Here is a 144179-nt window from a genome sequence, read left to right as displayed (position 1 = left end):
TATAATAGCCCCTAAAAAGATAAAATCCTTAGGAATAAATCTAACTAGGGATGTAAAATCTATGCAAAGAAAACTACAAAACACTATTGCAAGAAACCAAAAGAGATTTCCTTAAATGGAAAACCATATGATGCTCATGGATAGGAAGACTCAACATTGTGAAAATGTCAGTTCTACTCATAGTGAACTACAGAAATAATGCAATCCTGATCCAAATACCAACACCATTCTTTGAGACAGAAAAACTAATCACAAACTTTATATGTAAAGGAAAGTGGCCCGAAATAAGCAAAGCATTATTGAAGAAGAAGAACAAAGTAGGAGGCCTCACACTACCTGATCTCAGAAACTCATACAGCCACAGTAGTCAAAACAGCCTGGTACTGATACATTAACAGTCACATAGACCACTGGAACAGAATTGAGAAACCCAGATGTAAATCCATCCACCTATGGTCAGCTGATCTTTGACGAAGAACCAAAATCTACTAAATGAGGAAAAGACAGTCTTTTTTACAAATGGTTCTGGCAAAGCTGGATATCTATCTGTAATATGAAACCTAAAATGAAAAAGACCAAGGAAGAATATGCAAGGATAAGGCTGGGGCTCTAATACATGGTATAATTATCACACAAACTGTCATTAACTCACAAACACCAGAAGATAAACTAGATAGATCACTGGGAAGTACTAAAAATTAAACACTTATGCTCATCAAAAGACTTCACCAAAAGATTAAAAAGAGAACCTTACAAACTGGGAAAATTTTTTTTGGTATAACATATTTCTCAAGGGTCTAATTTCTAATCTCTACCCATGGAGGCATGGCAAGGCCTGTGGGAAGCGGGTGAGGGTGGCATACGGGGCTAGGAGGGAGGGAGAAAGAAAAGGAAGGAAGAGAAAAAAATGTTGAATTGGCAGGGGCCAGCCAGTGGGACAGGGCAGGCATGGGGCCAGTGGGAAGGGAGGGAAGGTAGTGTAGGGAACTAGGTGGGAGAGAGAAAGAAAAGGAAGAAAAAAAAAAAAAATAGGCATGTGGTAGGAATGGGCAGGGCGGTCCAGGGGGCGCTCATATGGGGGGCTTCTTGCTGCAACTCACCAGAAGGGTGAGGAATGGAAAAGTGTGTTTTTCTGGTTACAGGGTGTTGTCTCCTACTGGAAGTTCCTTCAAGTTACCTTCCTATCCTTCCTGTCTGGCATCATAGCTGCCTCTGTTTTACAATAGCCATGCTATGCCATGTTAATTGGCAGGGGATCTACACTCCGTATCTCTCCTTTTCTGTTTTCCTTTAGTTTTTCTTACATTTGGCGTATGATCTAGTTCTTTATCCCTTCATTTGATGCTCAGGGTTCCAGGATTGATGTTTGTATCTGTTTTACTTAGTTTTTCTTTTCTTTTTTATTGTGCTTTAGGTGAAGATTTACAGAGCCAATCAGTTCCTCATTAAACAATTAAAACACATATTGTTTTGTCACATTGGTCGCCAACCCGCAACATATCAACACTCTCCACTTTTCGACCTTGGGTTCCCCTTTACCATTTGTCTAGTTTTCCTGACCCTTCCTGCCCTCTTGTCCTTGTCAGTGGGCTCGTGTTCCCATTTAGTCTCATATACATGGTTGAGCTACATGTATTATTGTTTGTTTTATAGGCCTGTCTAATTTTTGGCTGAAGGGTAAAGCTCAGGAGTGACTTGAGTACTGAGTTAAAAGAGTGTCGGGGGTCACACTCTTGGGGTTTCTCCAGTCTCTGGCAGATCAGTAAGTCTGCTCTTCTTTTGTGAGTTTGAATTTTGTTCTACATTTTTCTCCAGGTCTGTCCAGGACCCTCTATTGTGATCCCTGTCACAGCAGTGTTGGTAGCCAGCACCATTCTAATTGTGCTGGACTCAGTCTGATGGAAGCTGTGGTAGTTGTGGTCCATTAGTCCTTTGGAATAATCTTTCCCTTGTGTCTTTGGTTTTCTTCATTCTCTTTTATTCCAGACAGGGTGGGACCAGTAGTCGTATCTTAGATGTCCTCTCACAAGCTTTTAAGACCTCAGAGGCTACTCACCAAAGTAGGATGCAGAATATTTTTCTTATAAATTATGCCAATTAAGCTAGGTGTCTCACAAAACCATGGTCCCCAGCCCTCAGCACAGTAACTCAGTCCCTGTGGGAGTTTGGATGTGTCTAGAAAGCTTCTATGACTTTGCCTTAGTCAAGTTGTGCTGGTTTCCCCAGTATTGTGTACTGTCTTACTCTTCACCAAAGTTACCATTTATCTATTATCTAATTATCGTTTTTCCCTTCCCTCTGCTCCCATTCCTCATAAACATCAAACATTGTTTCTCTCTGTGTAAATCTTTTCATGAGTTTTTACAATAGAGGTCTCATACAGTATTTGTCCTTTTGTGATTGATTTATTTCACTTAGCATAATGCCCTCCAGATTCATCTATATTGTGAGATGTTTCATAGCTACATCATTGTTCATTCTCATTGCGTATTATTCCGTTGTGTGTATGTACCATAGTCCAGTCATCTGTTGGTGGGCACTTAGTTTGTTTCCATCTTTTTGCTATCGTGACTAATGCTGCAATAAACATGAGTGTGCATACGTCTATTCGTGTGATGGCCCTCCTTTCTCTAGAATATATTCCTAAGAGTAGGATTGCTGGGTCATATGATATTTCTATTTTTAGCTTTTTGTTTTATTGTTTTCCAAAATGGTTGTGTCATTTTGCATTCCCACCAGCAGTGCATCAGAGTTCCAATCTTCCCACAGCCTCTTCAACCTTTGCTATTTTCTTTTTTTTTTTTTTTTGATTCATGCCAGTAAAGTCAGCGTGAGATGGTATCTCATTGTAGTTTTGATTTGGGTTTCTCTAATGGCTAGTGATTACAAGCATTTCCTCATGTGTCTGTTAGCCACTTGAATATCTTCTTTGATGAAGTGTCCGTTCATATCCTTTGCCCGTTTTTTAATTGGATTTTTGTTGTTGTAGAGGAGTTGGATTTTCCTACATATTTTAGAGATTATAATAGCGGTCTCATAGAGTATTATGTTAGATATGTCATAGCCAAACTTTTTCTTCCAGTCTGTAAGTTCTCTTTTTACTCTTTTGGGGCAATATTTTGATGAGCCTAAGTGTTTAATTTTTAAGAATTTCCCAGTTATTTAGGTTATTTTCTGGTGTTTGTATATTGTTAGTTATGGATTATATCCTATATGTGCAGCATATTAAGGCCTCCATAGTTAATCCTATTTCTTCTTCCATGATCTTTATAGTTTCTGATTTTATATTTAGGTCTTTGATCCATTTTGAATTAGCTTTTGTGTATACTGTGAGGTATGGAACCTGTTTCATTTATTTACAGGTTGACATCCAGTTTTGCCAGTACCATTTTTTAAAAGGAATTTTTTTCCCTCATTTAATGGATTTTGAGACTATGTTGATGATCAGGTGATAATAGGTGAATGGGCTTATATCTGGGTTCTTGATTCTGTTCCGTCTGTCAAAGTGTCTGGTGTTGTACCAGTACCAAGCTGTTTCAACTATTATAGCTGCATAGTAGGTTCTGTGGTCAGGGAGTGGGAGGCCTCCTATTTTGTTCTTCAATAATGCTGTATTTATCTGGGGTCTCTTTTCTTTCCATATAAAGTTAATGATTTGTTTTTCTATCTCATTAAAGAATACTGTTGGTATTTCTATTGGGATTGCATTGTGTTTGTAGATTGCTTTGTAGAATTGACATTTTCACAATGCTGAATCTTCCTAAACATGAGCATGTTATGTTTTTCCATTTGTGTAGGTCTCTTGGTTTCTTGCAGTAGTGTTTTGCAGTTTTCTTTGAATAGGTTTTCTACGTCCCTGATTAGATTTATTTCTAAGTATTTTATTATTTTCTTTAGGGGCTATTGTAAATGGTATTGCTTCCCTAATTTCCTTTTTGTAGTTGTCTTTATAGGTGTATAGGAATCCAACTGATTTTTGTATGTTTATTTGTGTCCTTCTACTCTGCTCAATCTTTCTATTACTTCCAGTAGTTTTCTTGTGAACTCTTTTGGGTTCTCTATTGGGATGGTTCAGATCATGTGTCAACTTGGCTAGGTCATTGAGTCTCAGTGTTTTGGCAGTTGTATAATGTTGTGATCACTTCCCTGTTGAAATGTGATACGTGATCACCCCCATGATATAACCTGCTGAGTGGTACCAGTTGGGGCAGGGCCTGCGGTGGCTCACTGCCCCCTCTGCCTTCATCTCTCCGCCCTCTGCCACCTACTTTTTTCTGTCTTGCTGAGGCTTTTGGCTTGATCTGGATTCAGCAGCCGCCTCTTACCGTCTGACCTCCTGTTCTTGGGACTCGAGCTAGCGACTTACCTGTCAGTCTTGGGATTCATCAATCTTGACAGCCTGTGACCAAGAATTCTGCTCCTTGACCTTCTGATCTTGGGTTCACCAGGCCCTGCAGCTACATGAATCAGGAGAAATCTTGCGGTCTTGACTGCTGATCTTGGGGTTCCTCAGCCTTCACAGCCTGTGAGTGGAGCCCTGCTCCCTGAGTTGCTGATCTTGGGTTCTCCAGTTTCTTTGGTTGCGTGAGTTGGGAGGGGCCTCTAGTCTGAGTCACAGACTTGGGATGTTCCAGCCTCTACAATTTTGTAAGCTGTTTCCTTAATATAAATCTCTCTCTCACTCTCTCTGTATATATTTATACACTTTATTGGTTTTGCTTCTCTAGAGAACCCAACCTAAGACATCTATGCATCCACAAATAGGGTTAGTTTTACATAATAGTTCTTACTGCCTTGTCCAGATGGGCAGGACCAGTCACTCCAATATGGTGCAGCAAGGTAGGTCCAGCATGGTGGGAGGGTGGGCAATTGGTTACTTGCAGCAGGAACTGGGGCTTTTGGGGCAGGGCTGGGTCTGGGAGTCTGGTGGTCTGTGTAAGTGTCACTAGGGGGCACAGTGCTCGGGGCTTGGTTCAGAGAGACAGGAGGGAAGGGAGAAGAGGTAATGGGCAGAATGGGTGCTCTCTCTCCTGTCAGGAGCTGCTTGAAGTTGTCTTCCCTGCCCGGGGTCCTTGGTGGCTGTGGTGCAAGATAGCAAGACCATTCGCATTTGCTTACTGGGGACCCCCATTTGTATTTCTCCTTGTTCTCTGTTCTCTGTCAGTTTCTTCTTCCATCTGGTGCTTGATCTAGTTCTTTATCTCTTCATTTGATGCTTACAGTTCCAGCATTGACTTTTGTATATGCTTTATGTAATTTTTGCTACAGAGGAACGGCACGGTGTTTCTGTCTATAGCACCATGTTGGCTGCTCCCTGCTTTATTTTATTTTTCAGGTCTTTACTGCAGAGGGATGGCATGGTGTGTCTGTCCAAAGCGCCATGTTGGCTATGCCCCCCTCATATCACTGCCAGCCTGGTCAAGGGGTGAGGGCATGGGCTGGAGCTGCCCCAAATTGGCATCTGCTACCTTGGTCCTTGGATCACGGCTGTTGTTGCTTCTCTTGCTTGCTTTTTCTGTCCAGCTGAAGGCTGTGAGTAGCAGGGCGTATTCCATTCCTTGGCCCTAGGAAAGCTGCAAACCACATGCCATGTCTTAATTTCAGTTTTTAATTCAAATGATCAGCTTTATTTTTAAATATATTTTCCTTTATTTTAGAACTCTGTGATTTTAAATAAGTTCTACATAATGTAAAAAACTAAACATTTCTACTAAAACCAAAACTTAAGGTAATATAGTCTTAAATTATTGTAATAAGACAATGTTGTCAAAGGCTGGAATGCTTTAGTCAAGGAGGGTCAAACTGTTTAATTGAGATGTCAAGTTCGAGATAGATACACATGAAGTGGTCAGATCAAACAGTGAGACAGTACCTGCCAGGTCATTTGGACCAGGATCAACTCCTGAGGGGATAACAGATGTTGTAGCCAGATTAGCCACCCAGGTAATTTGTCCTTCTTGCCTTATCTATTTTTCAAAATTCAAGTCATCTCCAATCTCAGCTATAGTTTTAGTATCTTTGTGAATCCTTGCTTGAATATCCCAGCAGATAGGCGTTACTTTCTCCTTCATAATCTCCTACTACCTTGCCACTATCATCAGATTTCATTAAGCCTTATAATCATGTATCACAATTTTTAATGCCAGAATGTGAACCTCTAGGATCCTGGAATTATGTTTTATTTATTTTGTATCAACATAAATTAGCATAGTGTCTAATTCGTCATAACTACTAACTCATGGCCTAGCCAAGTTTACACATGATCTGAACCATCACAATAGAGAACTCAAAAGACTGCACAAGAAAACTACTGGAAGTAATAGAAAGATTGAGCAGAGTAGAAGGACACAAATAAACATAAAAAAATCAGTTGGATTCCTATATACCTACAAAGACAACTACAAAAAGGAAATTAGGGAAGCAATACCATTTACAATAGCCTCTAAAAAACTATAGACTTTGGTTGACTTGAATAAAACTTTAATTTTGAACAGTTTAAGTATATATTTTATGTTTTAGCTGTATAAATATATTCGTGTATGGAAGGCAGTCAACTTTGGGGATATTTCGTGTCTCTACAAGGCAATCTGTCCTTTGTTCTATTCTCTCATTCACCATTGTTCTTAGTGCCCTCTTTAGAGTCCCCACATTTATTAATGCTTTTCTTTATGTTCTTATTCCTCTCTAATAATCTTTTTAAATTTCCCAAAAAATCTCTCTTTCCTGTGCCTTTGTCTAAAGTTCCTCTTCTATAGCACATTGATCAGAAGAGAAAGTATAATAGTCTCCTAGAGACATAAGAGTACGTAGCTCTAGTTATTATCTAGCACTTTAATTATTAATTATATTTTTAAAAAAATCTATTACAAAACTTAAAATTTTTTAGGTGTTTAATACACAAAAGCTTACTTTTAACAATGTTTTAAATGTGTAATGAAACACCTTATTCCTCCTTAATAAAAATCATCAGACTTACACTGTCATTTTTGATATATTGGCCACTTGCTGGAATAAGGGATCAAATCTCTTCCCAATCATTATCACGTTCTCATTCCTCTTCTCGTCATAATGTCTTTATATGATCCCAGAATGCAATTCTACAAAAAGAGGTGAGGCTCAGTGTTGCACACAAAAATCTGAATTTTTGATCCCAGATGAGCCCCCAGGAAACCCTGGTGGCATAGTGGTTGATAGCTACTGTTTCTAACCAAAAAGTTCGGCAGTTCGAATCCACCAGGCACTCCTTGGAAACCCTATGGGGCAGTTCTACTCTGTCCTATAGGGTCGCTATGAGTCAAAATTGACTCTACAGCAATGGGTTTTAATGGGATAGAGGGCTAGTTCTGTTTCTCAAGGGGTAGACTTACATTGACCAAGCACACAAAGACTGATAGTTTAAACCATATTTAAAATACATTAATTTACAATGAAAAATTAACTTTCATGTGGAGAGGAATATTTACACCCAGAGGATAAGTATATTTAAATCCCTAAAACACAACTAAAATATGGAATAAGAAATATATAGAATTGCAACATATTCTAACTCAGTATACCCTCCCTTGCTTTCTACTTAAGTGGAGATTGCCAGTATGAGCCTACCCGCCAACAACAGCCAACAGGAACAAGATTCTGTTGTTAACCCATCTTCCTCCCCTGTTTTGGACTTTTAGTTTTTAGTTTGTTAGTGTATTTTAGTGCATCAGTGTGTTATTTTTTTAGTGGGCTAGAACCTTCAATCAGATCATTTCTTAAAATGGCATTTAGCATAGACTTCTCTGTTAATTTTCTAGTTCAACTTTCAGAACATGTTTTTGTATGTTTTATTATAATATTACTTTTGAGAAGGGTAACGTATAATTTTGTCCCTTCTTACCACATATAATTTTTAAAATTTAATTTAAAGTGCATATATTTTAAATTGGAAACACTGGTCGCATAGTGGTTAAGAGCTATGACTGCTAATCAAAAGGTTGACTGTTCGAATCCACCAGGCCCTTCATGGAAACCCTATGGGACAGTTCTACTTTGTCCTTTAGGGTCTCTATGAGTCATAATCAACTCTACGGCAATGTGTTTGGTTTTTGTGTCTTAAATTATAGATAATTGTGAAAAGGAAGGGAAGACAGAAAACATGACATATTTGTTGCTTGCCACACGTGTTTTACAAATATCTCATAAATCTTCACAATAACTTTTTACCTACATTTATTATCTTACTTTTATAAAAGAAATAAGGCTCAGACAGGGCATATAGAGCCAGTCTCTAACTCCAAAGTATCCTTTTCGTATATACTGCATCCCATAAGCAGACAACCTTGTTGTGTGAGCAATTCGTTATGGAAACTAAAAGAAATAAAGAAAAAAAAACCTACTAAACCTAGAAAAAACTTAATGTGCATCTAATGATACTCATAATTGTTACTGCTTTGCCTGGTAATTAAGCCACAAACACTAACAGTTCAGCAATTAGCTGTAATTAATATTACAAAGTCAAAATATTTCTGAATCAGAACAAAATAAAAACTTACAACAGAAAGCTGTTCTAATGTCCTACTTCAGCAACCTGAATCCCCCTGATCCCCTACTGAAAACTTCCTTCTAATAGTAACACTATGAAAACAGAAGGGCTCAATAGGTGGCAGGTAAGTGAACTGCAGAGCCTTTATCTTAAAGTCCACTGCTACCGAAAATGGCTCCTCAGCATTGCCAAAGACCTAAAAGTGACTGATGCACATATACAAATGGGAAAAGAAAATACCATTTCAATTGCAAAAGGTAACTACAGATTAGTTAGAATTTGAATTTATTGGGTTGTTATAAACAGTATTAAAGATTCTGAGAAAAGAAAAAAAAATCAGGCTCTTTTTGACAGATTAAATTGAACACAGTAAAAGACAAAGAAAAAGCATAGGACTTTTTCCCAGTCTCTGTTTAGTCAACTCAGACTCCTGGTGACTTCATGTGTGTCAGAGTAGAACTGTACTCCATACTGCTTTCAATGGCTGGTTTTTCAGAAGTAGATCGCCAAGCCTTTGTTCCCAGGCACCTCTGGGTGGACTCAAACAGTCAACTTTTTGGTTTGCAGCTGAGAGTGTTAACAGTTTCCACCACCCATAGAGCATATTAAAGTAATTTCAATGGAATTTGCACAGGAGATTGGTGAGAAGTAAGAATAGAAATATAGGTTCTGATCAGACCAAGTCAGGTTTTGAAATATGTAAATCGTTTGCATAATATTTTCCCAAGCCTTTGTGGTAGGGAAAATTCTAAGATGACCCCCAATTCTAAGTGGTGTACACACCACTTCTCCCAGTTATTGAGTCAAATACTAAACTAGATGCTGCTGGGAAGGGATTTTTGCAGATAAAATTAATGTCTCAAAACAGTTGGGTAAGTTAGGGATCCAATACTGGATGGGCTTGAGGTAATCAGATGAGGCCTTAACAGGGTTTTAGATCTTCCTGAAGTCACAGATTCAGAGTTGGAAAGGGTTTAACAAAAAGCAGAGCCTCTGTTGCAGCTGGCTTTGATGATAGACGGAGCCACGTGGCAAGAAATGTGACAATTCAGGACCTAAGAATGGCCCCCGGCTGAAAGCCAGCAAAAAAACAGGCACCTCCATGCTATAACTGCAAGGAAATGAAGTCCATCACAACCATGTGAGCTCAGGACGGCACTCCAAGTTCCAGATGAAAATGCAACCAATGACCCCTTAATTCCAGCCTTATAAGACCTTAAACAGAAAACCTACCATCCTTGACTCCAACTTTCCACCTCACTTTTTGTAATTTAGTGTGTGTGTTTATGTAAGTTCTAAGTGATTCATTTGCAATTAAGTACATCATTTCTTAAGAAAGAATTGTACGCAGATGTATCTATCTATATCTATATAATTAATTTTGAAATTAAAAGCCCTCGTAAGAAATAAGCTACTCACTACTAGGGACTTTGAAACTTGGCTGTCTTAGCAAGGAACGGTCTAGGCTAATTGCAAGGAAAGGTGCTAATAGTCTGATAAAGTATTGTCAAAATCAGACAGTTTGAATGGTAGTAACATCATAGATATATGCTGCTCATCATCTCTTCTAATACTCCACTTTAGAATAAAACAAATGCCAACATTTCTTTTCCTTACAGGCTCATCTGCTTTATTAATTTGTTATGTTAAAATGAACATTAGCAAGACGACATATAAAAGATAAAAAAATAAAGCAAATCCTGTTGGTATAGGGTTAGATTCAAAAGAATTTTTAGACGTCGTTTGAAAATTTTTTTCTCTCTAATGATAAAGGAAGAAATCATCAATTTTACAGTTAAAATTTACATGAAAAGGAAGGATATTTGCTACATGTTCTTTCACAGACATGAAAATGCAGCCTCAATTAAAAGAACTAAAAAGATGGTTGGAAAGAGATAAGGACAGATGATAGATAGACAAATGGATGGATAGATTGGAAGATATGCATATATAGATCTTTACAGATATATATTTAAATATATATTGAGAACATGAAACAAAGAGTAGCTGAATTAATAAATAAGTTAATTTAAATATGTAAATAATACAAAAAAATTTAATAGACTTACTGCTCTTCCTCTACCTCCCCTTTCATTTCATTAAAATAAAAATGATAACAATAATAAACATATAAATATTTAACCTGCCAACAGAATATGCTGTTGTGTGCCGTGGAGTCAGTTCCAACTCATAGCAGCCACATGTGGCACAGTAGAACTCCTTCATAGTGTGTTCTAGACTATAACTTTTAAGGGAACAGATTAGCTGGCCTTTTCTTCTGTAAACGGCTGGTGGGTTTGAATCGCCGACCTTTTGGTTAGTAGCTGAGAGCTTAATCACTGAACCACTAGGATCCTTAAGAGAGTACAACCAGTTGCCATCGAGTTGATTCCCACTCATAGTGACCCTATGGGACAGAGGAGAACAGCCCCACAGGGTTTCAAAAGAGCTGCTGGTAGATTCAAACTGCCAGCCTTTTGGTTAGCAGCCAAGCTTTTAACCACTATACCACCAGGGCTCCTAAGAGAATATTAAAAAAAAAAAACAGGGAGAGATATTTAAAATGTAGTATTTATTAATTCATAAACCTCACTATAAGTTTTCTAGTGTTATTTTTTACTTCATATTCTTTCTAAGAGTGATTATGTAGAAAAAAATTGCAATGCCATTTGTGAAACATTTGAACATCCAATATTTTCTATCATAATGATAATTTTTCTTTGGAGATCAGAGTTTGATTCTTTAAATAAAGAAATTCTAATTTACTTCACTTTATATTTTCATCTGTTTCCAATCAACATAATTTTGGAGATAAAAAGTGAGCTCATAATAACCCGAAAACCAAACCAAACCTGTTGTCATCAAATCAAATCTGACTCATAGCAATCAAAAAAAAAAAAAAAAATACCTCATCTTCAGGAATTCTACTCCGTACCACCAAGTCACCTCAAAACCCTCCAAAATGGTTTGGGACTCCTCAGATGAACAGCACAGGCATATTCATGAAGCAGTTCTTCAGGCTATCATGTTACAACTGCCATTTCCTTCCTGCCACGCTCTGGCTTACTGAGAGCACGTCTAGTGTGAGTGTGGATGCCAGGCCAGTGTCATGGGCATGCTATTAGTGCAGGCACACAGGTCCCTAAGCTCAGAAAAGACTCCAATGCTTGGGCTTTAACGCTATGAGATCACTGTCTTGAAATTCTTAATCATTTTATTTTGAATATGTGTTTGTAAGTCCAGTGGGACAATGAAGCATGTGTGGGAGCTTGGTGCTTTTGATCACACATGACCCGGATGTCCGTAGCATGATTATTTGCTCCTAGCTACAGGAAGTCATGTGTGTGCTCTGCATATAGATTTTTAAGATGAGACTCGAGGAACCTACAAGGCTCTTCACTCACCCAGCAAGTATTTTTTGCCAGAGAGAATGTGACCTTAAATAGCAAATTAAAAAAGAAAAAAAACAAAACAAAAAAAATGACAGCCAAAAGAGCAAGAATACCAAAAACAGAAAAAAGGCTTCTGAACAAGTGATTCCAATTTTTCATTTTGCACTGGACCGTAAAAATTAGGTAGCCAACCCTGTGTATATGCCTAGCAAAATGTTAGCTGTCCTATTGATGCCTCCAAATATTCTGCTACTCCCGGTCATAGATGTCCACCAGGAGGCTGCTGATACCTAGACCAGAAGGATTCTTGTGGACTGCCAACTAGGCTGTCTCATAATACTGCCAAACCATCCTCCACAAAGGTCAGAGCTGCTGCACTGCTTTCAAGATGTTAGTAACTCATTTATTTCAGATTTTACTTGCTGTTTTGTTACGTCTCCTATGCTAAAACTTGGGGGTGAGTCTATGAAAGTAGAGCCAGAGCCTAATCTGAGAGATTAAATCTTCTTTAGCCATTTCTACTGATTGTTTTTCATGTTTTTGAATAAAATCTTGCATCTGGATTCTCTTCTCTTTCAAACTGAGTCTTTCCCTGGAGATTACTCTTTATGTAAATATTAACCTAGTATGGTGGTTTCCCTATTACTTCTTCTATGCCATGTCTTGACTGATTGCTAGTGTAATTATGATTTAAAATTATACTGCAATTTAGCTTTACCTACAAGAATTACCCAACAGAACCTCTTAGGACATGATTCATCCAAGTATGCATTACTGTTACCAAAAGCAGGGAGACTTTACGTCTTCAAATCCTAAAATAATCATAGGAGTCAAAACATCAATTTTTTTATGTGAGAAAACTTTGACTCAAAAGGTTAAATGAAACGTTTAGTTAGGATCTGACCAACTACTAGCAATTTTCTTTATACACAATGAACCTTTTAAGGAAATGATACTGCAAAACACAGAAAGTGCGTGTTCTATAAATATTGTAGGAAGTAAAAACTTAATATAGAAACAAACAAAAATATTTCCTAACCATGGAAAGTGTCAAGAATTAGAATAAATGAGTTCTGCTTTAATGTTGATAAAAGTATACCCTCATGAGAAAGGCTCTGAGATATTTTCCAAAGAACTTCTGATACAAACATCCATCAGTATACCAGGGAAAATATAGCCTACCAATATCTGAACACTGAATCACACCTTGTCTGTTTATTCTTATTGCCTCCAAATTCAAGGTTAGTTATAGGCTTAGTTTTCACATTGTAGACTACCTTAAACTTTGGAATTTCTCCTTTCTTTAATCCTTAGGCTCCCTTTAAAATAATTACTGCTTCACATCAGGATGTCTTCCTATATTTTAAATCTCCTATAGTTTGGATTTTCTCTGCTTCCAAATTTTATATTAATTTTCTTAATTATGTTGAAATAAAAATAGCATAAAATTTGCCAATTCTACCATTTTAGCATGTGTGATTCAATGACCGTAATTACATTCACAATGTCTTGCAACCAATGACACTATCTACTTTGAGGACTTAGCTCTTCCCCAGTTGTATTTTGAGTGTCTTCCAACCTGAGGGGCTCATCTTCCGGCACTATATCGGGCAATGTCTTCTCCAGCCACCCTTCAAAATGTTCCTTTCGGCATTTTTACTTCATAATTTCTTCCTTTTGCTTTAGCTATGCTATGTTCAAGAGCAACTTTCAGAGCCTCTTCTAACATCCATTTTGGTCTTTTTTTTCTTTCCTGTCTTTTTAATGACCTCTTGCTTTCTTGCAGGTATGATGTCCTTGATGTCATTCAATAACTCATCTGGTCTTTTGTCATTAATGTTCAATGTATCAAATCTATTCTTAAGACAGTCTCTAAATTCAGGTATGATATACTCTAGGTCGTACTTTGGCTCTCATGGACTTACAGGGTACTCTAATTTTTTGTCTGAAGCATTTTAAAAATCATATCATGCCTATGGATTTTCATCTAATCATATTAATATAGAAAATTGAGATTTTATTACTCCAAGGAAGATTTTGAATAATTTAGGGGAAAGTAGTACATTTCATCCTAAAACATAAATTCTTCTTAATCAATCCATCCTCCACACTGCAGCCAAAATGATGACACATAAACTAAATTCCTTCATCTTACTTAAAATTCTTACGATAATCTGGAAACTTACGGCTTACAGCAGTGTTTATCACCCATGGCTTAACATTTGAATAACTTGGGAAGATTTTTAGGACATAATGTCTGATTTCTCACTCACAGAGCTTTTGATATACTGGGTCTAGTTGGGCCTGGGAATCAAAATTTAAAAAGTGTCAAAAGTGATCAAAAACAAGCTTGAAAACCCTTGACCTAGAGATTAATTCAATTTGCCTAAGATGTGACCTGGATGTTAATATTTTTAAAGCACCCCATGTGATTACAACATAGCCAGGATTCAGAAGCCTTGGTTTATGGGACAAAGCAAAGTATAAATTCTTTAGCACAGCATACAATACGTATTATCTGTCTCCTCATGTCATTCAAACTACCTTCCTAAACAGGGCTCTTCCTTCCCCTACAGTCCAGTTACTCTGCATCAGTTAGAATTTTGTTCCACTTCATATACCATGTAGTATATAATCAGTGACTTAGACAAAATAGAAATGTAAGTCTTTCTCCTATTTAAAAAAAGAAAAAAAAATCTCTTAAAGTATACATTGATGGCCCTAAGGTGTTATCAGAGTCTCCCACAACCCTTCATTTTATACCTCATTGGCTAGAACTTAATCACATAGACAAACCAGACCACAAGGGAGGCTGGCCACATTTTCCTTACAAAAAAAGTTAATGTTCTAAATTAAATGGGAAATAAAGAATTGATATTAGGGCATATAATCCTATATGGCAAACTACAGGAAATTTCCCCCCAAGCAACTTATGCTGCTTCTGTCCCCACATGCCACTATGGAACTGCCAAGTAACTACTTGTCATTTGAGTCTTATTAGCTGTGAGACCGATTGCCTCCCTCACCTCAGGTGAAATTAAATACTCCCCCACCACCTCTTTACACAGACTGATATTCTACCACGTAACAAATTTTATTGCACTTGCTTACTTATAGAATTTTCTCTCCTTGCATTACTATTACCTTCTAGAAGACAAAGATAGCTTTATGATATGAATATTTCTAGTATCTAAAGGGGCTACAGAGAAGAATGGTTAAGAGCAGGAACCCCAGAACTACACTACTGTCATTGTTAGTTGCCATCAAGTCAGCTCTGACTCATGGTGACCTTATGTATAAAAGAACAAATTTTGCTACTTTGGGTCAAATCCTGGGTCTACAAATTGTTTTCTGTATGTTGAATTCAGGGAGGTTATTTGATCTTTCCGTGTCTCAGTTTCCCCATCTGTGAAATGGGAAAATAAAAATAGGGCCTATTTGATAAAGTTCTTTTGAAGGGTGAAATAAAGTCATAAGCATAAAGGCCTTAGAATAGTCCCTGGCACCTTGAGTGCTATAGAAGTAATAACTGTGATTGTTAACACATTACCTAGTACAAATAGGCCACATTTACTGAATGAACAAATCATCCACATATATAGATTCATCAGTTTTAAATTACGAATAAGTTTATATAAGGGAAGCACAGAAGCATGAAATATTACCTTTACAAAACACAAGCAGAGAATACAGTTAGAACAACAAGACAAATATCTAATAAAATACGAGCCCTAAACTCCATGGTACACATTATAAATTCATCCAGAGGAATGAAAGTGCATTGACGGAGAGAGTAATAAAGGGAAGTATCAGAAAGGAGGTGTCGTTGAGCCGGACCTAGAAGGATGCACAGATGTCAGAGAAAAAGTGGTAAGGCTGTTCTGGAAATGGCACTTACGCTTGTTCTTGAGACAGTGAAAGTTGCCTGACTGGGACAGCACTTTCATTCTGAAACTTAGATTCAGGAAAAATGGATTTGACAAGCATTTATTAAATCTGTACAATGTACCAGGCACTGTGCTATGTGTGTTCTTGCTATCTCGAAGGAGAAATCTGGATAGGCAGAGTGAGGCTATACAAAAAAAGGATTTCTAAAGAGAATCAGAAGACTTTAAATTTGATTCAGGGAGAGAATAACATGACAGACCTACTGTATAAAGGGATTACAATAAGATGATATACAGAAGCATTTCATAAAATGATGATCTACACTGAAGAAGCATAGCTAGGACGGAATATGTTTAATAAAATACATTAGATCAGATAGAACACTAGGTGTATTTGTGGCAGAGCATTACCTCATCCACGTAGACAAGTCCTTGAAATAAAGCACATTATGGAATTTTTGAGAAAAAAATATCTACTTTAACAACAGATTTGCAGTAATAATTTTAACTGACATTTGGTTATTTTAGTAATTTTAGATTATGAAGCTGTAAAAAATTCTCTTTCCCTATGTTGCTGAGTCTCTGAAGATTTACTTACACTGATTAGCTAGTTTGAAGTGAATAAATATGTGGAAGGGGTTTCTAGTTGAGCTTCCTCAGTGTCAATTTTTATTTGTTTTTTTTAAATTTAAACTCATGCTCAATATTTATGTTTGTTTTGTTTCCTCTCTTTCTATGGAAACATATTCTTTTCTGGGGGCATTTTCTTTGCAATTGGCTATTTGCCCAAAGTCTCTGCTTTCATTGGGGAGGTTTCAACAACAAGTAAGAGAATATGTATCTTAGTCTAGGTTCTCTAGAGAAGCAAAACCAGTAAAGCATATAAATACATAGAGAGAGATTTATATCGAGGAAATGGCTCACGCAGTTGTATGGACTGGAACATCCCAAGTCCGTGGGTCAGGCTTCTCCTGACGCACATAGCCATAGGGGCTGGTGAAGCCAAGACTGGCAGTTCAGAGACCAAGATTCTTGTTCATAGGCTGTGAAGATCGATGAATCTCAAAGATCAGCAGGCAAGACCAGAGGTAACCTGCTAGCTCAAGTCCCAAGAAATGGAGACCAGCTGAACAGGAGCTAGCTGCAGGATCCACAAAGAGCAAAAGCCCACAAGCCTTGCCAGAATATCCACTTACATTCAATGCAGGCTACAGGCCCAATGAAACTCCCTTTCAACTAATTGGCTACTCACAGCAGATCCCATCATGGAAGTGATTACATAATACTAAATTTCATCATGGAAATGATCACACCGTCATACGACTATCAAATCAATCACCAAGGATCATGGCCCAGCCAAGCTGACACACAACCTCAATCATAATACCTAAACAAAAATAACTAAAACCAGGAGGAATTTTAGAATTGCAAATGTTGAAACATTTTGGAAACATGTTGATCTGCAATTTAAGTGTTCCCTATAGATTGCAGAATGGCTGCTACACCTTCAGGCATTACACAGAAATATGGCATCTGGCTAGGGAAGGTCTTGCCTCTCATAGGTATTTTAATTTGAAAATAGAATCATTTCCTAAAAGGCCCTCATCAGAGTTGCCAAGCCCATTGGCCAGGATAGGACCCTATGCCACATGTCTTTGCCCGAACTCCAAAGAAGACTGGTAAAGTGACTATCTGACATCTTCACTCTCTATAGTGGTAGATAGTCCTAGAAAGCAAATACAGTAAGATAATTAAAATAAAATAATTAATTATGAAAAAAATAAAGGGGAGGCAAGGTTGGAAATGGTGATTGTGTAAGATTGGCAGTCTTTCCACATATTTCTTACCTGTACCATTTTTCACAAAGCATTTGTGATTTACTAATTGCTCCATAGGTTAAGTTTTCAAATTACTCATACTATATCAAAATATGAGAAGCCCTGGTGGTGCAGTAGTTAAGCATTTGGCTACTAACTGAAAGGTTGGTGGTTCAAACCCACCAGCCGATCCACAGGAGAACGATATGGCAGTCTGAGTCCGTAAAGATTTATGACCTTAGAAACTCTATGAACCAGTTTCACTCTGCCCTACAGGGTCTCTGTGAGTTGGAATCAACTTGATAGCAGCGGGTTCACACCAAAATATTGGAGCCCCTGGATGGTGCAAGCACTTAAGCACTTGACTACTAGCCCAAAGGTTAGTGGTTTGAACCCATCCGGAAGAGACAGATGATCCAGAACCTTTCACAAATGGAGTTATTACTGCAACTGACAAAATGCCAATGTCATCCAACTCTTCATAACCGAAGTAAATTTTTGATGATTTGTATATTTCTATGTATGTATGCATTAAAATATATCTGTAAATTTATATGTAATGTTTCCAACCCCCAAAGACAAATAAAGATCTGATTTATAAAGACACTGATAATAAAAGGCAGTAATAATGAAAACCAAATAGATGATGATGATGATAGATAGATAGATAGATAGATGATAGATAGATAGATAGATAGATAGATAGATAGATAGATAGATAGATAGATAGATAGATAGATAGATAGATAGATAGATAGATAGATAGATGGATAGATAGCCTCATCATAAACTGGAGACTACCTGTATTTAAAGTCACCACTACATAAGGTAGTATAGCCAGTAAAACAAAAGAAAATGTAAGTTTCGGTCTGCACTCTTAAATTTGGCCTGAGCAAATAAACTCTCTTTTTGGGTAATTTTGCTTGCCATGCTCAGACACTTTCTCACTATTTCAAAGTTTCATCCATGCCTCATCATTTCTAAGAATTGCTCAGCTTGTATTGTAGAAATAATGGCAAAGATGGATTTAGCAGAAAGAAAATAAAGCTTATGCTTCTGAGTTCCTCATCTGAGTGGATCCTTACCAGGGATTTATAATTTTTTCTTTTCTTAAAGAGAGCCTCTAAAATTATATGTGTCAGGCCCCACAACACCTGAACATTCCCTACAGGTATGTATTACATGACCTCGTTTAGCAAAAATCAGAAAGGATTCTAGACTTACGTGATATCCTCTGGAAACTCACTTGTCTCTACTGAGACGTGGCTGAGCCTGGCCTGCAACCTAGACTGGTCATTTAAAAATATATATATTTTGTTAATTATATATGGAACAAAACTTTAGCCATTTCAATATTTTTCAAAAAAAATTCAGTGACATTAATTATGTTCATCATGTTATATAGCCACCACCACTCCCCGTTTCCAAACTTTTCTATCACTCTTACCAGGAAAGGATCCCTGGTGGTGCAGTGGTTAAGAGCTATGGCAAGCAACGGCTGCTAACAAATGGCTGGCAGTTTGAATCCACCAGCCGCTCCTTGGAAATCCTATGGGGCAGTTCCACTCTGTCCTCTAGGGTCTATATGAGTTGGAATTGACTCCAGGGCAATTGAATTTTTTTTTTTTTTTTTTAACAGAATAGGTCACTATCATCATGATTTTAGTGAGAGGGAAGAAATGTTAGAACTACATCTGAGCCATTTATGTTGGTTCTCAGAGTAACTGCACATGATGGTCTATTTGCTTTAAAATCAGATCTCTACCAGTTTACTGGCCTCTCAACTATTCCACCTCCCCTCACTGCATCAGGTAGATAAATTCATATGCTACAAACAGGTCTTGGGGAAACAAGGATCTTGCTTCAGCATCAGCTTCAATCCTCAGTGGTGTTATATTACAATAATTCATGCAATTTTGGAAGTGACTAGGTGCAGAATTCACCTGGAGGCTTTCAGCTTCCCCTTGGCACGGTCAAGGAAGTTTACCGCAACCTCTGTTCCAGAATGTAAAACTGATATTCAATTGGGCCAAGAGAATGGGACCACCACCCAAAGGTAAGGGGTCAAAGATGTCTTGCTGTGGGCCAGGATATGGGGCCACCCAAGGCTAGGGCGTGTGGTTGCCATCCCAGTGGGCATGGAAGGCAGGGCTTACAACTTGGCCCAGGATTCTCTGCCTAGGATCTGGATGACATGGCCAATGCCCAGAATTTGGAAGGTGGGGCCATTGCCCAAATTGTCCCAGAGAACAGAGGATTATTTTCAGGCCTTAGGAATTAATGAGATTTTTTTACCAGTTTTGGACTTGTTTGATGCCTGTGAACCCTTCTTTCCCTACAAGTCTTCCCTTAAAATACAGATATCTATCTTGTGTCTGTTCCACCATTGTACTTTGAAAGTAGGTAACTTGTATCCTAGGTTTCACGGGTCCTTAGATGGAAAGGAATTTTGCCTCAGGATGAAATACACCTGGGGTCTCACCCATACTAGATTAAGATGATTCAAAAGATGAGATTTTGAACTTAAACTTGATGTTAGAATGTTTTAAGACTTTTGGAAATAATGTAGTAGGGTAAATATGTTTTGTATGTGGGAAGGACATGAATGGGAGGCAATTGGTGAAAAGTTATGAGTTGAATTATGTCCCCCAAAAAAGATATGTGGAATTCCTGCCCCTGTACCTGTGAATGTGATCCTGTTCAGAAACAGGGTTTTTATTTTGTTATTTTAATGAGGTCACACTAGTGTAGGGTGATTCCTAAATCTAATTACATCTGAATTATAAAAAAGGCAGAATAGACACACACAGGAAAATGGAAGACAGAAGACAGGTGCATTAACGAGCCCAGGGATGCTGAGGATAACTGGCAGCCAACAGAACCTGAAATAGACAAGAAAAGACCTCTCCCTTGAGCCAAACCCTGAATTTGAACTTCTAAGCTCCTAAACTGTAAGAAGATAAATTTCTGTTCTTTAAAACCACCCACTTGTGATATTTCTGGTACAGTAGCACTAGGTAGCTAAGACAATTTATGAAGTGCTTTAGACAATGATTGGGACATAATAAATATTTAGTAATTATTAAAATACCAAGTGTTCCTATTAGGTGGAGAAGCCTGGGTAGTGCAAGCAGTTTGCAATCTGCTGTCAACCTAAAAGTTGGCAGTTCAATTGCAACCGGCAGCTCCATGGAACCAAACTGCTTACATAAAGATTGCAGCCAAAAAAAAAAAAAGCCCTGTGGAGCAGTTCTAGCCTGTAACACATAGGATAGCCAGGGTTCAGGGGAAGGTTGACTTGCTGACAGCCAACAATAACAATGAACAACATTACTAGTTGTATCTCTGAAAAACCCTAAACTTTATTATCCCATGTACTTTTGTTGTTATTGTTAGGTGCCATCGACTGGGTTCCAACTCATAAAGACCCTGAGCACACAGAACAAAACGCTGCCTGGTCTATGCCATCCCAACAACCATTGCTATGTTTGAGCTCATTGTTGCAGCCATTATGTCAATTCATCTCCTCGAAGGTCTTTCTCTTTTTAGCTTACCCCTCTACCTTACCAAGCATGATGCCTTTCTCCAGGGACTGGTACCTCCTGATAACATGTCCAAAGTACTTGAGATAAAGTCTCACCATCCTTACTTCCAAGGAGCACACTGCTTGTACTTCTTTCAAGACAGATTTGTTCCTTCTTCTGGCAGTACAAGGTATATTTGATATCCTTCCCCAACACCATAATTCAAAGGCATCAATTCTTCTTTGGTCTTCTTATTCATTGTCTGGCTTTCACTTGAGTATGAGACGATTGAAAATGTCATGCCTTGGGCCAGGCACACCTTAGTCCTCAAAGTGACATCTTGGCTTTATAACACTTTAAAGAAGTCTTTTGCAGCAGACTTACTTAATGCAATGTATTGTTTGATTTCTTGACTGCTGCTTCCATGGGCGTTGATTGTGGATCCAAGTAAAATGAAATCTTTGACAGCTTCAATCTTTTCTCTCTTTATCATGATGTTGCTTATTGGTCCAGTTGTGAGAATTTTTGTTTTATGTTCAGGTGCAAGCCACTGTAGGCTGTAGTCTTTGACCTTCATCAATAAGTGCTTAAAGTCTTCTTCACTTTCAGCAAGTAAGGTTGTGTCATCTGCATATTGCCGTTTGTTAATAAGTCTTCCACCAATCCTGATGCCATGCTCTTCTTTATATAGTCAGCTTCTCAGATTATTTGCTAAGTATTTATAAGTATGGTGAAAGGATCAGCCTGAGGTACACCTTTCCTGATTTTAAACCACACAATAACCCCTTGTTCTTTTTGAATGACTCCTCTTGGTCTATGTACAGTTTTCACGTGAGTATGATTAAGTGTTCCGGAATTCCCATTCTTCCCAATGTTATCCATAGGTTGTTATGATCCACACAGTTGAATGCTTTTGCATAGTCAATAAAACACAGGGGAACATCATTCTGGTATTCTCTGCTTCAAGTTCCATCTGACATTAGCAATCATATCCCTTATTCCAAGTCCTCTTCAGAATCCAGCTTGAATTACTGGCAGTTCCTTGTCAATGTACTGTTGCAACACGTTTTGAATTATCTTCAGCAAAATTTTACCTGTATGTGATATTAATGATATTGTTCAGTAATATCTGCATTCTGTTGGATCACCTTTCCTTGGAATGGGCAAAAATATGGATCTCTTCCAGTGGGTTGGTCAGCTAGCTGTCTTCCAAACTTCTTGGCATAGGTGAATAAGTACCTCCAGCACTGCATCTATTTATTGAAACATCTCAATTGGTGTTCTGTCAATACCAAGAGCCTTGTTTTTTGCTAATGCTTTCAGTGTAGCTTGAACTTCTTCCTTCAATACCATTGGTTCTTGATCATCTACTACCTCTTGAAATGGTTGAACAATGACCAATTCTTTTTGGTATAGTGACTCCATGTGTTTCTCCATTTTCTTTTGATGCTTCCTGCCTTGTTCAATATTTTGTCCATGAATCCTTCAAAATTGCAACTTAAAGCTGGATTTTTTTTCTTCAGTTCTCTCAGCTTAAGAAATGTCAAGTGTGTTCTTCCCTTTTTGTTCCCTAAATCCAGGCCTTTGCATATTTCATTATAATACTTTACTTTGTCTTCTTGAGCCACACTTTGAAATCTTCTGTTCAGCTCTTTTGCTTCTTCATTTCTTCCTTTCACTTTAGCTACTCTACCTCAACATCAAGTTTCAGAGTCTCTTCTGGTATCTATTTTGGTCTTTTCTTTCTGTCCTGTGTCTTTAATGACCCTGTGACTTCTTCCTGTTTGATGTCCTGATGTCATCCCACAACTTGCCTGGTCTTCAGTCTTTAGTGTTCCCTGTATTAAATCTGTTTTTGAAATTGTTTCCAAATTCAGGTGGGATATGCTCAAGGCCGAATTTTGGCGATCATGGACTTTTTAAAATTTTCTTCAGGTTCAACTTAAACTACCATACAAGTAGTTGATGGTCTGTTCTGCAGTCTGCCGTTGGCCTTCTTTTGACTGATCATATTGAGCTTTTTCATCTTCTGTTTCCACAGGTGTAGTCAATTGGATTCCTGTGTTTTCCATCCGGTGAATTCCGTGTGTCTAGTCACAGTTTATATTGTTGAAAAAAAGTGTTTGCAGTGAAGAAGTTTCAGCCTTGCAAAATTCCATCATGTGAACTCCAGAGTCATTTTTGACACCAACGCCATATGTTACAAGTACAAATCCTTCTTCTTTGTTTCCAACTTTCAAATTCCAATCGCCTGTAATTATCAATGCATCTTAATTGCATGTTTGAGCAATTTCAAACTGCAGAATTTGGCAAATATCTTCAATTTCCCCATCTTTGACATTAGTGATTGGTGCATAAATTTGAATAATAGTCATATTAACAGGTCTTCCTTGTGAGTATATGTATATTACCCTGTCACTGACAGCATTGTACTTCAGGATAGATCTTGAAATGCTCTTTTTGATGATGAATGTAATGCCATTCTTCTTTAATTTGTTATTTCCAGCAGAGTAGACTATATGATTGTCTGATTCAAAATGGCCAATACCAGTCCATTTCAGCTCACTAATGCCTAGGATATTGACTATGCTTTCTATTTCAGTTTTTGATGACTTCCAATTTTCCTAGATTCATACTTTATACATTCCATATTTGCAGCTATTTCTTCTTGTTTTGAGTCATGTCACATCAGGAAATGAAGGTCCCAAAAGCTTGACTCCATCCATGTCATTAAGGTCAACTCTACTTTAAGGAGGCAACTCTTCTCCAGTTGTATTTCAAGTGCCTTCCAACCAGAGGGGCTCATCTCGTGGCACTATATCAGAGAATGTTCTACCTCTATCTATAATGTTTTCACTGGCCAATTTTCTCAGAAGACTGCCAGGTCCTTTTTGTGATCTGTCTGAGTCTGGAAACTCTGCTGAAACCTGTCTACCATTGGTGACCCTGCTGGTGTTCGAAATATCTGTGCATAGCTTTCTAAATCATAGCAACATGCAAGCCACCACAGTATGACAGATATGTGGTGGGTATTTTTATTAGTAGTCTGCAAAACTGTATTTTTCTATAGATTATGAATCCCTCAGTAGCAAGGATCATGACAAATTTACCCTGGAACTACCTGAGGACTTTGTTCAATCACTTGATTATACATCACAATTAATAAGTGTTTATTATAATGAATTAGTACTAGAAGCTTAAGAAAGAATATCAAATTTTATTTTTAGTAATATTATGAATACTTTACAGTTTATTGTGCTTGAGACTTCATCCTTATTCTTCACTAATTGACTTAGAAAGTAGTTTTTTTCCCATACTCTCTGATGTTATCTATCCTTTACCTAAAGGGAAAACCTGGTGGTGTAGTGGTTAAGTGTTACAGCTGCTAACCAAAGGGTCAGCAGTTCGAATATGCCAGGTGCTCCTTGGAAACTCTATGGGGTGGTTCTCCTCTGTCCTATAGGGTCGCTATGAGTCGGAATTGACTCAACGGCACTGGGTTTGGTTTTTTTGGTTTCACCTAAATGAACTGATAATCAAAGCTACTTGTTTATAAGGTAACTATTTGCTCTATGGACCTGTAACAGAGAGAGAAAGCAAAAATTTTTGCTTGTTTTCACAGAGTTCTGGGTATGTTATAGTCTATTTTTTAGAGCTGAGATCAAGATTCTTGAAAACAATTTCAGTGTAAATTGGAGAGACCACATTAGCTTTCCCTTTCTTTCTTTTTTTTTATTTTTACCAATTTCCAATGTATTCTATTCCTTGAGATTGTCTAGTTTGGTTTATTCTGCATATATTATGCCAACAATATTGTACCTAATCAACTATTCTGACCTTTCCTTACTTATTTTTTCTATCTTTAGTTCTGGATTAACATGAAAGCAATGTGTAAAAGTAGACAGTAAAATGAGGTTTACATCCAGAAGAAAATCTTGCAGATACACACTTTTGCAAATGTTCTTCCTCACCAAGTTTCTAACTGGATATTTGAAAATAAATAAATAAATAAATAAGGTCAACAGCCAAAATTAAGAGCATATTTTCCTTGGCCTTGCCTTCATTGACAATTTTTTCTCTTATTATCTGCAAAAGTGGACAAACACATTGATTCAGTACCATGGTTAGTACTTGGATGGGAGACTGCCTGGAAATACTGGGTGCTGTAGGCTTTGGAATCCCTGGTTGTGTAGTGGTTAGAGCTATGGCTGCTAATCAAGAGGTCGGCAGTTTTTGAATCCTCCAGGCACTCCTTGGGAACCATATGGGGCAGTTCTACTCTGTCCTCTAGGGTTGCTATGAGTCAGAATCGACTCGATGGCAACTGGTTTTTGTATATGGTAGTTTTTCTTCTGTAATGCGTAGGAGGACTCTGTCCAATCTCAAGCAATTGTTGAATTAAATTAGTTTTGTTTTGCTTTAGATTCTTTACCTCTGAGATTAGCAAGGACGAACACAAAACTAAGTGATATTCCAATGATCCATGTCAATTTTATTATTATTGAGCTAATACATCCTGTGGTTGCTGACATATAATTTAAATATCACTCCTCAGTAGCACAAATCAGATGCTTTTCCTTTTTGGAGATTGTGTTATGGAAACAGGACTGAGAATATACTTAAAAAATACTTACCATATATAATTCTTTATTGTAGAGGACTAGAAAGGCAATATTACAAGGGGCCATGGGAAAAAAGTTCATATAGAATTGAGATGCTGAATCTTATATAAACTATAGTAGAAATTTGCTATAATGGAATTCTCCCTGAATATGAATGGAAGATGCAACAAGGCCAGAGGTGAGTGAAATTGTTGATTTTGATAAGACCAAAAACATGAGTAAATAATGAGTTTTCCAACCCCCTACCTGAAAGCTTAGGTCAGTTATTTAATGATAAAGATATTTGACATAATCAATGAGGAATTAGTTCAGAACTGCCAACCAATATTCTATCTCTACTTTCACTTTTCCGGGAACACCTGGCCCCTTGTTTTCCCTGCCTGGAATATACTTCCATCTCCTCATTGCCAACCCAATTGTTACTTTTTTTAGGGTGTCAAACAAAACTTTTAACTTGTTTAAATGAAAATATATTTGACTATCCCACACCAGGAGACCCTGGTGGCATAGTGGTTAAGTGCTGCAGTTCAGATCTGCCAGGCACTCCTTGGAAACTACTGGGAAGTTCTACTCTGGCCTATAGAGTTGCTATGAGTTGGTATCGCCTCGATGACACTGGGTTTGGTTTTTGGGTTTTTATTCCACACCAGAGTGATATCACCATTTTCTGCAATTTGATAGCATTTAAAGAATAAAGCACAAATTTAACGTTTTGAATTTTTTTTAATTGCTGTTCTTCAGTTATTTCAGGTAAATTCATCTTAGTTTTTTCCATAAAGATTATAGATTTTTTTTTTAAAAATAAGGATCATATATTTTACTACTCTTAAATCAAGCAGAAATATATAAGTATGTGCTTGACTGCAGATCCTCTTGAGGCCACTTGAATAATATTTAACACATCGAAAAAAGCAAATTTTAAAGTTTCTTTTGGAGATGTGAGAAATCATGCCTGTTCTGGAACCTGAGAACCTTGCATTCTTATCACTAGATATTAAAAAAGATATTAAAGCAACCCCAAATTCAAGTATTTCCTACCTTTATTGGAAACCCTGGTGGTGTAGTGGTTAAGAGCTATGGCTGCTAACCAAAAGGTTGGCAGTTCGTATCCACCAGGCGATCCTTGGAAACTCTATACAGCAGTTCTGCTCTATCGTATAGAGTCACTATGATTCAGAATTGACTCGATGGCAATGGGTTTGACTTTGTTTTTTCCCTTCCTTGCTTCCTACCTTCCTTGCATTTCATAAATTTATATCTTTCTGTCTGAAGACTTCACTCTTTTGTAATAAGTTACTTTAAGGGCCGCATACATAAAAAGGGCACCTTCAAAATGAATTATGTGATTATAAAGACAATTTTGTTTGGCTACCACTAAAATATGGAGTTGATCTTGAAGCAGTTTTTGCATTTTGTAATCAATATTACCTTTACTATTTTCCTAGGCAAAGCAATGTTATTTTAGGTTGCAAGACCAAAAAATGTAAAGTGATATTAGAAGTCCAATCAAGAATGTGACACAATATTTCTCAAAATGTTTGTTTTTTGTGCACCATTAAATGAATAGTATTGAATATAATAAGAGAAGGTCTAAGAAAACTAGCAACTTCCAATGAAAAAACTAAGTCCCTGCATCTTCTAACTTACTCTTTGGATCAAAATATGGGACCTTTATCTGTCCATTTCTGGCATTCTAAATTCTAAAAAAAAAGATCACAATTTGATAGTAATGTGTAGCTGATAAATTTCACAAAACAGATTTGGAGCTGAATTGAACAATCCATACCATTTCATTTATAATTCAAAGCAATTGAGTCATTTTCTATGAGACATATCGGAAAATATTTTTAGGCAGGATTATCTTGGACATTATCGATAAAAAATGTACAAATGCAAAATTTCTTAGCTTTGCTTTAGCTTTAATATATGTCTGAGCTTAATTTTTCTGTTGAGTGTTATTGTTTTATCTAAGCTTAATATTTCACGATTACTTTAATGGCACTATTATTTTCATGAAGGTGTGCGTAATATGTTCAGAAATATGCTTTCTTTTTATTTAATTTTTTCTCACTTGTAATATCAGAAGAGCGATTTATTTACTTAATGGGATAGAGCCTGTACTGTGTTTGATTCAAGTAAAAGTTGAATTTATTTTCTGTAGCTGAAAAGATTTGATTGGAAGGAAGTTCACTACAGGTTAATGAGACACTTTCAGACATGTTAAGGGAAATGCTTTTTTTTTAGTCTTTTTCTTTTTTTATTTGACCCAAAAAGATATATGTTTAGTTTTTCATTTCCTGGCTGCTATTTTTGATGGCATATGCTATAGAAATGTTCACTAGTGCAAATGGAAGGAATTATTACTGATTCAGAATAACACAAAAGAAAACAATGATAATGTTTTATATTACTAGAGAGCTCCAGAGTTTGTATAGTATCTGCCTATGTGATCTTTCTGACCTACTAAGACTTGAAGAAATACAACGAATGGTGGGGTGGGGAATATGTGTAAACAAGTAGAATGAATGGATCAGTTGTGGTAAGTAGAATAATCTCCCTCCAAGGATGTTCAAGTCCTAATGTTCAGAACCTGTGATTATGTTAGGTTACACAGCAGAGGGGAATTAAGTTTGAAAATAAAATTAAGGCTGCTAATCAGCTAGATTTAAGACAAAGAGATATTCCTGCACTATCTGAGGAGGAACAATGTAATCATAAGGGTTTTTAAGTGTGGAAGAAGGAGGCAGAGAAAAGGTCAGAGTGACGTGATGAGAGAAGGACTTGATCTGCCATTGATGTCTTTAAAGAAATATAAAGGAGGCCACAAGACAAGGAATGCAGGCATCCTCTCAAAGCTGGAAGAAGCAAGGAAACAGATGCCTCTCTAGAGCCCTTAGAAAGGAATGAAGCCCATGTCAGGCTTCCGACCTGCACAACTGTAAGACAGTAAATTTGTTTTGTTTTAGCCACTGACAATACAACAGTGAGAGAAAAATAATAATATTTTGATATCTGAAGTGTTTCTGTAACCAAAAAAAAAAAAAAAAAAACATTGCCATCGGGTTGAATCCGACTCATAGCCATGCTATAGGGCAGAGTAGAACTGTCCCGTAGGGTTTCCAAGAAGCAGCTGCAGGATTCAAACTGTCGACCTTTTGGTTAGCAGCTGAGCTCTTAACCATTGCGCCACTAGGGCTCCATTTCTGTAACAAATACCTAAAAATGTGGAAGTGACATTGGAACTAGGTGGTGAGCAGAGGCTAGAAGAATTTTGGGGAGAATAACAGAAAAAGCCTAGGTTGCCCTGAACTGACAGCCGAAATGTGCGTGTTGATGACTCCGTTAATGAGGACTCAGAATCATCATGACTGTGGGTAAAAACAAGGACACTGAAGGTGTTTCTGGTGAGGATTCAGAAGGAAGTGAGGCACAAGTTAATGGAAAGGAAAAGAATATTTGTTACACAGTTTCAAAAATCTTAGTAGAATTGTGTCCTGCAATTATGAGGAAGGCAGAACTTGTAAATGATGACACTGGACATTTAGCTGAGATTTACAGGCAAAGTATTGTTTCCTCTTGATGCTTATGATAAACTCAAGAGTAAAGGGATCCATTGAAGTAAAAAATACAAACAAAAAGGAAGCAATACATTGATGATTTGGGAAATTCTCAGCCCATCTGTGTTGTAAAAGATACTAATATTAAGAAATTTACTGTCAGGAGTGTGTGCTTTAGAGAAACAGTCCAAGACATGGCTGTACAAATGTTTGCTAATACCTGAGTAGGATCAAAAGGTTAGAATACTCAGGCACACAGAAGGATCTTTGAAGAGATTAAGAATATGACTCACATATCCCTCTTGATTATATCAGATCACATCCAGGAAACTGGGGGGCATTGTCTTCAGTCATTTTAGCAGAAGCCAAAAATTAGAGATGGAATTATATCTAGGAAAGATCTGTGAATGAGCCTCTTGTCTAATGAAATAAATCCACATTGCATCCATGGGAGCTCCATAAAATTCTTGGGACTTTTATCCCAGCAGGAACACTGACAATTTGAATGGAAATGGACAGAGTACAAAATAAAAGAAGGCTGTTGTACCCCCCACAATCTTACAGGCAGAAAATAGACTGATAAAGCTACTCAGCTGCGAAGGTGTGCTAGTTTTCATGAAAAAAGAAGGGTGACTCAGAACTCAGACTCTTTTAATCTGCAGTTTCGGACACAACCCCGTTCTAGGGGATTTTTATACTTTGTATCTTTATGTCTTCAATTCTACTTCCTATTGTTCTCTACTTCTCTAAACTTTCGACTTCTTTTTCATCCTTTTTTTTTTTCTGTATTCTGCTTTATTTCCTTAACCATGTTAAATTCCTAATAGGTGCCCAGCAGTATAACAAGTAAAATGACTATACAAAGAAGGTGACAGTATTTCTAAATTTCTAGATTCTAGAGAAGTTTGGCATCATTTTTCAAAAGTTTTATTTATTCATTAGTTAGTTAATTTGTTTGTTTTAACTGTACAATGAAGACAAAGTAATAATAACTAAAGTCAGTTTGCAACTCTTCTTCCAAGCTTTAGAAATGCAAGCTCCCTATGAGGTAGAATGATTAGCCAATTTGATTAATGCATTTTTCCATCTAAATAGAAGTACATCCCTACTCTGTTCACTATAGCTGTGACTAGCTCAAGGGCGACATCACATACAATTACAGTTTTAGATGTCTATTATCAATCCTGGTAGATAAAAACGAATGAAAGAGATGTGCAGACTAACTCCATGTGTTTTTTGAATGAGGCAGAGATTCAAAATATGGAGAGTTAAAGAGGGCGTTGTCTCTAAATAGTGGAGTGAGAAGGCAGACCTTAAGGTGGGAAGTTTTTAAACTAAGGTACTACCATTAGGAAACTACTGTATAAGTTTTATTGACATATTTCTCCATACCACCTCTGCTTCTAGCCAGAGGAACAGAGTAATATTTAGGAAACAACTTTTGGCAGACAGAATAGAAGATTTTTTTGCCCTAAATTTTAGTTCTCTGAAGTTATTTTTCAAACTTCAGAAAAGGGTATTATGTGTATAGCACTCTTACACTGGTGAATGGTAGTGGATGATTCAGTTCAGGATAGAAACAGAGAGTTTGGGAATACCTGAGTCATCATCTTAAGGGAGGTTGGGGCTTCTAGAATTCCAGACTGTGATCAGCAAGGAACCAGGAAGAAGTGAATCAGGCTCTTGTGCGTATAGAAACTGCACTGGGCAATTATTAATGGCACACATTCCCAATAGGTTTAGATAGGGACTGGGAATCTGTGTATCTCTCAAGCTAAGTCTTATGATGAGATTCTTCTGTGAAAATCTGAACTATGGGATGTTTCCTGTTTAAAATGATAGAAATAATCCAATTGTGCATGTTTTCATTTTCATGTTTGTGTGCATTTCTCTGTGTGTATGTGTGACATGTCGATTACAGCACAGTTGTTGACTGACATTTCCCTGAAATTTACATTTATTTGATTTACCAAACATTTCTTTTTTAAGTGTCATGTTATCTTTCCCAAAGGCAAAACTTGGACCCCAGTGGAATAGTTTTAAAATTAAGAAAGTATGTTTCACTTACATTTAATTTTCTCTGTGGCAAATTTCTGGAACTCATAGTTTTAATAAGCAAGACTAACCTGCCATTTATGAAAGCATATAAACTACAAACTTTGAGTAACATGCAAATATAAAATAGAGTTTCCAATTATTTAATTCTGTTTATTTTCAGATTAGTTAAAATGCATTCTCACCAATTTATGGTTTTAATTTTAATGGCTCAGAATTTTTCAGAAACAAACACCAGACAATTTTAATTACAATAATTATAAAATTTAAAATACAATCCCACAATCAGTCTTATATTTAAACAAAGGGGTACCAAAAGGCATTCATCTGCTTATCGTGGGGTAGAAAACAACTAAGTCTCCATGCTTAACTGAGAAAGATGGTTTGCTTATTGATTATGTTCTCCATCAGCATAGAAGCCTTTCTGAGTTAAAAAAAAAAAAGCTTAGTAAGGGCAGAGTCAATTTTTATCCACATGTTTCATCCCCAGAGGGGGATTTTATACTTCATTCTGAGGCTTGCCTGAGGCCTTACCAAATGGCCAGTCCATTAGGCACAGCATATAAGTAAGTCTAAATACAAAACCAAAAAAAAAAAAAAAAAAATTGTGGTTCACCATTTAACCACTTGCCACCAGGGCTCCTTAGTGAAAAGATAGCCTGGCTTATTTCTAGGGTGTCCTGGATCCTTATTGCATGAAACTCTGCCTACTGATTGCTAATCACCCTTTATCACACTTATTAAAGGCTCGGTCTCTGTCAGGTTGCATGGCAGCCACACCCCATTCTGCCCTGTAAAATTTACATGGGAGAAGCCATCAATGAATCAAGATGTGTTCAAGAAGGTCACTATATTTGGGTCCCCATTGGCCAGTAGGAACCTTGGTGGCACAGTGGATGACCAAAAGGTTGGCAGCTCAAATCTACCAGCCACTCCTTGGAAACCCTATGTGGCATTTCTACTCTGTCCTATAGGGTCACTATGAGTCAGAATTGAATTTTTGTATACTAGCTAGTAATCCATTAAAACTGAGTCAATTCCATGGTGTACTGGTTAAGCGCTGGGCTGCTAACTGAAAGGTCAGAGGTTTAAATCCGCCAGTCTCTCCAGGTGAGAAAGATGTGGCAGTCTGCTTCCATAAAGATTATAGACTTGGGAATGCTATGGGACAGTATACCCTGTCCTATAGTGTCACTATGAGTCAGAATTGACTCCACTGCAGAATTGACTGCACAGCAACGGGTTTGGCATTTATTGGCCAGTGGAGGTATCAGCTGCTCAGGCAATATGCCTGGAAGTCAAATGGGCACTCCTAAGAACATTTCATGGAGTTGTGAGACCTCAGCCTGGCTGGGTTTCACCCCTTCCGTATACTATTTCCACTATTCCATAGATGTCCAGGAGTCCCTGGGTGGTGCAAACAGTTAAGCTCTCAACTACTAGAAGAAAAGTTAGTGATTTGAACCCACCCAGAGGTGCATCAGAAAACAGGCCTGGTGATATGCTTCCTAATGGTCACAGCCATTGAAAATCTATGGAATAGTTCTACTCTGCACACTCAGGGTCTCCATGAATAGGTATCGACTCCATAGCAACTAACAATAACAACAAAGACAGGCCCCCTTTGAAACCTATAAGTTTCTGTAAACAGCCCTCTAGCACTCCTCAAGAGTGTCCTACAACATCTGATAGCACACGCCAAGACCCATTAATGCTGTGCCCTGTGGGACCCTCAGACTCTTGCAAACAATATGCTAGTTCTCCCCCAGAACACTCCGCATGACCCTCAAGTTTGTGCTCTTCCAGAAGAGCATTATGTTTAATTTACCACCCTGCTCATTGTGCCAATTTTTCAGACTGCCTAGTATTGAGATGGCCAATTAGGACAATGAGTCAAACTTAAAGTAACCATCAAGCCTTTATTCACTTACTGTGATAGTGTACACAAGAGGCAAATGGTGCCCACTCCCCAATGTTGCATTTTTCCCCACAGTATGACACAGTATGTCATCTGGTACGAAAGATACAGTAAAAGGCGGGCGGGGGTTGTCTCACTGATGAGGAGCCCTGAACAAAAAACTCCTGCCATTTTATAAATCTGGGCATCTGGGAGGGAGGGAGAAGGAAAAGTGCTAAGAGTAGAAAACTATTGAGGTCAGAGTGGGGAAAAGTGTCCTAGTAAATACCCCTGATAAGGTCTCATTAGAAGTGCCTGTAAAGTGCCTCAGCTAAAGCTCCTCTCCCCGATCCCTTGCACTATGTTAAAAAAAAAAAAAAAAAACTAGAATTTTTTATGGCTTTAATTGCAACACACAGAAACCCTACAGGAGAAAGTAGAACTGCCATAGTGTTTCCAAGGCTGTAAATCTTTATGCAAGCAGACTGATGTCTTTCTCTCACAGAGCGGCTACTGGGTTCCAACCACCAACATTTTGATTATCAGCCAAGCACTTAACCACTGCTTTATGGGGCTTTTTCTGCACCATATGGAGGAATTCAAGTAGAGGCAACTGGTGTAGGAATACAGCTATACCTATGGGCCTTTAGACTAAAGAAGTGGAGTGGAAGTGGGATATAAATCCTTGACTACAACTCTTTCTAGAAAACTGTAATGCAGTGGCTGTGCACCACGTCTAGTATGGGAAGTCAACTTTGCCCAAAGAGGACTACAAGGCAAAGTCTTTGCAATTGCCTATTATTGGGCCTGAAAGTTTGCACATATGATTTTGGCCTGAAATTGATCTCCTCAGCAGGTAGCATCAGTCTTTCAGAGTTCAGTGGGGTTTATACAGTGTCTCTTGATGGAGGCCCTCCTCCATGGGGACCTAGAATTTCGAATTTTGAAAAACCTAGATTTATGGGGAAGGATAGCAAACATTTCTCAAGAGGATTTTGTGGATGTTAGATCCATGAGTTTCTCCTATGAGGACATGTCATATAAAAGCAAATTCTAACTCACAGCAACCCTATTGGACAGAGTACAACTGTCTCTTAGGGTTCCCAAGGCTGTAAGCTTCATTAAAGCAGATTGCCACAACTTTTTCTGTACAGTCATTGGTATGTTCAAACCAATGACCTTCTGGTTAGCAGCCAAGCACTTAACCACCACACCACCAGGTCTCCTTACTGTGGACATAGCACCATATAGAAGCCTTTGCTTCAAGGTGTATAGTATATCCTGGAGGATGGTGTCTGATCTTTTAAAAGTATCATATTTTAGTTTCCACTTCAGCTTTGCCATCAATAAATAGGCCATTCTGACTCAATGAAGTAATTAGCTCAAAGGATAATGGCCCACATGAACCATGGCCTCTTCTAACCTGAGACCAGAAGAACTAGATGGTGCCCTGCTACCACTACTGACCACTCTGACCAGGATCACAATAGAGGGTCCTGGGTAGAATGGGTAAAAAATGTAAAATAAAATTCAAATTAAAAATAAAATAAAAGACCAGACGAACTGGTCTGAAGGAGATTGGAGGAAACGCTGGGACTCTTGCCCTAAGAAAGCCTTCTCACTTGAAATTACAGATACTCCCAGAGGCCACCTTTCAGCCAAATAATCATGGATGTAGTTGTTCTTGTTAGGTGCTGTTGAGTCAGTTCCCACTCATAGCGACCCCATGTACAACAGAAGGAAACACTGCCCAGTCCTGAGCCAGCCTTACAATCCTTGTTATGTTTGAGCCCATTGTTGCAGCCACTGTGTCGACCCATCTCCTTGAGGATCTTCTTATTTTTCACTGACACTTTATTTACCAAGCATGATGTACTTCTTCAGGGACTGGTCCCTCCTGACAAGATGTGCAAAGTAGAAGTCTTGCCATCCTCGCTTCCAAGGAGCACTCTATCTTTATGTCTTCCAGGACAGACTTGTTCATTCTTCTAGCAGTCCATGGTATAGTCAATATTCCTTGCCAAAACTATAGTTCAAAAGCATCAATTCTTCAATCTTCGTTATCTGTTGTCCAGCTTTTGCATGCATCCGAGGTGGTTAAAAATATTATGGCTTGAGTCAGGTGCACCTTAGTCCTCAAAATGACATCTTTGCTTTTTAACACTTTAAAGAGGTATTTTTGCAGCAGATTTACCCAACGCAATACATCGTTCAAGTTCTCCAAATAGTAGATGAGGCTATAAAATCAACCATAACACCCATGAAGAAAGTGATTATTAGAACAATTGACTATAAGAGACCAAAAGGGCAACATTAGCCCAAAAATCAAAGATGAGAAGACAAGGAGACAGGGAAATCAGACTAACGGAAATGGAGAACCCAGGGAGGAAATAAGGAGAGTGCTGACACATGGCAGGGATTGCAATCAATGTCATAAAACAATTTGTATAAGAATCATTGATTGGAAAATTAATTTTCTATGTAAACTGTCACCTAAAACATAATAAAATGTTTAAAAAAAAAAAAAAACTTGTTCACGCAAATTTGACATACAATTTTCAAACCACCCAAATTTTGAAAAAGAAATGGATAACAATTGTGACCTAAGTTCTGAAAGTTATATATATTTATGAGTAATAAAAATGTGCTCCTTCATAAAAAGACCTGACTTAATGGTTTGAATGAGACTACAGGGACCTGGAGGTCATGGTCCCCAGACCCTCTGTTAGCCCAGAACTGGAACCATTCCCAAAGCCAACTCTTCAGACAGGGATTAGACTGGACTATAAGACAGAAAATGATGCTGGTGAGGAGTGAGCTTCTTGGCTCAAGTAGATGCATGAGACAATGTGGACAGCTCCTGTCTGGAGGTAAGATGAGAATCCAGAGGGGGACAAGAGCTGGTTGAACGGAGACAGGGAATACAGGGTAGAGAGGAGGAGTATGCTGTTTTATTAGGGGAAGAGCAGCTAGGAGAACATAGTAAGGTGTGTATAAGTTTTTGTATGAGAGGCTGACTTGACTCTTAAACTTTCACTTGAAGCAAGATAAATAAAAAAAAAAAAGGAAAAGTGCTCCATTAAAAATAAATAAATAAATGAATAACAGGACATTCTAATCTTCTTTCAGTTCAATAGTTTACACATCACTTGATAGAGCCCATGATTATGGGCCCAGTTTTACACGTATTTTTTTTTTTTTTTAATAAAGTAGATGTTATTGACTGAAGTGACATTTTGTGCAATCAAGGTGCCAGCCAGGTGGCATTTTCATCTAGGGATTTGACTTAGGAAGAGTCTGATTCCAAGTTCATTCAGGGTATTGGCAGAGTTCAATTCCTAGGGGTGTATGACAGACAGCCCCAGTTTTTACTCACTTTTGGCTGGAGTCTACCCACAGTTCCTAAAGGCAATCTGCAATTCCTGTCAAGTGGGTTCTCCAACAGGTCTCTTACTTCATCAGGTCCACAAGAGAGTCTCTAGCTCCAATCTGCAAAGACAGAGCCTTGCTTAACGTAATACAATCATAAGAGGGGCATCCAATCACCTCTGCCAAGTAATGTAACTTAAACATCATCTTTACCATTTTATATTAGAAACGAGTCACAAGTCCAGTCCACACTCAAGGAGAGGCAATCATAGAAATGCATGAGCATCAGGAGATGGACTTTGTGGGGAGGGGTGTCATCTTAGGGTCTGTCCATCCTATGATGCTGGGGAAACTGAAGCAAACATTGAAGCTCATGCTGCCTGCTAGGCTGTTAAGTCATAAAGTTCTATGTCTCTGACTCAGGAGCCTCATGTCTTCTGTCAACATCTATGAAATTATGGCAAGATAATTTGTTACTTTCAAGTATGGTAAAATCTCAGTCCTTTCGCAGTTCTGAACGTGAATTTTCTTAGTCTGGTCCTGGATATTCAGGGGCTATTGACATTTTAAGGGTATATTCTAAAAATAACCCAAACCAAGCTCACTGCTGTCGAGGTAATTCCAATTAATAGCAACCCTGTGGGACAGAGTAGAACTGCCCCATAGAGTTTCCAAGGCTGTAAATCGTTACAGAAGCAGACTGCCACGTTTCTCCTACAAAGCGGCAGCAGGATTAGAACAGCCAGCCTTTTGGTTAGCAGCCGAGCTCTTTAATTACTTTGCCACCCGGGCTTATTATCCCTTTGAGTGGTAGAGAATTATCCAGGGAAGAAGGGTTTTATATAACTACGTAGTAACTCTGGCCCACTACTACAGACACTCAGAAACCTGCTGCACCTAACTAGGATGATTTTGTGCTTCTAAGCGTAAGTCCGGAAAGCCTGGTGGCATAGTGGTTAAGTGCTACAGCTGCAACCCAAAAGGTGGGCCGTTTGAATCCGCCAGGGCTCCTTGGAAACTCTCTGCGGCAATTCTACTCTGTCCTATAGGGTCGCTATGAGTCGGAATCCACTCGAGGGCACTGGGTTTTTTTTTTTTTTTTTTTGGTAAGCGCAAGTACTGTTGAAAGCTGACGCTCAACGTCTTAATCCTTACTATGTAAGGGTTATTCAATCTATCGCTTTAAACTTTAAACCAATCCATTGGGACTGTAGATAAAATACCAGCTTACTTAAATTGCGTCTTTTCAGACTCTTAGAGTACAACCAAAATGAGTGTGGAAAAGGTAATATACCAGGACTCAGTCATGAAATTTACTATCAGTGACCTGAATGGAATGTAATCACTCCTTTATAAACTTGACAGATTCTCATATTCCTTTTTTTTTTTTTTAACAATGTGTAATATCTTACTAAAAAACTGATAAACACACCATTAGGGGTTTTTGAAATGCAGATTGCTTAAAAAATGGTACTAAAGTGGCTTGTTTTTCCACAGACTACTTTGCAGTATGAGTTCAAAGATCACTAGTTGAATAGTCCATAAAAAATCCATTATGTCATTTTACACACATGTAGCTGCCAAGCACTCAAGATCATAATAAGAAATTAAGTAGTTTAAAGGAAGACAAAGTTCTGAAATTTAAGTGGCAAGATAATACAATGCTCCACTGATAAAGAAGTTACTTGAACAGTTTATAATGTTGACAACTCTTTTCTAGCTTGGCTTAGGCACACTCTTGCCCTGCTGTCAGAATAACACATTATGTAGTTCAACAAGGTGTTCCCTGTACCCATCATATGAATTTCCTTGATTCCTTGCTTCTGAATGTTACTTCTATAAGCATTATGGAAACCCTGATGGTGTAGCGGTTAAGTGCTACGGCTGCTAACCAAAAGGTTAGCAGTTCAAATCTACCAGGCGCTCCTTAGAAACTCTATGGGGCAGTTCTACCCTGTCAGGGTATCTATGAGTTGGAAATGACTCAACAGCAAGGGGTAGAAGCATTACAGTCCCTGACAATAGCAGCCACTTGTTGCTATTATGCTACAGTAGAGAAATGCCTCCTCCCTCTTTGAGTAGGAAGCCTCTTGCTGGGCATAGGGGGAAAACAAAAGTGACTTCCATTCATATTACCTTCCTTACATTCTTTCAACCACTGAAACTCTACAAGAGACCACGTGGACAGTGCACCTGATTTTGAGCTATTCCTTATCTTTTCAACACCTCCCTCAAGCAACCATTTTTAGAACTTCCAGAAAAAAAAGAAAGCCTTCTGCATTTTTTTTCTTCCATGTATCATTGCAAAATAACTGATTTCCTGGTCACTAGATTCATAAAAAAAAAAAAAAAAATACCCACTACAAATTCATCCTAGTTGTCTTTCCATCTTAGATTGCACAATGATTTCCCATCATCTGTTTGGCAATATTTCCCACGCTTTACAGTACAGAATATTCGCTGGTGAACTTGGAAGAAATACAATTTTCAGCTCTGAGTGCTAAATTATATTTCTGTGTGCTTTTTTGTCCACATTCAAGTGCATAATTCTGTTTAAAATATTTTATTACCTAAGCAGAGGTGTGCTGGTAAATGTTTAACTAACTAATTTTCCAGGACTAACAAAACCTTGATTTGTAGCTTGTGCTAATTTCTATGCTGTAAATGCTCCCATCATGGCCGATATCTAGCCACCAAGGTGATGTCACTGGAGGCAGTGTTGGGAAAATGCACACCATCAGTCCTTGTGAGATGGCAGGATAGCAACAGCACACCACTGCACCTAGTTATTCTGCTAAACTGCTTCTAGTTTCCTACTCACATTATTTACAACTAGTGCCTATGTTTTTCTTCTTCCCGCTCCCTGGAGTGCAGAGCTTTTCTCTCTCTTGGCCTGATCAATTTTTACTAGTGATACTCATTTTCATGGATTGAATTATGTCCCCCCAAAAACGTGTGTATCAATTTGGCTGGGCAATGATCCCCAGTATTGTGTGGTTGTCCTCCATTTAGTGATTGCAATTTTATGTTGAAGAGGATTAGGGTGGGATTGTCACACCCTTACCGAGGTCACATCCCTGATCCAATGTAAAGGGAGTTTCCCTGGGGTGTGGCCTGTGCCACTTTTATATCTCAAGAGATAAAAAGGAAAGGGAAGCGAGCAGACAGGGGGACCTCATACCACCAAGAAAGCAGTTCCAGAAGCAAAGAGCATACTTTGGACCTAGGGTCCCTGCACAGAGAAGCTCCTAGTCTTGGGGAAGATTGACAAGAAGGCTGATAGAGAGAAAATGGCTCCCCTGGAACTGATGCCCTGAATTTGGACATTTAGACTACTTTACTGTGAGGAAATAAATTTCTTTTGGTTAAACTCATCTGCTTGTGGTATTTCTGTCACAGCAGCACTAGATGACTAAGACACTCGTGTTGCATCTGGGAAGCTATTGTCCAGGTGACAATCCCAGATGCTTCTGTAGTTAGGGCTGTATATTTCTTTCATAGTGTTCACCACATCATATTGCAATTATCTGTTTATGTCTACTTTTATCCTAAATTAAGCCATGAGGTACTATCTCTTATTTATCTTTGTACCACCAGAATGTAACAAGACAGAGGAGCTAAACGTTTATAAAACTCGTAAATCACCAAAATGGATTAATACAAACTAAACCAGCAATTCAAATCTATTTAGTGTTGAGACATTTGATGTATATCAGAGAGGAGCTGGAAAAGGGATGAGATAAAGTGACTAATGAATTTTAAAGGGACTGGGAACTGGAAAAAATATAAAGAACTAAAGAATAAAATAAAATAAAGCAGTGCCTTGCTCAGAGAAGTTAGTTTCTAAATTTTTGAGGTAGAAGAAACTCTGGTTGGTTTTATAAACTGTAAGATTATATTTTATTCTACTAATCACATTCATAATTACACCAGCCAGCAATAATGAGGGTAATCAAATTTCAAGCTTTAAGGCATAAGCCTGAGATCAAGGAGAAGGTATTAACCTTTTATGTTATTTTCCTCAAAGCTATGGAAACTAGCCAAAGATAAAATTTAAATATGCAACTGTATAAAGAAACTATCAAAACCACTACAAAGTATCCATTTTTAAACTCTTGTTCCATGTAAATTCAAATATCTATATATTTCTATGAATTGTAAATGCTTCCTGTCTCTAAATTCTAACTAATGAATAGAGAAATAAACTCAACTGGAACCTATCTTTGATAAATTTAGAAAAAAAACTTAATATTAATTTCTGGCTAATACTATTGCCTTAGTTGACTAGTGCTGCTGTAACAGAAATACCACTAGAGGTGGCTTTAAAAAATAGAAATTTACTTTCTCATAGTTTAAGAGGTTAGAAATCCAAATTCAACACTTCAGCTCTAGGGGAAGGCCCTTTGTCAGCTCTGGGGAAAGATCCTTGTCTCAGCTTCTCTAGCCCTGGAGTTCCTTTGCTCCTTGGCGATCTCCATGTAGTACCTGGAGCCCTGGTGGCACAGTGGTTAAGAGCTAATCTGTTAACCACAAGGTTGGCAATTCGAATCCACCAGCTGTTCTTGGAAATCCTACGGGGCAGTTCTACTCTGTCCTGCAGGATCACTACGAGTCAGAATTGACTCAACAGCAGCAGGTTTTTGTAGTATCTATCTTTCCCCTATTTATGGTTGCCTGCTTCTGTGTTTAAACTGCTTTTTAAATCTCAGAAATCATTAAGTTTAATATACCCTACACGATATGGCCTTATTAACATAAGACAAGAAATTCTATTCCCAAATGAGATTACATCCACAGGTATAGAAGTTAGGATTCCAATACATATTTTGGGGGGGACATAATTCAGTCAATAACAAACATGTACACATCTAGAAACAACTTAATAAAACCAGCAGTCTGACCATTCTGAAAGCACAGGAGCAAGAAATTAGTATTCTCTTAGCCACTCAAAATGTGAAACATAAAAAGAGAACTGAGAAATTAAGCATGTTTTAAAAATATCTTCACTTTTCAAGGGATACCAACACAGATGAAGAGTCAGGGATAAGAAGGCAGAAATGAGAAGGTAACTTTTGAAAATACAAATCTATTTTACCTTATGTTAATGCTTTTTGTCTTCAGTTTTGAGGTTTATTATCTGGGTAGTTACATTCAGAGATCACAGAATAAAATTTCTGGAGAATAATTTAAGGACATGTTAATTCAATCCTTCATTTTTCTGATAAGGGAATCTATGCTTCAAAAAAAGAAAATGCTGTCTTCCAATTCATACACCAAGCTTATGGTATTAAAAAAAAAAAAAAAAAAAACTAGTCTAAAATCCATGTTTCCTTGGATCAAATTTCTAGTTTTCTATTCATTTCCCTAAATTATCTCACTGCTTGTCTCATCATTAGTTGGGAATAAAATAAATTACAATCTTTTTTCATTTTACTTGGATCCACAATCAACAGCCACGGAAGCAGCAGTTAAGAAATCAAAACACGCATTGCATTGGGTAAATCTGCTACAAAGGACCTCTTTAAAGTGTTGAAGAGTAAAGGTGTCACATTGAAGACTAAGGTGTGCCTGACCCAAGCCATGGTATTTATAATCACATCATATGCATGTGAAAGCTGGACAATGAATAGGGAAGGCTGAAGAAGAATTGGCGCCTTTGAATTGTGGTGTTGGAGAAGAATATTGAATGTACCAAAAGAACAAACAAATCTATCTTAGAAGTACAACCAAAATGCTCCTTAGAAGCAAGGATGGCGAGACTGCATCTTACATACTTTGGACATGTTGTCAGGAGGGATCAGTCCCTGGAGAAGGACATCATGCTTGGCAGAGTACAGGGTCAGCGGAAAAGAGGAAGACCCTCAACAAGGTGGATTGACACAGTGACTGCAACAATGAGCTCAAGCATAACAACGATTGGAAGGATGGCTCAGGACCGGGAAGTGTTTCGTTCTGTTGTGCATAGGGTTGCTATGAGTTGGAACTGCCTCGACGGCACCTAACATCAACAACAACAACAACATCTTTTACTGAATAGCTTTGTGACTTAGCTCCCCGTTGGCTCTCCAAGTCTTCTTGTTCACACATGCACAATGAGACGCATACCTTCCAGCTGTAATATTTTCTATTTTCATGGTTCCCTGCTTATTAAGTATCCAAAATGAGGAAATTGTTAACTTGAATCATTCAGATGAACATAAAAAATAGAAATGAAACATGACAATTTTAACTGAGTCTCCTCTGGATTGCAAATGCTGAATTGTGGATGATTTAGGAATTTCTTTCATGAAAGGTAGGCCACTGCTTGGCATATTATGGCAGATTAGATAGCTACTTATCAAATCTGACATTGCTTCCTCCAGGTTACGTAATTAGAATTCATATCCCAGGATCCTTTGCATTTTAAACGTAGCTACATACCAACAGAATGTGCACAGAAAGGATATGTGTCATTTCACACCTGTATATTAGACCTTTCAAGTATGAATCTATGTGCTCTTTCTTTGAAGCACAGGATTGAAATTCTGTAGGGGAGCATCGTCATAAAAAATATGGTCAGAATCAGCTTCAGGGCACATAACAACAACATGAGTACATTAGGTTTCTTAAAATTCTATGGCTCTGATATTCTAATTTGTCAAACTATGTCTGTAATAAGTACATACATAACCCATGTTAAAATGACAACATAGAACTAAAGCAACAACATAGAAGAATATCACAAATAGGATTATGACTTCCTGTTTTAGCATTTCCATTAGCAAGAAATAAACATCTATTTTGTGAAAGCAATGAGAGTTCTGGGATTTTCTTTTAAATAAATGACCATTGCTAGCCAAAATTCAGCAGCTCAAATCCACAAGCCGCACCTTGGAACCCCTATGGGACAGTTCTACTCTGTCCTATAAGGTCTCTGTGAATGGGAATCGACTTGACAGCAACAGTTTGTTTGTTTTTAAGGGTATTTTTATTATAACTAGTACATTGGAGCCCTGGTGGTGCAGTGGTTAAGAGCTTTGCTACTAACCAAAATGTCAGCAGTTCAAATCAACCAGCTGCTCCTTGGAAACCCAATGGGGCAGTTCTACTCTGCCCTGTAGGGTCACTAGGAGTTGGAATAGACTCATCTGCAAGGGGGTTGGTTTTTGGTTTTAACATTACGTAAGGGGTGGCACAACAGTTAAGTGCTCAGCTGCTAAATGAAAGGTTGGCAGTTCAAACTCAGTGGCCCTGCTGGGAGAAAGGCCTAGAGATCTGCTTCTGTAGAGATTACTGCCAAGAAAACCCTATGGGGCAATCATGTGGGGTTGCCATGTATCAGAATCAACTTGAGGGCATACAACAACATCAAGAGTACATTAAAAAAAAAAACAAACCCCTTTGCCTCAAGTCAATTCCGATTCATAGTGACCCTACAGGATAGAGTAGAACTGCCCCATACGTTTTCCAAGGAGAGCCTGGTGGACTCGAACTGCTGACCCTTTGGTTAGCAGCCATAGCTCTTAACCAGTACACCACCAGGGTTTCTGAGAGTATGCTAGGTTTCCTAAAACTATGACTCTGTTATTCTAATTTGTAAAATTATGCCTGTAATAAGTATACATTGTCTATGTTAAAATGACAACAATGCCAAACTTTCTGTTTCTAAACAGTAATTACATTTAGCTCTAAATGAATATTATTTAAATATCTTGTTAATTTACCATTTTAATTGAAATTCCTTTTAAAATTGTCAAAAAATTTAGTCATTTTAATTGCATTTTTCCTTATCCGTTAGGAAAGTTGTCTATTTACTTTTGCATAAAAATTTTAATTCACACCCTGAGAGGTTAGAAATCCCTTAGAGAAGCTTATATATTAATTTCAAATAGATTAAAATATGAGCATTTTTAAATACACTTAAAAAGCCTCTTATTTCCCACATAACATTCATATCTAGAAAAATTAACATATGTAGTTATGATAAACATCCTATTTTTATTTATTAAGTTTTTTTATTAATCACAAAATAGACATACTGAAAGGAGACTATAAACATTTTGACAAACAGATTTAAAATATATACCTCCTTCTACTTCTTTTTATAATCAGTGCATGCCAAAAATAAACTAGTTATATAGAAAACCAGGCTAAGGATCAAAAGGCATTGGCTCTAATAAAATTAAAGAAAATTATATTAAAACTTCATGAATTAAATAATCAACTGTACTAATCAACAATATTTGCTATATTAGACTATCAGTTTTCCAACTGACTACCTAGCAAACTAGAATAGCTAGTACAATGCAATAAGTAATAATACTTGATGAGTAGTTTAAATACTAATTGGCAATCATAAATTAGAATAATGAGGAAAACATAATGATAATTACAGTGTAGATGTCTTTGCGGTTTATATTTGCTTTCTTTTGTATAAGAAAAGTGAGGTAGGAGGACCTCAAGAATAATGACGTTAGGAACTTGAAGAACCTTTTTCCAGTGAAGCAGTCATTTAATCCTTAATACTATAACAAAGCATTTGAAATCTCTATAAATAATGTCATATAGCAAATGGATGAACATTTATTCAAAGGAATATACTAAATATGTGTAAGAACAGTGAACATCTATAGCATTCAATTCACAACTCACTCCCAGCCCCCAACTAGATCAGTATAACAGAAACTCCACTCTGAGTAGATTCTGCCAAGAAGACAGGCCTCCTTCTTCCCTCAGCTCTGAGTCTCGGGCTGCAGTTTTATCCAGGATGGGACAGACCAGGAGCATCTCTCAGCAAGTACATACAACTGAGAGAACTGAATTTGTCTTATTCACTCTACCCTTACCTAAAGGACAGAGAAGTGACTTCAGGTGAGATGTAGTACAGCCAAACCCTTACACAAATAAACTAAGAAAAATACAAATAATAATAACAACAACAAGGCCCAGAGTTCAAGCTGGGATAAGAACCCACACTTGCTACAATGTATTATCTTACAACAACAACAAGACCTAGGAGTAGGGGGAAGGTATTCAATATCACAAGTTGTTTAAATATATTATATAAAATATCTATTTTTAACAAAAATTTAAGACACATGCAAAGAAACAGGAAAGTGTGATGAATACACAGGAAAGAACAAAAAGAAGAGGCAATATTATTTTCATTTGAGGGAGCACAGATGTTGCCATTAACAGACAAAAACTACAAAGTAGTTATACAAATATGCTTGAGGAACTAGAAAAAAACTTTTCTGCAGGATTAAAGGAGAGTATGATGAAAATGCCTCATTAGATAGAAAATACCAATAAAGAGACAAATTAAAAAGAAGAAGAAGAAGAAGAAAACAGACATTCTGGATTTGAAGAGTGAATAACTGAAATAAAAAATTTACTAGAGGGGCTCCACAGTAGATTAGAATTGGAAGAAGAAAAAATGATGACCTCGTAAATAGATGAATAGATATTATGCATCTGAGAAACAGAAAAAAATAAGAAAAATGAGCAGTGCCTCAGAGAAACGTGGGAAACTATTAAGGGTGGTAACATATGTGTAATGGGAGTGTCACCTGGAGAGAAGAGAGAAAAAGAAGCAGAAAAACTATTCAAGGAAATAATGACAGAATTCTTTCCAAATATGATGATAAACATTAAACTACATATCTCAGAGACTCAACAAACTCCAAGTAGAATACAAGCAAAGAGATTCACACTCAGATATATCATAGTAAAAATGTTGAAAAACAAACAGAAAATCTTGAAAGCAGCAAGAGAAAAACAACTCATGACTTACATGGAACCCCAGTTATATTAACAACTGATCTTTCATCAAATACAATGGAGGTAAGAAGGCAATCGGTAACATAGTCAAAGTGATCAAAGGAAAAAAAAAAAAAAAACTGTCAACAAAGAATTCCATATCCAAAAATCTATGTTTCAAAAATGAAGGCAAAGTACAAACATTGCCAGTTAAACAAAAAACAGAAAATTAATTGCTAGCAGACCATTCTTACAAGAAACTGCCAAAAAAAAAAAAAAAAATGTTCTTTAGGCTGATAGCACATAAACACAGCAGTGATGTCACTAGAGTTAGTGTCATCCTGTGTGGTAACTCATAGTGTCACCCCTCCCCATGGACCTCCTCCTGTACCAGACCATACAGAATCCTTTGTAAGGTTTATTATCAATTTTACTCATAGAATAATATGTGACAAATATAGCTGTAAATTACTTAAATGTAATATTTCTTAAACTACATGAATACTAACAAAATAGTTTTGTAAAATAATTCTACATTGAATTACAACATTGTTAGTTGCAACATTATTAGTAACTGAACAGAAGCCTTCTGTGATTTTTCTCCTTCTTTTCTGTTAAATACTACTGTTAAATACAAAAAATTGATATAGTTCATAAATAATAATTATCCCAATATTGTACATAAAACACCAAAAATTTGACAAAATCAACAACTATAGAAACACCAGCATCAAAGAAAACAACAGTGCACGCTTGTAGCATACGTGGACAAAATCACGCGATTCAAAACATTACTGCAATTGGGTAATAGTGACAGCTCTGACCGGAGCATATTCTCAAAAACCAAACCAAACCCAGTGCCATCGAGTCGATTCCAACTCATAGTGACCCTATAGGACAGAGTAGAACTGCCCTTTAGAGTTTCCAAGGAATGCCTGGTGGATTTGAATGGCTGGCCCTTTGGTTAGCAGCCATAGCACTTAACCACTACGCCACCAGGGTTTCCAGAGCATATTAGAAGGTTCAAAAAGTAAATTAGCATAGATTCTTAGCCTTGTAAGTACATTGATGCATGTAGGCTGGGCTTATGATAAAAGTTCTTCTTGTTATAACTAACTACAGGGATATTTTTCTATAAAATAATAAATTCCTGTTGAAACACAGCACAAAAACCTTATGGGGCAGTCACTTTGGTGTCACCCCCTCTGACAGTGTCACCTGGTGTGGTCTACACCCTCACACCCCCTAGTAACACCACTGAAACCCAGATAGAAATTCTAATCCACACAAAAAATCAGAGAGCACCAGTAAAGGTAATGGTAAAATTATAAAAGACAACATAAATATATATTTTTTACCTTTTTTTCTGAGATAAATAGATAGCTTTCATTGAGTGGACATTGACTCATGGTGACATTAAGTACTAAAAAACAAAATGTTACTCAATCTCAAATCATTCTCGTGATCAGTAGCATTTTGGAGTCCACTATTGTGCCAGTCCATCTCATCGAAGACCTCCTTCACCTTCACCGGCTCTCTATTTCACCAAACATGATGTCTTTCCCCAGTAATTGATCACTCCTGATGATGTACATGGACAAGTTGGACAAAGTTCTGTTGTGATTCATAAGGTTTTCGTTGACTAATTTTTGGAAGCAGATCACCAAGCCTTTCTTTCTAGTCTGTATTAGTCTGAAGTTCTGCTGAAGTCTGTCCCCCATGAATGGCCATGCTGGTATTTGAAATACTGGTAACATAGCTGCCATCATCTCAGCAACATGCAAGCCACCGAAGTAGGCCAAACTAACAGACAGGTGTTGGTTTATCTTTTCGATTGATATAAAAAGCATTTGTATAACACAATACATATAAAATTACATAGTTAGGCCTATAACATATAAAAATGTAATATATTTAGCAATAACAGCACAAAAGGAGTGGGTGTAAATAAGGTCTTCCAGAGTAATGAAATGATACCAGGTAGTAACTTAAATCTACAAGAAGCCATGAAGAGAAACAGATGGAAAATAAAATGAATAACACAAAAAATGTTATAAATATATTGCTCTCCTTTCTTCTTTAAACAATTAAAAACTGACACCTATTACAATGTATTGTTGGATATGTAACCTATATAGATATAATATGCATAACAATAAGATAAAAATGTATAGAGCTGTATAGGAGTAATGTTTTTGTATCTCACTAAAATTATGTTAGTATAAATCTGAAACACGTCCTGATAAAAGTTAAAATGTCTATGGTAAGCACTAGAGCAAGCACTAAGGAATCGGAGAACAATAACAAAAACAAAGTGCAAAAAATAAAGTTTTAGATTAAAAGTATTCACTTAATACAAAAGAAAGCAATAAAAGAAGAATGAGGAATGAACAAAACATAAGATAAATAGAGAACAAAAAGTAAAATGACAGATGTAAATCCAACTATAATAATAGCAAAATTAATAGGAATAGATTAAACCATCCAATCAGAAGGCAGAGACAGTTGGAATAGATTAAAAACAAACTCAACTATATATGGTTTACAGGAGACATATTTTAGATGCAAAAATAAAAATAGATTGGAAGTAAAAGGATGGAAAATTGATACATCATGCAAACAGCAATCATTAGAACTCTGGAGTGGCTGTACTAATGTCATGCAAAGTAGACTTTAAAAATAAAAATGTTACTAGAGATAATGAGGACCATTTTATAATAAAAATGTAAATTAATCAGGAAGATAAAAAATTATAAATGCATATGCACCTAAAAATAAAATAACACATGAAACAAAAAATGACAGAAATGAAGGGCAAAATAGATAAACCAATAATAACAATGGGAGATTTCAATACTTCACTTGTAATAGTAAATATAAAAACTAGGCAGAAAATCAAGAAGGATAAAATTCTTAAGAATGGAAAATTTGGAATAAAAGACAAACCGATTAGATCTAACAGACATCTATGGAACACTCCACCTAAAACCAGCAAAATATATAATATTCTCATGATATAGCATAAATAATAGGCTATAAAAAAAAACCTCAACAAATTTAAAAGGATTGAAATAACATAAAGTATGTTCCCTGTGATGGTTAAGATTGTGTGTCAACTTGGCTGGGCCATGATGCTCAGAGTTTTGTCAGTTGTATAATGTTGTGATCACTTCCCTATTGAAATTTGAGATGTGATCACCCCCATGATGGAATCTGCTGAGTGGTACCAGGAGGGACAGGGCCTATGGCAGCTCACTGCCCCCCAGCCTTCATCTCTCTGCCCTCCAACCAACTACTTCCTTCCTGCTCGTTTTGCTTTTGACTTGTTCTGGATCCAGCAGCTGTCTCTTGTTGTCTGACCTCCAGTTCTTGAGACTTGAGCTAGCAGTTTACCCTTCGATCTTGGGATTCATCTATCTTCACAGTCTGCAACCAAGAGTCCCACTCTCCGACCTGCCAATCTTGGGTTTGACAGCCCCTGCAGCTACACAAATCAGGAGAAACCTTGCAGTCTTACCTGCTCATCTTGGGATTTGTCCACCTTCACAGCCTGTGAGCAGGAGCCCTGCTCTCTGACCTGCTGATCTTAGGTTTGCCAGCTTCTGTGGCTGCATGAATTGGGAAAGGCCTCTATCCTGATCCACAGACTTGGAAGAATTGATGAAGCAAAAGAACTGAAGATTTCAAAGGGCCTCTCGAGAAGACAAAGTAAAGTATTATAATGACATGTGCAAAAAGCTGGTGATGGAAAACCAAATTGGAAAAACAAGCTAGGCAATTCTCAAGTTGAAAGAACTGGAAAAAAAAAAATTCAAGCCTCAATTTGCAATATTGAAGGTTTCTACAGAGAGAATATTAAATGACACAGGAAGCATCAAAAGAAGATGGAAGGAGTACACAGAAGCATTATACCAAAAATAATTGGTTGATATTCAACCATTTCAGGAGGTGGTAGCACATGATCAGGAGTTGATGATACTGAAGGAAGAAGTTCAAGCTGCACTGAAGGCATTGGTGAAAAACAAGGCTCCAGGAATTGACGGAATACCAATTGAGATGTTTGATACAACACTGGAAGTGTTCACTCATCTATGCCAAGAATTTTGGAAGAGAGCTACCTGGCCAACTGACTGGAAGAGATCCATATTTATGCCTATTCCAAAGAAAGGTGATCCAACAGAATATGGATATTATGGAAAAATATCATTAACATCAAATGCAAGTAAAATTTTGCTGAAGATCATTAAAAATTGACTGCAGCAGTATTTTGACAGGGAACTGCCAGAAATTCAAGCTGGCTTCAGAAAAGGACCTGGAACCAGGGATATCATTGCTGACGTCAGATGGATCCTGGCTGAAAGCAGAGAATACCAGAAGGATGTTTACCTGTGTTTCATTTACTATGCAAAGGCATTTGACTGTGTGGATCATAACAAATTATGGGTAACATTGGGAAGAATGGGAATTCCAGAACACTTAAATGTGCTCACAAGGATCCTGTACATAGGTCAAGAGGCAGTTGTTCAAACAGAGCAAGGGGATAAAGAGTGATTTAAAGTCAGGAAAGGTGTGCATCAGAGTTGCATCCTTTCACCATACATGTTCATTCTGTATGTTGAGCAAATGATCGGAGAAACTGGACTATATGAAGAAGAATGTCGCATCAGGATTGGAGGAAGACTCATTAACAACCTGTGAAATGCAGACGGCAAAGCCTTCCTTGCTGAAAGTGAAGAGGACTTGAAGCCCTTATTGATGAAGATCAAAGACCTCAGCCTTCAGTATGGATTACACCTCAACATAAAAATTCTCATAACTGGACCAATAAGCAACGTTATGATAAACAGAGAAAAGATTGAAGTTGTCAAGGATTATATTTTACTTGGATCCACAATCAACATCCATGGAAGCAGCAATCAAGAAATCAGACAATGCATTGCATTGGTCAAATCTGCTACAAAAGACCTCTTTAAAGTGTTAAAAAGCAAAGACGTCACCTTGAAGTCTAACGTGTGCCTGACCCAAGCCACAGTGTTTTCAGTTGCCTCACATACATGCAAAAGCTGGATGCTGAATAAGGAAGACCAAAAAAGAATTGATGTCTTCGAATCGTGATGTTGGCAAAGAACATTGAATATACCATGAACTGCCAAAAGAACAAACAAATCTCCTTGAAGAAGTCCAACAAAATGCTCCTTAAAAACAAAGACGGCAAGACTGTATCTTGTCTCAAATACTTTGGACATGTTTTCAGGAAGGATTAGTCCCTGGAGAAGGGCATCATGCTTGGTAAAGTAGAGGGTCAGTGAAGAAGAGGAAGACTCTCAATGAGATCGACTGACCCAGTGGTTTCAACAATGGACTCAAGCATAACAATGATTGTGAGGATGGTGCAAGACCAGGCAGTGTTTCCTTCTGTTGTACTTAGGGTCACTATGAGTGGGAACTGACTAGATGTTACCTAATCTAAAGCAATATATCATAAAACATAATTACTGTTGAAATAAAGTTTGTTTAAATATTCTAAATTTTCATTCAACTTTTACTATTTCCCGTATTTTCCCCAATCTAATTTTAGTCCTTAAAGATTTTATCAAAGGGCTTTGGAAATCCCAAAGTCTCTGCTCAACTGATCAATTCATTGATAGGAATATAACCTTAAGTCTCTGGCTATGGGTAGGAATATTTCCCTGGTCATTCCAGGTATGTCTCATGTAATAACTATCTTTCAGCTTCTTAGCATTCATCTACAATAGAGAGAACTTTTTTACAGTTCTTTTATGATATAGATCCACCCGATTTCTGATAACTATAGTAAGGCAGCATTTTTCTTACTTTCTTTTGTCTGTAAAGTTCTCCGCCTAGTTGGAAGAGATCGTTCAAAAGCTTCCTTAGAGCTAAATGATCTCAGAAGCTGAGGGTCAGGGAAACCTGATCCTGTCCCCACCATCTGTCTCTTTTGACTCAGGGTAGAAGACAAGGTTAGGTCATTCCAATTCATTTATATAAGTTGGCCTAAGACGGCACTGGGTTTTTAAAGCATTTTGAAAGGCAAAAGATGTCTAATTTCTTTCTCTTTTACTATTTTCTTGGTAGGCAGTTTTGTTTTCCCTCTTTCACAACCTTTTTTCTACCCAGTAAATCGCAAAGCTCTTTAGCAATTTTGTAAACGAGTCTATCAACATAAAAAGACAAACAGAAACATAAGTAAAAATACAGGGATGACAACAACATCCACAAATACCCCGAAGAGCTAAAAGGCATTTCAGCAAGAGTGTAAGAAGAATATTTCTCACTGATTTTAATTTATTTCAGATGCATTTGCTTCTAATTTATATCTCAAAAAGACTAATCCGGCCAATTCGGAAGTCCGCCATTTAGGCCATGGTAACAAATACTTTTCTTTCATTGAACCATGACATTTTTCTAAATTCCAAGCTGAATTAGGCTCGAGTTTTTTTACTATATAGGTGGCACATATGTCAGATGGTGGCTGTCAATTTTACTTTTGGTGATTTCGCATTTTAAATTTGGAAAAGTGAAAGAGATTTCAAAACAGAGTACTATTTTCCAGATTTTCTGAGTCACAAAAATAAATCTAATGAGGAACCCACAAGGTTTGGATACTGTTTGGCTTCCACCAATCTGTGCCTTCATTTGGGAGAGTTTGCTTGCAGGTGGTTGGCAGCCTAGTGCTCTAGCCTGCCCTGTAGCCACCTTACCCGGTCACAGCATTCTTTAAGGCTCATAATGAGCACCAGAGACCACCCTAATGGCTTTTACTGGTCAAACTGTGTCTGAATTTTGTGGTTTATAATGATTCAGAGATCTTTGAAATTAGAATTACCTCTTCAATGTTTCAAACACCCAAATCAGACACTAAACTACAGTTCACCAAAAGAGTTCCTAGATGTCAATCTTAACCAATCAAGAAAAAAAATCTAACAAAGACTCTCCTTAATCAAACAACCTGTTTTCAAACAATATGCCAAACAAAACTCAAGAAAGAGAAAAAAGAATAAGCAAATTACTGTTTTCTGTGAGCACTTACCCTGTCAGTGTCAAGCGACATGGATTGTGAATGCGTGAGGTCTGGAAGATAGAACCCCTCTTTGTCAGCTTTGGCTAGGCAGTTCAGGTGTCCTCAAGGTAGGCTGGATTCATGGTTTTGGAAGAAATCCCGTCAATTACATCACTGAAATGTCATAGCATAAAATCACCACAAAGTTATAGTAAAGCAAGGAGGAAGATTTTATTCGGCATATGTTACAAGAGGCAAAAGTAGGAAATGGACAAGTATGCAGCCAGGACCACGTCTGCCCAAGTGTGAGGAATGTTACATAATCATCATTATATATTTATATTACAAATAAGTAAATTCATTAAAAGTTTCATCTTTTCACAGATTGGCTAAAACTGCTAAATCGCCACCATGATTCTACATTTTGAATTGTCTTTCTTAATAATCATTGTTGCATGTTTCAGTAATGACAGTCAGGAGGTTCTTTGTTGGTGCAAAAAATCTTGTTGTTGTTGTTAGGCGCCATCAAGTTGGTTTCGACTCACAGTGACCCTATGTACAACAGAACAAAATACTGCCCAGTCCTGTGCCATCCTCACAGGCATTATTATACTTGAGTCCATTGTTGCATCTACTGGTCAATCCATCTCCTCGAGGGTCTTCCTCTTTCTCACTGACCCTCTACCAAGCATGATGACCTTCCTCAGGGACTGATCCCTCTTGATAACATGTTCAAAGCACTTGGGATGAAGTCTCACCATCCTCACTTCTACAGAATATTCTAGCTGTACTTCTTCAAAGACAGATTTGTTTGTTCTTTTGGCAGTCATAGAATATTCAATACTCTTCACCAACACCATAATTGAAACGCAACAATTCTTGTTTGGTCTTCCAGCTTTTGCATGCATGTGAAGCAATTGAAAACAGCATGGCTTGGGTCAGGTGCACCTTAGTCCTTAAAGTGACCTCTTTTCTTTTTAATGCTTTATAAAGGCCTTTTCCTAAAAGGCAGCAGAAAAAGATGAGTGGAAAATATGTGGGTCTTTTGTGCTCTGCCTAAATATTTGTTTATGTGAAATTTTCTTAAAAAGTATTTTCCAAGATTGTCCTAGCTTTTGGTGTTATACCTCAGTGCCCAGTTGATGTATGCTTGTAAGTCCAGCTCCTGCTGGATCACATTCTTTATACTCAAGAACAGAGACCAGTGGCTCCAATTTTAACTCTAAGTTATAACTGACAGTCTAACTAATATTAATCTTTATTTCTACAATGGAGATTTTACCCCAGCTATTTTTACAACCATTAGGAATAAATGATAAAGATGTTAACAGAGGAAAAGAGCCGTTGTCTAACTGATTGGTTCAAGCTAGATTTTTCACCAGTATATGCTTTACTAATGGGTGAATTTACATTCCTTATGGATCAGGATTCATGAGGTAAGCTTTTTTGGAGTATCCCATATTCAAAGTAATATGTATACCTAGCCTGGTTTTCAAGACAAGTGTGTCTTTCCCTCTTGTTTTTTCTCCTTCCTATGTTCAGTTCATAAGTTGGAATTAACTCAATAGCAATGTGTTTTTTTTTTATTATTATTCTATGTTCAGTTCAACTCTGTTGTATAGGGTCGCTATGAGTCAGAATCAACTCAATGGCAATGGTTTTGATTTTTTTTTTTAATATGATAAGCAGACCTGGGGGACCAGAATATCTGAAAAGACCAACCATTATTTCTGTTTACTTTGTTCAAAGGAATGGAAAAAATAGTGGGGATTATTTCAGCCTTGGGTTTAATTACATTTTAATCCAAATTTTATATTGGTAAATATTGAAGGATTGTCTACCTGTTGGTAAAACCTATTTGACTTGCACCTCTTTTGATTCCAAATACTTGATATGTTAGGGACTCTGTAATGATTTCATATTGTCAAATAGAATGTCATTTGTTTAAATAATTAACAGCATCATTAGTCCTTTTTTCCAAGAATTGAAAATTAGTAAAATTATTTTAAAATTATATATGTATATTATTTAAAATATCAATATATATGTTATATTTCTATACAGTTGTCTATATGTAAATATACACCTACACTTTTTATATATACAGTGAAGTCCCTTTATTATATTTAGTTGGAAATCTGAAACTGAATTTATAGTCTAACACCTTCAACCACAATAAATTAGTTCATTTATTGTGTACATTTTCTTCTGCATAACAGTCTTTAAGCTATATACTGTGGGCTCAAAAAATAATACGATTGTTCCATATTCTCAAGGAACTTTTAGTCTAGCAAGGAGGCAAGTGCATTAATAATTAAATACAAAATGGTGTGTGCAAGAAACTCAGAGGTTGTCCCAGATACCTAAATAGATAGAAGGCTATCAGAAAAATGGCACCAATCACTGATAAGGATTATATAAATATAATAAATATATTTATTGTATTTAATTTTATAAATATATCATATTATATTATAAATTAATAAATATTACTTTTTCTGATGAGAGCCTGAGCATACAAGATGGCCTCAGAGTGTTAGCATATGGAACGTAGCTTTTATTACTTACAACAAGAAGCAGACATGTTACCTGATTAGGGTCCGTGCCCTGGAGCAGTCGAGTCAACGAAACACACTCCAAGTCAGAAAGAGTGAGAAAGTTTATTAAGGAGATGTATACATCACTGGGGACCCAGCAGCAACTCAGGCTGTCTTTATGGAGTCCCGAAGAGCAATTACATTAGAGCTTATACAGAATCTTACAAGGGTTACAAGTGTCTTCCTAGTTCCCTGTCAGACATTTCTTTATTAGGCTAAAGACATTCATATCAGATACCTGGGTTCTGATTTTCCTGTGGGGGTTGTAGGCCACAGTGGTCAGACAAAACAAAGGGTTATTTGCATCAGTTTAAAACAAAGAACAAAGTTATTAACATTTGGTCAAAACAAAGTCATTAACAGAGGTATGTGAAGGAGGAGGCAGGAAGAGCAGAGAGAAGAATTTACAGGTTCAACATGGCATTAGTTACATCAAGCTCTCAGTTGCCCGTTTTGAAAAGGGAGAAAACATGCTGGGGAGTGTTGGGGTCATAGACAGCATACCAGAACAAAGGCACATCCATTTTTGAGGAGGTCTCCCCTACTTAAAAAGGTTTTCTGGGCAGAGAGGATGACTCTTCTATTTATACCCCACTTTGTGCTTTTTTGTGTGTGTGTGCAGTAAGCAAGTGACAAAAAGGGCCTTCCTTTAACCAATCTTCTCCTGGCTAGGTAGGCTTAATTAACCAAAACCAAACCCATTGCAGTCGAGTTGATTCTAACTCATAGCGACCCTATAGGCTTAATTAAGTGGGCTAAAAAAAACTCTACTATGTGTGCCAAGGGACTCAGAAGTCCCTTCCTAATCGTTTTTGTACCCAAAAGTCTACATGACACAGGACATGGGACATGTCATGAATTAAATTATGTCCCACCCAAAGTGTGTGTCAACTTGGCTAGGCCATGATTGCCAATATTGTGTGATTGTCCAACATTTTGTCAGCTGGTGTGATATTCCTATGTGTTGTAAATCCTATTTCTATGTTAATGAGATAGGATTAAAGGCAGTTGTGTTAATGTGGCAGGACTCAATCCACAAGGTTAGGTTGTATTTTGAATCAATCTCTTGTGAGATATAAAAGAGACAAGTGTGTGCAAGAAAGAAGCACTAGGAGCACACTGTGTCCTTTCAACCTGGGGTCCCTGTGCTGAGAAGCTCCTAGATCAGGAAGAACTGATGACAAGGACCTTACCCCAGAGCCGACAGAGAAAGAAAGGCTTTCCGTGGAGCTGGCACCCTGTATTCAGACTTCTAGACTCCTAAACTGTGAGATAATAAACTTCATTTGTTAAAGTCATTCGCTTGTGGTATTTCTGTTATAGCAGCCACAGATAATTAAGACAGAGCAAAGAACAGATTTTCCCACCTGACCAAGAGGGCCGGGGGCCTCAGACATGCGAGATTATAGCCTGGAATTGCATCTCTTTAACACTGCTTACCAACATCAGACCTCAGAGGATGGAGGGCTGTGGTTTGTTCTGAGGTCCACAGCATCATACCCCCACTCTTTTCTGACACTTGTTACAGGGTGATGAGTTGGGAACTCCCAACTCACTTGCCAATATTTAAGTGTTCTCTGGCTGTTTTAGAAAAACAAAGGCACCTTGATTGCTTAGGAGTTCCAAGTGCTATTTTAACAAACCAGAGACTAAAGGCCAAATGCGATTTTCGTCCCACAGTGTGGTACATTCAATAGAAGCAGTATTTACAAGACTGAGAGCAACTACAGATTACCAAAAACCAAACACTGCCGTCGAGTCAGTTCTGACTTATTGCAACCCTTATAACCAAAAAACCAAACCCATTGCCTAGTGACCCTATAGGGCAGAGTAGAACTGCCTCATACAGTTTCCAAGGCTATAAATCTTTACAGAAGCAGACTACCACATCTTTCCTCTGCGTAGTGGCTTGTGGGTTTGAAATGCAGGTCTTTTGCTTAGAAGCTGAAGACTTTAACCACTGTGCCACCAGGGCTCCTCCAATTATAGATTAGGAAGTAATTAATCCTATGTGGGATTGAAGTTTTAAAGCAAGTCACAAAGAGGCACAACTTGATCAGGATTTGAATGGTCAGTGTTTTAGTCATCTAGTGCTGCTATAACAGAAATACCACAAGTGGATGGATTTATAAAGAGAAATTTATTCTCTCAAAGTCTAGGAAGTTGAAGTCCTAATTCAGGACTCCAGTTCCAAGAGAAGGCTTCTTCTCTCATAGGTTCTGGGTGAAGGTCCTTGTCATCAATCTTCCTGTGGTCAGGAGCTTCTCAGTGCAGAGACTCAGGGATCAAAGGACATGCTCTGCTCTGGGCTCTGCTTTCTTGGTGGTAGGGGGTTCCCCTGTCTCTCTGCTCACTTCTCTCTTTTATATCTCAAAAGAGATTGACTTAAGACACAACCTACTCTTGTAGATTGAATCCTGCCTCATTAACATAACTGCCACTAATCCCAGCTCCTTAACATCATAGAGGTAGGGTTTATAACACATAGGAAAATCACATCAGATGACAAAATGGTGGACAATCACACAATGCTGGGAATCATGGGCTAGCCAAGTTGACATAATTTGGGGGAACACAATTCAATCCATTACAGCCAGTAATAGTTCACCAGGCAGACAAAGGGGGATAGGAATTTTATTGTGCATACTTTCTAAGTTACATGATAATCAAATTTGTTATACATCTAACTATGTGAAGTAATAAAATGGAATTTTGGTGAAGTTCCATGTTTAAAATCTCTTTGTGAACTTTTATGAAGGAGAAAATTCTAATAAATCTTAAGCCTAGAAAATATCTTGAAATAATCTGTCTTTAAAATATATACATGCCTGATTAGTTAGGCTAATTCATGCTAGGTTTCACAACAAACACAAAGAAAGTTCAGTGATGTAACAAAGTTTCATTTATCACTTCTGAGACAAATCGGCGTCCTTCCTGTATTGTGAAACTATGCTTTCTGGACCATGTAGCCTCCAAGGTTGCCATTGCAGGGGAAAAGAGGGATAAAGGAGGCACATTTTCATTTTGACTCTCTTAGACTATATGTGACACATGTCACCTCAAATGGTTTACTTCTTAAAATTAGGCACACGGTCTCAATCTCATGGGAGGCAGTGGTAGTTCTGTGGTAGAATTCTTGCCTTCCATGCAGAAGACCCAGGTTTAATTTTTCCTCTATTTCACCTCAACTACAGCCACCACCCATTGTCAGAGGAAGCTTGAATGTTGCTATGATGCTGAACAGGTTTCAGCTGAGCTTTGTTAAGAAACAAAAAATCACTGTAACAAAATATATTTGTTGTGAGTACATACAATGAAGCATCAACCTGAAGTTACTCAGAAGTAGGGCAGTGAAAACTGGTTATATAGGTCATTGTCACATTAATTTTGCAGGAGATAGCATCAGAACACATGCAAGGTTCCCAGTGGCTTGAGAAACAGTCACTAAGGACATGCCATTGTAAATGGAAAAAGTTTCAAACTGAAAGCACTCATGTTAGAATAAGAATGATGAGGCCAACATGCATTCTCAGGAAACAAAGGGTCAGGATGCAAACCATTAAAGAACAGTGTGTCAAGATGTAAGTGGTTGTTTTTGGGAAGAATGTGTTCATGACTAACCAAATCAGTCAGGATGTGAACCATTTGGGAAGAATGAGTCAAGATAAACAATTTGCTCCAGGAAAGAAAATGAATAACTGACTACAATTTTATAGTCATGTAACCAAATCAGCTGATTCCTCTTACCCAGGTGGGAGCTAACTCCTTCCTTGCCAAGTGACCTACCATTACATTTCAAAGGACTTCGACTGAAACTGACCTTATCTACAATCAGTCATTGACCCACTACATTTCCTTTGTTCTCTAGGTATAAAGATCCCTCTCTCCACTTTAACTGCAGAGTGCTTTGTATTTTTACTTAGCACTGCTCAGCCTGGGCTGTTTTTATTCCTCAATAAAACTCCTTTCCTTTCACTGCTAACAGAGTACAAGATTTTCTTCTTTGACATCATACATTTTCCAGTCAGACTTTGGAGTTCCTGCTCCTCAAAACTGGCTGCACAGAGATAATTCTCTAAAAGAGCCCAATGCCTAAGGCAAAATGATCTCTGCTAAACTGCTTACTAGGTTATTGTTTGACTTGAAAGTGACTTTAGGAAAACAGTTCCTTAAAGGCTCAAGATTCAAAAGGACCCTAAAAGCAGGTAGCCTGAGTGGGTCACTCAAATTCCATGAACCCAGAAATCTGGATTCCAGGAGAATCAAAACAATTTTTCAGCTTACAGACTAAGATGAGCTGGGAAGAAAGGCCTAATGATCTACTTCCAAAAATCAGCCAGTGGAAACCTGTAGATTACAATGGTGAGATGTGCAACCCACCATGTGGATGGCACAAAACAGGGAAGCATTTTGCTTAACTGCACACAGAGTCCCCACAAGTCAGGGCTGACCTGAGAGCAGCTAACAACAACTCAATCTTACTGCAAGGGAGGCTGAGAAATTTGAGAACTACATAAAATTACCATAAGAACTGTCTGTACCACAATAAAACTTCCTTGAAAATTGGATAGTCTGTATGTGTTGGGTTATTTGCAAAACAACGGCAACAATTTTTTCCCTTTCCAGCATGCACGCCCCCTTGTAATGTGACTTTGCAGCTCTTTCCATCAAGAAGTGGAGATTATTTCCTCATTCCTTAAATCTAAGTGGGACTTCTGACTTAATTCGATTACAGGCAGTCCCCAGGTTACAAACATGTGACTTACATACAGCCCATAGTTACCAACTAACCCACCCCATGAAGCCTATTCTATTAAAAATTCAAGGTACATACAATGGTTCATAACAACAAATGGGCACTACTTTGCAACACACATCAAAACATTATTGTTATTGTTACTGTATTATGTTAAAAATGTTTTAGTGCATCTGGAAGTGTTTCTTTAGCTTTTTTATGCATAGAAAGGTACACTATATACTATATACTAAGACAAACATCAGACTAACTGACTTAGATACAAACCGTACCTAACCGATGAGACTTACATAGAAATTTGACTTAAGGACCGATTTCGGAAAGGAACTCATTTGTAATCTGGGGACTGGCTGTAATAGAAGGGAGGTATGGATGGGGAATAATTTATGCTGGTTCTAAATCTAAGCCTCAAGAACGCTTACACGCTTCTCTTCACTCTCTTGAAAACTGCCTCTGCTGTGTGAGCAAGACTGAGCTAGACTGCTGGGTAATGAGAGACACGTGCTGTAGCCATTCCTGTCACCAGCCCACAGTAGCCCAACCACTAAACACACGAGCGAAGTCTTCCTAGGTGAGCTAGCCCCCAGTACAGATGTCAGGTTACTGTGGACCAATAAGTCAGCTCAGCCAAGATCAGTAAGTCTGGCCCAATCAAGTAACGGTAAAAACAAATTTAAAAAATAATAAAAAAAAGAGACAATCTCCTCTCCCTTTTCTTGGAGCAACTCCTTTAAAAACTTTTAGCTGTAAATTCTTTCTCTGCCCCTTTGTAATGTATGCAAATCTTTTTATGGGTTAAATAAGTCTACTGCCAGTTTTTCTATTTAGAAATGCTTTTCTTTAGGACTTGAGTGTTTTCTCTCTGAAACATAATCATTCAAGAAAATTTAATAAAACAGCAACAACAGTTGCCAGTGGAATCTAACTCGTAGCGACCTCATGTGTGTCAGGGTAGAGCTGTGCTCCATAGGTAGTAGCTGAGCAGTTTAACCGTTTGCATCACCCATGGATTCCTCAAAGAAGTGTTGTTGCTAGGTGCCTTCGAGAAAGTTCTGACTATAGCCACCCTATAGGACAGAGTAGAACTGCCCCATAGGGTTTCTAAGGAGCAGCTGGTGAATTTGAGCTGCTGACCTTTTGGCTAACAGCTGAGCTCTTAACCACTGTTCCACCAGGGCTCCACAAGGAAGATAGTGACCTTATATCCCAGTCTCCCCAGGGGGGCAGGAGCCTAACTAGCCTACTTTTTGCTCCTGGCTCTGAACCTGTAACACTATCTCCTATCATAAGGATCTACCACTTGTCTGTCAGTTTATGTCTGTGATTTATAACTCATCTACAGCATTTATCACAGTGAGACCAGAATTTAAATATTACATACCCAAGTCAATTTCCTTTTCTCTTTCCTTTTCCTAATTACTTTCAAGGTGAGGAAAGAAACCAAAGAGAATTAATGCAATATTAAGTGTATTAGGTTAAGAAAGAAGTTTCTAATGAGATTTAGAAAATGTATTGTCTTCTTGTTTTACCTCTCTTTTAATACTATATCTTAAAAAAATCATATACCTGACTAAGAAAATGCTAATTATCCCAGAGAGAGTTACAGAATATTAAAAATTAACAAACAAACAACAACAACAACAAAAGAAACAAGCAATGAACAAACAGTGTAAATCATGGTACTTTAAATAATTTATTTTTAAAATTTTATATAATGTTTATTATATACAAACTGAAGTTATTAATGTGTTTCATTAATTCATGTTGTTGTTGTTAGGTGCTGTCAAGTTAGTTCCGACTCACAGTGACCCCAAAGGACAGAGCAGAACTGCCCCATAGGGTTTCCAAGGAATAACCAAGTTCTTAACCACTATGTGACCAGGGATCTAATGATTAATTCATAGAATATGTATTTATTAAATAAAAAGGCCATGTTTCTGGGTTGTACAGTATACCACTAATTTGTATACATTTGTGAGAAAGTAAATAGGAGACTTTAAGTTGGGCTTCATACTTTTATGGCTTTCAATTGTATTTAGGACTTCTCTTGACTTGAATGAAAGATATGTCCTATAAAGAAAATGAGATGGAAGAAAAAATTATGTATAACAAAGCAAGGGTCTGAAGTAGCAATATTAATAAACTGTGGCCCAAATGAACTTACTTCCAGCATGAAACCTAGACTTTCAAAGCTAAATGACACGTCTTCATCCCTAGCTTCTCACAGATATAAAAACACATAGTCATCTGCTTTCTCTGGTATTCATGTTTATCTTAACCTCTCTTACATTTCTCTGTTGCTCATGTTCTTTTCTCCATAATATAAAGATAGAGACAATATGAATTCTTCTCTACCTCTTCCCCACCCCTACCAGTAGTCCTTAAAACAGAGAATTTGGATTTTCTCAGCATCAAATTTAGATACAATCTACACAGAGGCCATACTACAAATCTTAATAATTTTAATGATTTTTTTTAAATAACATTGACTAATATATTACCTTGGAGTCCCTGGGTGGTGCAAATGATTAACATGCTTGGTGCTAACCAAAGGTTGGAGGTTCAAGTCCACACAGAGGCATCTTGGGAGAAACTCCTGGTGATCTACTTCTAAAAAATTAGCCATTGAAAACCCTATGGAGCTCAGTTCTACTCTGACACATATGGGGGCCTCATAGTCAGAATCTACTCAATAGCAAACTTTTTTTTTTTTAATCATTTGCTCATAAATGCAGAGAAAAAAGGCCTTATATATAAACATATTCAATATATTATGAATATAATATGTTAGATTGTATTATTGTACCCAATTGTATTTCTCTCCCAATAATTGAAGTTATACTTTGGAGTGTGACTTGATTTGATAAGTAAAAGCTGACTGGAAGGAAATCCAGGGATCCATTTTTGAGCTGATCCCCCTAACTCGAAAAGGCTGTCTGGACAGGAATGACGGCTCTTCCATGCATATCCCACTTTGTGCAGTAGGTGAGTGACTCAATGGGCCTGCCTTTCACCTATCTGTATGCTTCACAAGAGTGAGATCTACAGGAACTTTTGAACAGTTTCATCATGAGAACATCTCGTCTCACATAAGGGCTGATCCTTCAGCCTGAGATGTCTTATAAACAAGACAGCCTTGGAACAGACACAAAGACAATCTGCAGCTGACAAGTTGTTATAAGTCACTGATCTTTTTCTAACCAGAGGGTACTAAATTGCTTGTTTTTGAATATAATCATAAAAACATGAATATTAGGCCTGTGTATTTTGATAAGTGAGGACAAACAAAGCCTCCATAACATCTGTATTTTATCTATCCAGAGATAATTGCTAGCACCAACATCTTAAAAATGAAAACTTAGATTTTTTTCTAAGAAAAATAACTTCTTAATGATGCTGAACTCTAAAACTGGAAATAAAAGTTGCAAGAAAGATTTACAGTCACTTATTTGAGCATCAGTGCAGGTAAGACTATTAACTACCAAAGCTTTCTATTGGGAAAATATTTGTAGCAAAGAAAAATGAAACTTTTCTTAAAAAGCAGAGGAAACATAAGAAGTAATGTACGGAAAGAGAGCCTGAAAACAGAACCACTAGTAAATGTCTGAAATACGTTAAGTTAGCAATCAAAATACTAAAGTTGCGTTTAAATACCAAGGAAGAAAACAGGGGCTTTGAAATTCAGTCATCACGGTTCATCTATGTAGCAGGGAGAATTGTGGGTCCTGCACTAAAAACTATCATCAACACACTTAGTCCATAAATTTCTAAAAAATATTTCACAGGAAATCATTCATAGCTACTGATTAAGTATCCAGAATCTTTGCTGAATGACATACACTTATTAGTTGAAAGATATCTCATAGTGATCTCCTATGGGACTGAAGTGAACAAATGAAAAGTCAGTTAGACCCTACAGGAGTTGAGTGAAATCTAATGAAGAAAATCTGCAAATTTGGTTTAAAAAAATGCAGTGAAAATGTGTCAAGGAAAAATAGATATATTTACCTACTGTATTAGTTTCCCATGCTGCTGTAACAAATTAGCACAAACTCAGTAGCTTAAACAGCACAAATTTATTGTCACAAGTCTGGTACATCAAAGTCCTGTGGGAAGTTGTTGTTTGTGTGCTGTTCAGTCAATTCTGGCTCATAGTGACCCTGTAAGACAGAGTAGAACTGCCCCATAGGGCTTCCAGGGCTATAATTTTTATGGAATCAGACTGCCACATCTTTCTGCCACAGAGCAGCTGGTGGGTTCAAACCTCTGACCCTTCGGTTAGTAGCCAAGCATTTAACCAGTGAACCACTAGGGCTCAATCCTATGGTAAAGGTCTCACTGAAAGAAAATCAAGGTGTCAGCCAGGCTGTATTTCTTTCTACAAGCTGTAAGAAAGAACGTTTCATGCTCATTTGGGTCCTTGGTAGAATTCAGTTCCATATGACTGTAAGACTGAGTCATTCCCAGCTTCCGGAGGCCACCTCCATTCCTTGGCCCATGGCCTGAGTCCTCCACCTTCACAGTCAGAAAAAGTAGGTTGATTCTCTTTCAGACTTTCTCCTTCAGTCCCCTCTCTGTAACCCAGTCAAAAAAGGTTCTTTCCTTTTAAGGAATCATGTGATTGGATTGGGTTCATATGATAATCTCACCATCTCAAAGTCTGTTCCCCTAATTACATCTGCAAACTCCCTTTTGCCACGTGAGGTAACATACTCACAGGTTCAGGTGATTAGAGCATGGACATTTTTGGAAGGATATTATTCTGCCTGTCACACTTACTTAACAGCCAATCCAGAATTAATAAATAAAAGACTGAGGAAAGAAGTGGGCATAATTAAGACAGCTTTAGAAATAGGTCCTGGAGAGGCGGGGCCAATATGGCGGACTAGGTGGATGTTAACACGGATCCCTCTTGCAACAAAGACTCAGAAAAACAAGTGAATGGATCACATACATAACAATCTATGAACCCTGAACAACAAACACAGATTTAGAGATGGAGAATGAACAAATACGGGGAGGCAGCGATTGTTTTCAGAGCCTGGAGCCAGCGTACCAGTCAGCGGATTTTCTGGAAAAACTAGTTTCCCAGTGATGGCTCAGAGACAGCAGTCCATATCAAACCACATAAAGAAGCAGACCATGACAGCTTCTCCAACCCCCCAAACAAAAGAATCAAAATCTTTCCCAAATGAAGATACAATCCTGGAATTATCAGATACAGAATATAAAAAACTAATTTACAGAATGCTTCAAGACATCACAAACGAAATAAGGCCAACTGCAGAAAAAGCCAAGGAACACACCGATAAAACTGTTGAAGAACTCAAAAAGATTATTCAAGAACATAGTGGAAAAATTAATAAGTTGCAAGAATCCATAGAGAGACAGCATGTAGAAGTCCAAAAGATTAACAATAAAATTACAGAATTAGACAACGCAATAGGAAGTCAGAGGAGCAGACTCGAGCAATTAGAATGCAGACTGGGACATCTGGAGGACCAGGGAAACAACACGAACATAGCTGAAAAAAAATCAGATAAAAGAATTAAAAAAAAATGAAGAAACCCTAAGAATTATGTGGGACTCTATCAAGAAGGATAACTTGCGGGTGATTGGAGTCCCAGAACAGGGAAGGGGGACAGAAAACACAGAGAAAATAGTTGAAGAACTCCTGACACAAAACTTCCCTGACATCATGAAAGACGAAAGGCTACCTATCCAAGATGCTCATCGAACCCCATTTAAGATTGATCCAAAAAGAAAAACACCAAGACATATTATCATCAAACTCGCCAAAACCAAAGACAAAGAGAAAATTTTAAAAGCAGCCAGGGAGAAAAGAAAGGTTTCCTTCAAGGGAGAATCAATAAGAATAAGTTCAGACTACTCAGCAGAAACCATGCAGGCAAGAAGGGAATGGGATGACATATACAGAGCACTGAAGGAGAAAAACTGCCAACCAAGGATCATATATCCAGCAAAACTCTCTCTGAAATATGAAGGCGAAATTAAGATATTTACAGATAAACACAAGTTTAGAGAATTTGCAAAAACCAAACTAAAGCTACAAGAAATACTAAAGGAAATTGTTTGGTCAGAAAACCAATAATATCAGATACCAGCACAATACAAGGTCACAAAACAGAATGTCCTGATATCAACTCAAATAGGGAAAGCACAAAAACAAACAAATTAACATTAATTAAAAAAAAATAACAATACCTGTAACAGGGAATCATGGAAGTCAATAGGTAAAAGATCACAATACTCAAAAAAAGGGACTAAATACAGGAGGCATTGAACTGCCATATGGAGAGTGATACAAGGCGATATAGAACGATACAAGTTAAGTTTTTACTTAGAAAAATAGGGGTAAATAATAAGGTAACCACAAAAAGGCATAACAACTCCATAACTCAAGATAAAAGCCAAGAAAAACGTAACGACTCAACTAACATAAAGTCAAACACTATGAAAATGAGGATCTCACAATTTACTAAGAAAAATGTTTCAGCACAAAAAAGTATGTGGAAAAATGAAATTGTCAACAACACACATAAAAAGGCATCAAAGTGACAACACTAGAAACTTATTTATCTATTATTACGCTGAATGTGAATGGACTAAATGCACCAATAAAGAGACAGAGAGTCACAGACTGGATAAAGAAACACGATCCATCTATATGCTGCCTACAAGAGACACACCTTAGACTTAGAGACACAAACAAACTAAAACTCAAAGGATGGAAAAAAATATATCAAGCAAACAATAAGCAAAAGAAAAAAGAGTAGCAATATTTATTTCTGACAAAATAGACTTTAAACTTCAATCCACCACAAAGGATAAAGAAGGACACTATATAATGATAAAAGGGACAATTGATCAGGAAGACATAACCATATTAAATATTTATGCACCCAATGACAGGGCTGCAAGATACATAAATCAAATTTTAACAGAATTGAAAAGTGAGATAGACACCTCCACAATTATAGTAGGAGACTTCAACACACCACTTTCGGAGAAGGACAGGACATCCAGTAAGAAGCTCAATAGAGACATGGAAGACCTAATTACAACAATCAACCAACTTGACCTCATGTGACTTATACAGAACTCTCCACCCAACTGCTGCAAAATATACTTTTTTTTCTAGTGCACATGGAACATTCTCTAGAATAGACCACATATTAGGTCATAAAACAAACTTTTGCAGAGTCCAAAACATCAAAATATTACAAAGCACCTTCTCAGACCACAAGGCAATAAAACTAGAAATCAATAACAGAAAAACTAGGGAAAAGAAATCAAATACTTGGAAAATGAACAATACCCTCCTGAAAAAAGACTGGGTTATAGAAGACATCAAGGAGGGAATAAGGAAATTCATAGAATGCAACGAGAATGAAAACACCTCCTATCAAAACCTCTGGGACACAGCAAAAGCAGTGCTCAGAGGCCAATTTATATCGATAAATGCAGACATACAAAAAGAAGAAAGAGCCCAAATCAAAGAATTATCCCTACAACTTGAACAAATAGAAAGAGAGCACCAAAAGAAACCCTCAGGCACCAGAAGAAAGCACATAATAAAAATTAGAGCAGAATTAAATGAATTAGGGAACAGAAAAACAATTGAAGGAATTAACAAAGCCAAAAGCTGGTTCTTTGAAAAAATTAACAAAATTGATAAACCATTGGCTAGACTGACTAAAGAAATACAGGAAAGGAAACAAATAACCCGAATAAGAAACGAGAAGGACCACATCACAACAGAACCAAATGAAATTAAAAGAATCATTTCAGATTACTACGAAAAATTGTACTCTAACAAATTTGAAAACCTAGAAGAAATGGATGAATTCTTGGAAAAACACTACCTACCTAAACTAACACATTCAGAAGTAGAACAACTAAATAGACCCATAACAAAAAAAGAGATTGAAAAGGTAATCAAAAAACTTCCAACAAAAAAAAGCCCTGGCCCGGATGGCTTCACTGCAGAGTTCTACCAAACTTTCAGAGAAGAGTTAACACCACTACTATTAAAGCTATTTCAAAGCATAGAAAATGACGGAATACTACCCAACTCATTCTATGAAGCCACCATTTCCCTCATACCAAAACCAGGTAAAGACATTACAAAAAAAGAAAATTATAGACCTATATCCCTCATGAACATAGATGCAAAAATCCTCAACAAAATTCTAGCCAATAGAATCCAACAACACATCAAAAAAATAATTCACCCTGATCAAGTGGGATTTATACCAGGTATGCAAGGCTGGTTTAATATCAGAAAAACCATTAATGTAATCCATCACATAAATAAAACAAAAGATAAAAACCACATGATCTTATCAATTGATGCAGAAAAGGCATTTGACAAAGTCCAACACCCATTTATGATAAAAACTCTCACCAAAATAGGAATTGAAGGAAAATTCCTCAACATAATAAAGGGCATCTATGCAAAGCCAACAGCCAATATCACTCTAAATGGAGAGAACCTGAAAGCATTTCCCTTGAGAACGGGAACCAGACAAGAATGCCCTTTATCACCGCTCTTATTCAGCATCGTACTTGAAGTCCTAGCCAGGGCAATTAGGCTAGACAAAGAAATAAAGGGTATCCGGATTGTCAAGGAGGAAGTAAAGTTATCACTATTTGCAGATGACATGATCTTATACACAGAAAACCCTAAGGAATCCTCCAGAAAACTACTGAAACTAATAGAAGAGTTTGGCAGAGTGTCAGGTTATAAAATAAACATACAAAAATCACTTGGATTCCTCTACATCAACAAAAAGAACACCGAAGAGGAAATCACCAAATCCATACCATTCACAGTAGCCCCCAAGAAGATAAAATACTTAGGAATAAATCTTACCAAGGATGTAAAAGACCTATACAAAGAAAACTACAAAGCTCTGCTACAAGAAATTCAAAAGGACATACTTAAGTGGAAAAACATAACTTGCTCATGGATAGGAAGACTTAACATAGTAAAAATGTCTATTCTACCAAAAGCCATCTATACATATAACGCACTTCCGACCCAAATTCCAATGTCATATTTTAAGGGGATAGAAATAGGTCCTGATACTTGCATACATCACAAGGAGTGTGAAATATTCACACAACATGCTGATTGTTTGGAAAGTGTAGAACTACCTCAATATCTGTGGCAGAGATTGAAGGCTGACAAACTCACCTCTGTTTATATCCTACTTTTCCCTTATGTGGAGCTCTGGTGGCATAGTGGTTAAAAGCTCAGCTGCTAACCAAAAGGTTGGCAGTTAGAATCCACCAGCCACTCCTTGGAAACCCTATGGGACAATTCTACAGGGTCACTATGAGTTGGAATCAACTCGATAGCAATTTTTTTTTTTTTTTTTTGGTCTCCCTTTTCTGCCTCTGCTATGTTGTGGTGGTATGCCATTAAGTCGATTCTGACTCACAGTGACCCTAAAGGACAGAGTAAAACTACCACCACAGAGTTTCCTGTCCCCCCCATAAGGTTATAGGAGCAATTTGCCAGGTCTTTTCTCCCATGGAGTGGCTGGTGAGTTTTTATCAGACCTATATCCTAGTGTTTCTGTAAGCATCATTTATGGATCACCAACAATACAATTGCCTGGAGTAATTGTTCAAAATATAGGTCTCTGAGCCTCAAACCCACCTATTGAATAAGGATTCATTTGCCGAATATGACCTGGTAAAATCTACTTTTAACAAGCTTCCAAAGTGATTCTTGTTTAAAAAATTAGGAAATCTCTGCTATAGTAGAAAGAGGTGCCTCTAGAAGTCAGGTGTTTTGACAAACCATTAAAAGGCACTAAAAAAAAAAAAAAGATACAATAAATCAGGAGAAAACAGGGTGCTACAGGAGGAAAATAAACAGATATGCTTAGTGATTGCTTCTTTTGTTTTGTTTCGAGTTCAAACTTTAAAAAACAAGGAACAAAAGATATACTGATGACAGGTGTGATGGTTAATTTCATGTGTTAACTTGACTGGGCTATGGTACCCAGCTGTTTGGTTAAAGACTAGTCCAACTGCTGTTATGAAGTAGAAACTTAATTAAATGAGTTAGCCTTAAGTAAAAGAGATTATTTTCCATAATGTGGGTGGGTCTTATCAAATTATTTAAATGAGTTAAATCAAAAAGGGAGTTTCTCCTAGAACATAGTCTGCCTCCAAACTATAAATAGATATATCTTGCCAGAGCCCCTTCACTCTTCCTGTCATCTGACCTGTAGATTTTGGACTTGGCAATCCCTCATAATTGCATGAGTCTATTTCTTAAAATAAATCAGTGTATCTTGATAGATAGATGGGTATATATAGATACACACAGAGAGAGAGAAAGAGAATAACTGGTTCTCTTTCTGTAGCTAATACCAACTAAGACAACAGGACTCCACCTATTTCTGCTTACCTTATAACAATCCCTGAATGTTTTATCTTGAAGACTGCCCTACAACTTACTAAGATATGGTCTCTATTCCTAAAATTCCATTGATGGAGAATAGTCAGATGATAACAAATAGTATTTTAATTTAGTCTTCTGAAATAAATATCCATTAATTTAATATTCTTTTGGAGTAATTATTATATCTGTATTTGGGAATCTAAGTGAGATTACAACACCTCATTTTCTATTCCAATCTCATATACTTGTTTTCTGATCCTACATAAAAAGAACTTAAGGAGTGCGTGGAAGGAATTATTTCTATTCACGGGATTTTAAATTAGATCAAAATTGCTCTTTCATATTTCATATATTTGGAGTGAGGAGAAGATCATGTGGGTGAAGATGTTTTAAATAACTTTTGATTTTCATTGATCTTCTCAAATAATTAATGGTTTCAATTAAAACCCCACTCCAAAAAAAAATGAAAATATTTCAGAACTATCAGATATCAGAGATAAGAAAGAGGGCTTTATTTTTCAAATGTAAGTAAAACACTGAAGCATGATGAATGATTAGGTTTACATGAGCAACATTATCTAAATTCAGCTGCGTGACAATTAGCTTACTCATCTTTGATCTACCTTTCATTCCCGTACCAACAAAGGATTTAAAGGGTATTAAAAACCAGTAGGAAATTTCCAATATCATTTTTCTATGCTAATAATAAGAAAAGAAAACAAACTAATTAATTCAGTCTTATTGCAGACTATCACAGATGTTCTGAACAGGGTGTTAACAAATGCCTAGCCTTGGAACAATGTCAGTGTGATCTATATACATGCACATAGCAGGCACAGGAAAACTGTGAAGAAGGCCACAAGCTTGGGACTTCAGTCACCCTGTAAATCACTCCCATTCGTTCTCCAGATGATAATAGGATCAAAATGAATGAGTAGTAGCAGAGCTCATGATGGTTCATGAAAGAACCAAACCAAACCCAGTGCCGTCGAGTCAATTCCGACTCATATGAGTCAGGAAAGAAAGGTACGGTAAAACTGCATGAGCTAACTGTATCAGAGATGGTATGAAACAGTAAATTTAACATCTTACGTGGAGCAAATAGTAAATATTAAATTTTAGGTGTTCAGAAGGAAGAAACAAGAAAAGGGACACTGTAATCAGAAAAGTTTGAATGTCAAATATAGCCATTTCAAAACTTAGCAAGTTTTGATATGGGGTGTGTGTGTTAAAAGGTTGGGGAGGTGTTCAAGTAAATCCATACAAATGACAAGTCTAATAAAAAAAAATAGACATGATTTATTTTGAAAAATGTTTTACTTGCTACTATATACTTAAAGTGTATATAAATCTTGGATACCAATAATATTATAATACTCACACCTCTAGTTCACAAGATATTGAAATCTTCATTAATATGATGTCATCTCTATTTTGGAAACATTTGTGAAATATATGGCCAGGGAGCATGAATCTATGGGAACTCAGTAAGCCATGTGAAAATCAGGATTTCTGATTAAAAATAAAGGTGGGGGTAGGGGGAGGATTGAGGGCAGAGGCCTTTGACACACCCCAGGAGATAATGAATGGTGTCTGGAACTAAGTTCTCAGGCCAGAGAATTCAAGATTATAGATCAAGTTCAGGAGCTTAGGTCTCTAAAGGCCAGCATAGTAAATTGACCCATCTGGATTTTAAGTACAGACCTTGTAATCCTAATGGCGGGCTTAGGAAATATGCCTAGTTCTTTGGTTTTACATATGTGTCTATGTCACCTGTGCAAATATCTAAAAGGTATAATCAGGTGGCGCAAATGGTTTTGCTCGACTACCAACCTAAACGTTGTCTGTTCAAACCTACCAGGGGCACCATGGAAGAAAAGCCTAAAGATTCGCTTCTGTAAAGATTACAGGCAAGATAACTCTATGGAGCAGTTTCTACCTTTTAACTTGAGTTGCTACGGATGGCAACAGTTTCGATTTTTGGTTTAAGCTTTTAGATAGCAAGAAAGACATAGAGGAATCAGAAGACTACTGCTTGAATACTTGTCCTTCTATTTATCAGTCTGTGGTCCTGAGGAAATCATTATTCTATCAATGTCTTGGATTACATCCTATAAATGTAGATAGTGGTGCTCTTTCAATCTCATTGTAGTGAACCCTGTTGGTTTTCCACCCAGTACATTTCAGGTCCCTTGTACTATTTCTGGGTTAAATTCTCCTTGATTTGATGTGCTTTTGCTTTTGTTTCCTATAGTCAGTAGCTGTAACTCTTTTTTAAAAAACTGACCTTGTTCTTCTAGAGACCAAAGAGAGCCGGAAATGTGTGAGAGTCCATATCACTGCCCAGCACACTGCTGACAGCTGTGAACCGAGAACTGATAGGTGTAGGAATATGAAAACTCAGCTCATTTGCCTTTGGTTGAGACAGACTCTAAGCCACGTCTTAGAATTCAGAGTTTCCCTGAAGTATTGGCGGAAGCCACACTGCAAGATTCTGCCTGAATTTGCACCGTTGTCTGGCTACTTCCCCATCTCTGTCCTGCTTCCTTCACTATTTAACTGGGTTTGCCTGGGAATGTTTCCAGCTGCTAAACAAAATGTGGGCAGTTCAGCCCACCCAGTGGCTCTGCAGGAGAAAACCTGGCAATCTGCTTCCATAAAGATTATACTCAAGAAAATCCTATGGTGCAATTCTATCACATGGGGTCACTATGAGTCAAAATCAACTTAAGAGCACCCAGCAGTAACAACAAGAAAGTCCTGAATAAATCTTTTGCATAGAAATCCTTGCTTTGAGGTCTGCTTTTGTGGAACACAATCTAAGACATTCACAAAATTTAGTTTTAAAATGACTACATTTGAATATAGAACCATGTATGATTAGATATGCCTTCCCAGCCAAAGGATTCTATATTTACTACCCGTTCCAGGTAAGAAATAAAATATATGCCTTCGTACTCTCTTCCCCAAAATTGGGCTATAGAGTTTTACTTGTATTTTTTATTTGTTTTATGGAAATCATGAGTCCCCTACCACTTATGGAAACCCTGGTGGCGTAGTGGTTAAAAACTATGGCTGCTAATCAAAAGGTCACCAGTTTGAATCCACCAGGTGCTCCTTGGAAACCCTATGGGGTAGTTCTACTCCGTCCTATAGGGTCACTAGGAGTAGGAATTGACTCAACGGCAACAGGTTGGTTTTGGTTTGGTTTGGTTTCTACCACTTATATATGGAAACTCTTAAAACTATAAAGCACAATACATTTGTAAAGTACAATTACAATTATTTATTCAACAAATATTTACGCGATACTATTTGCCAGTATGTACATTTCCTGGTTTCACTAAGTGGGAGAATTTCATTAAACAAATGATTATAGATATAATTACATAGTTATAAAGGTGATACTTGTCATGAAGGAGAAGTACAGGAAGCTATATTCTAGTTGTTATTGAGTGGATTCTGACTCACAGACACCCCATGTGTGTCAGAGTAGGATTGTGTTACATAAAGTTTTCAGTAGCTATTTTTTTAGAAGTTGAAGGCCAAGTCTTTCTTCCCAGGCAGTTCTGGGTGAACTAGGCCCCCCACTGTTTTGATTAGCAGCTAAACGCATTGACAATTTGCATCATTCAGGACTCTACAGGAAATAAAAAGAAGACACAGCTCAGGTTAGAATGCCAGGCAAAGCCTCCCTGTGGAAGTGACATTTAAGCTGAGACTTGAAGGAATTGCCAAACCAAGAGGGTTGGAGTACAGATGAGGGGTTTGAATATTCTTAGTAGAGGGAATGAAATAGGCAAAATTCCTGATTTGGAAAGATCTTGATGAACACACACACAAAAAAGAGAGGCCGGATTAGATTAGAAATGGTGAGAAAAAGGGAAAATAGTACTGAACAGGTTGGAGGGTAGGATTAAACACACTTCAGAGCATGTATTTTTTACTAATAGGAATAAGAAATCATTTTAGTGTTATTAGTAGGAGAGCAATGTGAATGTGGTATGGTGAGAACATGATTCAAAAAAACTTTAAAAAACCCAAAACCGGGAGGCGAGGCCAAAATGGCTGACTAGGCAGACGCTACCTCGGATCCCTCTTGCAACAAAGACTCAGAAAAACAGGTGAATCGATCACATACATGACAATCTATGAACCCTGACCATCAAAAACAGATCTAAAGAGTTGACCTGAGTGACGGGTGAGCGAAAAGCTGCGCCCTGAACCAGCGACCGCTTCTGGAACCCGCGACTCACCCCACAGCCTTAAGCCCCTTTGTTTCCCTGGTGCCGAGTGGCGGGGCTGATTGCAGCTTGCTCAGGTGGGGCAGGCAAGGGACACAGCCCTCACCCCTAGCCCCCTGGAGTAACCTCCATAGAGACTCAGCCAGTGCAAGCAGGCTGCACACTGATGGGGCTAATGAGAGAATGAACAACCAAGGGGAAGCAGTGACTGTTTTCAGAGCCTGGAGCCAGCATCCCCGTCGGAAAACCTTGGTGCCAGGCTTTGGACTGGGTGCAGGGGAGCTAAGCACAGCATACTGAGATGGCACAAATAAGGGGCACAGCCCTAGCCCCCTGAAGTGCCCCCAGGGGAAGCCCAGGCAGTGCACGCAGGCAGTGCAGCAACGCAGCTGACAGAAGGAGAAGTCACCAGGAGGTAGCAACTGATTTTGGAGCCGGGAGTGCAGCATCCCAGCCAGGGAACCTTGGCGCTGGGCTTTGGACTAGAAGCGGAGAAACGAACCACGGCTTCTGGGACAGCACAAGCACAGGACGCAGGCCTGACACTCGGGGGCAATCTCTACCCACCCAGCACACACAGTCAACATGCCCCTCGGGAATCTCAGATAAAACAGTCATCCCAAGCAAGATAAGTAACTTTATCTATATTCCTGGGTATACTCTCTCCTATCTATCTGATCCCTCCCCCCCGCCTCCCCAGGAGGCTTCATTAACATTGCAATTTCCTGGGCCAGAGAGCGAAGTACTCTGTTTTTTTTTTTTTTCCTGTGTTTGCTTGTTCTGTCTTTTCCTAACCTATTCTCCTGGCCTGAGAGAAGCAGCTACAAAAAACCCAGGGACCAAGAATCCTTCCCTGACTTCCTGAAATTGGACTGAAAATACAGAACCAGCTCCAGCCAAGCATTTGTGATCCACACTCTTGGGCTTTCATCCTCACAGGGAACAAGGTGGCTATTATAATGCAAAGGCAATTCTGATAGTGATCTGACTGTAATTGTTTTAGCGGATTACTAGAAAGACAAGTTTCCCAGGTCTGATATCTCTGCTTATTCGACAGAGCACTCAATGACCCACAACAGGGAAATGAGGGCTGAAGCTCCACCCAAACCACCTAACCTCCTGCCATAGGGGTCTGAGGATAGTGACATCTACCAATCTGTAGTGGTACATGCATTGGGTGCCTAAGGTACTGCTGCAGAGCCCACCCACCAAAGTGCTTTAGGAATAGAGACACATCTACCTCACTGGCACTTGGGGGAAACCTGTCAGCATCCTGCGCCCCTGGAATGTGACCCCCTGCTGCTACTAGAATCTGGTGCGCACAACTATCACCACTACTCCTCTAATTGAATAGGTGACAGTCTACCCCACACACTTGGTGACCCAAAATCAGATTCTACCCAAGAATAGTGAATGGACTCTTAGGCTTATATTTCTGGTACCAGCCCAAACCAGCTGGTAATAGGACATAAGTGATTCAAAGCCTACAACAATCAAGACAGCACAGTCTAGTAGCCCATCTATGTATATTGAAAGAAAACAAAACAAGATAAGACTCAGTGAGCAAATATAAAATAAATCATTACAATATCTTATAGATGGCCCGGAGACAACAGTCGATATCAAACCAGATAAAGAAGCAGACCACGATTGCTTCTACAACTCCCCAGATTAATGAATCAAAATCTTTCCCAAATGAAGATACAATCCTGGAATTGCCAGATGCAGAATATAAAAAACTAATTTACAGAATGCTTCAAGACATCAGGGATGACCTCAAAAATGAAATAAGGCTATCTACACAAAAAGCCAAGGAACACCATGATAAAGCAGTTGAAGAAATCATAAAGATTATTCAAGAACATAGTGGAAAATTAATAACCTACAAGAAACCATAGAGAGACAGCATTCAGAAATCCAAAAGATTAACAGTAAAATTACAGAATTAGACAACTCAATAGGAAGTCAGGGGAGGAGAACCAAGCACTTGGAATGCAGAGTGGGGGAGTTGGATGATAAAGCAATTGACACCAATATAGCTGAAGAAAAATCAGATAAAAGAATTTTAAAAAATGAAGAAACCCTAAGAATCATGTGGAACTCTATCAAGAAGAATAACTTGCATGTGATTGGAATTCCAGAACAAGCAGGGATAACAGAAAATACAGAGAGAATAGTTGAAGATCTGTTGGCAGAAAACTTCCCTGACATGATGAAAGATAAAAGGATATCTATCCAAGATGGACATCGAACCCTATATAAGAATGATCCAAAAAGAAAATCACCAAGACATATTATCATCAAACTTGCCAAAACCAAAGATAAACAGAAAATTTTAAAAGCAGCCAGGGATAAAAAAAAAAAAAGGTCTCCTACAAAGGAGAATCAATCAGAATAAGTTCAGACTACTCAGCAGAAACCATGCAGTCAAGAAGGCAATGGGATGACATATATAGAGCACTGAAGGAGAAAAACTGCCAGCCAAGGATCATTTATCCAGCAAAACTCTCTCTCAAATATGAACGTGAAATTAAAACATTTACAGATAAACACAAGCTTAGAGAATTTGCAAAAACCAAACCAAAGCTACAGGAAATACTAAAGGAAATTTTTTGATCAGAAAATCAATAACATCAGATTACAATACAACACAAAGACACAGAACAGAGCATCCTGATATCAACTCAAATAAGGAAATCACAAAAACAAATAAAGATTAATTTTAAAAAGAAAAAATGCTCAAAACAGGGAGTCACTGAAGTCGTTATGTAAAAGATCACAATAATCAAAAAGAGGGACTAAATACAGGTGGCATAGAACTGCATATGGAGCGGAAAACAAGGCAATATAGAACGATACAAGATAGGTTTTTACTTAGAAAAATAGGGGCAAATATTAAGGTAACCAGAAAGAGGTCTAACAATTCCATAACTCAAAATAAAAACCAAGAAAAACATAGTGACTCAGCAAACTTAAAGTCAACTACTATGAAAATGAAAAACACAATTTACAAAGAAAAACATCTCAGCACAAAAAAGTAAGTGAAAAATGAAATTGTCAACAACACACATAAAAAGGCATCAAAATGAAAGCACTAAACACATTCTTATCTATAATTACACTGAATGTAAATGGACTAAATGCACCAATAAAGAGACAGAGAGTCTCAGACTGGATAAAGAAACACGATCCATGTATATGCTGCCTACAAGAGACACACTTTAGACTTAGAGGCACAAATAAACTAAGACTCAAAGGATGGAAAAAAATATATCAAGCAAACAACAATCAAAAAAGAGCAGGAATAGCAATATTAATTTCTGACAAAATAGACTTCAAAGTTAAATCCACCACAAAGGATAAAGAAGGACACTACATAATGATTAAAGGGACAATTGGCCAGAAAGATATAACCATATTAAATATTTATGCACCCAATGACAGGGTCGCAAGATACATAAAACAAACTTTAACAGAACCGAAAAGTGAGATAGACACCTCCAGAATTATAGTAGGAGACTTCAACACACCACTTTCAGAGAGGGATAGGACTTCAAGTAAGAAGCTCAATAGAGACACGTAAGACCTAACTGCTACAATCAACCAACTTGACCTCATGGACCCTTACAGAACATTCCACCCAACAGCTGCAAAATATACTTTTTTTCCAGTGCACATGTAACACTCTGTGGAATAGATCACATATTAGGTCATAAAACAAACCTTTGCAGAATCCAAAACATCAAAATATTACAAAGCATCTTCTCAGACCACAAGGCCATAAAGGTGGAAATCAATAATAGAAAAATCAGGGAAAAGAAATCAAATACTTGGAAACTGAACAATAACCTGCTCAAAAAAGACTGGGTTATAGAAGACATTAGGGAGGGAATAAAGAAATGCATAGAATGCAACGAGAATGAAAACACTTCCTATCAAAACCTCTGGGACACAGCAAAAGCAGTGCTCAGAGGTCAATTTATATTGATAAATGCACACATACATAAAGAAGAGCCAAAATCAGAGAACTGTCCCTACAACTTGAACAAATTGAAAGCAAACAACCAAAGAATCCATCAGGCACAAGAAGAAAACAAATAATAAAAATTAGAGCTGAACTAAATGAAATAGAGAACAGAAAAACAATTGAAAGAATTAACAAAGTCAAAAGCTGGGTCCTTGAAAAAATTAACAAAATAGATAAACCATTGGCCAGACTGACTAAAGAAATACAGGAAAGGAAACAAATTAGCTGAATAAGAAACGAGTTAAGCCGTATCACAACGGACCCAACTGAAATTAAAAGAATCATATCAGATTATTACAAATAATTGTACTCTAATGAATTTGCAAACCTAGAAGAAATGGATGAATTCCTAGAAAAACACTACCTACCTAAACTAACACAATCAGAAGTAGAACAATTAAATAGACCCATAACATAAAAAGAGATTGATAAGGTAATCAAAAAACTTCCAACAAAAAAAAGGCCTGGCCTGGACGGCTTCACTGCAGAGTTCTATCAAACTTTCAGATAAGAGTTAACACCACTACTGCTAAAGCTATTTCAAAGCGTAGAAAATGATGGAATACTACCTAACTCATTCTATGAAGCCACCATCTCCCTGATACCAAAACCAGGTAAAGACATTACAAAAAAAGAAAATTACAGACCTATATCCCTCATGAACATAGATGCAAAAATCCTCAACAAAATTCTAGCCAATAGAATTCAACAACATATCAAAAAAATAATGCTCTACAACCAAGTGGGATTTATACCAGGTATGCAAGGCTGGTTTAATATTAGAAAAACCATTAATATAATCCACCATATAAATAAAACAAAAGACAAAAACCACATGATCTTATCAATTGATGCAGAAAAGGCATTTGACAAAGTCCAACACCCATTTATGATAAAAACTCTCACCAAAATAGGAATTGAAGGAAAATTCCTCAACATAATAAAGGGCATCTATGCAAAGCCAACAGCCAACATCATTCTAAATGGAGAGAGCCTCAAAGCATTTCCCTTGAGAAGGGAAACCAGGCAAGGATGCCCTTTACCACTGCTCTTATTCAACATTGTGCTAGAAGTCCTAGCCAGAGCAATTAGGCTAGACAAAGAAATAAAGGGCATCTGGATTGGCAAGGAAGAAGTCATATTATCTCTATTTGCAGATGACATGATCTTATACACAGAAAACCCTAAGGAATCCTCCAGAAAACTACTGAAACTAATAGAAGAGTTCAGCAGAGTTTCAGGTTACAAGATAAACATACAAAAATCACTTGAATTCCTCTACATCAATAAAAAGAACATTGAAGAGGAAATCACCAAATCAATACCATTCACAGTAGCCCCCAAGAAGATAAAATACTTAGGAATAAATCTTACCAAAGATGTAAAAGATCTATATAAAGAAAACTACAAAGTACTAGTGCAAGAAACTAAAAGGGACCTACATAAGTGGAAGAACATACCTTGCTCATGGATAGGAAGACTAAACATAGTAAAAATGTCTACTCTACCAAAAGCCATCTATACATACAATGCACTTCTGATCCAAATTCCAACGACATTTTTTAAAGTGATGGAGAAACAAGTCACCAACTTCATATGGAAGAGAAAGAAACCCCAGAGAAGTAAAGCATTACTGAAAAAGAAGAAAGTGGGAGGCCTCACTCTACCTGATTTTAGAACCTATTATACAGCCACAGTAGTCAAAACAGCCTGGTACTGGTACAACAACAGGCACATAGACCAATGGAACAGAATTGAGAACCCAGATATTAAACCATCCACATATGAACAGCTGATATTTGACAAAGGCCCAGTGTCAGTTAATTGGGCAAAAGATAGTCTTTTTAACAAATGGTGCTGGCATAACTGGAAAGCCATTTGCAAAAAAATGAAACAGGACCCATACCTCGCACCATGCACAAAAACTAACTCCAAGCGGATCAAAGACCTAAACATAAAGACTAAAATGATAAAGATCATGGAAGAAAAAACAGGAACAACATTAGGAGCCCTAATACGAGGCATAAACAGAATACAAAACATTACGAAAAATGACGAAGAGAAACCAGATAAGTGGGAGCTCCTAAAAATCAAACACCTATGCTCATGTAAAGACTTCACCAAAAGAGTAAAAAGACCACCTACACCTAAAAAATTTTTAGCTATGACATCTCTGACCAGCGCCTAATCTCTAAAATCTATACGATTCTGTTAAAACTCAACCACAAAAAGACAAACAACCCAATCAAAAAGTGGGCAAAGGATATGAACACACACTTCACTAAAGAAGATATTCAGGCGGCTAACCGACACATGAGAAAATGCTCTCGATCATTAGCCATTAGAGAAATGCAAATTAAAACTACGATGAGATTCCATCTCACTCCAACAAGGCTGGCATTAACCCAAAAAACACAAAACAATAAATGTTGGAGGGGCTGTGGAGAGACTGGAACACTTCTACACTGCTGGAGGGAATGTAAAATGGTACAACCACTTTGGAAATCCATCTGGCGTTACCTTAAACAGTTAGAAATAGAACTACCGTACAACCCAGAAATCCCAATCCTCGGAATATACCCTAGAGAAATAAGAGCCTTCACGCAAACAGATATATGCACACCCATGTTTATTGCAGCAATGTTTACAATAGGAAAAAGCTGGAAGCAACCAAGGTGTCCATCAATAGATGAATGGTTAAATAAATTATGGTATATTTGCACAATGGAATACTACGCATCAATAAAGAACAGTGATGAATCTGTAAAACATTTCATAACATGGAGGAACCTGGAAGGCATTATGCTGAGTGAAATTAGTCAGATGCAAAAGGACAAAGACTGTATAAGGCCATTATTAAAAGTTCTTGAGAAATAGTATAAACTGAGACAAATACATTCTTTTGTGGTTAGGAGAAGGGGAAGGGAGGGAGGGTGGGAGAGGGTTATTTACTGATTAGTTAGTAGATAAGAACTACTTTAGGTGAAGGGAAGGACAATACTCAATACACGGAAGTCAGCTCAACTGGACTGGACCAAAAGCAAAGAAGTTTCCGAGATAAACTGAATGCTTTGAAGGTCAGCGGAACAAGGGTTGGGGTTTGGGAACTATGGCTTAAGAAGACTTCTAAGTCAATTGGCATAATAAACTCTATTATGAAAACATTCTGCATCCCACTTTGAAGTGTGGTGTCTGGGGTCTTAAATGCTAACAAGCGGCCATCTAAGATGCATCAGTTGGTCTCAACCCATCTGGATCAAAGGAGAATGAAGAACACCAAGGTCACATGATAACTACGAGCCCGAGACAGAAAGGGCCACATGAACTAGAGACTTAAATCATCCTGAGACCAGAAGAACTAGATGGTGCCCGGCCACAACCAATGACTGCCCTGACAGGGAACACAACAGAGAACTCCTGAGGGAGCAGGAGAACAGTGGGATGCAGACCCCAAAATCTCATAAAAAGACCAGACTTAATGGTCTGACTTGAGACTACAAGGGCCCCAGAGGTCATGGTCCCCAAACCTTCTGTTGGCCCAGGACAGGAACCATTCCCGAAGACAACTCATCAGGCATGGAAAGGACTGGACAGTGGATAGGAGAGAGATGCTGATGAAGAGTGAGCTACTTGTATCAGGTGGACACTTGAGACTGTGTTGGCATCTCCTGTCTGGAGGGGAGATAGGAGGGTAGAGAGGGTTAGAAACTGGCAAAATGGTCACGAAAGGAGAGACTGGAAGAAGGGAGCTGAGTCATTAGGGGGAGAGTAAATGAGAGTATGTAGTAAGGTGTATATAAGCTTATATGTGACAGACTGACTTGATTTGTAAACTTTCACTTAAAGCACAATTAAAAATTATTAAAAAAATAAAATAAAAAAAAACCCCAAAATCAAGCCCATTGCCATCGAGTCTATGCCAACTCATAGCAACCCTATAGGACAGAGTAGAACTGCCTCATAGAGTTTCCAAAGAACAGTTGGTGGATTTGAAAAGCTGATCTTTTGGTTAGCAGCTGAGCTCTTACCACTGCACCACCAGGGCTCCGAGAACATAATAACAAGACATTTCCCCCTGATAAACTAATTTTTTAATAAACACAGAACTTTAGTACATATTTGAGTAGTTTCATCACTGCCTAAAGCCTCTCAATTGAGCGACGAGTGGGGTCTGAAATCTAGTTTGCAATCCAGTACCAGTCTTGGCCTCAGGACTCCATTCATCTAGAGGGTACACCTTTTGCTGATTTTCACAAAGATGCTGGTGTGGTCTGGTGGTGGTCTGGTAAACATACTTAAGATAGTTTTTAATGAAAACATAGATAAGAAAAGACCAAAATCAAGATTTACTGAAGCAACACCAACTTATAATAAAATATAAAATTAAACTAGAACCGACAAATACAGAATATAGGTAGATTATTCAGGGTCTTAAAAGGGTAGATAGTGTAACAGGCGAAAAAAGATGATTTAAAAACAGGAACAAAAGAAAAGAAAGTTAGAATGAACCCTGATCTCTCACTGATGAGTAATGTGAAAATGAACTAAAAGAAAAAAACACTTTTTATGAAAGTTAGGACTCAAGAGGGTACGGATGTTACCTATTGTTTTAAATACAATCCACAGAACCAAAGATGTCTTCTGGACCTCAAAACAGTAAATTTAAAAATTGAGCACTTCTTATTAAAAAAAACAAAACTAAACTAAGAAATCTTTATTGATCTACAAGTGTCCCTGTAATGATTGTTGGCTTTACAAAACAGAGTAAGATCTGTTTACAAAACAGAGTAGGAGCCTTCAAAGAGATCCTAATTGGTAAGATAGATGAGTAATTCTCTTCTACACTAACCAATCCACAGGGTTGTACCAAGTACTATGAGTTATTAAAAAGAAACAATTTATTCTTCCTAATAAGAAGGAAGTTTAGAGAAGGCTTCTGAGGAGCAGTAAAATATGAGCAGGTGCTTGACTGATGAGTAGCTCTGAATCATTTGAAAATGGAAAGGGAGATATTCCCAGACAGAAGACATAGCATAGTTAAACCTATAATATGTGTGGGAAATTATGCCTTGTGGCCAAAACAGCATGAAATTTGGAAAGGTAGATTATAAAAGGACACAGTTGACAAAATAGGGAGTTTGACTTTACTGTCTTGGTAATTTGTCATTTACCCCCATCTCAGAATCTATTAGTCATTTATAATATACAGCATAACTATTATATGTCTAAGTAACGAGTAAGGAAATGTGGGCTCTTGAGAAAATAGAAAAGACTTGGTCCATGCTGCTAAACTGCTTACCCTAAAAGCTGTAGATATTGCCCAAACAGAGGAGTATAAGAAAGTTTGAAGATAAAGCCCTGATTTATGTGGTATGAATCAGAATTTTCATAATTATTTAAAGAAAATAGAGATGAAAACGATGCCTGACATTCACAATAATGTCATACATGTGCCCACTATGAAATTATGTAGAGAATGCAGAGCCGATGTTCTCAAATTTTACTCAACTCCACCATTGAATGACTAAGAATACTTTCCATTTTCTGAGGTAGTAGGGTGGTAAGTTATTGTAATACACGAAGCTATATGGAAAAGACTAACCTATAAAAGAACTTACTCAGGAGAATCCTTTACTGTCATAATCAGAATTCTAAAGAAAAAAATTACTAGGGCATGTTGAAAATGTATTATAAAATAAATTGACAAGAGACATGATATATGCAGAGACTGAGGACAGCTTCTTCAAAGACATGAGAGTGTGTACCATATTTCTGATTGCTGGATGATAAAAAGTGTCTGGAATACTTCTGTTTGACTTCTAATAAGTATTCCTCGTGATCTGTAGAAAATGATAAATGTGTTTACCTTTTTGGATTTAAAAATGTTCTTAATAGCCCCTTCCAAATAGAAAATTCTTGGAAATTGCACGGATCGATTTTATTTTGGTTTTTAAAACAGTTTCAAAAGAGTTTAAATACAGTTCTATGATGTTAATACTGACTTATTTACCTGTCATTGAAATGGCAAAATTTGAACCTCATAGAACAGAAATTGGGTAGTTTCTTTATTAAATAATTACTTTAAAAATAGGAATTAATTGAAAAACAATTCTGGTGAAATGTCGGTAAACTGTCAAATCAATGGGACTATAAATGGCCATCTGGCTGAATTATTCACATGTAAGTATGGCTGGTTATGAATAACACTATTTTAGTGAATACAAGAAAAACATTTCCACCTAAACTAGGTCTCTTATTTCTTGACAGTTTTTCTCCTTACATTTCAGTGAAATTGTGCAACACTTATGCAGGTAAATTCAGTTCGTGCACTGTGACTTAAATTTTCCTAATACACAGAATGCAATGACAATTCTATGAATATTCTAGCTTTTGTAAATTTAAGTTAAAACTTTTTTTAATTCTTACTGTAATTTATTAGACAAACTCTAATAATAATAGAAATATAAAATAAGCAAGAATTATCTATCTGAAGATTTTGAGAAACTTCTCATTTATACTTTTGATACTTTCATGCATATGCATTTTAAAAACATAAAAGTTACCTTTTGGTTATTACTTGAAATCAGAATTATGTTCCAGGGAAAACAGCAGGTCTGTTCAATTGCTCAATAGCTACAGTTTTCGGAAAACGTGGCAAGTAAAAGACTGTATAAAACCACATACCCTCCAAGAATTACAACAAAAATGTATACACAGAGCATTCCCAAGCTCTCCCAGTAATGAATAATGTTGTTATTGTTAGTTGCTATTGAGTCAGCTCTGACTTGTAGCAACTCCATGTGTAAAAGGATAAAATGTGACCCAGCCCTGTACCATCTTCATGATTGTTGGTATCTTTGAGTTGATTGTTGCAGTTATTCCAACAACCCATCTCATTGAAGGCTTCCCTTGTTTTGGCTGGCCCCTGGTGGTGTAGTGGTTAATAACTCTACTGCAAAATATCCGCAGTTTGAACCCACCACCACTTCTTGGAAACACTATGGGCCAGGTCTACGTGTCCTATAGGGTCACTGTCAGTCGGAATTGATGCGACGGCAGCAGGCTTGTTTTTTCTACTTTACCAAATATGATGTACTTTTGTAGCAACTGATCTTTCCTGCTGACATGTATGAAGTAAGCAAGTTGAAGTCTCACCATGCTCGCTTTTAAAGAACACTCTCGTATTTTTCTAAGGCCAATTTGTTTATTCTTTGGTAGTCCATGGTATATTCAACATTCTTCATCAACACCACAGTTTGAACATACCAATTCTTCTGTCTTCCTTTTTCATTATCCAATTTACACATGCATATCAGACAATTGAAAAGATCATGGCTTGGGTTAGAAGTACCTTAGTTACCAAAATGACAATTTTGCTTTTAAAAAAACTTTAAAGGGGGGGGTATTGACACATCACAAAACAATATGTGTATTAATTGTTTAATAAGAAACTAGTTTGCTCTGTAAACCTTCAACTAAAGCACAATAGAAAGTTAAAAAAATTTTAATTAAAAAAAAATACATAAATAAAAATTTTAAAGAGGTCTTTTGCAACGGATTTGTCCAACTCAATAGGTCATTTGATTCCTTGATGTCTGTTACCATGAACATTGATGGTTGAACTAACTTCAATTTTTTTCCCCATTTATTACGATATTGTTTATTATCCAGTTGTGAGAATTTTTGTTTTCTTCACATTGTGGCATAATCCATACTGAAGACTGAATGAATAATAAAAATTCCATAATGTCTAGCTGCATAGGATTTAGTTGCTTATAGACATCAAATAATCAAGTTAACTTATGCAAGAAAGAGAAATAAAATTCCAAACTCTAATATAACTAAAAAATCATTGGACTTACAGAAGATAGATTATTTAAGGAAAAAAAAAATATTCCCTAGTATCATTCACTACTTTTCCATTCTCTGGCAATATTCTTTAAAAAACACCATATCGAAAATCAAATCATTGCCATCGAGTCGATTCCAACTCATAGGACATTATAAAAGAGAGTAGAGCCTAAAGGGTAAAAAATCCTGAATATCCTGTGTCTCTTCCCTATATGGAAACCCTGGTGGCATAGTGGTTAAGTGCTATGGCTGCTAACCATAAGGGTTGGCAGTTTGTATCCACCAGGCGATCCTTGGAAACTCTATGGGGCAGTTCTACTCTGTCCTATAGGGTCGCTATGAGTCAGAATCGACTCGATGGCACTGGGTTTGGTTTTGTTTTTTTTGGCCTCCCTGTATAAATATCCTTTGGTTTACTTTGATTTTTGTTTATGTTTATCTCCTTCTAAAGACCCTGTACTGATCAGTTGGATTTGATGGCAAAATAGTACAGTATATGAGAATGGTGACTGCAGGGCTACAGCCTAATATATACTGCATTAGTCAAGGAAGCAAAGATTGACTTGACCCTCTCACTCTTATATTGGAGTTTTGCAACTAAGAAGGCCTTATGGTTTCCTTAATCTCTTTCAGTCAAGGAAATAAGAAAGCAAATGTTTGTGGGGAGGTAGATCAGGGAGAAAATCATTCAAAACCATGATCATTTCATATTAGCAAACATATGTAAATTATACCTGAATTTACACAGGTGAGATGGAGAGAAAGGCCAGCCTTGAGTGGGAAGCATGGTTATAACCATAAATTTAAAGATTATTTATTCTCAGGGACAAAGCCTTCTCAAACTTGCCATATGACATTTATTCTTTACCTGCCCTCCACAATCTGACTGGCTTCTAAAGAGACAAAATTTATGTGGTTTCATGCATGGCCTTTAACGAATAAATCTTAAGAATAAGGTAGTGTTTAAATTGCATAGGAAATGTCAGCACTGAAGAGTGATCAGTGCCTGGGAGGATGGAATAATGAAGGGCACAAGAGCTAAATTTTGACATAACCTCAGTGACACTACCCACTCCCATCTTTCATCTTTCGCATACCTCTTTTGTATGCCACATTATAGCTAATGAAGTAGTATATGAAATAATAGTTATTCCAGTGATCATTATTAATGTTCAAATAATCTAAGCAACTCAAGTCACTTACAACTATCATTATCCCATTCTTTAAGGTTGCCAAGGCTCTCTATAGTTAATCTAGAGGTAACTTACTCTTTAATGATCAAATTCAAGAGACCTTAACCACATTTGGCTCTCATATAAGGTGTAGGTTTCCCAGAGGCAGTTTCTATGACTTTCTTAGTATAAGAGGTTGTTTTATATATTCTGTGGTTGCAAACACTTTAGGTGCACAAAAAAAAATTAATGGATTCGTAACATAGATGAAGGGTTCTCTTCATTTGTCATATTTTATCAAAGAGTAAACCTAGCTAATTTCTTAAAATTGCTGACCAAAAACAGAGCAAAACAAAAACAGTATGTGCTTAGAGGCAATATCTTTGGCCATATATAAAGGAAATATGTGTGCTTTTGGTTTACTATTTTCCTAGGTAGGGGCAGTTCCCACCATAATAGCCCATGTCAGGGATCCAAGGTGGGGGTTCTGCCAACTGCTGAGTGTGTCTACTTCAATTATGCATTCTGGACCTGGGAAAATCACTACAGGATTAGTTCAGAAACCCACTGTGTGTGCATATATGATGTGTATATGTGGTAGTCCTCCATATAATTCCATTATTGTGTTTTCAGATCAGGAAAATAAGCTCAAAGCTGTAAGATTGAAAGTCACAGTACTAGTTGAGGCCAGGTTTATTGGTCTACAAACACTCATTTCTTTTCCTCAGACTCTTTAATAGTGAACACTTATTTGTATTCTGTCTATCCTTCTATTCTCCTCATTTCTCACTTGTCAAATATTTTCTTCAATCCTAAAGAATAGGGATCTGTCCAGGTGTACTTTGAGAAATTTTCCATAAACATATGTCCCTAGCTTTCTGTATTGCATGATTATCAAATTATTGATAGAATTCTAGAGCAAGCAGTAGATCATTAGGAGCATAAATAACATCTTTGGTTTGTAAACAAAGAAAGCAAAGTGAGAAATATTTTTCCCAAAATCACACAGTTAGTGACTGTGGTGAAGTGAATTATTTAACATGGCCTTTCTAGCCATTCAAGGTCTTGTGACTTCCACAAAATGATTGGGTGGGAGTATGTAAATAAGGTGCTTGTCGCCTACCAAGGGGATTGGATAGCTTTCTAACAATGCAAATAAAGTTCATGGAACTTTCAAGGGGGTGGGACCTAGATAATAAGGTTTATAGAGCCCTAACAAGGGGATCTGTCAGTTTTGCTGTCCCACTAGGCTTAAATGAACCATCCCAGAGGTGAGAAAAGGAGACCTCACTACCACCAAGAAGAGGAGCGAGGAGTAGAGCATGTTTTTTGGACCTAGGTTTCCTGCACTGAGAATCTCCTATACCCAGGAGACAGAGAGAGCATGAGATGGCAAGAAGCAGCAGCAAACTCAGCATAGAAATGGTAGCAGCAGACCTTGAATACCAAAGTGAGATGGTGCACTGGGCTTCTTGGCCCGCTGAGTGAGGTGGCTACATTTAGTGTGCCTACTTACAGAGCAAGAGAGCTGAGTGTCTTTCAGCAGGAGGCTTGCTTGCAGAGTGGGGTGCCTCTGGGTACTTACTAGTAGGGCTAAAAGCACTTCATAACACTTGCCTGAGCAGGACAGATGGCAAGCCAAGGGCTAGGGGCTGAGGGGCCCAAGGGCTGAGGGGCACGAGAGAGGAGTCCTGCCCCAAGGGGGCCGAGGGGAGAATGTCCTGTGGGGCCTGAGAAGAGTCCTGCATGGCCGAGAGGATCTGAGAGAGCAGTTCTGCACTGAAGAAGGGAGGCTTTGCCTACATGCTTCCTGATCCTTTTCCCGAGTTGCAGCCCGTTGATCCAGATCACAAATTGTAGCCTGGTAGTTCCCTAATAAACTCCATAACTGTGAGTATGGTTTGTGAGTTCTGTATGCTATTGCAACGAATTACCACACCCAGCAGAGAAGTAGACATTGCCGTGGGAGGGATAGCTAGTGTCAGAACTGGTAAAAAGTTTGGTGAGAGGAGGTATGTTTGAACTCCATCTCACAGGAAATCAACTTTAGACTGATGTTGATGGTGATTCTCTCTCCTTCCTCTTGAGAATTTAGATGAGGAGGCCTGCAGACACCACCACCATTTTTGCAGTGACAAAGCAAAAATTAGTGAGCTTGCCTCTTGACTTATAGTTCTGAGTTTTTTCAACTACATTGTGTTGGGTTATCTTTCTTACTATCAGTTTAATATTTGCTACTGCAAAAGCATAAAAGTCCAGTGAACTGGGCTGATAGAAAGTTTGATATGTTAAAACTTGTTACATAAAATTATGTAAGCCCAGCCTGATGTTGGTTACCACAGAGGTGATTTACTGCAGTTTCCCTTAAATATTCTTTACCTGCTCTGTGTGAATGTATTACAGTTATTTTGTAGTACCCTAAAGGGTAAACAAGGAATCTGAGAATTATTCCAACATGGTGAGGACGTTGTATTTTCATCTTTAGCCAAAATATTAGAAACAATATATTACATAACTATGATTTCTTATAACAACTACATAACTATTGAGCCTGTATTTGTGAATCAAATAAAAATGTATGGATAAAATACATAATTTACAATATTGTTCATTAAAATTTGCCTAAGCTGAATTTCCTTAACATATTTTAAAGAAAGATATTGAGAACTTATCAAAATTGATCCTTAAAAATTCTTGACAATATGAAATGATAGGTTGTATTCTTAAGGAGGCTTTATTACTTAGATATAATGAAAACATATCAAAATAAAACCTTTTATGTACAATTTTCTTATATCAGCAACTGCATCAGTAACTTATTTTGAAACTATTTTGTATGGTGCAGATAAGTTATCTAGTCTCTGAAACAAATATAGAATTGGTCTGTGTTTGCAACTTAGAAAAAGTAGGTTATAAAAGGGTATGTTAATGTTTTTTATGAGTTTTAGAGTAATCAGGAACATAACAAAATAATCCTCCAGAGCTCCAAGAAATAAAACAGCTTTTGTTACAACATTGTGTAAATACTCTGTAACCTTTGTACCGTAAGAGGGATTACATTTTCTCACAAATGAGCTATTCCTACACAATTCCTTTAAAATGTAGTATTAAGACAACCACCGCTTTGAACTTACAGGCCTATTTTCCTAAGGTTATTTTTTTCTGACATATTTTTGAAGCCAGTATTAGAGTACATATAATTACCCTGTCATAGTTTGGTTTTGGTACACCTTTTCTTAAAATTCTACCTACAAATTTTCAAATTTTTGGACAAACTCTTTGTGCGTACTATTTATGTCTTCCATTCAACAACAGGAAAAGATGACAGAAAAATGCACAGGTGTTATAACAATGGTAAAACAAAATACTTAAATTCAGGATGCAGTTAATTTCTTTAGAATGTTTGTTAAGAAGCTGACTTATATTTACTTTAATCTGCATAGGACTTGACAGTTCATAAAGTAGGTGCAGACATATTATTTCAATAAATTCTTACGTTAACTCAATGATATTTAAAATTAGTTTCATATTATACATGAGTAAACTGAGGCTCAGAGAAGTTAAAGAAACTCACCAATGTTATAAAGATACATTCTTAAGTGAAAAATAATTAGTTCGTCATCAGCTGCTTAAATTTTCATCCGACCTTAGCAAACTACTGCAGTATAAGCATCTGATTATACACCTTTAATAGTAGTTTACACTCCAGAAGAAATGTAACTTAATGGTGGCTGTTTTTAACATTATTCTACTTTCATCTTCTTCTATGTTACTTCATAAATTATTATTTATTGATTGGTCAATTTTTTTCTTTCTGCCATATTATATTATTGTAAAAAAAAAAACAAAGAGAATAAAAAACGAGCCTTGTCTTTGAAAAAGTCACAGAATAAAGTGAAAGGCAAACACAGTAACATTCCTTCACAATATAAAAAAGAGTGGCTCTACAAGGTTGTACAGATGCTAATTGAGCCAGTCAAAATATTTACTCTCCATAGAATTCTACAGCTCAGAAACAGAAGAGGAAATGTCTTCTGGCCACTTCAGAAATGCGTATCGATGACCCAGTGATAGCATAAAGTCAGGAAAGTTTAGAAAGTGAAGGAGCTAGAGACAGTATGCTATGTTTTTTGACTGAGATGCAGAAAGGAAGTGGACAGCATTAGCAGTAGCAATGGGAGTGTTGGTTGTGAGAATTATTGATAGACTATTAAACTAGGAATTACTTAAGGGATTGAAAGTCATGAACAAGTTGAACAGCTGTTTTAAAGGGAGTGAGATAGTAAAAAGGAGAAAGATAGTACAGGGGAGAATACCAAAATTTAAGAATTTGGAGAACGAGAAATTTTAGATGAAGAGAATGAGAATATCCCGGGTATGATAATGTGGAGTTGCTTAACAAAAAATGAGGTAAATTTTGTTACGATAGAAGTCAAGGATCCATAAATCTAATGTTCAAAATGGATTTGCAGAGACCGTATTGAAATCATCAAGATAAATACTTGCTATAACTTGAAGCACTTACTGATGAAGATCAAAGATCACAGCATTCAGTATGGATTGCAATTCAACATAAAGAAAACAAAAATCCTCATAACTGGCCCAATAAGCAACATTATGATAAATGGAGAAAAGATTGAAGTTGTCACGGATTTCATTTTACTTGGATCCACAGTTAACACCTACAGAAGCAGCAGTCAAGAAATTAAAACGTACATTGCATTGGGTACATCTGCTGCAAAGGACCTCTTTAAAGTGTTGAAAATCAAAGATGTCACCTTGAAGACTAAGGTGCGCCTGAGAAAAAAAGCCATGGTGTTTTCAATAGCATCATATGCATGCGCAAGCTGGAAAATGAATAAGGAAGATGAAAGATGAATTGACACCTTCTAATTATAGTATTGGTGAAGAACATTAAATATACCATGGACTGCCAAAAGAATGAACAAATCTGTCTTGGAAGAAGTATAGCCAGAATGCTCCTTAGAAGCAAGGATGGCAAGACTACATCTCACATACTTTGAACATGTTATCAGGAAGGATCAGTCCCTGGAGAAGGACATCATGCTTGGTAAAGTACAGGGTGAGCAGAAAAGAGGAAGAATCCTCAGTGAGATGGATTGACACAGTGGCTGCAACAATGGTCTCAAGCATAAGGACGATTGTGAGGATGGCGCAGGACTGGGCAGTGTTTGTTCTGTGGTACACAGGGTTGCTATGAGTTCGAACTGACTCGAGGGCACCTAACCACAACAACAAAAACAACGTATCTCGATGAAAATTATTGAACTTCTAGTATATTCCAGGAAAAAGGGAAACAGATATGTAAAGAAATTGTCAGAATTGGGTCAGATGCATTTATTTATTCAATTGGTTATTTATATATCAAATACTTGCTAAAAACTAGATGTGGAGTGGTAAATAAAGCAAACATGATTCCCCCAGTTCAATAGAGCTAAAAATCTATAAGACAAATAAGCATAACAAAAAGCATGCATGAACCATCATATCAGAATAATCGGATTTCCATTGCTTAATAAACAATCCCGGCATTTTAGTGGTTTAACCCAATCAAAATTGATTCCTTAATCATGCTATGTATCTAATAGTGTTTAGGAGTGGGACTATGCTCATCACAGTCGTTCAAGTTCCCAGGCTTTTGGAGCTCCACTTTGTACTCTGCTTTCATGATCACCACAGCAAGGGGAAGGAAACCCTGGTGGCGTAGTAGTTAAGTGCTACGGCTCCTAACCAAAGGATCAGCAGTTCGAATCTGCCAGGAGCTCTTTGGAACCTCTAGTGGACAGTTCTACTCTGTCCTATAGGTTCGCTATGAGTCGGAATCGACTCGATGGTACTGGGTGGGACAGCAAGGGGAAGCAGACAGGTGAATCTCTGACTGGCTTTTAAAGCACTCATTCCAAAATGACACAAAACCTGCCACTCATATTTCATTGGTCAAAGTAAGTCACACAGCCATGGATAACTTCAAACAGGACAAGAAATCACAAGCTTACCAGGTGCCAAGAAGTACAGTGGCACTATGTGTGAATAATGCTAATGACTACCACAAGGAGCCCTGGTGGCACAACGATGGTTAAATGCTCGGTTGCTAACTGAAAGTTTCATGCTTCAAACCCATAGGTGAAAGACCTGTTGATCTGCTTCCATAAAGATTACTGCCCAGAAAACTGTATGGGGCAATTCTACTGTATTACATGGGGCTCCTATGAGTCAGAATAGACACCACAGTACACAACAACAACTGAAGCAGGAGGCATGTATAATAATAAAATTCAAACTACTGAGTGAATACTGGTAGACAGACTCTAGTGTACCCCATGTTCTGCGCCTCCTCATATTCACAGTTTGTGTAAATCCTCTCCCCTTCAGTGTGAACAGGACTTGTGACTTGATTCTAATCAATTTAACCAATAGACTGTTGCAAAGGTGATGGATGTCACTTTAGTGATAATGCCATTTAAGTTTGTAACATCCGTCTTCCTATGACACTCTCTCCTTTGCTGTCTTTGAAGATGGAAACTACCATGGTGTGAATTCACTTGTTGAGAGAGCTACATGGGAAGCAACTGTGAGTTAACTCTGGACAACAGTTAACAGTTTGCAAGGGCTTTAATGACTGGAAACAGATCCTTGTCCAGACAAGCATCAAATGAGACTGCAGTCCTGGTTAACACCTTATTGCAACTTTGTGCCGCTATGAAGAGAACCCAGCTAAGTTCCACACAAACTCCCGTCTCACAGAAACTGTGAAATAATACATGTGTGGAGCCTTAAGTCATTAATTTTGTGCTGTTACTACATAGCAAAAGGTGCCTAATACAAGTACAGATGATGGACTGTTTTACTTACTTAATAGACAACATCACAAAAGTCTTTACAGATAGAAGTGCACAATTTCTCATAAAAAATAACATTTAACTAAGCCAAAAATGAAAGTGATTGGAGTCATTTCAAGATATAGTACCAAAGTATATTTAAATAGAGTCTTCTAATTCTTCAAATTCTAGTATGTCGCCATGAAAACTTGAAATGTGAATGTCGAGTGTGTAAATGTGTGTAAAAGAAAATATAAGTAATCAATATTGCTAGAATGAAAAGAATGTGTATAAAAAGAAGAGAGAAGAAAGTTAGGCTGGAATCCATGCTAAAGAGACATGGAAATATTTTGAGTAAATAAGTGGCATGTTTAGAATTAGAATGAGATTTAGAAAAGCCATTCTTTTATTCTTTCTTAAAAAATACACATAGTTCACAGGTTCAGTGTTTATAGCAGCCAAATTTTAAGAAATTTAAATCACTTTGAAAATACCAGAAAATCATTCTTTATATATCAATAAAAAGAACGTACCTGACATATCTCATCTACTACACAAACAAACACACACACATATTTAACAATAAGTTGATTTATTTCAGGTTGAGATTTATATATATATATATATATATATATATATCTACAACTTGAGATAAATAAGCATATTGTTAAACAACCAAAAATAAGTTTATTTTTCTGGGGGAATTTTTAAAATACCTAACAAATCCCTAAACAAATCTATGATCATTTAAAATGTATAAACTGCCATAGTTGTTTCAATTATCTACTGCTGCATAACAAGCCATCCCAAAACTTAGTAGCTTGAAAGAGCATCAGTTTGCTATTTCTTGCAATTCTATGGGTCGACTAGGCTCAGCTGGGTAAATCTTCTGCTCCATGTGGCACAAATTGTAGTCACTTACTTCCTGCAGTCAAGAGGAGGCCGGACTGGGCTAGAAGACCCAAAGATAGCTCCAATATCATATCTGGCACTTCCGTGTTCTTCACTTGCCTCTCCATGTGGCTAGTTTGGGCTCTTACAACATAGTGGTCTCAGAGTAGTCATCCTTATTATGAAATGGCTGACTTTCCCTTAGGAGTTCATAAGTACAACATGCCGGACCTCTTAAAGATTAGTCACATCCAGAATTGAAACTTCCACTTTTGCCACTTTTTGTGATCAAAGCAAGTCCAGCACACATTCAGTAACAGAGATAAAGATTTCCCAACCTGATGGAAAAGGGAGTGATTGATAGGATATTGGTCATCTTTGGTCACTATCTACCATCGTAGGTAAATTATATTTTAATAAAATGAAGAATTATCCATTTCCTAGGTAAATATTAGCTTAAAGAATTAGAAGATTCTGTTGGAATATTAGTAATAGACCGACCGGAGAAGTAAATTGACACAGTCACTGGTAAGGACATAGAATCAGGTTTCTATAGATTAGGCTCACTGCAGTCAATGATTAAATTCCAGCCATACCCTTGATTGTTTTGTCTTTTTTTTTTTTTTAATATAAAGTAAACCTACCTCTACTAGAAGGTCCATAGATTTATAATTTTGTTTTCAAATAGTTTTGAAAAATAATGAAGGTATATCTGTTGTCCTCTTAAAGACTGACAATGTATAGAAAAACCTAGGGGGAAAAAAAAGCTATTTCATAGAAAGTGTAGTAATTTACCCGTGTGTCTCTTACTGTGTCTTCTTTTAAAGAAAACTAGACTAATTTATGGATTTACAAGAATAAAGAACTAATTGTTATGAAATAACATTAGAGCCTTCTCTGAGCATATGCTAACTTTTTTCATAGTCTAAAGATAAATTAACTGTAAGATTGAGTGTCTATTAAGGAGAAGCAATATGTTCTAGAGCAGGGATTCTTAATCTGGCTGGATTTCAGGGAACCAGTGAACTTTTAGAATTCTATGCACATTTTTGTATATATATACATTTTTCTAGATAGATAGCTCTCTTCTCATATTTTGTCCATGAAATGTCTGCAGACCCCCGAAATGTTATGTGTTTCATTGTCTAGTGTCAAAAGAGCTATGCTTGAGCCATGATATGAATAAGCCATTTGAGAAATCTTAACCAATTTTCTCATTTGTCAAATGAGAATACTACTATTATTTGCCCTGTTCTACTTCAAAAACAATGTTGTAGACATCATATAAATTATCATTTGTGAAATAACTATTAAAATATTAGTTACTTTTAGAGGCCACATATTTTAAAATGTGATTTTTATCACAGGGGGTCTAAATAAAAATAACAGCTAACATTTATTCACCACGTGCCAGTAACTCTCTTAACTGCTTTAAAAGTATTATCTTTTGTAGTCCTTACAGAAACACTTTCAAATAGGTTTTATTATGATTCTCACTTTACTGATGAGGAAACTGAGGGATGCAAATATTACAGGTTCCTCTACAGTCACCCAATATGGTAGACTGTATTATTATTTCATAAATATTTGAGATCATCTCCCTTTAGAAGAATTATACATTTTCTCCTTGTTACATTTAGATACAGCTATGTTACTGGTGGGATGTGAGCTGCTTTGACCAATAAAATGTAAGAAGTAGTGGTATGTGTCACCTCTGGGAAGAAGCATTAAGAACCAGTTTAAAACTCACACTGTTCTCTTTCACCTGCAGCTGTGAACACAGAAGATGTGCCAAGAGAGACTTTCTGTTGGTCTAAGTCAGGAATGAAAAAGATGAGGAGCAGAGCCCCCTTGCAAACCCACAAAGATAAATTTGGGTCAATAAGAAATAAACTTAACAGCTTTAAGCCAATTAAAATATTTGTTATAACAGCACAACTTAACATTTCCTGACCGGAAAATATACACACAGTAAGTGGGAAAGCTATGATTAGAGGCAAGGAAGACAATAAAAGCCTTAGCTTTTAACCATTTTGCTATACTGCATTTCATACCTTTACAAATGATTTTTTTTTTTTTTTTAAAGAATGTACATACTTTCACTAACCTTTTAAGTTTTCTGAGGAAATATTTTACTGTTCTCTTGAGGGGACATGGTGCTGGTTTGTTGAGAACAGTGATTAGATGTCAGTTGCCAAACTTTCCCAAAGGGATATTTTGTAGTTTGAGAAAACTTGTAACACTGGAATGGAAATCTATTTGAGGTACTAGAAACATTTAAAGCTAACTGATGGAAATAAGGAAGATACTTGGATCATAGCCTATCCATAGCACTTCCACTGCTGCACTGACAATACCCCATTAAAAGTAAGTAAATAAAACGTAGAAAAAACTTAAGCACATACGTTTTATTTAAATGTTTCCGTAAACATACTTGCATGAATTTCTTCCTTTCTGTTTTTACCACTGTCAAGTTACCTGAGGGAACTAGGATAGTCAACAAGACCCTTTTTCTGAACAAAAGTGGCTAAAACCTACTTCAGTGATGATGATGATGGTGATGATGGTGATGATGGTGATGATGACAGGAGCTAAGCTATCAAGGGCTTACTGTGTGCCAGGCACTTTGCGAAGTGATTTTTCATTTGGCAATCTTATGAGAAGAGTACAATCACAGTTTCCATCACAAAGTGGAGGAAGCTAGATAAAGAAATTGTGCTGTAATCAGAACCCAGGAAAACTGACTCAAGCCTTCCTGTGCTTAACTGTTGATGCTGTTGTTAGGTGCCATTGGTTCCAACTCATAGAGACCCTGTGCACAACAAAAGGAAACACAGACCACTCCTGCACCATCCTTAAAATTGGTGCTATGTTTGAGCTCTTTGTTCCTGCCACTGTGTCAATCCATCTCACTGAGGGTCTTCCTCTTCTTCCACAACCCTCTACCAAGCGTTATGTCCTTCTCCAGGGACTACTGATCCCTTCTGATAACATGTCCAAAGTATATGAGACATAGTCTTGCCATCATTGCTTCTAAGGAGTTTTCTGGCTGTACTTCTTCCAAGATAGATTTGCTCATTCTTTTGGCAGTCCATGGTATATTCAATACTCTTTGCCAACACCACAATTCAAAGGGCTCAATTCTTCTTCGGTCTTTCTTACTTATCATCCAGCTTTCACATGCATATGAGGTGATCGAAAACACCAGGGCTTGGGTTAGGCGCACCTTAGTCTTCAAATCGACATCTTTGTTTTTTAACACTTTAAAGAGATCTTTTGCAGCATATTTGCCCATGGCAATATATCATTTGATTTCTTGACTGCTATTTCAATGGGTGCTGATTGTGGATCCAAGTAAATGAAATCCTTGACAACTTCAAACTTTTCTCCATTTATCATGATGTTTCTTATTGATCCAGTTATGAGGATTTTTGTTTTTTTTTTATGTTGAGGTGTAATCCATACTAAAGGTTTTTAGTCTTTGATCTTTATCAGAAAGTGCTTCAAGTTCTCTTCACTTTCAATAAGCAAAATTGTGTCACCTACATAACGCAGATTGTTAACAAGTCTTCCTCCAATCTTGATGCCCCTTTCTTCTTTGTATAGTCCAGCTTCTCAGATTATTCGCTCAGCATACAGATTGAATAAGTATGGTGAGAGGATACAACCCTGACGCACACTTTTACCAATTTAAACGATATTGCATCCACTGGTTCTGTTCGAAGCACTGCCTCTTGATTTACGTATAGTTCCTCATAAGCACAATTTAGTGTTCTGGAATTCCCATGCTTCCCAATGTTAGCCTTAATTTGTTATGATACACACAGCCGAATGCTTTTGCATAGTCAATAAAACACAGGTAAACATCTTTCTGGTATTCTCTGCTTTCAGCCAGAATCCATCTGACATCAGAAATGATATCCCTGGTTACACATCCTCTTCTAAATTCGGCTTGAATTTCTGGCAGTTCCCTGTTGATGTAGTGCTGCAACCACTTTTGAATGTTCTTCAGCAAAATTTTATTTACATGTGGTATTAATGATATCGTTCAATAATTTCTGCATTCAATTGGATCACCTTTCTTTGGAATAGGCACAAATATGGATCTCTTCCAGTCAGTTGGCCATGTAGCTGTCTTCCAAATTTCTTGGCATAGATGAGTGAGCACTTCCAGTGCTGCATTCATTTGTTGAAACACCTTAATTGGTGTTCCGTCAATTCCTGGATCCTTGTTTTTTCTCCAATGCCTTGAGTGCAGCTTGGACTTCATCCTTCAGTATCATTGGTTCGTGATAATATGCTACCTCCGGAAATTGCTGAATGTTGACCAGTTCTTTTTGGTATAGTGACTCTGCGTATATCTTAATTGATTAATTACTTAATCACTCTACTATATTTACCTTTTGCAACTGAGACAAAAACTGAGTCCCTTATCAGGTAATGATTTCCTAAGGTACTGGATCACAGATTTAGCCCTTCATCAGTAACTCATTTCCATTATTTCTGATGAGTACAGGTAAAATTGCAACCAAGAATGTATAGAATTAGAAAGTCCCCGCTAAAAGAAGATGCAAGAGAGTCAATAGTCTCCCCACCAAGGACTCACCACACTTATATTTGCAGTAAAGTTTTTTTTTTTTTTAAATGTTTATTCTGTTAGGTTATTTTACCTCCAAACTATTCACATGACAGTAGTAGCGTCCAAGTTTTTTCATGTACTTTAGACCATTATCCTTCCAAAAAATAAATAAATAAATGATTTTGGGCTCTACTGTATCTGAAATTAGTTTTATAGAAAAGAGGGGTAAGGTAGGTAAAGCTATTGCTTTCACACCTGAAGCCTTCTTTAAATCAAACAAGAGTCTAGCTTAACTAGTAAAGAATGTCTGTGGTGAGCATTGTGATCTTTTAATGAACTTGCTATATGGGATCAAATTGTTAACATCAACTGGAAAGTTTAGACAGGAAATTTAGGGGAAGTGAGCCTATGTCAATAGTGGAGGAACAAATAGCAAAGGAAGGTGAGAAGGGCCACACAGTTGAAGAATATAATCAATATCACTGTATTGTACATGTCGAAATTATTGAATTGGTGTAGGTCTTGCTGTGTATATTCTCAACAACAATAAAAAAAAAGATATTGCTTTCAGTTAGGGAATAGGGGGGCTGGAGAGAGAGGGACTACATCTTTATGAAATTCTACATTTTTGATTTATTTCCTTTGTTGGTTTTAGGCTTACAAGTCTGAATTTAAGGCCGAACAAGTGTGTGTCTCATTAGGTGGGAAAATAAAAAACGCAGTCCTAACCCATAGATTTTTTAACATTTGTTTTATTATTATAGTTATGGTTGTATGTTCAATATGCATACCTTTGGAAAATAAGTGATATTAGTCTGAAATGTATTTAGTCAGTAGCTTTCTCTTCCTTTTGAAACTATTTATTTGTGAAAACTGCATATTGTATAAGACTAAAGTAGTATACGTCAATTGTTTTATTTCTTTTTTTAGTTTTCTAAGGTTGTGCTTATCTTTCAAAAAGAGGTGTTAATAAATAAACTGGATTTGAAAGCTTTAATTTAGGTAAATCAGGAAAATGCAAATACAGTATTTTTCATAGCCACAGAATGGCTTAGCTTTGCTCTTTGATGCCTTTAATGTATTTCTAGTTGCCATGGCTTCCTGCCTATCACATTCCTGACAAGCATTCAAAACAGAAATACTGTAGGAGGATTGCTTGTCTGAGAACACACATACTACTTAAGGCCTTTGTTTCTGGCTCACTGACACTATTCACTGAAACATAAAGAGTGAATGGTCAAACAACTAATACCTTTCTTTATTTTCCTTTTGTCAATGTCAGGACCCTTGAACCTGGCATGTTTAGCTCAGAGTGGCTTTTCTTTCAGTGTTATCAAATCAGTGCCTCCTAGTGGTCAGTAAAAGTCATAACATCATTTCTTGCATTGTCATATTAAACGTACTTGCTGAGACTTCTAATGTAACTTGGATCTGCATAGTTAACGTAGGACCTACAAGATTTTACTAAACGTAATGATTTTCTTGAGTGCATGGGTTTTTTTTTTTGCTCCCATCGCAATTTCAATGCCTGCATTTGCCTTAGACAGAAAAGGTGTATGAATGTACTGTCCAATATAGTAGGCACTGTAGAACTGCCCCATAGTGTTTCCAAGGAGCATCTGGTGGATTCGAACTGCTGATGTTTTGGTTACTAGACATGTCTCTTAACCACTATGCCACCAGGGTTTCCATAGTAGACACAAGCCACATGAAAAATTTTAAATTAAAATAAAAGCTTCAGTAGAAAATTGTATTACATATCTTTTATTTATATGGCAAAGATAAAATCTGTAGGTGATGTATTAGTGAAAGAGTTTAAGATTTTAAATTAAGTATGTTATTCAGAACCTGATCTGCAATTTATATTTATGAAACATTACTCTGTTTTAAAATACTTCCTTCCTGTTTTCAAACATATATATATATATATATTTTAAGTTTTCAAATCCTGAATGGCACTTTGAAAATCTAGTCACTCGACTAGAAGAATATTTTTTTCTTAGCCTTTGTCCAGAGGGCATAAAGTATTTTGAACTGAAAACAACAAGCAGGCAGAGACATTTTCAATTATTGAGATGTCCTGTTATAACCCAACTAAAATAATCTTTGTTCTCATTCACCTGCCATTATCTCCTGAGGCCGTTCTAGAATACATGTAGTCTCATCAGAGATTTTAATATTACACATATTTATAGCCCTTATTACTACATTTTTCTTTTACAAATACTTCCTTTTTTCTTTTAATAAATGTATGTTTTGGCATGCATAATAGTTAGACTGTCATTAAAGAACTTACCTTTAGATTGAAAAAAATATTTTCTATAATACTCTATGCATTTACTTATATTTAAGTCTTTTACATTTATAAACAGTCTAACCCAGTAAAATACAGTCTATGAATATATAATTACATGTAGGTATGTGATCCAAAAGTGTTTTGTGTTTATTGTTATTGTTTTATGAATAAGAAAGAAACAACAGCAAGAAATATACTGACTTCTGGGGTTGGGTACAACTTGCATAATTTATAGTTTTAAAGGTAGAATCCCACTGGATCTTACCGCCTATAGTAGGCTTTTACTTTTTTAATATGTTAAAGCCATAGTCTCCATTTCAAAGTCTGAGCTTAAAATAATATGTTACTGAGGAATGATCTTCCCTTCATGACAGCAGTATTGGTACACTTTCATAAATTTACTTCCATATTGTTACCTATTCATTCCTAACATAAATCAGAGCTTCACCGGCATAGAAGCTTCAAATAGACACTGTCTTACGTATGTATATAGTGGATGTGATGATATGTTGCCCAAATCCTGATTCAGGACTAAAAGGCTCATCCCCCCTGGTTATTGGGAGTGCTGCCAGCAAGGAGCCTTTGGCCTCAGCCCCCTTCGGGAATTACCTCAACTGAAGAGAACTTCTTGCCCAAGATCAGCTTTCATCCAATGACTGAGTAAAGCAGGGATATTATGAACTTGACCTTTTCCCAAATTTGGGAAAGCTCTGAAAGTCCATGCCAGCTTCAGAGCTAGGGAGTGAACTGAGTCATTATCGAACGTGCATTTTAGCTCAAATTATCCCTCTGCCCAGTCCCACTTTCTTGGTAGTCTCATAAACACTTTGTATTAAAGTTCTGGTCTGCTGAAAGTCTACTTTTTAAGGAACTTAATCTTTGACAATGAATAAGTCTATCTACATTTCCTTCAAATTTGAAATTCATACAGGTACTGTCACTTGTGAACTTCCCTAAACCTCAGTTTCTCTTTTTTAAAATAGAGCTATTAACTCTGCCTCAGAGAGTAATTGAGAGAATTTAATGAGAAGATGCATGTAAAAAAGATATCTCAACACCTGGTGAGCAGAAAAAACAATAAATAATAACTGTTAGGAAAATCATACAAATTTTTACCTCATTCTTCCACATATAGAAAAATAATATTTATGACTGAGTTGTGCCATTTTTGATTAAGCTAAAATTTGCCCAGATAAAATACCAGTTACCAGATAAATTCCCTATTTTAGTTTAGTTATTGAATCTTAATTTAGGGTAGAAAAATTAGAATCCCAATTTTCTGAATGTACCTAAAGGACCAGAGTAGTGCATCCCGAAATGTAAAAAAACTGACATTCATTGACAATGAAAAAATCTTCAAGAAAAAAAAAAATGCATAACCCTCTGTAATTTACATGTTTCAGTGGAAACCAATATTGTGTTTAGATTATAGTACAGATAACATTATTAGCAGAATAATTGGGCCAAATGAATCATAACTGAAAGTCTGGTTACCAGAAGGCACCACGATGATATCAGAGATCTCACACACTTTTTTCTTTCATCTGGTTGAAGGATCAGATTTCTTTTACTATTGTAGGTAGGATTTGGTGTCTATTTATGATTTTTTGTAACTATTACTTTGATGTTATAACGAATTTGTTGTAAATGATAAGCCTTAAATTAATTTACTCTCTCAAAGAAGAAGCTACAAAGACAACTGTTTCTAATAAAATTATTTACCAGTAAATAATGTGCAATTTGTTGTTTGTCAAACATTGGAAATTATGTTTTTGTTTCATGTAAAATATAATTAGCCAATACATTCAGTAGGATGCAGGCAGAAGAGGTGTTATTAAATTAGGACTCCACATTCTATTTTGTTTTTGATTTTAAAAGGAATTAAAGAAGAATTATCTTCTGTGCAAACAAAATCAAGTAAACTAACTTTGCACATTCTCTTCATGTTTGGGTGCATCATTTTGAATTTGAAGACAAGTAGTGCAAACAAAATCTGTACAAAGATCTCATTTGGAATCTACTAACTAATGAATCATGATAAATATTCTGTTCTGATATGTATTTTAACTAATAATAGTTTAGCCAAAACACTAGTTTTCTTTGTTTTTAAGAAAGTTGTTTAGTATAAAATATCCTTGTACACAGAGGAATAAAAGTAAAAATAATATAATTTTACAGTGAAGATCTTGTCTGATGTGTTCCACACTTTTTTTGATCTGTAAGGTGGCCTTTGGTGCTTACTTCCTTTTCCCTTTGAATCTCTTGGTGATTTCTTTCTTGTAGGCTCCCTTTGATAAGGAACCAGAACTGTCTATATCAAAATACAATCCAAATTATATAATAACCACCAAAAGTTGAGCACAATTTGTATTATCACCATGAATTAAAATTTATGAGCATCACAGAGATCAATGTCCTGTCCTACAACCCAGACTTTCTATTTACACATAAGATCTACCCATACCTATTCCTGGGTCACAATAGAGACATCTAAAAAACTAAACTAAATAACTTTATAATCAAAATCTTCTTTTAATAGAGAATAGACAAATAGTTTAGTTCTATAATGCAAGGTGACAAGGAGCATTTTGCAAGAATTTAGGACTAGGTCTCTTCTGAGAACATAGTTTCCATTGTTTATCAAGTTGTAATCAAAAGTATCTCTGTGCTCCTTAGAACATAGTAGGTTCCATTATATTATGGGGAATTTTCTCCACATATACCAATCAATTCCTTCTTCTTCTTCCTTATGTCAGTGTTCCTGCCTTCCATCTGTTAAATAAAGCTTTGTATAAGGGCAGCCTGCAAGGCACTTAGTTCCATACTCGACGTGATAAATTTCTTCTGGTCTCGTTTTCCTCCATCTCCTACCCCCCCCCCCCAAAAAAAACAAACCCAGTGTCGTTGAGTCGATTCCGACTCATAGCAACCCAGAAGAGAGCAAATTTGCCTCATCTCCTCATCCTGAACTGGGATAAGCAGCAATGCGATATCTGGTTGACAGAATTCACGTACATGTGATAACACAGTGATAACTAATCCGTCTTGGACCATTAACAACTCAGGCAGCATGGTATGAATAGAAATGGAACAAAACTGGAAATAAAACCCGTATCACCAATTTAGTGTGAACTTAATTAAGGAAGCCACTTACCCTTTCTGACTTCCATTTCTTTATCTATAAAATAGTTCTAACAATATCTGCCACACAAGCTACTGTGAGAATCAAACAATACACTGCAATATAATGCAAATGCCTCAAAGTCAATCACATCGTGTTTGAAATTTGCTAGTTTCAAACTACTTGCTTCTACATGTACATGGCATTGGGCAAGTCATTTTAAGTGTCAGTTTATGGTCTGTAATGGCACTAACACTTGTACCTAACTCAGAGAGTATTGATGACAATTGAACAAGACAATGCTATAAATTGTTTAGCACCATGCCTGTCACAAGATGACAAAACAATTGTTAGTTCTTGATAATCAAAATCAAAATACAGAAAGAAAATCAACCAGAAACATTTTGATTTCATAGATAGTTATTCATTTATTTTTCATGGTACTGAGAAATGGGAGAAAAAACAGGGAAAGATAAACATGGTTCCTTCATTTAATTGCCAAGTATTTACCACTGTTTTCATCTGGGACTTGCATTAGTGAACCGAATAGATAAGTCGTTGTCCTTATTGGTGGTTTCATTCTGGTGGATATACTGGAGGCTTGGAAAGAAATACAAGAATGGATGTTTCAACAAGAAGGCTGACACTGATTTTTGCATGTGAAATTGTGCAAACATAGCAACATGATCCTATCATAAAATATTCTTCAGGCTATAACAACAGAAAAGAACCCATGGAGAGGACCTCCTGCACTGACACACTCAAGTGTACGTTATATTATTTTCTGGTTGTTGTCATATATATTTGAAATATTTTTACTTAAATATAATTCTTTGTATTTTTACTAAATAAAATTTAATGAAATTATTATTCCTGAAGAAGACAGGAAGTAAATGGTCAAATAATGTGGGGAGAATCCAAGTTGACATCATAATACAGCTCCCCCCATATGGTGCTCCAGGAAAAGAGGTGATAAGTGATAGAACAATCACTAGGGCCTGTGCCTGATGCAGTTAGATCCTGACCCCTCATAACTGGGTGGCAGAGAAGGGTAAACTGCTCCCATGAAGATTACAGCCTAGAAAATCCTATGGGGCATTTCTACTCTGTCACATGAGGTTGATACAAGTCTAAATTGACTTGCCAGCACCTAACAACAACAACAGTCCTATAAAAACAAGTTTTACATAGGGCAAAGAAAATTCAGCCAGAACAAATTCTGACTGGACTCGTGTAGGTAAACAGCCTCAAGCTACTCAAAAACTCAAGCTATTCCATCTCTACCTGGGGCTTTCCCTATTGTTATAATTTATTGAAATAGAAGAAAAAGATGAGAATATTGAGAAACAGAAAAGTAAGTATGCACAGAAACACATACTAACTTTTACAAACCCCCTACACACACATGAACAGACTACCTTCAATAACAACCGGATAGGATGACTACAATGGCAACTTAGTCCATGTTTTACATAATTAATTATGAAGAAGCTACTATACAGCATTGATAGCAAACGGAATTGGAAATTTTTAAGCCCTTTCTGGGTTGGTGGTAGGGTTGTTAGAAGATTGCTTTTGTCTGACAGTATATTAACCCAGTTTTGGGGGGGAAAAAAAAGTGATCTTTCCCAGTGGTTTTTAGGAAATACGATGGCAGACTTTGGTAGAAGCCAGTTAAATTCTGGTAAACAATCAGCATAATTCTGATTGAAAAAATGGAGGCACACCCAATGGAAGTACCTCCCGTTTCATAGCCTATTGCTTCAAGGAAAGTAGGACTGCTGTTGGTGAACATATTCATAAAGAGGAGAAAAGCATCCTGGCAATGGACTTCAGATAACAACAATTTTCAGTCCTTCATTTATTAACAATAGAATTCCCACATTTCTCTACGTACATAGCCCTCTGGGGCAGAGTATTAAAAGTTATCTATATCTTGATAATCTTTCGATAAGTCTGGACTTTTTGAAAGAAGTTGGGGTTCAGAAGTGTGCCCCGATCTGAGATTCCTTGAACTCAGAACGGACAAGAAAGCAGTTTTCTTTACACTTTTCCATACGCACGGTTTCCTAACTCGGACTATTTGTGGTGGTGGTGGTTGTAGGGGAAGTGTATGGAGGGGGTAATTAATGAGTTGAGAAAAAAACTCTTGTACAGAAGGACTGGGGTTTAAGCATAAAGAGTTTTGAGTTTGCAGATTTCTTGATGACAAAGGAATGGAAATCAGGTTGAAGGAAAAGCCACACGCTAGGAACAAAATACACCACACATCTATCAGTTGGTCCTACTATGGTGGCTTTTGTGTTGCTATGATGCTGGAAAATATGGCACTGGTATTTCAAATACCAGGAAAATATGACTGAGGAAGAGATGCCTTCTCAAAGCAGAATTTACCTTAATGACATGGATGGGATCAAGCTTTCGAGACCTTCATTTGCTGAAGTACCACAACTCAAGATGAGAGGAAATAGCTGCAAACATCCATTAATGATCAGAACATGGAATGCAAGAAGTTTGAATCTAGAAATATTGGAAGTAGTCAAAAATGAAAGGAGCTCAACAAAAATCAGTATCTGAGACATTAGTGAGCTGAAATGGGTTGGTATTGGACATTCTGAATCAGACAATCATATGGTCTGCTATGACAGGAAAGAAAAATTGAAGAAGAATGGCATCACATTCACCATCAAAAAGAGCATTTCAAGATCTATCCTGAAACAAAAAGCTGTCAACGATAGGATAAAACCCATATTCCTACAAGGCAAACCAGTTAATGTGACTATTATTCAAATTTACACATCTACCACAAATGCCAAAGAAGAGGACATTAAAGTTGCAATTTTGAAGAGGTCAATGGGCAAAATATTGAAGAACACAGGAAGCACCAAAAGAAGATGGAAGGAATACAAAGAGTCACTGTACCAAAAATAATTGGTTGACATTCAGCCATTTCAGGAGATAGTATATGATCAAGAACTGATGTAACTGAAGGAAGAAGTCCAAGCTACACTGAAGGAATTGGTGAAAAACAAGGCTCCAGGATTTAACAGAATACTAATTGAGATGGTTCAACAAACTGATGATATGTAATTTACTTCTCTATGGCAAGTAATTTGGAAGACAGCTACCTGGCCTACCAACTGGAAGAGACTCATATTTGTGCTCATTCCAAAGAAAGGTGATCCAGCAGAATGCAGAAATGATCGAACCATGGGGTTTCTATCAGTTGCAATCGACCCAAAAGCCAACGGTTTGGTTCTGGTTTGTCATTAATATCACATACAAGTAAAATTTTGGTGAAGATCATTCAAAAACAATTGTAGCAGTCAGTACCAGGACAGGAAACTGCTAGAAATTCAAGCCAGATCAGAAGAGGATGTGGAATGAGGGTTATGGTTGTAGATGTTAGATAGATATTGGCTGAAAGCAGAGAATACCTGAAAGATGTTTACCTGTATTTTGATTGCTATGCAAAGGCATTCGACTGTGTGGATCATAACAAATTATGGATAATATTGTGATGAGTGGGAATTCCAGAACAATTAATTGTGTTAAGGCAGAACTTGTACATAGACAAAGAGACAGTTATTCAAACAGAATGAGGGGATACCACATGGATTAAAATCAGGAAAGTTGTACGTCAGGGTTGTATCCTTTCACCATACTTATTCAATCTGCATGCCTAGCAAATAATCTGAGAAACTGGGCTCTATGAAGAAGAAGGCGACATCGGGATTGGAGGAAGACTCATTAACAACCTGTGATATGCAAACGACACCCTTGCTAAGCAGAGAAGAGGATTTGAAGCACTTACTGATGAAGATCAAAGACCACAGCCTTCAGTGTGGATTACACCTCAACATAAAGAAAAAAACCTCAAAACTGGACCAATAAGAAATGTCACGATAAACAGAAAAAAAGATTGAAGTTGCCAAGGATTTCATTTTACTTGGAACCACAATCAACATCCACGCAAGCAGCAGTCAAGAAATCAAACTACATGTTGCACTAGGCAAATTCACTGCAAAAGTGTTGAAAAGCAACGATGTCGCTCTGAGGACTAAGGCACACCTGATCCAAGCCATGGTATTTTCAGTCATCTCATATGCATGTGTATTCTGGATAATGATGAAAAAAAACTGAAGAATTGATGCCTTTGAATTATGGTGTTGGGAAAGAATATTGAATATACCACGGACTGCCAGAATGAACAATGTGTCTTGGAAGAATTACAGCCAGAGTGCTCCTTGGAAGCAAATGGTGAGACTCACGTACTTTGGGCATGTTATCAGGAGGGATGGGACCCCAAAGAAAAACATCATTCCTGGTAAGGTAGAGATTCAGAGAAAAAGAGGGAGACCCTCGATGAGATGGATTGACACAGTGGCTGCAACAGTGGGCTCAAGCATAACAATGATTGTGAGGATGGAGCAGGATCGGGCAGTGTTTTGATCAGTTGTACTTAGGGTCGCTATGAGTTGGAACCAACTCAAAAGCACTTAACAACGCAACAAGAAACAAAGTATTCTACTTTCTTGAACGGTTAAGTGGGTTGCGCAGACTGGGACATTAAGAAATTATTTCATTGAAAAACCCAGGAGGCCTTTAGGATCATTAGTTTAAGAAGCAATATTAAGGAACCATTAATTAAGATACCATATCCACTTCTTTGAGCTCATCTGCATCTCTGATTGTGGCAGTGCTTAAGAAGCCTGGGAAATTAAAATTCAAGTTGATTAAAGAATACCAAACTAAAGTAGATCAATATGCTGTTCTCCGAACCCAGAAAGATTTAAATTATAGCATTCCTGGTATTAATACATGTCCTTATTGTTGTTGTTGTTAGGTGCCATCAAGTTGGTTCCAGCTCATAAAGGCTCTATGTACAATAGAATGAAAAGGTTCCCGGTCCTGCTCCATCCTCACAATCGTTGTTATGCTTGAGCCCACTGTGGCAACCCCTGTGTCAATCCATCTCATTGAGAGTCTTCTTCTTTTTTGGTAACCCCCTACTTTACCAAGAATGATGTCCTCCAGGGACTGATCCCTTCTGATAACATGTACAAAGTATGTGAGAGGTAGTCTTACCACCCTTACTTCTAAGGACCATTCTAGTTGTACTTCTTGCAAGACAGATTTTTGTTCATTCTTTTGGCAGTCCAGGGTATATTCAATACTCTTCGCTAACACCAAAGTTTAAAGGGGTCAGTTCTTTAGTCTTCCTTATTCATCATCCAGCTTTTGCATGTATATGAGGCAATTGAACACACCACGGCATGGGTCAGGCACACCTTAGTCCTCAGTGACATCTTTGCTTTTCAACACTTTAAAGAGGTTTTTTGCAACAGATTTTCCCAATGCAACGCATCTTTGGATTTCTCGACTGCTGCTTCCATAGGCATTGATTGTGGATCCAGGTAAAATAAAATCCTTGAAAACTTCAATCTTACTCTGTTTATCATGACCTTGCTTATTGGTCTAGTTGAGAGGATTTTTGTTTTGTTTATGCTGAGGTGTGATCCGTACTGAAGGTTGTGGTCTGTGATTTTCATCAGTAAGTACTTCAAGTTCTCTTCACTTTCAGCAGGCATGGTTGTGTCACCTGCATAATGAAAGTTGTTAATGAGTCTTCCTCCAATCCGGATGCCCCTTTCTTCTTCATGCAGTCCAGCTTCTCGGTTTATTTGCTCAGCATACAGATTCAATAAATATGGTGAAAAGATACAACCTTGCTTCACATCCTTCCTGATTTTAATCCATGCAGTATCCCCTTGTTCTGTTTGAAAAACTGCCTCTTGATTTATGTACAGGTTCCTCATGAGCACAGTTAAGTATTCTGGGATTCCAATTCTTTGCAATCTTATCCATAATTTGTTATGATCCACACAGTGGAATGCCTTTGCAAAGCCAAAAAAACACAGATAAACATCTTTCAGGTATCCTCTGCTTTTAGCCATGATCCATCTGACATCAGCTATGAGATCCCTGATTCCATGCCCTCTTCTGAATCAAGCTTGAATTTCTGACAGCTCCCTGTCAATATACTGCTGCAACCAGTTTTGAGTGATCTTTAGCAAAATTTTACCTGTGTGCAATATTAATGACATTTTTTGATAATTTCCGCATTTGGTTGGATCACCTTTATTGGGAACTGGTATGAATATAAATCTCTCCCAGTCAGTTGACCAGGTAGCTGTCTTCCAAATTTCTTGGCATAGTTGAGAGAGGACTTCTAGTGCTACATTCGTTTGTTGAAACATCTCAATTGGTATTCCGTTAATTTCTGGAGCCTTATTTTTCGCCAATGCCTTCAGTGCAGCTTGGACCTCTGCCTTCAGTACCATTTGATCCTGATGGTGTGCTACCTCCTGAAATGGTTGAATGTCGACCAATTCTTTTTGGTATAGTGACTCTGGGTATCCCTATCATCTTCTTTTGATGCTTCCTGTGTAAAGGTAATATATATCCTTGCCAGTCCTAATTGGTTACTGTTGGATTGCATAGTGTGGCAGTTTCAGGCAGAAGTGGAGGAAAAACAATATAAAATACATGAGTCACAAAGAAGAGCATATTCCCACTATTATTCCATGACTAGTTATGATAAGAAGAGATGAAAGTCTCTCCAGGAGCTCAGAGGAAGGAGCTTAAGCCACTTAAGGAGTCACAAAGAGTTTCCTAGAAGCAGTGATACCTGTAGAATTCATTGAATCACGGGTATGTTCTTCCTCTACTCTTATCCTGGCTCACTCCTACTGATCCTTCAATTCTACATTTACCTGTCACTTTTTCAGATGCCATTTTTATATTTGCTTCTAATCTAAATTATTTACCTCTAGTAATTCTCTTTCATTGGATCCTATTCTGCACAAAAATTTGTACAAATCATAACTATACTGCTACTTGTGTGTAAGTGTGTGCATGTATTTTACTTTCTGTTCCCACAACTAGGCTGTAAGTCCTATAAGACTATGAACTAAATCTATTTTGTTCAAAACTGTATATCCTGTGCCAGCATAATACCTGGAAAATGACAATCCTCCATAAATACTGGGTGAATGAATTGGGGAAACTTAGTTTAGATAAGGAATTTAGGAAAGCAAGAAAAAAATGTATTTTTAAAAAAGTATATATTTTCATATATACAGTATATATTTATATATTTCTCCCACTCGACTGTCAGTTTGTCATACTGTGGGGGCTTGCGTGTTGTTTGATGCTGGAAGTTCTGCCACCGGTATTCAAATACCACAGGGTCACTCATGGTGGACAGGTTTCGGGTCAGCTTACAGAAAAAGCCAGACTAGGAAGAAGGACCCGGCAGTCTACTTCTGAAAAGAATTAGCCAGTGAAAACCTTACAAATAGCAGCTGAACGTCGTCTGACATAGTGCCGGAAGATGAGCCCCTCAGGTTGGAATGTACTGAAAAGATGACTGGGAAGAGCTGCCTCCTCAAAGTAGAGTAGACCTTAATGACGTGGGTGGAGTCAAGTTTTTGGAACCTTCATTTGCTGATGTGGCACAACTCAAATTGAGAAAGAACACCTGCAAACACTAATTAATAATTGGAAAGTGGAAGGTATGAGGAATGAATCTAAGAAAATTGGAAACCGCCAAAAAATTAAATGGTATGAGTAAATATCGATATTCTAGGCGTGAGCGAGCTGAAAGCGTTTAGTATTTGTCATTTTGAATTGGACAATCAGATGGTCTACTATGCTGGGAATGACAACTTGAAGAGGAATGACATTGCATTCATCGTCAAAAAGAAAATCTCAAGATCTATCCTGAAGTATAAAGTGTCAGTGATAGGATAATATCCATATGCCTACAAGGAAGACCAGTTAGTATGACTGTTATTATTATTATTCATATATATATGAAAGAATAGGTAATGAAAAGTCTGGAAGAGAGACAGAGCTTACTGCATTCAGGACACTAAGAAATTCTGTTTGAGTGAAGTAAAATGTGCAAGGCAGGGAGGGGAGTGCTGGGAGATGCACTTACAAAGTTCAGCGAGCAATCAGAAAGGGCATGTGATGAAATTTGCTTCGGTAATGAGAAGCCAGGGAAGATTTTAAGTATCCAGGTAAAATTAACAGATCACTGTGTGCTTCTTGGAAGAAACAAACCTGGACCCTGAGAGAAGAATGAGAGAAGAGGTAACTGATGCAATAATTTATAGAAGAGACTATGCTGACTAAATTGCTGCAGTGGCAGAAAGATGCAGAGAAATAAACAGACTCAGGAGCTATCGGGAGCCATAACCCAAAAAACTTGGTAAGAAACTAAAAAAAAAAAAAAAAAACTATGATAAATATAAATGTATATAGATTCTGAAGAGAAAAGAAACATACTAACTTCAGTTGGTACAAAAAAATCTGAAAGAAAAACTATTGGCAGCTTTTACTCTATACCTAGTGAAAAACTTCTTCATTTAAAACCATAAAAACTACCAAACTAAGAAGTAAAAGAATTTGGAAAATATTCAGAGTAAAACAACAAGCAAGGAGGTTAATTTCATTATAATATAAAAATCTATATAAATTTCAAATAAAGCAATAAAATCTAGTTGGTAAATAGGCAAATGCCAGACAAAATTTCATCAGAGGTGCTATCACAATTTAATGAACATGAACAAATATTCAATATAACTTATTATCAAAGACATATCTAAAAACCTGACAAAATGTCTACTATACTTCTGGGATTAATCAATCCATTAGCAAGATAAAATTTCCACCAATTCACAAAAGTAGCAAATATTCATTACATGGAAGACATTGTACTAAATATTGATGAAACAAAAGCATCTGAAAGAACTGTGTACTATAAATGTGATTTGGTTTTAGGATGCACACGCTGGTTCCTAGGATCTTCAATTTTTTTCCTGTATTCACATAATCATTACCTTTGTAACACTGTTGTTATGAATGAGCATGTTATCAATTTTCATTCTTCTTCCCTTTCTTTTTCTTCATTTCTTATTGTTATTATGACAGTAATGATGTATTTAACAGGCAAATAGTGTAAAGCCATATTTCTTAAAGAACTTATTCCTTATAAAGAAATTGTAACATAGTTTTCAACATGTAGTATAAGCCATACTTCAACAAATTTTTCCAAAATTTAGTATTTGGAAACAAGCGAGTAAAGCAGTATATAAATTACAATATGACTTCTTATGTTTGAAGTATACAATAAGATAATTTTAATTACCAATTTATTTGAATATTTGAATAGTATAATCTTTTCATTGTAGATAAAGAAAATATAACTATTTTCATACTTTCCATAGGCTACTCTTATTTGAGATTCAAAGTTTACATAACGAAACCCAAATTTGCAATACAATAAAAATGCCAAATTCAATGTGTTTATTTGCTTATGCCCCCTCCCCCAAACCTAGAGTGCAAGCAATGATAATCTTACAGTTCTTCACCAAAAGCAAACATTGAGGACTTGAAAAAACAAGGGAAACAATTATGTTTATGACAAGCTAGGAGCCCTGAACATCAAAAGCAGAGTTAGAAAACAGACTGAGTGGCAGGGAGAGGGAGAGATGGTTTGGAAGCAGAGAGGAGTGGCTGGACCTGAATCACTGGGAACTCTCGGGGGCACTATTCCCAGGAACAAATGTGGTGGGCTGATGGTAGTGTTCGGCCGCAGTTTCCTCAGGGAGAAACAGTAAGCTGCACAGCCTACTCACACATCTGGAACCAGAGAATAATAGTGCTCTCAGCAAAAGCTAAGCACTTGCGTATATTTTACTGTGCCCACAGCCCCTAAGCCAGCTTCACTGGCTGTTGATTTCCCGGGGCCTGACAGACATCCTGCTGAGGGCTCTGAGCCATTCTCCCAGCCTTGGAGAAGGCATAAATTCACAACTTGGGGAAAAGAGAATCTGCCAGCTCCACTAAACTGGGGAGCTCAGGACAGAAGCCCCTCTCGTCCAGGCATAAATGGTCTGTGGACTTTGAATAGCTTTCCTCCCTGCATGGACATGTGTGGGCCTATTTCAGAAGAATAGGCCCTTGTTGGCAGACTACAACCATTTCAGCTGTGCAACAGAGAGGTGGTTGTTTAATGTTTGACACCGCTTTACCTATTAAACAGGATTCTTAACTACTCATAACAAGGATCTAAGGACTGGTGGCTCCACTCAAGTCACCCAGCCACCCATGACAGGGGTCCAAGGAAAACTGGTACCTCTCAGTCCTTACAACCAAAAGCACTGGCTGCCCATGGTCTGTCTGCAGAACCCACCCACCTGTATGCTTTAGTGAACATGGACACGCTTTCCTCACAGACACTTGGGAGACGATTGTCAGCCCCCTGCCTTGTTCAGAGCATGATCCCCCACTGCATCCAGAGACCAATCACCACTGCCTCTCTAAGACTGTAGGACAGAGCCTGTACCACACACTTGATGACCAACCACCTGGACAATTGTGCTGAATCCAAACAAGAAAGGTGAATGGACTCCTAGATGGATATGCCTGATAACAGTTTAGCCATCTGGTGACAGGACATTAGAACTTCAAAGGTGAAAATAATCAAGCTACCTCACTCAAGCAACCTATTTGGGCATATCAAAACAAAACAAAGCAAGAAGCTAGGGTACAGTAAGCACACATAAACAAATACAATAACTTATAAATGTCTCAGAGACAACAGTAAATATAAAAATTACATAAGGAAGCAGACCATGATCACTTCAACATCCTCTCGAAACAAAGAATAAAGAAATCTTCTGGATAAAGGTGCATTCCTGGAATTACCAGAAGCAGACTAAAAAAGATTAATACACAGAACTCTTCAAGACATCAGGAATGAGATCAGAAAGGACATCAGGCAATATGAAAAATTAGCCAAGGAAAACAGAGACAAAGCAGTTGAAGAAATTAAAAAGGTTATTCAAGAACATAATGAAAAATTTAATAAGCTGTAAGAATCCATAGAGACAGCAATCAGAAATTCAGAAGATTAATAATAAAATTACAGAATTAGACAACTCAATAGAAAGTCAGAGGAGAAGAATTGAGCAAGTGGAAGGCAGAATTAGTGAGACTGAAGATAAAACACTTGGCACCAATATATTTGAAGAAAAATCAGATAAAAGAATTTTTAAAAATGAAGAATCCCTAAGAATCATGTGGGACTCCATCAAGAGAAATAACCTATGAGTGATTGGAGTATCAGAGTAGGTAGGGATAACAGAAAATACAGAAAGAACTGTTGAAGATTTGTTGGCAGAAAACTTCCCTGATATCGTGAAAGATGAGAAGATATCTATGCAAGATGCTCATCAAAATCCACATAAGGTAATCTTAAAAGAAAGTCACCAGGACATATAATAATCAAACTTGCCAAAACCAAAGACTAAGACAGAATTCTAAGAGCAGCTAGGGATAAACAAAAAGTCACCTACAAAGAAGAGTCAGTAAGAATAATCTCAGACCACTCAGCAGAAATGATGTAGGCAAGAAGGCAATGGGATGACATATTTAAAGAATTGAAGGAAAAAAATTGCCAGCCAAGAACTGTATATTCAGCAAAACTGTCTCTCAAATATGAAGGCAAATTTAAGACATTTCCAGATAAACAGAAGTTTAGGGAATTCGTAAAAACGAAACCAAAACTACAAGAAATACTAAAGAAAGTTCTTTCATTAGAAAATCAATAATATCAGTTACCAACCCAAGACAGAACATTGGACAGAGCAATCAAATGTCAACCCGGATAGGATAATCATAAAAACAAACCTAGATAAAAAAAAAACACTCAAAACAGGGAATCAGTGACATCATTATGTAAAACAAGACAACATTAAAACAATAAAGAAGGACTAAGACAGGTAGTCATAGATCTTTCATACTGAGAGGAAACAAGGCAATATAAAGAAACAAAAGTTAGATTTATACTTAGAAAAATAGGGGAAAATATTAAGGTAATCACCAAGGAGACTAACAATCCCACTCATCAAAATAAAATACAAGAAAAAAATAGAGACTCAGCAGAAACAAAATCAACAACGAAAAAGAGGAAAAGGCAATACATAAACTACTCAGCACAAAAAATTAGGTCGGAAAATGAAACTGCCAACAACACACAAAAAAAGACATCAAAATATCTATCCATAATTACGCTGGATATAAATGGACTAAAAGTACCAATAAAGAGACAGAGAGTAGAAGAATGGATTAAAAAACATGATCCATCTATATGCTGCCTATAAGAGACACACTTTAGACTTAGAGACACAAACAAATTAAAGCTCAAAGGATGGGAAAAAAATATATCAAGCAAACAGCAATCAAAAAGGAGCAGCAGTGGCAGTATTAATTTCCGACAAACTAGACTTTAAAGTTAAAGCCACCACAAAAGATAAGGAAGGACATTATATAACGATTAAAAGGACAATATACCATGAGGATATAACCATATTAAATATTTATGCACCCAATGACAGGGCTGCAAGATACATAGAGATAGCTCCACAATTATAGTAGGAGACTTCAACACACCACTTTCAGTGAAGGACAGGACACCCAGAAAGAAGCTCAATAAAGACACGGAAGATCTAAATGCCACAATCAACCAACTTGACCTCATAGACATATACAGAACATTCCACCCAATAGCAGCCAAGTATACTTTCTTTTCTAGTGCACATGGAACATTCTCCAGAATAGACCATGTGTTAGGTCATAAAGCAAGCTTATTATAATCCAAAATATCAAAATATTACAAAGCATCTTCTCTGACCATAAGGCCATAAAAGTGGAAATCAATAACAGAAAAAGCAGGGAAAAGAAATCAAACACTTGGAAACTGAACAATACCCTGCTCAAAAATGACTGGGTTATAGAAGACATTAAGGGTGGAAAAAAGAAATTCATAGAAATGAATGAGAATGAAAATGCTTCCTATCAGAACCTTTGGGACACAGCTAAGGCAGTGCTCAGAGGTCAATTTATATCAATAAATGCACACATACAAAAAAAAGAAAGGTACAAAATCAAAGAATTATTGTGAACAAATAGAAAGAGAACAACAAAAGAAACACTCAGGCACCAGAAGAAAGTAAATAATAAAAATTACAGAAGAATTAAATGTAATAGAACAGAAAAAACAACTGAAAGAGTTAACAAGACCAAAAACTGGTTCTTTGAACAAATTAACGACATTGGTAAGCCATTGTCTAAACCTACAAAAGAAAAACAGGAGAGCAAGCAAATCAACCAAATAAGAAATGTGATGGGCAATACCACAACAGAACCGAATGAAATTAAAAGAATCATGTCAGATTACTACGAAAATTTGTACTCTAACAAATTTGAAAATCTAGAAGAAATGGATGAATTTCTGGAAACACACTACCTACCTAAACTAACAGAAACTGAGGTAGAACAAATATATAAACCCATAACGGAAGAACAGATTGAAAAGGTAATCAAAAAACTGCCCCCCCCCCCCCAAAAAAAGCCCTGGTTCTGACAGCTTCACTGCAGAGTTCTACCAAACTTTTCAAAGAAGAGTTAACACCACTGCTACTAAAGGTATTTCAGAGCATAGCAAAGTACGGAATACTCCCAAACTCATTCTATGAAGCCACCATATCCCTGCTACTAAAACCAGGTAAAGACACCACAAAAGGAAAGAAAATTACGGACCTATATCTCTCATGAACTTAGATGCAAAAATCCTCAACAAGATCTTAGCTGATAGAATTCAAAAACATATCAAAAAAAAATAATTCACTATGACCAAGTAGGATTCATACCAGCTATGCAGGGATGGTTCAACATTAGAAAAACAATTAATGTAATCCATCGTATAAATAAAACAAAAGACAAGAAGGACATGATAGTATCAATTGATGCAGAAAAGGCATTTGACAAAGTTCAACACCCATTCCCGATAAAAACTCTCAGCAAAATAGAAAAAAAATTGCAATAGAAGCAAAATCCGTCGGTATAATAAAGGGCATTTATACAAATCCAACAACCTGTATCGTCCTAAATGGAGAGAGTCTGAAACATTTCCCTTGAGATCGGGAACAGGACAAGGATGCCCTTTATCAGCACTCTTATTCAATATTGTGCTGGAGGTCCTAGCCTGAGTAATTAGGCTACATAAAGAAAATAAAGTGCATCCAGATTGGTGAGAAAGAAGTAAAAGTCTCTATTTCCAGATGACATGATCTTATACACAGAAAACCCTCAGGAAAACTACAGAAACTAACAGAAGTGTTCAGCAGAGCATCAGGATACAACATAAACATTAAAAAAAAAAAAAAAAAAAAATTTGGATTCCTCTACACCAATGAAAAGAACACTGAAGAGGAAATCACCAAATCAATACCATTTACTGTAACCCCCAAGGAGATAAAGTACCTAGGAATAAATCTTATCACAGGTGCAAAAGACCTAAACAAAGAAAACTACAAGACACTGCTGCAAGAAATCAAAAGAGACCTACGTAAGTGGAAAAACATACTTTACTCAAGGATAGAAAGAATTAACATTGTAAAAATGTCTATTCTACCAAAAGTGACCTATAGATACAATCAATTCCAATCCAAATCCCAATGACATTTTTTAATGAGATGGAGAAACAAATCACCAATTTCATATGGAAGGGAAAGAGGCCCTGGATAAGTAAAGCATTACTGGAAAAGAAGAACAAAGTGGGAGTCCTCACTCTACCTGATTTTAGAACCTATTACACCACCACAGTAGTCAAAACAGCCTGGTACTAGTACAACAACAGATATATAGACCAATGGAACAGAACTGAGAATCCAGACATAAATCCATCCACATATGAGCAGCTGATATTTGACAAGACCCAAAGTCAGTTAAATGGGGAAATGACCGTCTTTTTAACAAATAGTGTTGGCATAACTGGATATCCATCTGTAAAAAAATGAAACAAGACCTATACCTCACACCATGCACAAAAGCTAACTCAAAATGGATCAAAGACCTAAATATAAAATCTAAAGCAATAAAGATCATGGAAGAAAAGATAGAGACAACGTTAGGAGCCCTAATACCTAACACAAACAGTATACAAACCATTACTAATAATGCAGAAGAGAAACTAGATAACTGGGAGCTCCTAAAAACCAAATACCTATGCTCACCCAAAGACTTAACCAAAAGGTGAAAAGAGTACCTACAGAATGGGGAAAGTTTTTAGCTAAGACATTTCCGATCAGCATCTCATCTCTAAAATCCACATGATACTGCAAAAACTCAACTACGAAAAGACAAATAACCCAATTAAAAAATGGGCAAATGATATGAACAGGCACTTCACTAAAGGGGACGTTCAGGTAGCTAACAGATACATGAGGAAATGCTCGCAATCAGTAGCCGTTAGTGAAATGCATATCAAAACTAAAATGAGATTCCATATCGCACCAACAGGGCTGGCATTAATCCAAAATACACAAAATAGTAAATGTTGGAGAGGTTGTGGAGAGATTGGAACAATTACACAGTGTTGGTGGGAATGTAAAATGGTCCAATTATTTTGGAAATCGATTTGGCCCTTTCTTAAAAAACTAGAAATAGAACTACCATATGAACCAGCAATCCCACTCCTTGGAATATATTCTAGAGAAATAAGAGCCTTTACACGAACAGATATATGCACACCAAAGTTCATTGCAGCACTGTTTACAATAAAAAAAGATGGAAGCAACCAGGGTGCCCATCAAAGGGTGAGTGGATAAATAAGTTATGGTATATTCACACAATAGAATACTATGCATTGATAAAGAACAGTGATGAATCTGTGAAACATTTCATAACATGGAAGAATCTGGAAGGCACTACGCTGAGTGAAATTAGTCAGTTGCAAAAGGACAAATATTGCATGAGACCACTATTATAAGAACTCAAAAAATAGTTTAAACAGAGCAGAAAATATTCTTTGTTGGTTACAAGACTGGGGAGGGAGGGAAGAAGACGAGTTTTCACTAACTAGATAGTAGGTAAGAACTATTTTAGGTGATGGAAAGACAACACACAATACAGGAGAGGTCAGCATATCTGGACTAAACCAAAAGCAAAGAAGTTTACTTAATAAACTAAACACTTTGAAGGCCAGAGTAGCAGGGGCAGGGATTTGGGGACCATGGTTTCAGGGGACATCTAAGTCAATTGTCATAACAAAATCTATTAATAAAACATTCTGCACCCCTCTTTGGAGAGTGGCATCTGGGGTCTTAAACACTAGCAAGCGGCCATCTAATGTATCAAATGGCCTCAATCCACCAGGAGCAAAAAAGAATGAAGAACATCAAGGACACAAGCTAATTATGAGCCCGAGAGACAGACAGGGACACATAAACCTGAGGCTACATCAGCCTGAGACCAGAAGAACTAGATGGTGCCTGGCTACAACCAATGACTGCCCTGACAGGGAACACAACAGAGAACCTCTGAGGGAGCAGGAGAGCAGTGGGATGCAGATCCCAAATTCTCATAAAAAGACCAGACTTAATGGTCTGACTGAGACTAGAGGGACTCTGGGAGTCATGGTCCCCAGACCTTCTGTTAGGCCAAGACCGGAACCATTCCCAAAGCCAACTCTTCTTACAGGGATTGCATTGGACTATGGGATAGAAAGTGATACTAGTGAAGAGCGAGCTTTGTGGATCAAGTAGACACATATGACTATGTTGGCACCTCCTGTCTGGAGGGAAGATGAATGGGCAGAGGGGGTCAGAAGCTGCGCAAATGTACACGAAAGTGGAGAGTAGAAGGAATATGCTGTCTCATTAGGGGAGAGCAACTACGAGTATATAGCAAGGTGTATATAAATTTCTGTATGAGAGACTGACTTGATTTGTAAAATTTCACTTAAAGTGCAAAAAAATTAAAAAAAAAGTAAACATCTAAACAATGTACACACACTGGTAGAGACTAGATGAGCCCCCAAGACTATCGCCTTGAGATACTCATTAAACTTGGAAATCAAACCACTCTCAGAGGTCATCTTTCAGCCAAATGACACATTGGCCCATAAAATAAATAATATCACCTTTGAGTGCTGTGCTTCTCAATATAATTGTCAAGATGAAACCAAATGGTTAACATTTTCCCTAGACCAAAAATGAGAACGCAAGGTGGGGAGAGGCGGGGCAAGAAGGGATGCTAGATTAATGGAAGCAGAACAACCAAGGTGGAAATAACGAGAATGCTGATATATTGTGAAGAATGTAGTCAATTTCACTGAATTTTTTTTTTGTATGTATAGAAATTGTTAAATGAGAACCTAATTTCTTATGTAAACTTTCACCAAAAACACAATAAAATATTTTTGAAAAAGTCCATACCAAAAAAAAAAAAAAACATATTTACCTAAAGAGGGCATTTGATTTTCTTATTTTATGGGTAAGATAAAGCAAGGTAGGCCCAACATCTTTTCTAAAATGGGAAAAAAAAGTCATTCCTATGAGCTTCTTGCAGACCCTTTCTATTTCCTTATATTTTAGTAACAATAGAATCATCAGAATGATGATTGTGAAACTGGGAGATTATCTACCCTTTTCCACCAATTTCTTTCTTCTCCTCTTCAATCCATTAAGAAACAGATTGCATCAACTTGCTCACCATCACAAAACATCATGCAAATTATCAAGGACTTAATTTTGTGTGGCATCATAACAAAGAAAATATGAAGTTTCTAGCATCGCTCCTTATGGACCACCCTAGGTCCTTCTTTGGGCAATGCAGAGGGAACACTGGATTGAACTCCGTAACTCAGCTCTAAAAATAATTTTAGAGCCTCAGGTATTTTATTTTTTAAAGAAAGAAAGATCCTACTTTCCCTGAGAGTACAAGAAACTCTGTTGATGATGAAACATTATGAAAAAGGTCCTAGCAGGGAGAAACACATTATACTTCAAAACGATCAAAACAGTGAGAATCCACAGGATGGCAAAAACACTGCAGTACAATAGAATGAGCTAAACTTACAGCTCAGGCATGCAATGAGTTGTAGAAATCCTAAGAAAGATAATAAAAAGTTTCACTGCACCAGTGGATATCATTCAGTCCAACAAAAGCAATATTCTGAATAATGGGAATAACATTAAAGAAAAGTCATAGTTACATGGGTGGATACCTTACACTACAAATCTTACAGGGCCATTTAGTTCTTCCATGGTGCGTGTTATATATGCTATAGAAGAATGTCTTCCTCACAAATAAACACACAACTAGACCACAGAAAAAGAAGACACAATGCAACAGTACTGAAACACTCCAATGCTCTCTGTCTCTATATCTGGAAAGTGACTGGGATGCTTTAGGAAACATAATAGATGGCAGTAAATGAACGCATTTTACTTAAACTCATTTAATATGGTAATGAGAAATATATTGCTAGGGATAACATCTGTGGAGTAATGTAAAAGGCCACAAAGTGACTAAAAATGATGATAAAAGTAGATTTATTATTATTCCAAAACATTGAAGTTATGATTATGCATTCTCTTCTTTTTCTCTATGTAGAATTATAATTGATGTCTACCACAAAAAGACACATAGGAATAAGTTGGACAGTTATTCCTAGTTATTGACCAAACAATGTTTTCATCCTATCAGCCCGCTAACACTGTATAACGCCAATGGGCTTTCTCAAGGAAGTAGGAAATGACCACAACAGCTTAATAAAGACTTTTTATGAACCATAGATTACACATTTAACCTAGAGCTGTATTCTCCCACACTTTCTACAGATTCAAATAACAAGGATTTAAGAGCTAGTTTTAAGACTTTAAGAGCACAGTATGTTTTAGAGTAATTGTAAAATAAAACAAATATGAGCCTGATATTCATCAGCTATTTTCTTGGTGTAACAATCTATCAATGTAAGTATACTTTAGCGAGGAATGTATTTTTTTTACATCAATTCATGTATTAGGCTGTCAATCTATCATTCTTGTTTTCATAAACTTTAACTTACTTAAGTATTTAAAATCTCTTCTATAACTTCTTTTTCACCTGTTCCCTCTCCAACCTTTTGACGTGTGATTTTCCTTTCAACAACTCTAATAAAGCTGTCTTTTCAAAGATCATCAATGACTTACTTGATGTTAAGTGTTTCTTTTGTGACTTGACTTGTTTGATTTCACTCACCATCACCCAATACTAGCCTTACCCTTGGCTTCTATAGAACAAAGCCCTCTTTGTATTTCTCTAACCTTGCTGTAAGCTACATGTTTGATTTCTTTAGTCATTTCTCTTCACCTACACTTTAAGTCTCGTCATGTCTACTTCCACTCTTTAATTCACAAGCTTTTCCACAGTACTTTCACGCCCTTGCATGACTTCCATGTTCATGTGTGTGCAAGTAATTTCTAAATATATGTGGTTTCCCTCTCCAATGCCATACTCCAATTACCTGAAAACTAGGCAAGTATCCCGACCTCAACATCTCCCCTCAAAAGTATTTTTGCTGCAGACTTGGGTTTCTTTTCATAATGATCTTGCAATCTTCTCATTTGCTTAAATTCAAATATTGTTAATGGGCCTTTCTCATACTATAGCCCCCATATGCTCAAAATCTATGTCCTGGATTGCACAACGATTTCCTAATTAGATTTCATAAGTCCCAACAATTCTTCATGGTTTTGCCAAAGTCTTTCTCTAAAACCTAGATCTGAGAGCATCACACCTCTACTCAAAAATTAAATTCAGTGCAGAGTAAGATTTCCCAGACAACCATCTTCTGACTTTAGTTAATATTACAGCTTTATCTCCTCAAGGCATTGATCCCAATGCTCTTTGCTTTTTAGCCTCGCTATGTTAAATATTGTCTCTTCTGCTGGTTTTGCTCTCTGGAACACCTTTCACTTACATGCCATATTGAAGGTTTTCCCAAGGCTCAGTTTTTAAGGCTTAGTTTAAAAATACTCATAAAGAAACCTTTACAGAAAGATTAACTAGATTAAATCCATTTCACCTTGTCTTTCTACATATTTCTTTCTACATGATTAATATCCTCAGTAAAATAATAGTATTAGAATAATCAAATCTTATGGACTTTATTTCTCAATAATTTGTGATCTCTGCAAAAACCGTATTGATCTTTGAATTCCTCTCATTTATTGTCTGATGATAGGTAGCAGGTAGTCAATAAATATTTCTAAAAGTGTAAGTGAATGGATGGTTTCTAGTCTTATAGTCGCAGTTAAGAACAGATAAGCACTAGATTATATAATTTTTAAACACCTTTTCCTTCTGATATACTATAATTACTATGAATTTGCATTGTGCATATACTTCCACTGACTGCTTATCACCTCTGCTCAATAGAATTGGTTTCTTCAATGATTGCTTTATGTCTGTGAGATATACAGTATTCATTTCCCTCACTCTATCCTTGTTGCTTATGTGTGAGGAGGCAAAGGATAGCAGTGATGCTAGCATGAATTTTAGTAAAATGTAAACTCACTTAAAAAACTAGCATGCCCATAATGACTCTTAAGAAAAATTATTTCCATTTCCAATATGGCAGGGAAAATATCTGATTAAAATGCTATGTAGCTAATCTATGATTTAAAACATGGTTTATAATATGGCCTAGAAGTATAAAATTCTTCTAAAATGCCTATATTGCCTTGTTCACTAACTGGTATTTTAGATACCTTCCCAGAACAGATAGAAGTGTCAGTACAGGGAGTGGTAGACCATATGGCAATACAATTTAGTCTTATGCCACTTTTTTTTTTTAACGATGCATTGTTTTTCTTCTGTAATTATTCAGCATTTCAACATGTGAGTCTGAAGTGTGTGAAAATGTCAGGGTGTGGAAGTGTGGCTGTCTCTGTACGTTATAAGTGTGTATTTATTATGCAGATGTCAGTCACTCTGACATCCCACAGGGGCACACCAACTGAAATTTTCCCAATATTTCAGTTTTTATGTAAGAAAAATGTATTATGCAAAATGAAGGATTGGCAGCCAAGAAGTAAATGCTGCTGAATGTCAACTGATATCATGAGAGTTCACAATGGGAAACTATGTATTTTTGCTATATGACAGTGTATTAGCCGGAAGACCCATCTTCTGAAGAAGAGGAGCAAGAATCTGACTCTACCCTGATTTCTCGTAAGCAAGATTCTTTAGGAGAATGCAAATTGATTGCATGCAAATTTTTCCCACACTATTTAGGGGACATTTGTCAGACTTTAATATTATAACCCAAATTGTTATCACATTAATACATTTTGAAGGAAAAGATTCATTTTTAGAAGAAAGTATGATCTTTTTCCTAAAAAATATTGAACTATGATAATCACTGTGAAGGATTAAAAAGACAAATGTGACATAATTCCTGCCTGCAAAAGGTTTACAACTCAGAAAATTAAAATGCATGAAGAATATTTTATAAAATAATTATACAAATTCCAAGCTAATAATCAGCCACATTCTTAACTAGTTCATAAGAGGTTTCAGTTTCCTTACATTTAAAAATGTGAATCAGGTGTACAATGTTAGTCAAGGTACGTCTTACAATAATTACTCACTAATTGACAAATATTTCATAAAATCAATAAAGATACTAAGTTTTTTGTGTTTTTGTTTAAATTTTATTAGTTTAATTCTATTGTTCTGGTTGCCCTTTGTAGCAGCAGTATCATACTCTCTCAAATTATTTAAAGTTTAACCAGTAACCAGTTGTCATTGAGTCAATTCTGACCCATGGCGACCCCATGTGTGTCAGTAAAATTGTGCTCGATATCATTTTCAATGACTGATTTTTCAGAAATAGATTGCCAAGTTCTTCTGAGGCACCTCCGAGTGGGTTTAAACCTCCATACTTTTAGTTATTATGCAAGCGCATTAACCGTTTGCACCAATGAGGGATTCCTCATCAGATATATTTATGGAATACAGTGTAGTTTTTAACTCTTTTCTTTATTAGTTTTACTATTACTTATCCATATAAAGGGTAATGGAGTCCCTAGGTGGTGCAATCAGTTAACTTGTTCGGCTGCTGACTGAAAAGTTCAAGGTTCAGCTCCACCCAGAGGGAACAAAAGCTTGGTGATATGCTTTCAAAAAATCAGTCATTGAAAACCCTGTGGAGTACAGTTTTACTCTGGCACTTATGGGGTAGCCATGAGCCTGGGTCTGCTTGAAGGCAACTGGTTATCTAATGAGAGACAGACCTTGATGGCTCCAGAGTCTCTTATCTTCCCTTTTGCGGGGAACTGGCTCAGCTGAATTAATGTCTCTGTGTTTGGCAGGTGGAGCAGTTCCCAGGGCCTAGGTGTGCAGGCTTTGACACTCACTGTGTACACTTCCTAGTACTGTTACTGTGCAAAAAAAAAAAAACAGAGAAACAAAAACATTGCCTTCGAGTCAATTCTTACTCATAGTGACCCTGTAAGAGAACTGCCCCATAGAGTTTCCAAAGAGTGGCTGGTGGATTTGAACCACTGACCTTTTGGTTAGCAGCTGAAGGCTTAACCACTGTACCACCAGGGCTCCATTACTGCGCTGAAGAGCTTGTAAGATCCAGAACCCTTGTTAGACTGCTAAGTATAAATGTATAATGTGATGTGGGGATGTTTCTACCTGCTCCTTTTTAGAGGCTTTGGTCACATGTCTAGCCTTCTCACTGAAGTTGCCTCTCCACTGCTGAAACCTTGTCCATGACACACAGAGAACATGGTGCCCCTCCATGCTGTGGAAAAATGTGAGTTCAGAGAAAAGTGTGATCCCTGCTACTTCTCTGCTTGTGAATAATCCCTCCAAAAGTCTTTATACCTCTGCTCTGTGGCAGTAGTGGTGGGTGTCCATGACCTGCACCCATGTACAATATCATTCAATTAAAGAATGAGTTATGAATATTCAATCTTTTTACATCCAATGAAAACAACTGGGCTTACCTGAAAATGTACGGTGAAACCTGTGAGAGCTGGAACTCAACGAGACTGCCTTGTTATGGGTCTCACAAGTTTTCTGCCTTTGGCAGGGTTCAGTCTGATCACTTTCCTATTGCTCATTTTAGTGCAAAATATTTGAGCTTTCCTTCTCTGGCAGGTTTCTGCCTTATAAGTTTCCAGCTTTCACAAATTTTACTGTATTTGAGTTTTCCTTCTCTGATGGGTTTCCACCTTACGCAGCTTCCAGCTTTGGCAGATTTTACTGTAGTTTACATGAAACACTAAAATTTAAAGACCAGCAGAAATAAAGCATTCGTACTACCACTTCTGACTCAAAGACTCACACTGTGCAAATTCACTGATTTTCATTAGTTTTTTGAAAAATTAATAATGTGGCTTGTTTATCAGGAAAGCCTACATTAAGTCTGTTACAGAATAATTTTTGATCTAAATTTATATTTTCAGCATCTTCAGAGTATGACAGAGAAACAAACAACTTTTGAAAAAATATATCTATGATCTCTTTATCTTACCTACACCTTTCTTTTTTGACATTTCTACTTCAATCTATGTATCTCAAGTGTCCATGGTCAGAAATACAAGACCCATGTTCTAGAAAAATGTATGACATTTTTGAACAACACGAAGTAGCTTCTGTCAAAGCAATTTTTAGTCCATTAATTACAACACACCAACCATGTCATTGTAATGAGAACAAGCTAAATATCTGACCTCCTGCTCATCTGTACAGCAGATCACACCCATGTCATTCACTGATCATTTTATTAAATTATTCCTCAGTTATTAACCATGTGACTTTAAAAATAAATGGTCATTGAAAAAAATTAGAATAATTTCCACTTCTCAGATCTTACTGGAATTTAGGTTTCTAAATAAGCATTCTTACTAAATCTACATTTAGTGGTTATTTATGAAAGAGGAATCTTATTTCATTATTTTAGCTAATGAGTTATTAAGACATGGAAAATCATTAATTTTTAACACTTATAGTTATGCTGCTCACTAATATCTTTATTTTTGAGTAAATTTCAGTTGATATTCTTGACCTTTCTAGACAAGTCTTATTTTTTGTAATAAGGAATATTGGCTTTTTTTTTTTTTTCCCAATGCTTATTTTTATTTCTTATCTTATTACATTGGGTGAAAATTCAAGATTAATGCAACAGCAGACATACTTCTTAAATTAATTGAGGATGCCAATAGTTATCCCTATCACATCAGAAGAAAAAGTCTGTTCATATTTTATTAGAAATTTTATCGTTTATATTTAATTTCCTCAAATTTTTAATTACCTTTTTGATAGTCATATATTTTTCCTTTGTCCTATGATGAAAATAATTTTATTAATACATTGACACATTAATACACTGACCTCATTTTCCTTTCTGAGATTTCCTAGGAAAAATGTTATATTTGATTATGTATTGCTGGATTTTGTCCCTAGTTTCTTTGTTTTTTGAATAAGATGTTCTCTTTAAGATTCAAACACGAGATTTGGCTTAAATATTCTTTTTTTTTTTTTTTCTAGTTATTTGGTCCACTTTTTGTTTCAGAGTTTTCCTAGTTTGACAAAATAATTTAGAAATTTTCTATCCTGATATTACACTGGATCATCTTACAATATATGAAAAAAAAATTCTTTGTAAGTTTTAAAAAATTTACCTTAAAAACCATCTGAGCCTGATTTTTTAGCCATTTATCAGACAAATTTTCCATCATATTCAAGGTTATAGGTCTAGTTTTATTCTCTGCCACTTCTGTAAGATATACTGGTCATTTATGTTTTTCTAAAAGTCTTTCATTTTCTCCTGATTTTTCAAATATTTTATGACTATATAAAGTGTTCAATTGTAACTCTACAAAATTGAAGATTTTGTGGATTTCTTTTTTCTCTTTTCCATCGAGTTTGCTAAGACTTTAATAGTTTTAATGGTGGTATTAAAATAAGTCTTCTATTTGTTTTTGTTTTTCTAATTCACTAAGTTTTAATTTTATCTCTATTATTTACTCCTTTCTATTTTTTTTTTTTAATTTGGTGTGCTTTTATTTTTTTTTTTTTATTGTGTTTTAGGTGAAAGTTTATACAGTAAATTAGTTTCTCATTCAAAAATTTATATATGAATCCTTTCATGACTTTGGTTGCAGTCCTTGCAATGTGTCAGCACTCTCCTCCGTTCCACCCCTGGTTCCTTGTTTCCATGCTTCCAGTTTTCCTGTCCCTCCCTGCCTTCTCGCCTTTGGTTTTGAGCAAGTGTTGCCTATTTGGTTTTGTATAGTTGAGTGATCAAAGAAGCATGTTCTTCACCTGTATAAATGTTTGTTTTATAGGCCTGTCTAATCCTTGGCTAAAAGTGAACTTCAGTTCTGGTTTCAGTTCTGAGTCAGAAGGGTGTTTGGGGGCCCTAGTCTCAGGAGTTCCTCCAGTCTCTGTCAGGTCAGTAAATCTGGTCTTTTTTTGTGAATTTGAATTTTGTTCTACATTTTTCTCCTGTTCTGTCCAGACCCGTCCATTGTGGTGGTAGCCAGGCACCACCCAATTCTTCAGGGCTTAGACTGGTGGAGGCTGTGGTTTATATGGACCATTAGTCCTTTGGAATAATCTTTTCCTCTTGTTTTTGGTTTTCTTCATTCTCCTTTGCTCTGGACGGGATGAGACCAATAGATGTGTCTTAGATGGCCGCTTATAAGCTCTTAAGACTCCAGACACTACTCACTACAGAAGGATCTAGAACATTTTCTTTATGAACTATGTTATGCCAATTGACTAAGCTGTCCCCCAAGACCACGGTCCCCAGCCTTGGATGTGTCTAGGAAGCTTTATGACTGTACCTTCTTTGTGTTCTATTATATATATGAATATACATGCTGTACACATAAATATGTATGTAAAAATACCCACAGTCTAACCTATATCTGTAAATGCACATACTCTTATATGCCCTCCTTCCTCTATTCAGCTTAAGTATCTGCCTATGTATCTGCTTGTAAGTTATTGTTTCTATTTACTGTTTTTGTAGGGTTGTATGTGTTATATGTTATACTACACACTTGGTACTACGTAGTATTTACTGTGGTCGCCTGGTTTTATTTTGTGTGTGTGTTCCTCTAATTGTCTTCTTTTGCCTTGGGCAAGTTGAGCTGACTTCCCCTACATCCTGTATTGTCTTTTCCTCCACCAAAATTAATACTTGTCTATCTAGTAGTAATTTCCCCTTCTCACTCTTCCCCTCCCTCACAACCATCAAAGATTGTCTCTTTCTGTATATAAACCTTTTCTTGAGTTTTTATAATAGTGGTCTTAGACAATATTTGTCCTCTTGAGATTGACTTATTTCACTCAGCGTAACACCCTCCAGGTTCATACATGTTGTGAGATGTTTCAGGGATTCATCATTATTCTTTAAGGTAACATATAGTGTTCCACTGTGTATATGTACGATAATTTGTTTATCCACTCTTCTGTTCATGGGCACTTAGGTTGTTTCTATCTTTTTGCTATTGTGAATAATGTGGCAGTGAATATGAGTGTGCATATGTCTATTAGGGTGATGGTGCTTATTTTTTTAGACTATATTCTCAAGAGTGGAATTGCTGGATCATACGGTATTTCTATTTCTAGTTAATGTGGTTTCCTTTATACCATGGTTTCTCCCCAGTGAATGCTTTACTTTAATCCTTGGTTTTCATTAGTTATGCTGTGTCGTTGAGTAGTTTGCTTGAAAATTAAGTATATTTGTGGCATATGTTTATGTCCATTTACATTTAAAAATCCCTTTGCTACCTCAGCCAACCACAGTCTCTACATGAAAAGCAAATTGCCTCATATTTATTCATTAGATTATACTTCTCCACTTCAAGGCTCTTTAGAATGGTATGTTTTTATTTAAAATTTAACATTAAATACATGGGAGGTAATTCTTAATTTATTATTTTTTTACTTAATGATTTATTTTCAATTAATTTTGTTTAATATACACTGTTTTCTGATTAATAGCAGGACCTTCAATGTAGAAAATTCTTCATTTTCTATTATATTTTTAAATGTTGTTTCTGCTTAGCTCTGTCTTTCTCTTCTCCAGCAAAATTAATGATCTGTTATATTTTTCCTACACAACATTGGCACAGTAATCTGCATCTTTCATGCTGATTTTAATTCTAATACTGTATTTTGTTTTCATATCACCTATCATTATTGATCTGTTTTCTTTTTCTTCTGGATTAGATAAATTTGTAATTCAAATTATTGTTTTACTAATATTCCTGTCACATGTTTTTTCCTTTTTTTTTTTTTCTCCCTATGGTGACCACGTTTTTCTTCTATTTTATTGGTAACAGAAAGCAAAAACTCTCTAGTTATATATTTCTCTTCTCAATAATATTTTCTCTCACAAAGCATTTTCTATCTTTGAATGCTCTCATAAGAGCTTATTTTATGTTCTCTAGTTTTCATATTGTTATAGGAGAAAATGATTATGTGTTTACTGGATTCTTGAGTGAAATTGGTAATATCCAAGCCTATAGGGGAATTTTGAAGTTCAGTATCAAGGTAATATTTTCCTACTGTTTGTTGGTTGCTGTTAAAATGATCCTTTCTGATTTTGAGCTGTATGTTTAAGATGTTGTTATCGTTAGTTGCCACCAAGTTGGTTTCAAATCATGGCAACATTATATACAACAGAAAAAAAAAAAATGTTGTCCATTCTTACACCATCTTCAAGATGTTTGATGTGCTTGAGTCCATTGTTATGGCTGTTGTGTTAATCCATCTCATTAAGAGTTTCTCTTGTTTTTGTTAACCAAACGTAATGTCCTTGTCTAGTGTTTGGTCTTTCCTGACAACATATCCAAGGTAAACAAGTCAAAGTCTCATCATCCTCACTTCTAAGGGACATTCTGGTTGTATTTCTTCTATGGCTGATTTGTTCATCCTTTTTGCAGTCCACGGAATATTCAATATTCTTTGCCAACACCATTGGTTGAACACATCAGTTCTTCCATCTTCTTTTTTCATTATCCAACTTTTACATGCTTATGAGGTAATAGAAAAGGCCATGGGTTGGGTCAAACACACCTAAATCATCAAAGTGACTCTCTCTCTCTATACACACACACACACACACACAAACATATACCTCAAAGTGGATATATATATATATATATATATATATATTTCAGTGATTATTGTCTTTTCAAGAGAGATAAAAGCTTTTTTAGGCAAAATTCTCTTCCATGAGTCTTTCCAATTATTCGAAGAATCTAGCGTAATTCTGAACACAGAAAGACAATGAAAAATTCTAACTGTAAACTCTATATACATACCAAAGAGAGTTCTTGATTGAAATTATGCATTCATTTGTAGACTCTTTTGGTACATATAAATTTGTAACTTATTCTAAGTGTCTTTTTGACCCAAAAATTGCTTACTGCCAAATACTTGAATTTTTACTTTTATTTTTTTTATACCCATCAGCTGTAAGCTGATGAAATATATGTTTTTGTGCACAAGAAAAATGAAATTGAAATCATACAACTTAAGATATATTAAATTAGAATTTAAAAACACCCATAAAATATAACTCAGTGCAATGATACACTTTTTTCCTCAACAATGTACTATTTGTCTAGGTGAGCTATTCTATCCAAATATGAGAAAGAACTGCCACAGGTTTTTTTTTTTTTTTTTTGTAATGTTACTAGCATCGCTTCATTTTTATTCCATCCATTTCTTTCAAATTCTGCAACTTTCCAAGTCTCAGGACTAGGACTGACCCTTAACACTTTTCTGGTATAATGTCCAACATCTATATGTTTTGTATACCTATCATTCTATTACCTAATATTGCTAATATCAAAAACCTTGACTTTTATACATTAGTGTTTCTACATTCTGGTTTTTGAAAATAAACTGCCTCATATTCTGATTTGTTCTAATATGTCTAGACTTTTTACATATAAATTGCCACAAGTATAGTTTTGAAATATTTTAACACTTAATTCAGGAACTTACCTTACTTCCTTTTTCCTAACAATCTTCACTATCATCACCCTGATAGATTTTCTCAGTATCACTTTAGGACCTTCTTTGCTTCATTTACTAGATTTTACGTAAAACTTATTTGCTACCTTATCTCTCCAATTAGAACGTAATTCTTTTATTGATAAGGATCACATCTCCTTCATCTTTGCACAACTGGTACTTAGTATGCTGCTCAAAAATGATAAAAGAGCTAGACAGTATCACAAAGTGTTTGATACAGGGACTCCATCTTAAATTTATAACCCAGTGCTCCTTGTAGAGAGGACAACAGTAGCACAGACATGGTTCAAGACCATCTACTGTTATCTAATATCTATGCATCTTCAGGAGAACTAATATCAGTAAAACCCAAAACCCATTCACTGCCACCAAGTCAATTCCAACTAATATCATCCACTTTGTAGAGTTGTTTGAGAATTCAATGACTTATGTAAACAACATGGCAAGTGCTGATCAAACGTTAAGCATTATTATTACCCAGGTACATTGGCAAGATAATATTATTCTGAAGGGCAGCACTAATATTGGTAGAATCACATTGCAGTGAGTTGTCTTCAGAGGAATTTAATATTTTGTTTGGTGGTGACCCAATTCTAGTAATTAAAATTAAGTAGACTTTAGTAAAAAAAAAAAAAAAAAAAATCAGTGGTAGATTTTATATGACACAGCTTTAAGGAAGATTTGAAACTCCCAGTGATTTTTAGAGTTAAAACTCAATAGCTCATTAAAGCACATTAACAAGTCCACATGTTTCTAAAAGACTTCGTGATCTGGGCATCTATTATCCTATCAATGTTTACAGTGCAATTTAGTGCATCTCTCTAGGCTATCATTTTATTTTTAAATTTCTCAGACTGGGTACAATGTTGGCAGATAATAGGCACTCAGTAACTGTATTTAGAAGAAAACAATGACCTAAGTATCAAAACACCACACACATCTGTCAGTTGGTCATACTGTGGGGGTTTGAATTTTGCTGGGATGCTGGAAGTTATGCCGCCAATATTCAAATACCAGCAGGGTCACCCATGGTGGACAGGTTTTAGTTGAGCTTCCAGATTAAGACAGATTAGGAAGAAGAACCCGGCAGTTTACTTCTGAAAAGAATTAGCCAGTGAAAAATCTAATGAACAGCAGCAGAACATTGTCTGATACAGTGCCAGAAGATGAGCCCCTCAGGTTGCAACGCACTCAAAAGACAACTGGGGAAGAGCTACCTCCCCCAAGTAGAGTCGACTTTAATAATGTTGATGGAGTCAAGCTTTCGGGACCTTCATTTGCTGATGTGGGATGACTCAAAATGAGAAAAAACAGCTGCAGATATCCATTAATGATCAGATCATGGATTGTATGAACTACGAGTCTAGGAAAACTGGAAATAGTAAAAAATGAAATGGAACGTATAAACACCAATATCCTAGGCATTAGTGAGCTGAAATGGTCTGGTATTGGACATTTTGAATTGGACAATCATATGACTTACTATGCCGGGAATGACAACTTGAAGAGGAATGGTGTTGCATTCATCATCGAAAAGAACATTTCAAGGTCTAGCCTGAAATAAAACACTGTGAGTGATAGGATAATATCCATACACCTACGAAGAAGACCAGTTAATACAAATATTATTCAAATATACCCAACAAACCCTAAGGCCAAAGTTGAAGAAACTGAAGATTTTTTACCAACTTCTGTAGTCTGAAATTGATCGAATATGCAATAACAATGCATTGATAATAACTGCTGATTGAAATGGAAAAGTTGGAAACAAAGAAGAAGGATGGGTAGTTGGAAAATACGGCCTTGTTGATAGAAATGATGCCACAGATCCCATGACAGAATTTTCTAAGAACAGCGACTTCTTCATTGCAAATACATTTTTTCGTCACCATAAAGGGCAACTATACATGTGGACCTCACCATATGGAATACACAGGGATCAAGTCAACTACATCTGTGGAAAGGGATGATGGAAAAGCTCAATATCACCAGTCAGAAAAAGGCCAGGGGCCGACTGCAGAACAGATCATCAATTGCTCATAGGCAAGTTCAAGCTGAAACTGAAGAAAATTCAAACATGTCCATGACAGTCAAAATAGAACCTTGAGTATATCCCACCTGAATTTAGAGATCATCTCAAGAATGGATTTGACCCATTGATCACTAATGACCAAAGACCAGACAAGTTGTCCAATGACATCAAAGACATCATACATGAAGAAAGAAAGAGATCGTTAAAAAGACAGGAAAGAAAGAAAAGACCAAAATGGGTGTGAGAAGAGACTCTGAAAGTTGCTCTTGAACATGGAGTAGCTAAAGCAAAAGGAAAAAATGATGAAGTAAAGGAGCTGAACAGGAGATTTCAAAGTGCAATTCGAGAAGACAAAGTATTATAATAACATATGCAAAGACCTGGGGATAGAAAACCAAAACAGAAGAACACCCTCGGCATTTCTCAAGCTGAAATAGTTGAAGGAAAAATTCAACCCTCAAGTTGCAATACTGAATAATTCTATGGGGAAAATATTAAACACAGGAAGCATCAAAAGAAGATGAAAGGAGTACACAGAGTCACTATACCAAAAAGAATTGGTGGATGTTCAAACTTTTCAGGAGGCAGCATATGATTAGAAACCAGTGGTACTGAAGGAAGAAGTCCATGCTGCACCAAAGCCATTGGAGAAAAACAAGCCTTCAGGAAATGACTGAATACCAATTGAGATGTTTTAACAAACAGATACAGCTCTGTAAGTGCTCACTCCTCTACATCAAGACATTTGGGAGACAGCTACCTGGCCAACCAACTGGAAGATATTCATACTTATGTCTATCTCTAAGAAAGATGATCCAAATGAATGTGGAAATTTTCCAAAAATATCGTTAATATCACACACAAGTAAAATTTTGCTGAAGATAATTCAAAAGCTGCTGCAGCAGTATCTCAACAGGGAACTGCCAGGAATTCAAGCTGGATTCAGAAGGGGACATGGAACCAGCAATATCATAGCTGATGTCAGATCGATCATGGCTAAAAGCAGAGAAATACCAGAAAGATGTTTATCTGTGTTTCATTGACGATGCAAAGGCATTCCGCTGTGTGGGTCATAACAAATTGTGGATAACATTGTGAAGAATGGGAATCAGAGCACTTAATTGTGCTGATGGGAACCTGTACGTAGATCAAAAAGCAGTTATTTGAGTAGGAGAAGGGGATACTGCCTGGTTCAAATTCAGGAAAGGTGTGTGTCAGGGTTGTATCCTTTCACCATACCTGTTCAATCTGTATGCTGAGCAAATAATCTGAGGATATGGACTATATGAAGAACTAGGCATCAGGATTGGAGGAAGACTTATTAACAACTTTCATTATGCAGATGAAACAACCTTGCTTTCTGAAAATGAAGAGGGCTTGAATCACTTGCTGATGAAGATCAAAGACCACAGCCTTCAGTATGGATCATACATCAACATAAAGAAAACAAAACCCCTCACAACTAGACCAATAAGCAACATCATGATAAACAGAGAAAAGATTGAATTTGTCAAGGATTTCATTTTTCTTGAGTTCACAGTCAACACCCATGAAAGCAACAGTCAAGAAATCAAACGATGCATCGCACTGGGCAACTTTGTTGCAAAAGATCTCTTTAAAGTGTTGAAAAGCAAAAATGTCACCTTGAAGATTAAGGTGCATCTGACATGGGTCATGGTGATTTCAATTGCCTCATACGCATGTGAAAGCTGGATGATGAATAAAGACGACTGAAGAAGAATTGACACTTTTGAACTGTGGTGTTGGAGAAGAATATTGAACATACGCTGCACTGCCAAAAGAATAAGCAAATCTGTCTTGGAAGAAGTAAGACCAGAATGCTTCTTAGAAGCAAGGGTGGCGAGACTACCTCTCACATACTTTGGTCATGTTATCAGGAGGGATCTGTCCCTGGAAAAGGACATCATGCTTGGTAAAGTGGAGGGCCAGTGAAAAAGAGGAAGACCCTCAATGAGATGGATTGACACAGTGGGTGCAACAATGGACGTAAGCATAACAATGATTGTGAGGATGACCTAGGGCTGGACAGTGTTTCATTCTGTTGTAAACAATGTTGCCATGATTCAGAACCGACTCAATAGCACCTAACAACAACAATTCTCAAAAATTCAATTTATTAACAACTAAACCACACTCAGAGTGGGAAATTTGTCTCTAATATTATTTTATTTACAATAATTGCACGAGAGACGAAGTTCTCAAACTGCACTTTTATTGTTGTTTTGTTAAATCGGCTTTTCTTAAGTGTTCCTATGAATTCTATGAATAATAGTGGAGTGAGCAGAAACTTCAGAAAAGTGCTTTCTAGCTTAAAATTGTTGTTGTTGTTAGATGTTGTCAAGTTACTTCCAATTTATTGTGACCATACATACGACAGAACGGAATCCTTTCTAGTCCTGTGCCATCCTCACAATTGCAGGTGTGTTTCAGTTCATTGTTGGAGTCACTGTGTCAATCCATCGCACTGAGTGTCTTCCTCTTTTTTGCTGACCCTCTGCTGTACAATCTTGATGTCTTTCTCCAGGGACTGATCCCTCCTAATAACATGTCCAAAATACATGACATGATGTCTTGCCATGTTTGCTTCTAAGAAGTACTCTGGCTGTACTTCTCCCAAGACAGATTTTCTTGTTCTTCTAGCAGACTATCATTTATTTGCTATTCTTCACCAACAACTTAATTCAAATGCATCAATTCTTCTTCACTCTTCCTTATACATTGTCCAGCTTTTGTATGCATATGAGGTGATTAAAAATACTATGGTTTGGGTCAGGTACACCTTATTCCTCAAAGCCATGTCTTTGCTTTTTAACACTTTAAAAAGGTATTTTGCAGCAGAATTGCCCAATGCAGTGCATCTTTTGATTTCTTGACTTCTGCTTCTTTGGAATGGGCACAAATATGTATCTCTTCCAGGTAGTTGTCTTCCAAATTTCTTGGCATAAATGAGTGACCACTTGCATCCATTTGTTAAAACATCTCAATTGGTATTCTGTCAATTCCTCGAGCCTTGTTTTTTGTTAGTGCCTTTTTTTCAGTGCAGCTTGGATTTCTTCCTTCACTATCATCGCTTCTTGATTATATACTACCCCATGAAATGGCTGAATGTCACCAATTCTTTTTGATACAATGACTCTGTGTATTCCTTCCATCTTCCTTTTAGGCTTATCCATAGAATCTTCCAATATTGGAACTTGAGGTTTGAATTTTTCTTCAGTTCATCCAGCTAGAGAAATGCCAAGTGCATTCCTTTTTGGTTTTCTAACTCCAGGTCTTTGCACATTTCATTGCAATACTTTACTTTGTGTTCTGGAGTCACCCTTTGACATCTTCTGTTCAGCTCTTTTACTTCATCATTTCTTCAGTTTGTTTTATGTTCAAGAGAAAGTTTCAGAGTCTCTTCTGACGTATACTTTTGTCTTTTCTTATGCTATCTTAAGAAAATACTTTATATTTCCTATCAATAGAAAGTAGAAATGTGTTTAGTTGTTAGAACCAAGGACAAGATAAATCTTGTGCTTCAGTATCATAAAGAAATATATGTATTAACCTATGCAGTATTTAACTTAAGAAAATAACTTCAAGAATACTATTGTGGATGTGATAATGTAAAATGAAATTAAAAACTTAAGGGATATAGCTATTAAAAGAGCAGAGTGTAATTGGACAAGAAAACACAAATTATTATTTTTGCTTCTATTGTCTGTTTTTACTCTTATTAACAAGGTTTTATTGAAGACAATGACTAAGTTGATATACATTTTAATAATAACTAGAACATATGAAACGTTCTGTGAATATGGGCACAAGTACATGTCAGTGAGATTAAATATTTTATACTGAAATGATTTAATTTCATCATAATAACTTAAATTTTTGTATTTGCTTGTATTAATCATTGTAAATTATTCTCTAAATAATTAATGATTGGAGGTTAAATTGCATAGTAGTAAAAAAGGTAATTGTCCTTATGCTTGTAATAGTATTTTGAGTTTATGGATCTAAATACCATATTTTACTTTTAGAGTAACTGGAAAATATGGATGTGTAGATAAGATACAGATCATTTAAAAGGGTCTTAGGGAAAATCATCTGCAAAATAAATAAGGATGTAAAATGTCAAGAGACTTTTGTTAATTTAAAGTACTTGTTTATGAATTATAGCATTGATCATAACTGAATATAAGAAACAGGAAAGATTAAACTTTGGCTAAGATATACTTCTTATAACTTATTTTTTATAATTTTTATACAGTTTCCATGGACAGTTAGACAAACTGAAAGAGGAGCCATCCAGCTGTAACAATTTATTGTAACACAAAATTCAGAATATAAAAATAATGTTATTGAAGTTTATTGAGGGTAGGGGATACTCTGGAAAAAAAAAAACAAAAAACTTTATTAGATTCCCAGCACTTAGCATAATGCCTGACACGAGAAAAATTTAACACATATTTTCTAAATAAATTATTGACACTGAGTTGAGGACACAGCCTCTCCAGGTCTGCTCTGCCCCCACCCACTGGCTCCCACTGTGCTACCATTTTTTTCATTATTTATTCATTTATTTGCTTTTCTCTCTCTTCTCTCATTTCTTTCTCCTTTCCACATAACTCTGCACATCACATCCTCTCCCTTCCCTACTGAGCAAATAACTTCTTTATTCGTGAATAAATGAAATTATTCCATTTAGGTCAATAGTTAATGAATTGATTAATTAATTTAACACAACATTATTTTCTGCTTCTTGGGGCCAGGCCCTATCAATAATTGATAAGTTAGGGGGCAGAGCCAACATGGCACTATAGACAGAAGCACCAAGCCATCCCTCTGCACCAAAGACTCAAAAAACTAAGTAAAACAGATGCGAACATCAATCCTGGAACCCTAAGCATGAAATGAAGGGATAAAGAACTAGATCAAGTATCAAATGGAAGAAGAAACTGACAGACAAAGAGGAGAGCTATGGAGTGGAAGTTCCTTGCAAGCTAACATGGCATGGCTTCCCATCTTAGAGCATAGCCACCAACAACCCCAGACAGGGAGTATTGGAAGGCAAATTCACGGAGCTCCCAACAGGAGACAGATCACCTGGTAACCAGAGATACTTGATTTCCCACCCCTCACCTTTCTGCCCTGTATGCCACCTCCTCCGCTTTCTCCCACCCAACTGACTCCATGTGCCACCTCCGCCCCTTCTTGACAAGCCATGCCACACCACTCAGCACATGACCTCCCCAGGTCTGCCCTGCCCCCACCCACTGGCTCCCAGGTGCCACCATTTTTATTACTATTATTATTGCTTTGGTTTCTTCTCTCTTTTCTTTCTCACTCTCACATAGCTCCACACATCACATCCTTTCCCTTCCCTCCTGACTATATACACTGTCCACCAAGTGCTGCACCCCCTGAGTGGCACTGGCGTGGACCCCCAGACCCTTGGCCCTCACCTTTCACTGCCCCTCTGGATGTCTTCAACAAAGAGAACTTTATTATCTTACAGTCTAGTAGCCTGCAAGTCCAAATTCAGGATATCAGCACCAGTGGAAGACTTTCTCTTCTCTGTTGCCTCTGGAGGAAGGTCCTTGTCATCAATCTTCCCCAGTCAAGGAGTTTCTCAGTGCAGAGATCCCATTTCCAAAGGATACACCATGCTTTAAGTGCTTTTCTTGATGGTATGAGGTCCCCCATCTCTGCTTGCTCCTCTCTTTTGTATCTCAAAAGAGATTGGTTTAAGACAAAATCTAATCTCGAAGATTGAGTCTTGCCTCATTAGCATAAAAAAAAAAATAACTGCCACTAATCCCATCTCATTAACATCATAGAGATAGGATTTACAACACATAGGAAAATCATATCAGATGACAAAATGTTGGATAATCACATAATACCATGAATCATGGACTAGCTAAGTTGACAGATATTGTTGGGGGACAAATTCAATCCATAACAATGATGAAATTAGAACATTTCCAAATAAACAGATATTAAGGTAATATGTAAAAACCAAACCAAACGTACAAGAATTATTAAAGGGAGTCTTTCGGTTAGAGAACAAAAAACATCAGACAACTACCTGAAGCTAGGACACAGGAGAGCACCAGCCAAATACCACACTAAGTAATGAACTCTCAAGGATAAAACAAAACTGAAATATTTACAACAGAGAGCCAGAGATGTCAAACTGTAAATGCTGTCAGAACAATAAAAGAGAGAATACACGGTATAGATACAGAACTTTCAAATAGAGAGGAAGTCAAAGCAATATCAAGTAATAAAACACTGGTATAAACTTTTGAAGACGGGGTAAATTTCAAGGTAACCACAAAGAAATTAACTAACCTACTCATTGAAATAAAGAAGAAAAACATAAAGTTTCAGTAAACACAAAATCTACAAAAATGTAAGAAATGAAAAGAAAACCTATGAACAAAAAGAATTAGCACAGGAGAGTAGGAGGAACAAAGAAAATGTCTGCACCACAAAATGACAGAAATAAACTTACACTTACTGATAATCACACAGAGCATAAATGACTTATATGCACCTGAAAAGACACAGATAGTGGCAGAATGAATTAAAGATTAAAAAAAAAAATCAACTTGCTGGCTACAAGAGACATTCCCTAGAAACAAAGACATAAATTTATTAAAAATGAAAAGATGGAAAAAATATATCAAGAAAACCGCAACCAAAAAAGAGAAGGAGTAGGAATTCTAATCTCAGATAAAATAAACTTTAAGGCAAAATCCACCATAAAAGACAAGAAAGGACATTACGTGATGATTAAAGGGACAATCCACTGTGAGGACATAACCATAATAAATACCTAAGCACCCAATGACAGGGCTCCAAAACACAAAAAACAAACTCTATCAGGACTGGAAAAGAAATTCTCAGTTCTCAATAATAGTAGGAGACTTTACCACACCACTCTC

Source organism: Loxodonta africana, chromosome 17 (genome assembly GCF_030014295.1).
Source record: "Loxodonta africana isolate mLoxAfr1 chromosome 17, mLoxAfr1.hap2, whole genome shotgun sequence".
In the NCBI taxonomy this organism is placed as follows: domain Eukaryota; kingdom Metazoa; phylum Chordata; class Mammalia; order Proboscidea; family Elephantidae; genus Loxodonta; species Loxodonta africana.
Note: the sequence above shows the minus strand (reverse complement) of the source record.